The sequence below is a fragment of the Cervus canadensis genome, chromosome 28 (assembly GCF_019320065.1).
Source record: "Cervus canadensis isolate Bull #8, Minnesota chromosome 28, ASM1932006v1, whole genome shotgun sequence".
Taxonomy (NCBI): Eukaryota; Metazoa; Chordata; class Mammalia; order Artiodactyla; family Cervidae; genus Cervus; species Cervus canadensis.
In genome coordinates this window covers 25747472-25890896 of record NC_057413.1, presented here as the reverse complement: position 1 = coordinate 25890896, position 143425 = coordinate 25747472, and the positions used below count along the sequence as shown (strand labels likewise).

Genomic DNA, 143425 nt, shown 5'->3' with positions numbered 1-143425 from the left:
CCACAGTTCAAGTTGGCACCTCACAGAAGCTCCCTCCGATTGTCCTCAGGGCACTCAGGCCCGCGGACCCTAGCCCAAGCAAGGCCGCCTAAGACTCCCTTCCCGGGACGGGTCTCCGTCCTTAGCTCTTTTGTCTCACTTTTTATCTTTTATATTTTGTCCTACCTCCTTTCGAAGACAATGGTCTGCTTTTCTGGGCGCCTGATGACCTCAGCTAGCGATCAGAAGTTGTTTTGTGAGGTTTGCTCTGCATTCAGTTATTCTTTTGATGAATTTGTAGGAGAGAAAGTGGTCTCCCCGTCCTACTGCTCCGCCATCTTCCATTTCTCTATTTTATCTTGAGTTTTCTGTATTCTGTAATTAGGAATATTTAGTTGAGATAATAGTCAAGTTTTTGGAAGTGAAGTAATACACTTCTAAATAATCCATAGCTTATCAAAGAATAAATTAGATGAGAAATTAGAAAACTATTGGAATGTTAAAATAGACTCAAAATTTGTGATATACAACCAAAGCAATCTCCAGAGGGAAATCTCCAGAGGGAAATTTATAGATTTAAAATATAAATATATATTTATATGAAAATAAAAACGTATAAAATTCAGAGATCTAAGCTTTTAACTGAAGAATCTGGGAAAAGAAAATTTAACTGAAAAAATAGAAGAGATGAAATAATAAAGAGAAAATTAATGCAATTGAAACTAAATGCATGATAAAGAAAATGAATAGAACTAGAAGGTCTCCTTTCTTTCTTTCACTTTTTAAAAATAAATCACCTATAAGGCTGCTAAAAATAGGGAAAAAATCTAAATTAAAATTATTAATATCCAGAATGCAAAAATATTCCTAAAGAGCCTTCAGACATTAAAAAGATACTCAGTTCAGTTCAGTTCAGTCACTCAGTCATGTCCGACTCTCTGCGACCCCTTGAACAGCAGCATGCCAGGCCTCCCTGTCCATCACCAATGCCTGGAGTCTACCCAAAACCATGTCCATTGAGTCGGTGATGCCATCCAACTGTTGCAGGAAGGGGGACCCTTCCAAGGCCCGAAACTGGGCTCTTGTCTAACACTCGGAAATGAATTGTCCGAGGAGACACATGTGCTGACAAAGCAAGAGATTTTATTGGGAAAGGGCACCCAGGTGGAGAGCAGGAGGGTAAGGAAACCAAGGAGAACAGCTCTGCCGCGTGGCTCACAGTCTCGGGTTTTATGGTGATGGGATTAGCTTCTGGGTGGTCTTTGGCCAATCATTCTGACTCAGAGTCCTTCCTGGTGGCACAGGCATCACTCAGCCAAGATGGATACTAGCGAGAGGGATTCTGGGAAGTGAACGGACACGCAGTGTCTCCTTTTGACCTTTCCCGAACTCTTCCGATTGGTGGTGGCTTATTAGTTCCGTGTTCCTTATCAGGCTCTCCTGTCATAAAACAACTCATGCACATGGTTACTATGGTGCCTGGCCAGGGTGGGCGGTTTCAATCAGTGTGCTTCCCCTAACACAACCATCTCATCCTCTGTTGTCCCCTTCCCCTCCTGCCCGCAATCTTTCCCAGCATCAAGGTCTTTTCAAATGAGTCGGCTCTTTGCATCAGGTGGCCAAAGGATTGGAGTTTCAGCTTCAACATCAGTCCTACCAGTGAACACCCAGGACTGACTTCTTTTAGGATGGACTGGTTGCATCCCCTTGCAGTCCAAGGGACTCTCAAGAGTCTTCTCCAATACCACAGTTCAAAAGCATCAATTCTTCGGTGCTCAGCTTTCTTTATAGTCCAACTCTCACATCCACACATGACTACTGGAAAAACCATAGGCTTGACTAGATGAACCTTTGTTGGTAAAGTACTGTCTATGCTTTTTAATATGCTGTCTGGGTTGGTCATAACTTTCCTTCCAAGGAGTAAGCGTTTTTTAATTACATGGCTGCACTCACCATCTGCAGTGATTTTGGAGCCCCTCAAAATAAAATCTGTCACTGTTTCCACTGTCTCCCCATCTATTTGCTATGAAGTGATGGGCCCAGATGCCGTGATCTTAGTTTTCTGAATGTTGAGCTTTAAGCCAACTTTTCCACTCTCTTTCACTTTTATCAAGAGGCTCTTTAGTTCTTCACTTTCTGCCATAAGGGTGGTGTAATCTGCATATCTGAGGTTATTGATATTTCTCCCAGCAATCTTGATTCCAGCTTGTGCTTCCTCCAGCCCAGCGTTTCTCAAGATGTACTCTGCATATAAGTTAAATAAGCAGGGTGACAATATACAGCCTTGACGTACTCCTTTTGCTATTTGGAACTAGTCTGTTGTCCCATGACCTGGACAATGTAAAGAATTTTGTGCCAGTGGATTTGATATTTTAGATGAAATTCACTGAAAAACATTACATTTTATTATCTATTTCTGTGTAACGAATCATCCCAAACTTAGTGACTTAAAACTAGAGCTGTTTGAGGATTGTTCTCTGTTCAGGGAGTCGACTGGGCTTAGTGGGTGGTTTTCATGGAAGGTATCTCACGTGGCTACAATCAGACAGTTACTGGGCCTGGGGTCCTCCGGAGGCTTTTCTGGGACACTGGACACACTCTCCCTCTGCATGAAGTCCCATGTGGCCCCATCAGCAATGAAGACAAATGTCTTACCTGATGGCTTAAGACTCCCAAGAGAGGGAAGTCAAACTTAGCCTCAAAATTTGTGTGGAGTCATTTCCATCACATTCTAATGATCTAAGGGAGTACAGGTCAGTTCAGATTTATGGGGAAGGGATATATAATCTATGTCTTCATGAGATAAATGCCAAAGAATTTGTAGTCTTCTTTAATCTACCACATGAAAGTGTGTTAGTCACTTAGCTGTGTCCGACTCTTTGTGACCCCATGGACTATAACCTACCAGGCTGCTTGGTCCATGGGATTCTCCAGGCAAGAATACTGGAGTGGGTTTCCATTTCCTTCTCCAGGGGATCTTCCCAATCCTGGGATCAAGCCCGGGTCTCCCACATTGCAGGCAGATTCTTTATCTTCTGAGCCACCAGTAAAGCCCATATGATTTATCCTATATGATTTACCAAAATTGACTCAAAATAGACAATCTGTGTAGCAGTATATCTGATAAAGAAATTTAGATTATCCAGCAATTGAAATCCAAGGCCTGGTTTGCTTCAATGTTAAATTTTACTAAATTTGTTCAATCCATCTGAAATTGGTTTTTATTGACATTTGAGTATGTGTCACAGTAACTTTTCTTAAATAGACATTCAAATGACCTAGTGGCCCTAGGTCATTGAGGGTCATTGAAAAGACCCTCTTTCCCCCATTGCTCTGCAGTCTCACTACAGACCAGAGCATTGTATTTGTGAGGGGCTCTGTTTCTAGAATTTCTTTTTTGTTCTGTTGTGCGGTTTGTCTATACTTGAGCCAACACAACCCTAGATTAATATATAACACAACATTAACTCATATAGCTTTCATTATCTTGTATTTATTTCTTCCAGCTTTTTTCCTAATTTTTCAAAATTTTACTGGCCAATCTAAGACTATAGTATTTACATGTGAACTTTTAATATCAGCTTGGCAGTCCTCCCACACCATCACTACCACCACCAAAACCCCAAAACACTGAAGAAATAAAACTAGCAAGGAATCGAGCAAACAAAATCCCTTGCCGTGATGTTAATGAGATTTTTCATTTCAGTTCAGTTGCTCAGTCATGTCCGACTCTTTGCAACCCCATGGACTGCAGCACACCAGGCTTCCCTGTCCATCACCAACTCCCAGAGCTTGCTCAAACTCATGTCCATCGACCTGGTGATGCCATCCAACCATCTCATTCTCTGTTGTTCCCTTCTCCTTCTGCCTTCAATCTTTCCCAGCATCAGGGTCTTTTCAAATGAGTCAGCTCTTTGCATCAGGTGGCCAAAGGATTGGAGTTTCAGCTTCAGCATCAGTCCTTCCAATGAATGTTCAGGACTGATTTCCTTTAGGATGGACTGGTTGGATCTCCTTGCAGTCCAAGGGACTCTCAAGAGTCTTCTCCAACACCACAGTTCAAAAGCATCAATTCTTCGGTGCTCAGCTTTCTTTATAGTCCAACTCTCACAGCCGTACATGACTACTGGGAAAACCATAGCTTTGACTAGACAGACCTTTGTTGGTAAAGTTCTGTCTCTGCTTTTTAATATGCTGTCTATGTTGGTCATAATTTTTCTTCCAAGGAGCAAGCATCTTGTAATTTCATGGCTGCAGTCACCATCTGCAGTGATTTTGGAGCCCCGCAAAATAAAGTTTCTCACTGTTTCCATTGTTTCCCCATCTATTTTTTTTTTTTTTTTTACTGAATATAGCTTTAGAGACAACCGATTATCTTTAAAATATTTACTCTTACTGTCTCCAAACTTTATAATCTAATCATTTATGTAGATCCATTGATTTCTCCTAATGATGATTTGTAGTTTTAGCTATAGAAATCTTACTCATTTTTATCAGATTTATTCCTTGACAATTTATTCCATGATAGCATCTTTTGGATGCTATCATGAACGGTAGGTATCATTTTCTTGATTCCAAGGTATGCTCCCCACCCCACCAAAACCCTGCTACAAATAACAAGAAAGTTTATCAATGCTGAAGAATTCAAAACCAACCAAAAAATCTACTTGGCAATGAAGGCATTAAACAAAAATTAAATATACACCATCATTTATAATCAGATAAGCTGAGGCCCACCAAAATGTTTTCAAGAGTTTGTTTGAGGGAACATGAACTCAAATCCAGCAGTGCCAAATTAAAAGTGGTTAGGAGCACCTTACGAACACAAGTTGGGGGAAAGACTTTTATAGAACTGAGGCAGAAGGAAAGAAAGAAAATTATTTGACTGGCTATAACTTAAGTGGCTGCCTGAGTTGAAAAAGTGTTAAGTGGGTGTTTGTGATTGGTTGTTCTTAAGTTCGTTTTCTAGCATATGAGTGTGTTAATGGGTATTAGACCTGACTTGGGCTTAGGCTTGCTTATGTCGGTTACCAAGGCATTTGAGCCACCTCAGTCTAATAGTCTCCTTGTGTAGTCACTTTAACAATCTCCCCCCTTTTGGGCACCCACTTACATATTGATATTTGTTACTAGCACACTCTCAGTCATCATTTGGGTAACTCATTTCACTGTGAAATTAAGAGGTTCCAAAATCATGTTTGAAGAAGTTTTTTCTGTTCATCCTATTGTTCATGTTTCTGTTTCTCAAAGCACCATGAGATCATCTGATGTATTACCGCATTAGAGTTCCCGTGAATACCTGTAAGATCCTTGAGAGAACACAGTTTAACAGGGGGACAACTGCTGACTGTCAGAAGGAAAATACCAAGGGACTGAAATATGCATCTAGTTAGGGCCCTCAAGAACCAAACCATTTGGTACCAAATAAAATACTTTATGGGAAGAGGGATTAATCTGTTTTAGCCAAGCGGCTTAATTTTTTATATTTGAGTTTCTACTAAACCAGAAGTATTTACTATAGCAGACTCCTATGGGCAACAAATAATTTAAGTTCTATTGTCTAAAATCACCTATTGACTCAAAATAATCTTTATGCCAAAGAGGCATATTTTGTGATGGCATATTCTGCTATCATTTCAAGGTCAAGCTGCCTTGATTTGGCTTGCTTTTGTTTTACTTCTCTTAAAACTTTGAAGAAAAATAGTGGAATTTATATTATATGGAATATTACTATCACTAAGCTTGATATCTAAATTTGCTTGCATTTTTATTTATTTATTTTCATAATAATTCAATGTGATGCAAATTAGCTTCAGTCTATGTTAAGAAAAGATAAAGTTTATGTTAAAAAAAGGTAAAGAGTCTGCCTGCAATGCAGGAGACCTGGGTTTGATCCCTGGTTTGGGAAGATCCCCTGGAGAAGGAAATGGCCACCCACTCCAGTAATCTTGCCTGGAGAATTCCATGGACACAGGAGCCTGGCAGGCTACTGTCCATGAGGTTGCAAGAGTTGGACACAACTTAGCAACAGAACCACCACCACCACATGTTAAGAAAAGGGCTTCCCAGGTGGTGCTAGTGATAAAGAATCCACCTGCCAATGCAGGAGACATAAAAGACAAAAGACGTAGGTTTGATCCCTGGGTCAGGAAGATCTTCTGAAGGAGGGCATGGCAACCCACTGCATTGTTCTTGTCTGGAGAATCCCCATGGACAGAAAAACCTGGGGGGCTACAGTCCATGGGGTTGCATAGAGTTGGACACGATTGAAGTGACTTAGCATATACACATGCATGTTGAGAAAATAGAGAATGCCAATCCTCAGTGTCCAATCTCATCCTTCCTTAAGTCTGAAATACATGGTGCTGATATGCCAATCCTCTTACGTATATGGATGTGCTTCTGTGGTGTTCACCACTCCACCACCATCTGCTCCCCACCATCTGTGTCACCCATTATCAGAAATCTGCTTTAAGGTTTGAGATTCACTCTATTCATGATCCAAATATCTCATTGATTCAGAGGCATAAGAATCCAAACCAGACTAAGAACTTGTTGCTAAGTCATCTCTCAACAAATAAACCTAAAACAAATAAATACTCTAGTGTTTTCCAGATGAGGACCAGACCATGATAAGTGGATTGCTGGCAGATCTTCCAAATGAGACTAGAGTTCTAATGAACTAGGATATTTCTGATTAACTTCAAAGTCTATAAGATACATTCACCATTTAGACATTTCAGGATGAAAGGATAACCTATATTCCCCAGCCTCCATGAAGAACTGACTCAGACACCAAAAACTTCACCTGAGACCCACTTGAAGTTTACTGTATTCAGAAAAATCACAATCACAGTTAGAAGAAACTCCAAGTAGTAAGTATACAAGAGATGCCCCCATAGAACTTTCCAAAGATTCCATAGCAGGAAAAAAAGGATCCTATGGGGTCTATTCCAAAGGCATTACATGGTGATAATAAGACAGTGGAAAATGGAGGGAAAAACAATACAAGAAGGAGCAGTAGACAGGGAATAACTAGACATTAGAATTTGGAGACTATGGAAGGCATCTTACTCTTAGGGTCAGTAAAGGACTGGGATGTGCTGAAGCATGCTTGTCTTCAGTGAGGTGAACAATTGGAGAATTGCCAGGTTTGTAAAGCTATTAAGGCAGAAATATCTTCATTGATCTTCTCTCTAACAAAGTCCATTACCTGTAGCAGAACACACATAGTTACTATAGAGTTTAAGATGAATATTTTGAGCTCTTATCTTCAGATTCCTTACTCTTACTCCTTAACCCCTGACTTTGGAAAAGTCTCTTAATATTTGTGTGACCTCTCATAAATGCAACCTTTCCAACATGAACTGCTATTTCCTACCTTCTGTGAAAGAATGAAGGAGCAGGCCATGTTTCACTTTCTCTTAGATCTTCTGACACATTTTTTTTTTTTTCAGAATTGAGGGGAAAAGCAGGCATTGGTCTCCAAGAGATTTCCACTTCATACAGTTACCCTAAACCTCAAAAAAGTCATGCTCTGGAAATGCTTCAAAGCTTGATGTCTTATCTCAGGAAATATAAGCCAGGAAGTGTTGTAATCTTGAGGTTGGCTTTCCCAGATCACTGGACCCACTATTTTAATGTGAAATAATTATTGTGGGTACTGGAGATAGTTTCCAAGACTGAAGGCATGATCTTTGGTGACATGTATGGAATGGGGTGTAAGAATGTGGGGCTTTGGAATACCAGATGATGCCAATGTCTGATTCTGTCCAGTATGATAAATCAGGAGCCATGACTTTTGGAATGGTTTTCTCTTAAAGGCATCACAAGTCCTTTTCCTCACTCTGTTTCCTCCCCTTGAATCATTCCAGAGATGTCATCCTCTGACCACATCAGACTCACCTGCAGGTGCCTCAGAGAGGCCCTTGGCGTTCAACAGTGTTGGCTTTGCGCACGCCCTTGATGATGAAGATGGTCCCTGCAATGATGCCCACCAGAGCCACAATCAGGCCCAGGGCACACACCGCATTCTCTGTGGTCTCTGGGAGGGGGGCTGGAGCTTCATACTCTGGGGAAAAATAAGTCAGAGTACATAAGAAATGCATGTGGTAGGGAGCAGCACTTGGCACAAAATATATGATACTTAGTCAAAAGAATATATATATTTTTTCATCAGTTAAATGAGAAGAAGACAGGATGATGTCAGGGAATTATAGATGAGAAGAGGGGAAAGCAGAGCAATGGGAGAAGACCAGAAACCAGAACTGGAGCAGTTGTGAAGCAGATCCTCGGGGTCCCTAAGAACCAGACACATGCATCCCAGGAGGAACAATGAAGTATAGGAGACTGAAGGACGGTTCTCACCCCAGTGCTTGAGAAGAGGCCCATCCAAGCCCCAGTGCTCCACCTTGCAGTCATAGACATCCTCAGTTGTGGGCAGGAAGGGGAGGTAGTGGAACTTGCGGAAAAGGTGGTCATTCCTGGGCAGGAAGACTGTCTCTGACACTCCGTCAGTGACAGGTCTGCCATTTCGAAGCCACGTGACAGTGACCACAGGTGGGGAGAACTTGTCAATGAAGCAGATGAGTGTGTTGGGCTCTCCCAGTTCCACAGGCTTGTCTGGGAGCAGAGTCACTTCCGGAGGAACTGGGAGACAAGTGACAGAAATTAGCCTTCCCTGCTTAGCCCTGCCCCTCTCCCTCCCACCGAGGCTGACATAGCAGTTGAAACTGTTTTGAGAATCTATGCCATGGTCTCTGATACCCAGCTCTGATTCCCTTCCCCATGAAAGGGGAACCAGTACTCGGCATAACATATTCAAGGACTTCATTCCTGGCTCCCCCAGCAAGGACTCAGGGCCGAGGCTTTATGAGAGACTGTGGATGCCAAAGACAAGATGTGAGCACATCAAGAAAGGAGAAAATTCATAAAGTTCTTGGACTGGTGGCATGAGAATGTGGGGTTTGCCTATGACAAGAATAGGCCCCTGAGGCGAAAGTCTCAGTAACAAAAACAAAGAGCTCAAGCATCTGTTTAAAGCTACAATTCCCAAGTCTAGGAGGACTGGAGCAGAGAGAGGTACCATTGGTGTTCGGGGTGTAGTTGGAGCGCTTCATCATGATGTCCAGGTTGGCTTTGTTCACAGCCATATTGGCCAGGGCACCCTGCGCCTCAAAGCTGGCAAAACGCCCAAATTCCGGAAGCCGCCACACCGTCTCCTTCTTCTCCATATCCACGTGGAAAATCTCGTCACCATCAAAGTCAAACATAAACTCGCCTGATTCCTCAGGTTTCAGATAGAACTCAGCCTGGATGATCACATGATCCTCTGAAAAGACAAGAAAGGGGGTCAGGGTGGGACCCAGGAGAGGAAGATGGAGAGGAACCCAGGATGTGAGATGCACATGTGTGGGCAGGGATGGTGGAAAGAGAGGGCCAGGCGGGAAGGAGGAGTGATGGAGAGTAGGGATGAGTTGAAAGACAAGGCCTGCATGGAAGGACATTCGTGTTGAACAGAGCTAGGGGTGGAGAAGCAAAGGGACAGTGTGTGGGCTGAAGGAAATTAGGGCTGAAAACCCAGAGTTCCATGAAGCTTTTGTTTAATTCCATGTTACTGGCTGGGAAATGATTCCCTCTTTAGAAATCCAGCAGCAGCTCTGATAAGAGAAATGTTCCCTCACACTCTTGACCTAGAAATTAAATCTCCGTAAGCCAGAAACCCAGGGCATGTCTCAGAGCACCGCAACTCTCAGAAGAGAGAAACACTGTTTAAAAAGTTGTGTCTGAACTTGGAATCAAATGAAATCTCAAATTCTCATTCAGCTCCCTAGTGATCTTGAGTAGATCACTTTATCGACTTGTATGTAGGTTTTCCATTATATTGTACTGTGGTTTTGTTTCTATGCTGGGTTTGTTTTTGAGATGAAATGAGACTAGTTTTAAGGAATTTCTTAGTATATCGTCAGGACTACAGCAAGTACTTTAGCATCAGAAATTGCTTTGTGTTTAAGGACCAGACCCAGGAAACGTATGACTGGAGATGATGGTACCCAAATAATTAAGTGTGAGCCCTTGTAGCATTGTAGAGCACTGACTTTCCTGTATCCATACCCACATCCTGCATCCCTCTGGGGGGATGATTATATTTAGATTGACCTTATCACCATTCCCTTATATCTTAAAGATCTTTAAATTAGACTGTCATTAAGGGACACATTCTATTATAGTTGACAGGGAGAATAATCTGTACTAAGGGGATAACTGATTTCAAATAAGAAAGCTACAATTGAATAGTATGTTGCTTTTGTGGTGTATGCAAATGAGAGGTGGGTTTTAAACTCCACCTGTTCATTGATAAACGAAGGGATTTATTTCACATTTGCAGCTATAAACACACACACACACACACATTCTAACTTCCTCTTTTCACTCCAGGGGAAGTTATCTTTTATGGTAGGCATCCTCATATATGGCTCTTTCTGGGCAATGGAAACCTACAACTGTCATCACGAGGCTTTACTTATTTCTAGTCTATCTGCCACCTTGCCACCCTCTTTGGGGGTCACTCCAGGTGAGGAATATTTTTTCATAATAAACCCACACAATATTTGCTCTGAAGATGAGGAGAGAATAACATCAGACTCTTCACTTCTTACTCGTTTTTCCATTCTCTGGGAAATATTACTAAGCAATAGTGACCAAAGAGCCCTGTAAGTTCCACTCTAACTGGCTGTTACTGTCCCAAGAGGTTGTCCACTAAATGCAACTCATATCAGCATACCTGCCCTTCCCCCTCCCTTGGGTGGATGGTTGCTTTTCAATGGCTTTCCTTTCTAGTGATCTTCAATATAATGTCTGTGCTCCAAATAGGCTGATGGGATTCATAGGCCAAAAAAATAGCTACCAAGGTAAAAATAGCTTAGAGCAGGCGCCAAGAAATTCTGATTTTTTTTCTGATTTAATCCTCACAAAATTACGGGGAGGTTTTAACTTTTACTAATTTTCCAGGAATGAAAAATGAAAGTACAGAAAGTTAACTTGTTAATGCCTGTCAGAAAATATCTCCCTGAAAGTTTGGTTTATATCAAAGTCAATAGCATGAATCAGTATACAGCTCAATTTTGCTCTTCTAATCTCAGTTGTACTTCTTGGCTTTAGTTACTCCAATTCGTGGTGAGGAGAGAACTCTTCCAATTACAATTTATTATAATTCTAGGGTTAGACCCACATAACACCTGTCACACTTCTCTTTCATTCTAAAGACTGTCTTGCAAATGTCCACAGTTCATTTCTCCAAAGCTCTCAGAACGTATTTATTCCTAGTTTTGAACTCTCTCAGCACTTACCTTTGATAGCCCCTGATTCCTGTAGGCTGATCAGGAGAGGGATGAAAAGTCCTAATATTGGGATCCTGGTTATGGCCATTTTCGTCTTTGGTGTCTCGAGGAGGGTCAGTGTCTCAATGAGAGCTCAAGGTGGATCAGAACAGACAGGAATATGAGAAAAGAGACTGTAAGGTGTCATAGAGTCTGACTGATTAAAAATTTAAAATCAGTTGAGCTGCAGCCAATCAGAAAAATCGTTTGAGATGACACTGCTGTTGCTGAGGGAAAGACTCTTGCAAAGGGTCCAGGGAAGGAGAAGCTTTGTGTATTAGATGAAAAGGAACTTCTTAATTAACCAAACAAACTCACCACCAAACAAAAAGAATGAAAAAAATTGAGTTTTCAAGAATAATGGGCAATCATCCACAGACTCTTCCAACTCAAGCCAAGTTCTAGAAAGGGATCTACCTGAAGCACATTAGTGAGAATAGAATCAATGGGAATATCCTAAGGTGAGAGTTAATGGCAAATCATGGTTCCGTGCTGTGACAGCTGGGGAATTTATTTAAGGGACACCAGGTCATATAAAGTGTCAGGCTATGAGGAATGCCTGAATCTTGGGAGTGCCAGGTGACAGAGCTTCACTTAAGATGCCACTTTTTACTTGAGGATTCTCCTCAAGTATCTTAAACTCCAAGGTGGCCAATTCTGTCCAAGAGCTTGGGATCCCTGGCTCTTTAGTATATAGAGAACATTGGAGGAGAAACTGAGTTCCAACACACGCAAAGCTGGAGAGAGATGGAAAGCTGCACCTTGGAACACAGGTTGTGGTTACTGGAGACAGTAGATTGGAAAGAGAGATCCTATTCCTAATTCTTATTACTTTCATATCACTGGAGATTGGAGAAGACTGCTGGGCACACATCTATTTTTGAAGACTCAGATAGATGAATATATACACAGGGCAGAGCTTATTTTACCTGGAAGATTAAAGATATAACCTGCAGGAATGCTTTACCATTCTTTCCTCATGATGCAAGTTCGGATTCAAAGAATTTATTTTGATGCTCACTATTGAGACTACAGAAAGTTAGGTCATGCTGATGGGCCTTCATGTTTTTGAAAATATAGCAAAGTAGAAGAAATGTTAAGCCACCCAGAAAGGGCTGGGATCCAGATACTTCCAAGGAGGAGAAAAGTGGCAGAGACGCAGCTCACGAGATGGTGAGCTCACCGCTTAAGATCTCAATACATAACTTAGCGTGGATGGTTCATACTCTTTTCTACACTGTTGAGGCCTTGCCTTGCGCTAAAACTCTCCTCACCATTCATAAGAGTCAACACTCTATACATGGTTGATTGTAACTAAGAGTTTTGAACATCCTCTGATAGGGACTTCTATATTACTGGGAGGATGCATGAACAGTTCTGCCTTAAAGTTGTTGAGGACTGTGCTTCCTGAAGATAGTGGAATGAGCCAGATGAGAGTTCTACAGAGTAAGTCGCTGCTTATCATGTGGTCTTATACTGTAGGCTCATCATCAACTCTATCCCAACCTCCTGTAATCACACTTAACCAAGAATGACTTCTCCATGCCTGCCCTTTGCTGGCTGCCATAATGGCTTGTTCTTACAAGATGCTCAATAAATGAATAGTAAACTCAGAGATTACATCTTTGCATTTTTCATCTTGTAATAGCACCTTCAACCCAAGTGTTGCCCAGCAACGTATGATGTCATTTAGTCCTAAGGCACTGATTGGTTCTCCTCCTGAGATGACTAAATTGGGGACTCTAGAACAGACTTTCAGTTCCCTTTCTATGTGATGAGAAAGAAGTTTCTATTTGGACATTAATCACGGTTCCCTGTTTTTTCCTGACCTCTAACTTCCTGTGCGTTTGAGGGAATTTCTGAGGGTACCTGAATGAGGTTGTCTCTGACATTAATAGGTGAGAAGCTTCTGTACTAGTCAGAATTGATTCAGAAAATAGAAATCCCTGAGGACACCCTAGGCAGAGTTATTTATTACAACTCTACTCTATTACAGGGAATTATATCTTCAAACTGTTAGGAAGCCTGGGGGAGCACAGGTCAGTGCAGACCCCTAACTCTGAGAGGGAGGGACCTGTAGGAGCCACTGCTGACATCACGGCTCCTCTAGAACCCAAGAGGAAGGAATGTCTTGGGAACCCAAGGATGATGTCAAGATCTTCGTCTGTGAACCTTTGTGTCTGCTACCTGAGAAACCCTCAGCCTGTCTGTGCTTCCCAAATCTCACGATACGAAGTTTCACTGGCAGAATGTAGGCCACATTCAGAAACTGGGGGCCAGGGAGAGTCTGGGAGATGCAATATTCTTAGTTTTATTCCTTACTATATAGACAAGGGGCTTCCCAGGTGGCTCAGTGGGAAAAGAATCTGCCTGCCAATGCAAGAGATGCTAGTTTAGTCCCTGGGTTGGGAAGATACCCTAGAAAAGGAAATGGCAACCCACTCCAGTATTCTTGCCAGGATAATTTCATGGACAGAGGAGCCTGGTGGACTACAGTCATTGGGACCGCAAAGAGGCGGACACGACTGAAGTGCTGAGCCACATGGCCCGTCCCACCCTCGGAAGCTGAGAGTCTGAGAGTTTCATCCATTTTCTCTTTACCCCATGTGACATCTGATGATGCAAAGCCCTGAGCTTGTACAGGCTCTCAGGGGTTCGAAGTCACTTTTCTTTGTGTAGTTTTTGTAAATAAGAAATTACACACATACACACACACAACAATGTCAGGGGAGGAGCTGGAAACTTCAAATCCACATCTCAGAATATTTCCACAGGCTCCACTGCTATGATTTGAGCATCAAGGGCCAGTTTGTTCTTCTCAATTTCTTTGTCTGTTCTAACAGGCACGGGCTGAACTTGGTAATTGAGAGACTGTGGAGAAAAAATTCGTCTGGGAAAAAACCCAGTGAAGCCTGAGAGCTGCTGCCTTCAACAGCTGCCTCCTTCTGCCCAATCAATGACTGATTCACTCCTTCATCACCACTTCCTGTTCCCTCCATATTTTGGCAAATTATTTTCAGCACCATTTCTAATTCCATATGTCATATTTGCCGATCTGTGGCAAATATAAGGAGGAATGACTCCTTAGGCCTGCTGACTGACTGGCTTAGAACGAGGAAGGTGGTAAAGAAAATGATTAAAAAAAAAAGTAGTTAGTTAGTAGTTAGTTTTCAAGTCTGAATGTTACGATAAATGAAAGACATTTTAAAAAAAAATAGAGGTCATGACAAGAAGGTGGCTCTTGTTCGCATTAACATAGCATGGCTAAAGCACAGAGCAAAACGGAGTTAGGTTATCACAGTAGAAGAAGGGAGACCTTGAGTGGATGAATAGCATCTAACACATAGGTCATTTCAAGACTTAGATAGGATGATACAACAGAAATGGCCAGTGCTGTAAAAGGTTTTATAATATCAACAACAATATTTTTATCAAGCCATGAGAGTCTTTTTTGTTGCACTCTTTCTCCCTTACCAATTAAAATACTTTAATTTTAATGGTGATGGTGGTGTAGTCTCTAAGGCTTCTCTGACTCTTGTGACCCCATGGACTGTAGCCCACCAGGCTCCTCTGTCCGTGGGATTCTCCAGGCAAGAATACTAGAGTGGGCTGCCATTTCCTTTCCCAGGGGATTTTCCCAACCCAGGGATAGAACCCGGGTCTCCTGCTTGCAGGTGGAGCCTTTACTACTGAGCCACTAGGGAAGCCCAATAAGATAATAAATATCATATTAAATATTACCATTATATTTTCCACCATCATATTTCCAACTTATTCTGAGGAAACCAAGATTTACAGAAGTCTGGTCTTTCGGTCCATGTTCTCACTTAGAAAGTGGGAAAGTAGTTTTGTAAATCATGTGTCTGACTCTGTAGCCAGTAATATGTGGAATCAAGGAGCAAGTCCATTCGAAACATCAAAACCACGCCAACCACAAATGCAAGCCTCAGGTGGGGATGACAGTTGCTTTGTCTTATACACTGTGTTTATTGGTGAACGTTTTAAAGGTACTCAGGAAGCATCACTTTCCTTTTCCCCTCCAAAGCATAGTAAAAACGGGCCTAGGCTTCCCTCTTGTGGTCAATAGTATTTAATTCTTCACATCAGTTTTTTTTTTTTTTTTTTTTTTTGACATTGAGCATTCAGAAGGTTTGTGAATGATCTGAGATTTTTAAAATCAGGATGTTTTAACTAATTTTTTACCTCATGTACATACTCAGAAATTCCAGGTGTGTTTGATCTAATTAGGTTGCTTAAATGACCTGCAGTTTAAAAACTTTGAAAGTCTTTTTATATTAAGTATCACAATGAGTTTTTTTGGATAACAAAACACAGAATGTGCTTCTTTTAAATAATTTGACAAAGAAAGTGGTGCTTAGTATAGTAAAGGAAAAAAGAATGGTAAATCATTTTCATTCTTGTGGGTAAAAGTTTAATACCCTTTCTACCTATCCAGGACAAGTTTAATCTTAGGCTTATTTCCTAGCTTTTTTCAGGAAACCAAAGAAAGGAAGAATGTCAGCTAAATTTCTAGACAAAATTGACTGTGGTAAAAATGACCTCTGCTTGATAAGTTGTATCTTGGCTAGGAGGAATTTCTGATAAACTATAACAATGTTGGAACCCATAGCTTGGGCATCTCTGAATGCAGTGATCCTTGTAATTGGTCATGTGCTTACCAGGGGTCTGGAACCTAGGCTCATGAACGTGATAGAAGAGGCACTGATTCCAAATGGATGAGGAATCTACTCTAGGGGAGATGCCACTTTTATGGGTGTAAATCCATCTCATACCTAAGCTGCCCCTGCAGGGGGCAGATGGGCAGAGACTAGGACCCGGTCTGCATCACGGGTTGTTCCAAGAACTTCTCCCATTGAACAGAATTATCAGATGCTGCCTGCTTGAAATGCTTTGATCCTGTTATCCTTCGGAGTGACTCTGAGAGCTAAATGAGTCTGAATATCCGGTCAAAGCTAAGAAGATCCCCTGGTCCCTCATTTTATTCATTTTTTACACATATATGTGTATATGAGACATCATCAGTGTTATTAAAGATCCCTCTCTAATAAGTGTCTGCTGCTACATTTACACAGATAAAGGAGTTAATAATGTCCCATCTGGCTTTGATCACTCTCTCCCACTTTTATACAGTAAGACCACAGTCCTAAATGAGTCTCCTTATCGACACCACTCTGGGATTTATCAAAGTGGCAGAAATTTGGGGCAGATAGTTCCCCTGTGTGTTCATGATTAAGTCTAATAAGCAGTGGGCTTAACTTTCATGTGACATTTAATATTTGTATTTCTTTCTGATTTCTCTCAACCTACATCACATGATAACACTATGCAATTTTTTAAAAAACAACATTTTTGGAATCACTATTTGAATATCCTTAAGATGTTATTTCTATTCTTTAGACATATATATCTTTTCTTTTTTTGCATAAAGTCACTCTTGCTGTCTATCAATGCTGCTTTTGAAGTCAAGAAATTCTACCACTTCTCTTTGTGAATTGCTTTGCTTCTACCTGAATGGATACCTTAGGCTTTTAACATATGCAGATTGCAGCCAGCACATTTCTATCTACTCTGAAAACACTCACAGCAGAGGAAAGGACCTCTTCTTCTGGGGTTACCCTGTCTGGGATTGTCTTGATGCTCAGTGCCCAGGAGATGTAACATCACCACAGCCTCCTCCCTAGTACAGAGCTGAGACTTTCCTTCGCTTGCTTTCTAGAACCCCCATAGGAAGGATGGGCAAAGGGCCCTCCATCCCTCACATGGATTGGTGCTCACCCGGACTCTGCAGATATCCCTGGGATTCTGGGGAAAGTGTTGGGGAATACAGTGAACTGGAAGTCTCCTATGAAAAAGTGAGATAAAAGTTACCATCATCAAAGCTTTAGGTGTGTAAAGTCCATGCTCTGGAAAACCTAGTCTTGGGTAGGAAACTTTGATCAGCCTTGGGTGGGTCCCTGACAGTGACTCTGCATGAACAGTGGAAGCATGTTCCATCCATATCTACTTGCACTGGGCCACGCATGGTCACACACCAGCGTACTCACTCTGCATCATCAAACCACCAGGCACCGGATGATGTCCCCATGTGTCCCCTCATCAGGCTGGTTTCAGTGGCACTCTCGCTGCAGTTGGGTAGACCTTCTGTGAAGCTTCTGTGAAACTGATGTCACGTGTGGGGAAATAACACAACATATTCAGCTACAGCGTGGGCTGCTTAGCCCTGGACGAAGCAGCAAAGGAACTGCTGATAATGGTCAGCAGCCGGAGACCCATATTTGCATAGGCGTAGCCTTGTAGGCTTGTCTGGAGGCCAAGAGAAAAAACCAAGAGTGATGATCAGACCCTTAATCACACTGCACAAGGAACTGGAGCTTCTGCTTTATACTGGTTCCCACTCAGAGAAGGTGGAAGGATACCGTTTCAAGCAGGAAAGGCTGTGCAGTGCTGGGCAGTGAGATAAGGGTGGAGGGGAGCTGTGTGGCTGCCAATGACCCCCATATCCACTCAGCCTGTTCAGACCGCATATCTGAAATCACAGGAATGGTCTCACCAGAGGTCCAGTACACAGCACAGAAGATCCTGAAGAAAAGGTGGGGGCCCTAGAGATATGCTTTTCTTTTTTTCTTTTATGAAAGGTCTGTTTTGTGAAACATACATCGTTGTGAGTTGCCCTGAGAGAGAGGCCTGGTTCTTTGGATCAAGTTCAAGCTCTGGAGGCATCTCTCACCCTTAATAATCTGCCTACGTGCTCAGCAGGCCTCAAGGTGATGGCTCTGGAAAGTTGGAGCAAGTTTGGTGCAGAAGTCAGGGTCCATAAACCTATAAAACTTGTCTCTCAGATTGGGTCTGATGCGCTAGGGTACAGGCCAGGGCTTCAGGGGGCTTTGGTACTTTCCTGACATTTTTCTTTTTTGCTATTCCTCTTCTCTATTTAGATTTATTGCTCCTCCGTCCTACCAGTCTTACTCTTCCCTAGGGAAAACTGCCCAAGGGGCATGTGAGTCTATTTATTTCAAAATTATATGCAATAGGAAAGGACTGGAAACAGTCCAGGTGTCCATTACAAGTGACATGTGGAACAGATAAAGTACAGCCACACCACGCAGGGCAGTGAAGCTGTTAAAAGTAATCATGAGGCAGCAGCAGGTGGGGTGTGGGTGGCAGGGGGACAAGCAGAGAGGCCCTAGAATAAGGGACTTTTGGCCTGGGATTTGCAGGTACCAGTAACTGGAGCAACAGAAGCTATAACTGAAGGCAGAAGCTGAAATTAGTTGCCAGAAGAAATAATGTCACTGGACCCTGGAGCCAAACACACAGCTTTCCACGGAGAGCTGCCTAATTGCACCAACCATTCCTGGATTTCTCCTCCCTCTTCCCCTCTGCTGAGGTAGATGTTTCTTCATGATAAAAAGATCAGAATGGTTTCTCACACCTTATTTATCTGGATCAGAGAAAAAAAAAAATCTAACCATCTGAGCAACTGTAGACAGTGTTCTTCCCACGTGGACATGATCCTCCTTGCTGATGCTTCCTGCTTTTATATCTTCTGATTATGTCAGCTACACACCAGTCATCAGGGACCAGAAATTAATTTCAAGCTGATTTCACTTAGGCAAGAAGTAAGGATTGTGGGACTGCTGAGTTCTTCCGAGAGCTGGTCACCTCCATCAGGGGATTATGGTTATCATGCTGCTCACAGAGCATGGTCAGCACAGAACACTGTCAGAAAGTGACTGGTCACAACACTTTGTCACGCGAATGTCCTACACAGTGGCCAGCGAGAGAAAGACCGTGCTGAATACGCCGCACTCTGAAAATCTAGGTGAGGGCCAAAAAAGTCATTTACGTTTGTACATTTAGCTATAATTTATATGAAGATATATAAAGTTATTTATCCATTCAATGGTTAGCAAATGTTTTGCTCTTATGAATAATGTTGTTATGAACTTGCAACAGTTTCTTTAGGTGTATATTCAGAGTAGAATGCAGAATTGTAATGCATGTACATACTTTCAATGTTACTGTGTAATTTTGACTCTGAAATGACTCTATCAACTTATACTCCTATCAACTGTATATTGGCAGAAACATTGTTCCACACCCTTGCTTACAACTGCTATGTTTTTGACATTTTTATTATTTTTTCAAGGTGTTTTGTTGTTTGCATTCCTCTGATTAGTACTGAGGAGGTTGAATGACTTCTCATATTTACATATAATTTAGAATGTGTCTGTATAATGTTTCTTCTTGCCTTTGCCACTTTGTTTTTCTTGCACATTATAAATTTTGCAATTGTCTATTTCTACAAAGCAAACCCGCTGGGAACATTGATGAAGATCTTGTTGAGGAGAACTGGTGTTTCAACAATATCCCATTTATCCAAAACCAAGCATCTTCTATCTCTCCATGTATTTGAGATTTCACTAGTCTCTGGCATCAGAACTTTGTAGTTTTCCCTGTTGAGACATCATACATATTTTGGCTAAACTCATAACTATTTTATGCTTTTATTGCTATCGGAATTACTTTTAAATTTTATATGCAGTGTTCTTCTGTTAGCATAGCAGATCACAATTGTTTTTTCTTTTTATATTGCCATCATTAAACTCACACATTCTAGACATTTAAATAACTTCTTAGGGTTTTCGACGAAGGTGTATTAAATGCTTCCCAGGTTGCAATGTTCATTATTTGTCAATAAGAGTCTGAAATGAGGACTTCCCTGGCGGTCCAGTGCTTAAGACTCCATACTTACACTTTAGGATCAAACCAGGTTTGATCCCTGGTTGGGGAACTAAGATCCTGCATGCCATGTGGCATGGCCCAAAATAAATAAAAATAAAAACCGATACAAAAAAACCCGTGCTGAACATAAAATCAAAATAAAAAAGTCTGAAATGATGTGAAATCTGCTTGGCTCATATTAAATTTGCAAAGTAATATTATTTTAAAAAATAAAGCCTGATTGATTTTTAAAATTGAAAAATATTTGAAAGGTAGCTTCACATACCCAACTTTATGTTAAATTACAGTCAGATATAGTCAATTAAATATCTTAGACATGGTCGTGGAAGTAGTCACCAATCGTGTCCCTGTTCCGGTTTAAATCATTTTCATTGCCTTCAGGGTGTAGGTTTCCTTTCTCTCTGCCAATATCTAGAATACTCTTCATTCTCACATGTGTCCACAAGTAGATATTTCCCTGATATTGAAAGCTCCATGGGCCTATTAGATGCTCCGCCTCCACCAACTCACAGCACTTAGTGAAGTATGAATCATTCCATCAGTTTTTATTTCATGAAGCTTTATGAATCATGAAGATTTATGAATCTTCTCCATAAAAGATTTTCCTAACTCCTTCATTAGTCACTAGACAATCATAATTTAGTGCCTGTGTTCTCTTCTTTTAAAGCTGTAAGTAGCCTTGAGAACTGGATTTATAATTTTTTCAGTGTTGCTTCTTTAATAGTGCTTGGAAATAAAACATGGTAACAATGAATGCAAGATAAAGGAAGCAGCCTCTCTCTCAAGGAACCTTTCCTTTTTTTCCCTTTCGCTTCTCCTTCAACCTCTCTCTCCTCTTCCATTCCCATCCCCACCCATGTCTCCAGTGTGGTCCGGTTAAGGAATTCTAGAGCCCCAGAAGACTGGAGCAGGTTCAGCAGCAGTAATTTTCCTAGCTCTGCTCCCCTTTCGTACAATTTATGAAAGGAAGAGATTGGAAGTTAAGATCTGGGACATTTTGGGACCAGTTCTCAGCCCTTCCCACCTCACTCCGAAGTCTTCATGCTTGCTCAGTCGTTTCAGTCAAGTCCGACTCTGCGACGCTATGGATTGTAGCCCACCAGGCTCCTCTGTCCATGGGATTCTTCAGGCAACACTACTGGGGTAGGTTGCCATTTCCTCCCCCCACGGGATCGTCCCGACCCAGGGATGGAACCCACGTTTGTCAGCGTCTCGGTACCTACTGAGCCACCTGGGAAAGCCCCTGAAATCCGCTGCACGTTCATGGAAAAACATGCCATCTGCTGGTCACACGCGGAACTGCAGTAGCCTGGGTGGAGGCTAGGAGGACCCAGTGTTTGAAGGACTGAAGCTCCAATACTTTGGCCACCTGATGTGAAGAGCCGACTCATTGGGAAAAAACCCTGATGCTGCGAAAGATTGAAGGCAAAAGGAGAAGAGGGTGGCAGAGGATGAGATGGTTAGGTATCATCATTGACTCAACGGATGTGAATTTCAGCAAACTCCAGGAGATAGTGAAGGACAAGGGGAAACCTGGTTTGCTGCAGTCCATGGGGTCACAAAAAGTCAGACACAAATTAATGACTGAAAAACGGCAACATGTGAAAGAAAGGCAGGGTACAAGGGTGCAAAGGCAGGAGGCTTGCTCAGTCAATGTGCTTTTCTTTAACCTCCCCCCCACAACATTCAGAAGAGTCTCCTATTTCCAGTTTGAGATGACTGGCTATCTCTGTGAGTCTCTGGGGTCCTGGGAAGAGTCTGCAAGTATTAACATGCATCCTCTGTTCCTTTCAATTCCTGGACTGAGGCATCCAAGCTAGTTTGCTAGTCAGTTTGTATAAGCTTCATCAATTCTTCCCAAGAGTTTTATTACTACAAGCTAAAACCTGCAGCAGAATCAACTGCATATGATTTTATCACTTTCAAAAAACCACCACGGATGGCAATTTGTGATTGCATTTACACTTCTGTAACTTTTTCACAAAAATAAAAATTTAAATATACAAGTACATTTTAAAATGTAAACACTTCAGAGGAGTTGGTTTGTCAGACACTCTTTGGATTCTAAGACAGGGATGGCTCTAACAACACAAGAAGCTCTTCAGCTTGGACTGTAAGACCCTCAGAACTAGGATTTATCTTAGTCCCTATTCCATTCCTAAATGTTTGGGTATTTTAAGCACCATGATGCAGAAGTTCCACTGCTTCTTAATTTTTATACTGACTTCTGGAGGAAAATCTGTAAGAAGGGGAGATTTTGTTAAGAAAGCTGAATCTGAATGACAGTCTTTGGGACCAATTGCAGTGTTACAGTTACCCTATTTTTGTGGCATGGACTTTAGAAATCACCATATTCTTCCTCTCCTTTAAATGATTCCTCTGTAGGATCTCACTTTGTCACTGATTCTTTTTCTTCCTGGGTTTTGGCCTTGTGGTAATGCTATGCTTCCCTTTGATTTGAAGGAACACAGTCATGTCTCTAAGCCCTGGAGGTCTTGGGAAGGGAAGTCCAATGCCATGTCCATTCTGTCTCCTGCTGAGGCCAAGCTAATAATGATAGGGTGGAGTAGGACAAGGATTCATACACACCAAGGAGCTTTTAGAGCTGTTTCCCAAGCATTTATAACCGCATCACCTCCATCTCTATCGACCTGAGATATCACAGAGGGACCTCCAATACAGTCACAAATACAGAATAACTTGCCTCTGTCCCCTCAGGATTTGGACTAATCTTCAGACTATTAATTCCTGGGAATACAACACCCTTTTTTTGGGGCACAACCTTCCCAGAGGTCAGGGTTGCTGACTCGCTTCTGTTTGGTCAGCTTCCTCCTGCACATGAAGCCGCCTATTGGGTTCACTTCCACTCCCTACTGTCCCTGTAACAGGCAGATTGAGCCCTTTATTTTAGGCTCAAATAATACCTTAAAGGGAAGGAATCATTCCCCTCTCTCAAATCTAATGATCTTTTAAATTGTGTTTAAAAAATGGCACATTTGCAAGTGGAATAAATCCAAGAAATACTATTTTAAACAATGTTTCGGAACTTCAAATTCCTTCCAAACAGCAGTGAAAGTCAGACATTCTTGTCTGTAGTTTGTTCCAGAGCATCAGGTCTGATGGAGGAAGGAGGAATAGAGGGACTAAGTTAGCCTTCCTTAGGTGCCAGCTGCACTGTGGTCAAACTTATGAAGAAAGGTCATCATCCAACTCTGGGTGTTAACTGCCCACCCTGTGCTTTGGGGAACATTAGACCCACGACTCAGCATTTGGGTGGGCATCTCAGAACTCTGCCAGTGCTTTAAGTCAGAAAACAAGCCAAGCAGAAGGTAGAATGACAGACAGCTCAGCCACCAGAACATGAGAGTTGACTTTTTTTTTTCCTTTTGTTGGCGAGAACTCTACATACATTTTAAGACCCATTGCTAAGGGACTCCATGAAATAATCATTATCTTTCTGGTGAGTTCACCTGACAACTCTCCAAATAGATTTCTTACCAGTGACACTGGTAAGTGAAACTGACAGTGATCACCCGAATTTCTCTGAATTCATAGCAAGACTCCTGATGTCCTCTCACAATAATCCTTTTCCTTTTTCTGATTTTCCTTTATCTCCTTCATTGTTTTAGTCTCTCTTCTTTCCAAGACTCCCTACTCCCAATAATGAAGCCCAAGACCTAAATAGGGATTTCGTTTCACAGTTATATTCTCATCCTATACTTTTAGGATTATTTTAATGTGAGCAGTGTATAGCCAAAGAAGCTTGCCCTAATTTATAGCAAACTTAGAATTTAAATCTCAGGCATCCTAGGCTCAGGGCTCCTTTTGTCATCTGCTAGCTGAGAGAATCATGAGTGTGTATACAGGACAACAGCATCTGGAGAAGGGTCTAGAGTGAATTACATTTTGAACAAAAAACCCTTGGGGGCAGACAGTGAAGTGGTCTCTGCTGCCCTCTTGTGGTCATATTGATGAATTACACCCTTTCCTTCTATTCTTCCTTCCTTCTCTGGAATCCTCATTTTTCCTGCCTTCCTCAGTGTTATGAGCATTTGTCTTGTTTTCATGCCCTTCTCTTTCAAATACCAGCATATCCCTACACGAAATGAACAACCATAATACACAACATAACTGACGGCACAGTTCTTATTTCAAAACTGGTGTCCCCTTGAGAAAGGGCTTTTTGTGAAGAGAAGCATAAAATTCTAAGCAGAGATTATATTAAGTGGTCAGTGGGTACTAATGTGTCTGATCACTAACACAGTGCAAAGACAAGTCCGAAAGTCCTGGGAAAATCCCAGCACTTTACATACCATCAAGATGATACAGAATGTGTGTAACAAATAGCTTTTGATACCGCAAAATTGAGTGTGAAAAAATAAAGTTCCGTTTTCCTATTACTGATCTGAATTTTTACGTCAAGGCCTATCATGTCTTAGAGCAAAGGGGTCAATCTAGTAATATCCAGAATACCCCATGACTTTCTTGACCATTAATAATTTAAAAGCAGCCCTCTGCCCAGGCTTATTTCTAAGTCCCCAGGCAGGAGGTGGTGCAGGACTGCTGGAGAAGGCAGTCCTCATATTGTTGACTCCATACAGTGTTGACTCCCACTGTATGTCATGGTCACACTGTCCCTGGTTGTTCTTCCCATATTGGTGATGAAGACATCCATGCCATCACTTTCCTCTTGCTGTATCATCCATGCCAGCATTTGAGGCAGTAATCTTTCGTTCTAAGAGTTGAATCTTCCAGGGTCCCCCTCTTCTTGCTTCGAGTAGCTTTCCCTCTGCTGCTGCTCTTTGGGGCTGTTGTTCAAGAGACACGCCTCTGGCATCACTGCCATGCCGGGAACCAGAGGCGAAGTGGGACAGCGTCCCCTCCACCCTCCCTGAGAGACAGAAATGGGGTAAAGGAGTTTTCACCAAGGTTTAATTACTTTATTTCTCCTCTTCAAACTCCTCATCCTTCACCATGAGAAAGGTCTTTATCTGCACTAAAGGTAGCAGGAAAAAAATTCTTCATTAAGAAGAGCAGTCTCAAGTTAGGTGGCCCAAATATGAGTGGACCTTACCAAGGGAGAGGAAGAAACTTCAGGAAAAAAAATTCGCTTAAATACTTTCACATAGTAATGTTGCATATGCTTATATTTTATATTGAAATGAATATTTACAGTTGAATTGTCTTGGAGAACTTTTTAATTCTTGAGAAGCCATACCTCAGGGATACTGCCGGTATGATTCCAGACCACCACAATAAAGTGAATATCACAATAAAGTGAGTCACACAAAGTTTTTGGCTTCCCAGAGCTTATAAAAGTTAACATTTATGTTCTGCTGTAGTGTATTTAGTGTGCAATACCATTATGTCTAAAAAGCTATGTATCTTAATTAAAAACACCTTATTACTAAAGAATGCTAACTATCACTTGTGCCTTCTGTGAGTGGTAGGAGTAACATCAAGGCTCACTGACCACAGATCGCCACCCAAATATGATACTATGAAAAAGAAGTACTGGGAGAATTACCAAGCTGGGACATGGAGACATGAAGTGAGCAAACGCTGTTGGGAAAATGGCGCCAATAGACGTGCTTGGCTTAGGGTTGCCACAAATTCAATTTGTTTAAAAAATGCAATACCTGGGAAGCACGATTAAAGGAAGTATGCTTGTATCTGCAGATCCCAGTGATACTTGCACTCTGATTCAAGGAATGGACTTAAGGGGAACTTAAAGGAAAATCTAAGTTAAACCAAAGTGCGTGTGCATGTGCGCACAATGAATGTGCCTATAACTTCCCTTTTATAATTTTTGTGCCTGAACATAGTATTGAAAAGCTTTTTAAATTTCTTTGGTTCAATGTTTGTAATAATTAAGCTCTTTATTACCCATCAAAGGGAGATAAAGAACCAACGTTAAAAGAGCAATAAACTAGCAGGAGAGACCTTGGCCTGGCGCTCTGTTCCTGGAGAAGGTAGTTCCTGTCTCTGGGCCTCGGGCTTCTCACTATTGGAAGACAGGAAGGATACTTGATATTCAGTCTTGAGTCCAACTTTAAGCCCCGTGTGCACTGTTTTGTGGAGGCCTGACACTGGGCGGGAGTCCTTAACATCTGTAGACAGACGGCCAGCCTGAGGGGCTGTGAGGACCTGCCAAGATGGCCCAGACCAGATGTTAGATGGGGCCTGGCTTTCTGGGAAAGGGTGAGGAGTGTAAACGTTAGAGTTTGGTCTGCAGGTCTGGAGAACTCATAACTAAACCCGGTCAAAGTTCACTTGCCACCTGCGTTTCACTTTTCAAAGGATTACAGCTAGGAGGTGAAGATGTGATTCTGACTGGAGTTTCATCTTCAGGGATTTGGCTTTTCCTTCAGTTTGGGGGAGGCAGCTTAACGCCTGCTTCACCCAAAGCCCAGGGGACCGGGGTTGCCTCCCCCCTTTGACTGTGCCCCCATTCTTGCTCCAGGCAGCACTTCAGGCTCTGACCTGTCTCTGTGGAACCTGCTCTGTGGATGAAGGGCGCACCCGAGACCAGGTGAGGAGAGACCCCAGCGGCACCCTGCCTTCACCCGGAAGGAGAGAGGGAGACACGTGAGTGGACTGGGGAGTCCCTGGTCGGGGAGGAGGAGGATGGGGGAGTTGACTAAGATGAGGAAGCAGGGCCTAGAGATGCCTGGCAGGGACGCCCTGCCACTTGTTGTAACACCCCCTACTTGTATTTTATACTCACCCCACCCTATGTTTTTCAAAGTGCTGCCATGGCGTATTTGAGCCTCACAATATTGCAGTGAAGCAGGCTGGGTGAAGAAGGGGCTCTAGATTAAGCCTCAGAAAACCGGGATCATATTACTCCTTTGTCTTGTCTGAAGCTGTGTTTGTGCCCCTGAGCCTTGCTTCCTTGTCTATCACATGGTGATGATTCAGCTGGATTTGCAGCATCTGCCTGCAATGCAGGAGACTCCAGTTCAATTCCTGGGTCGGGAAGATCCCCTGGAGAAGGGATAGCTACCCACTCCAGTATTCTTAGGCTTCCCTGGTAGCTTAGCTGGTAAAAAATCCGCCTGCAGTGCGGGAGACCTTGGTTTGATCTCTGGGTTGGGAAGATGCCCTGGAGAAGAGAAAGGCTACCCACTCCAGTATTCTTGCCTGGAGAATCCCATGGACTGTAAAGAGTCGGACACGACTGAGCAACTTTCTTTTTCATTGACATTTGAGACTGGGTGATTCTTTGCTGTAGGGACTTTCCTGTGCGTTGTAGGATGTTTAGCAGCAATGGTGGCTAGTACTCATTATATGTCCCCCTCCCCTTAGGTGTGACAACCGAAAATGTCTGCAGACATTGTCGAATGCCTTCCAAAGGCAAACCGTCCTCCCTCCCCACTGACAACCCTGGTTTAAGGCATTTATTCTCCCTGTTTATACCCTCTCACCAATCTCTTTCTGAGCCTCATTGAAGGTTCACATGCATTTTCACAGCTTTTTTCAAAAGCTTCCCTGGTTTGGACAGCTTTTTTCCTAGAGTACTTTTGTCAGTTTTCTCTCTGCTTTCACATAAAGAGTCTAAAGGAACACAAGCTTACAAACTGATTTGTAGCAAGTGTGGGTCCTTCTTAGCTTGCCTCAGTGAGTGATGGTACTTTGACATGGACTTTGCAGGTTTTCTTAGCTTTTACTTGCTGGAACCACATATTTCTGCTTTCCCCAGGAGGAGTTAAGAAGTCAAGATGGTAATTTCCTTCCATCTGAGGGAACGGGACTGATCCTTTTCAAGCGGCAAACTACTACTGTTCCGCACTGTCTTCTAACCCTCAGCCTCATTTTCCTTAAATATTTGACCACTCTTTCAGGTATTGTGGTTTTGTGACTGGGTTTGTATCACATTTCTTAGAGATATTTTAGATGAAAGGGACTTCCCCGGTGGTTCAGGGATAAAGAATCCGCCTGCAATGGAGGAGATGCAGACGACACAGGTTCCAATCCCTGGGTTGGGAAGATCCCCTGGAGAAGGAAATGGCAACCCACTCCAGTATTCTTGCGTGGGAAATCCCATGGACAGAGGAGCCTGGTGGGCTACAGTCCATGGGGGTCACAAAAGAGTTGGACACAACTTTGCAACTAAACAACAACAAACGACAACAGTGCATCACTTTAGAGAGTAAACAGTCATAATACAGAAAAAATAACCTCCTGAACCATTTGGTTCATCATCTCCATTTCAGATGAGTGTTGGTTTTTCCTCCTGCTCTGTAAAATTGTATTGGCATTAGTTTATGGGGGGAGAGGAGCAATACCTTATTGCTCTTGTGCAAGTTCTTATATGTGATGTGAAGTTTTTCTTTCCATAAGATTCTTAACACAGCTGATAGACTAAGTCTTAGATACCTTTCACCCTGAGTGTTTCATTTTCCAAAACCAAATCCAGCATTTTAATCTTGGTAGTTTTAAAATATTTTAACTGTGTGGAAGTATTTTTATGTTGTTGGTTACAATGGACATGTTGAGTTTGCCCATCTCTACCAATTAGGCTTTTTCTTTTATTCATTTCTGTGTCTTCAAGATGATACAGAAAGATGATACTGAAAGGTTATTCAAGGTCATTTCCTTGGTCATCTTCTTCTGTATCACCGTTTCCACTATTATTTTCTTTACTTTCCAAGGCATCCCCTTGCCCTGGTGTTCTCCTGGTGATGGCTTCCTGGTTCTGAGGCCTTCTTGCTCTCCTTTGCATCCAGGAGACTGTAGAGATGAGGGACTTTGCAGGACTGACTGAAAGGGGAGGGGTGAGAAAAAGTAGTTGAATACTGCTCTCTAATTCTGCATGCTCAGAATAGATGGACCGAAGGAGACCTTTTGTAATCAAAGCATCATTGTCCCTTTGGCCCCAAAGATCTTTTCATTTCAGTCAGAAATCTACCTTCAGTGCCCCAAATAGCATGAAATACAACAGTGTAAGTAAGAGGTTGGAAATGATCGATAAAAGCAGAGAAGGGGAGCCAAGCCCATTTCATCATTTGATTATGGAAGGTGTTGATGTTGCTTCCCTGTTACGTCTCCATAACCACTGGAAACCACAGAAGCGCTTGTGTATTGCAGCCACATTTAGGTACCGTTGTATTTTCTCTTGTGTTTGCCCCAGGGAGGATGGTGGAGCTTCCTGGATACAGCCTGTCTGGTGTGTTTGCCTCCTTCTTCTTTATATTTCTCAGCATGAAGCAATCAGGTAGGATGCTCTTCTTCCCTTTATCACGTATTCCATTGCTCAGAGGTCCAGTCTGGGTGCTGACTCCCAAATTCAAAGGAGCTAGCGTAATATTAAGAGTGAGGATCCAGGGGTCAAAGCCCTTGTGTTCCACAAAGACCTCCTTCTCCTCCAGCTGTGTTATGTTTGGAAAGTTACTTGAATACCTTCTGCCTTAGTTTTCTCATCCTTAAGAATGACAACCTAACTGTATCTCATAGGCTCACATGGGCTTTAAGAGTAAATGAGGCTGTACATGAAAAACACTTGAATCAGCACCTGGAACATGGTGAGTCATTCATTCTCCTGCTTCTATTCAGGATAGCTCTTTCAGGGCAAGAAAAGGGGTTGCTTCTTACCATCAATTAAACGGTGTAAAAATACATGGAAATAAACTAGAAGAAGATTTCAAGAAATGGGCTTGGAAAGCTCAGTAGCTAAATTTTCTTGGTTGAAATATTATATCTTGAAAAGGGATTGTGAAAATTCAAGGCCAGTGGGTAATGTCAGAACCCCCAGTAAAATGCAGGATGACAAGGTGGGAAAAAAGCATGGGCACAGGACATCGGAAATCACAGGGTCCAGACAGAGGCTGCCAGGAGCTACGTGATGTGGTGAGGCTGCCCTCCTCTCTAGTGATGCACTTTCCCAAGCTGTAAAATTCACCCAGACGGCACAACCTCAGTTCTAGTGTTATGTTCAGATTTCATCCACACAGGATACCAGCAGATATCTGCCTATGTTCCATAGTGAGCACCATTAACTTGATACTGAACAACAACTCAACAAGATGAAGTTCCTTCTTAGGAGGTTTGGATCTGCACAGAGAAAGTGCAACTGGCCCTGGAATATTTTAGGATGAGAAAAAAAACATAATATACATGACATGAAATTAGGAAGCATAGGAACATACAGACTTATGAAACATCTGTTCAATTTGTAGATAACAGAGAAGTCAAACATGACTTAAAATTTTATTGGAAGGCTCGAACTCTTCATACTAATCACCGCCCTTAATCTGCCAAAAATATCCTTGCAAAAGCTGCATTTTACATAGCCCTAGTAATTGGAATCTTGCCTGTTTCAGAGAAAAACAAACAAACAAACAAAATTCCAGTTCATTACTTAGGACAAGACAAGAACAATTCTGAAAAGCTGAAAAGTCTATTGAATAAATCTATTACCTAAAATTTAGGAAAAGTGATTACAATGTCAGTCACTAAAGTGAAATTGTTATCATTCAGTCGCTAAGTCGTGTCTGACTCTTTTCATCCCCATTAACTGCAACATGCCAGGCTTCCCTGTCCTCCACTATCTCCCTGAGTTTGCTCAAACTCATGTGCATTGAGTCAGCGATACCAACCAACTGTCTCATCCTCTGTGAAATTACTAACTATAAAATAAATCACAGTAAAATATAAAATAAGCCACTAACTAATAGAGTTTTCAATTAGAAAATCAGTTTAAACTTTAACTTATTTGAGAATAAAAGCAGTGCAGAGATGGTAGTTGTTAATCTTAAAGATGAAGAAATTAAGATTGCAAATCAATTTCTTGAGAATAATGGATTTCTCTCCAAATCACACAGCTGGTAAGTGATAGATTCAGCACTCGTACTCAGGTTTTTGAACTACATGCTATTTTCAGTACACAAGATTATCTCTGTAGCCACCAAACATACATATAGTGCTGAGTTTCTTTAAAACATTGCAAATAGAACCTTCCCTCTTCCAGGGGCCTCCATTTTGATTGAGTAGGCATCCCAAAGAAATTGTATTGCTCCTCCAGGTGGCATTTCCCGATTCTTCTGTGTCACTCTTTTGTAGATGACTTTAGAGTGACAGGTTCTGCCCATCCTGTCCTGGCCATGGTGGGAGAAGATGCCCAGCTCACCTGTCAGCTCCTTCCCAAGAGGACCGCAATGGACATGGAGGTGAGGTGGTACCGCTCGGAGCCCAGCACTCCTGTGTTTTTGTATCGGGGTGGAGATGAGATAACGGAGATACAGATGGAGGAGTACAGAGGCCGGGTAGAGTGGATAGAAGACGGCATCACTGAGGGAAGCGTGACTCTGAAGATTCACAGCCTCCAGCCATCCGATCACGGGCAGTACTGGTGCCGTTTCAAAGACAACAACTACCTTGCAGAAACAAGCCTGCTGCTCCAAGTAGCCAGTGAGTATCTGGGGAAAGACATAGGCTCTCAGAAGGGGAAGTATATTAACCTGCATTAAGTTCATTTCCAGGTGAACAATTCTCTTTTAATCATGGAGGCAACTGCTGATGTCCAGTCTGATTTATTTGGAGGCAAGTGGTTCTGCAGGCTTTAAAGTGAGCTCACTTATAAACAATTTCCCCAAGTTTAACTTACACAGTTTTGGCTATTCTTGAGGGTTATTTAAAATTGATGACACGTAGTCATTAGCAATTTTGCTGAGGCAAGAATTCATGCCATACGGGTTAGTGTGCAAAGGCAAGTCAGCTGCTGTGTGAGCGAGTCTAGTTGACAAGCCCCACATCTCTGCTTTCTGCTACTGCTAAGTCACTTCAGTCGTGTCTGACTCTGTGCGACCCCATCCCTGGGATTCTCCAGGCAAGAACACTGGAGTGGGTTGCCATTTCCTTCTCCAATGCATAAAAGTGAAAAGTGAAAGTGAAGTCACTCAGCCATATCCGACTCTTCTCGCCCATGGACTGCAGCCTACCAGGCTCCTCCGTCCATGGGATTTTTCAGGCAAGAGTACTGGAGTGGGATGCCATTGCCTTCTCCTCTCTGTTCTCTACTCAGCCTCAAATACACAGTCACTGAGATGTGAACTCACTATTTGAGTAATGCCGCCTTCAGTTAAAAAGCTAATGATGAGACTGCAGAGGTTAAGAGCATTGTGCTTTTATGGAGATTATGGATACTAGTGTTCAGTGAATTTGGGGCTCACAGATGATTTGGGGACATACCCATTGTGAGTGGCAAGGACCTGCATGATGCTTTTGTGTTAGCAAAGCAGGAAGGGGTTGGAAGAAAGGTTGGAAGAAAGGATAGCTCTGTGGAAAAACAAATATCTGAAAGTAATCGATCGTATGGTCCCTGGCAGGAGTAACTACTTCACGTGCTAAAGAGAAAATTGCTCTTGTCATTTAGTCACTAAGTCATGTCTGACTCTTTGTGACCCCATGGACTGTAGCCTGCCAGGTTCCTCTGTCCATGTGATTTCCCAGACAAGAATACTGGAGTGTGTTGCCATTTCCTTCTCCAGGGGATCTTCCCAACCTACGGACTGAACCCACATCTCCTGTATTGGCAGACAGGTTTACCTTTACCACTGAGCTGCCAGGGAAGCCCAGAAGAAAAAATTAGGCAAATCCATTTACCGTATCAGGAAAATTGTTCTAAGAAGAATTTAACTTCCCTAGCTGATGCTGCTCTCTTCTTTGCTCCCCTAGGAGGTTGATCTCCAACACCTTCTTTTTCTCAACACCTATGTGTGATTATTACTGTTATTAAGCTCAAGTTGATTCAAGAAGGATGAAAAGAATCCTCAAACTTCTGAGATATGGAGTAGGGAGGGCCCGTACTAAGGCATTTCACTTTCAGGGACATCTGAAAAGAAGCCATGCATTTTCTAAGGCTCTGGGTGAAGAAAATCAGTCTCTGTTCTCAACAAGTGGTAGGGACAAAATTGTCATCTATGGAAAATAGAATCCCCTTTGTTTGGGTTTGAGAGTTGTATTGAATAGGGAAAGAATTTCATGATTATATAAAACTAGGATTCTCAAAAACATTTTCCATGGAATGGAGTACTTAGATACAGAAAGTCCTCATGAGACTTCCCATTTTGCATACCCCAGGTTATCTGTTTTCTCCCCCAGGTCACAACCACCAACAAAAGGAATGGGAAGAATATTCTCTCTGGAGAAGAGATCTCACTTTACAGTAAATATTCTGTTTAAATTGGAGTCAAGATATCATCCAACATGTCCAAGTGCCTGACACAATAATATTAAGATGAAAAAGGCAAAGTCTGTGGCACAAGGGGGTTCATGAGTAAATTGTAACACATCTTAGTTTGCAGTGCTAGAGACAGAAGCAAAATGTCATTATGTAACTCTTATTTTCCTGACTGAGTCTGAATGAAAATACTGCTCATATGCTAGAATTTAAAGATCCATACTAGGGTATAAAGGGTATGTAAGCTCCAGTTTGAATGGGAGGAGGACTTTGGGCCACCTTTTGCTCCCCAGAGCCTCGAACTCCTGCTTTCTCCCTATGAGCAAGGTCACTGGACTCCCAGCTCTGTGATTTGTGCCTCCATGGGCTCCGGGACTCAGGGCTGTGTCTTTCTACCACAGGTCTGGGGTCTGACCCTTACATCCACATGGGCGGATCTGTGGAAAGTGGACTCCAGCTTGTATGCACTGCAAAGGGCTGGTTCCCGGAGCCTCAGGTTTCCTGGCAAGACATCAAGGGAGAAAAATTGTTGACTTTCTCTAATCATAACTTCCAAGATGAAGATGGCTTGTTCTATGTAGAAAGCACTCTTGTGGTCAGGGATGCCTCTACAGAGACTGTGTCCTGCTTCATCCACAACCCCTCACTCGCCGAGGAGAAGGGCTCAGATGTCTCCATCCCAGGTCAGTGCTCTACCTCTAGGACCAAGATGCTTCCATTAGTGGGAAAGGTTGAAGGGACTGTTCTGTAGCACCTAATATTTTTTAATCAAGAAGAATATCTAATATTTAGTAATATGCATTGTGTATGTGTGTTAGTTGCTCAGTCATGTCTGACTCTTTGCAACCCCATGGACTGTAGCCCGCCAAGCTCCTCTGTCCATGGAATTCTCCAGACCAGAATACTGGAATGGGTTGCCACTTTCCTTCTCCAGGAGATCTTCCTGACCTCGAGGCTCCTGCATTGCAGGTGGATTCTTTACCATCTGAGCCACAAGGGAAGCACCAATATGCATTAAAAACTATAAAACATTTATGGCTGGAGATATACATAGCCTATATAGCTATATTGTTAATGGCATTCCATTTATTTTTGGATTCTGCCTTTTCTTCTTTATTAATTTTCTTTTCTCACAAGTATGTGTTACATTGTGAAGGATATACAGCTGTTCATTCAATTGAAATGTTTTCTTGTGCTGTATTTTTGCCAGTTACATCTAGGAACTTATCACCTGAAGATAATCAGAGATGGAGACAGCTATTTAGTAATGCATCTTTATTATAGCCTCATTTATAAAGAGCAGCAAAAATAGAAGCCAGAAACGCAATACAACAGTGGAGTGTTAAGTGTCTTATGTTACTATACGTTATACCATTGATGAAAAACAGTATTTCAAATAATTTTAATGGTTGAAAATAACCCCGATGGACCATTTAAATGATAAAGATTATATCTCTCTATAAATAGACATTTCCAATCATTTACAGATTATTGGCTTTAAATAACTTAAAATTGCACTAAGACTTTTGGGACACCCTCTACATTTATATATTTAAAGATGTAAGTACTTAGCTATTTATATAAATGGTTATAGGGAAAAAGTTAAATGTTATATGTTGCTGTTAAAAGGAGTCAAATTTATATATACATATGTATATATAATTGCAAAGCATATATTAATATACCTCTTAGTTTGTAATTCGGAGAAGGCAATGGCACCCCACTCCAGTACTCTTGCCTGGAAAATCCCATGGATGGAGGAGCCTGGTAGGCTGCAGTCCCTGGGGTCGTGAAGAGTTGGACACAACTGAGTGACTTCACTTTCACTTTTCACTTTCATGCATTGGAGAAGGAAATGGCAACCCACTCCAGTATTCTTGCCTGGAGAATTCCAGGGACAGCGGAGCCTGGTGGGCTGCCGTCTATGGGGTCGCACAGAGTCGGACACGACTGAGGCGACTTAGCAGCAGCAGCAGTTTATAATTATGGGTGATAATCATCTTTGTCCACATATCATAAAGGTATAAAAATATGCTTTTCATATATGTGGAGAGGGAGTGTCTAGGGGAAGGCACAGGACAGCCATTGTGAGTTTCTAGTGTGAGTAAGCAGCGCCATCGTGGTAACTGGCCTCACCCACCAGCTGCACCCTCTCACCCTTCTATGGTTTCTGTACCTGCTCTTCATCCCAAAGGGCTTGTATTTATAAAAAGAATATTATTGTTTCAATAAAATAGTTAAATATGTTAAAGATAAGCAGAAATAAGCAGAATTATGGGGTGGTAGAATTGAGAACAGTCTTGTTGTGCAGAGAAAGGGAAAAATAGCTGGACCACCAGGTGATGGATGGAGAAAAGTCATTATTTTTCTACCTTTTATTTCTTTCTTATGAATCACCTGTTTCGAGAAAATGTAGACCTTACGTTTTGGGGGAAGGGAAGGAAATATTTTCTCTCCTTTCTCTTAGAACAAATTCCTTGATATGTTATTCTCATTCTTTTTCCAGAAAAACTCCAAACAGAGATGGGTAAGCGGAGATGGCTGGTGTGCATGAGTGTACACGAGCCTCTGCCCTCCCTCCACCCCTGAGGAAGGCGATGCTCCCTGGACAAAGCTCACACAGCAAAGGCGACGCATCGTGACCCAGATGAGAAACTGGGGCATGATCTTCCCAGTCTCATCTTAATACTGGAGGGACCAGCCAAGCGCAGTCTCACGCAGGCACCACTACACTGCATAATCTGCCACTTTCCGTGTCCGTGGGGACCCCCGTGAGCCCCAGACGGATGCCTAAAATGGGTGTAGATGGAAGCTTTGTCCCACCAGGCGGGCGGAGAGAGAGTGTGTAGGGAACGGGACGGGACAGCTGCTGTGAGTTTCTGGTGTGAGTAAGCAGTGCTGTTGCGATAACTGGAGGTCCTCACCCACTCGCCGCCTGCACCCTCTTGCCTTGCTATGGTTTCTGCACCTGTTCTTCACCCCAGCTGGACCTGACCTCATCACTGTTGGGAGGAAGTTGTGACTTCCCTAGATGCAGCCTGGGACCCTGTGCTCAGGGTGGTCATTTTCCTCTTTTTCTTTACTTACTAGTCGGATTGCAGGTATTATTTTATGGTACCTAAGATAAGTGGTTTAAACAATAACCAACTGATTTTTGAGCCTCTTTCAGTTTCTCTTCTGTTGCCTTTTATCTTCCCTGCTTTCCTCCTTCCTGTGACCTCTTCTCTGAGCCCATAAAAACCAGTCTGCTACCTACCTGCTCATTTTCTCCTTCCGTCCATACCCCGCTCTCCTTTAAGTCACCTGCTACAGGATTATGTGTGAAGGTGTGTGTGGGTGCCTGTGTGCATGTTAGGTGAGTTTAAGCACATTTTTCAGCCCATACAGGAGCTTTCAAGGAAAATTAAGATGGAGAGCACACCCCAATTTCTGCCAGAGTCTAGTGTGGTACTTTGGACGCCTTTGGGCCATAAAGATAAAGAGAAGGGCCTTGGGACAGTCAAAGGTAACTCCGTAAACTGCGCAGATAAGATAACTCTGTAGACTGTGCCCCGATAAGCCTTACCTTCCAAGTCAAATCCCTTCCCTCCTCGGGCGGACAGAAAACTTGGCTGGCAGAACTTGTCAGTTACAGCTCAGCAAATCAAGCCAGTGTTGGGCAGGCTGACCCACATCTCTGTCCCGAAGGAAGGTCCTCTCATTTCTCTGGGTTATTTGAATCAAAATGACATGCTTCTTGGAGATCCAGCACACAAAGTACAGTCTGATGTCCTATTGTTTCTAAGTGGTGCATGCCTTCTGGGACCAAAGGTAAATAAGATGAAAAGACCAGAACTTCCCTTGGCTCTGCCCTCAGGAGCCTTGAGGACAGGCTGGTAATAGAGAGGAGATCAGGGAGTTCAAAGCTGCCACTGTGTTGTTAGAGCTTGTAACTTAGAGCTCAGAGGCTGCTGGCAAACCAAGATGTCTATAGAAGTGCTGAAAATGAAATCCTAGTTCCTACTCTGGCAAATGTTATTGGTTATAAAAATAATAACTAATTTTTTTTGAAATGATAATCACATGCCCAGTATGATGCTAAATGATTTTCGGAAATTATTTTTCTTTTCTTCCAATAATTTAAAAGGTAAATAGATTTATCATCATTTTACAGTTGGCAAATAATCAATTTTAGCTCTTAATTACCAGTCTCTGGTAGGGCAATCTAGTTTGAGACTATTTGAGACTAGTTTGAGATATGTACCACAGCGCATGGATAGGAGAAAAAGAAGAAAACCTCATATAGATAACAGAGATGAGGAAATGGTCTGCTTTATTACTCTAAGAAGCATGGATGGAGAAATAGCAGCAAACTAACTCCTAGGTCTTTTTTTCATGATTCCTACTTTTGTGTTTAGATTTTAACAAGTACATATAAAGTGGAAATAATATGTTTTAGGTAAAATTGCAAAACAAAGCAAACAACATGCTGGAAATAACTGGGAGACAAATTGTATCAAGAATAGAACAGAATAATCTGAAAATTAGAATTATGTTTCTAGAGAAGTACCTAGAAGATTACGCATGAAATACATAATGAGGACATTTTGCCTTTGATCATTGATTCTTCACCCAAACAAGTTACAAAGTTATGCCTGGATTTCTATCATAAATTACCATTTTGTTGTTTAGTTGCTAAGTAGTGTCCAACTCTTAGCAGTCCCATGGACCGTGGCCCACCAGGCTCCTCTGTCCATGGGATTTTCCAGACAAGAATACTGGGCAAAATTCTAGGCAAGAATAACATTATAAGATCATTATAACAGTTTTCAAGGTCACCCGAGAGCACTGACTAGTGTGTGTTTAGAGCCTCACATATGTGGGACCTTGGGGCACCGAAATGTGATGACTGCTTCTGACTTATGAGTAAGTAAAGTCGCTCAGTCATGTCTGACTCTTTGCGGCCCCATGGACTGTAGCCTACCAGGGTCACCTTTCCATGGGATTTTCCATGCAAGAGTACTGGAGTGGGTTGCCATTTCCTTCTCCAGGGGATCTTCCCGACCCAGGGAACGAACCTGGGTCTCCAGCATTGCAGACAGACGCTTTACCATCTGAGCTACCAAGCTAGGGGGGTTTCTTCATATTTCATTACTAAAAAGTCACCCCATTTTCATTTCGTTGCCATTATCAAGGTCTATAATGGGATTGGCTCCAATAACCTCAGGTCTTGAATCTCTTGCCTCACTCACACTGCATTGCTATCATTGTAATCCTTTTTATATGGATTATTTTGTTTGAAAGTGAAAGTTGCTCGTCATGTCTGACTCTTTGCAACCTCATGAACTATACAGTCCATGGAATTCTCTAGGTCAGAATACTGGAGTGGGTAGTCATTCCCTTCTCCAGTGGACCTTCCCAACCCAGGGACCAAACCCAGGTCTCGCAAATTGCAGGTGAATTCTTTACCAGCTGAGCCACAAGGGATGTCCAAGAATACTGGAGTGGGTAGCCTATTCCTTCTCCAGGGGATCTTCCTAATCCAGGAATTGAACCAGGGTCTCTTGCATTGCAGGAGGATTCTTTACCAACTGAGCTATCAGGGAAGGTTTAACTCCAGGCAAACCTTTTTATTTTGATAATGACATATTTATCTTGCAGTATAAGAAGCTGAGACATACACAGATTAAGAAGTAGTTTAAGGTCATGCAAATTTGGAATGATAAAATGTTAATTTGATTTTAATTGCAAAATTATTTTCTTATGGGTCTATAAACTGAATAAGATTATAGGAAAGGGATGCAGGTGTGGGTCTAATTAGTGATAATCTTCAGATGGAACCATGGGATGGTTCTGCCTTGCACAGGGGCAACCTCTATCCTGATTCCACCAAATCTCCACATCTGTAAAGGATAACTCTGAACCTCAGGCGCCCTTGGATGCCCCTGGGTCCTGAACACTACTCTAGATGTTCTTGCAGATGACACTCTTTGCTCCAGTTTGAATCTTCCATTGTGTTTTTTCTGCTGTATTTAACAGCTTCCTTAAAAGTGATTGGACCTTCCCAGCCCATCCTTGTTAGAGTGGGAGAAGACATACAGTTAACCTGCTCCTTGGCTCCAAATACTGATGCACAGAAGATGGAGGTGCGGTGGGTCCGATCCCACCGTTATCCTGCTGTTTACGTCTATATGGATGGGGCCCGTGTGGCTGGAGAGCAGATGGAAGAGTATCGGGGGAGAACTGCATTGCTGAGTGATGCTATGAGTGAGGGGAGGCTGACCCTGCAGATAAATGATGCCAGGATTTCAGATGATGGGAAGTACTGGTGCCTTTTTGAAAAAGATGGAGTCTACCAGGAGGCGGATTTGGATCTGAAGATTGTAGGTAAGGATTCTAGACAGATGTTCTGAATTCAATGTCTATTCCTACTGCATGTAACTTGCTGGGTCCTGGAAAATTTCTCTGACATCTGAAATTTTCTTAATGTCCATTCACTCATCAAATGTATAGTAAATTCTCCCTTGTGCAGGAGCTATCATAGATACATAATGTCCACAAACTCAAATGACCAGACCTAATTCTTTGTGTGTAGAATTTGTATCCTTCCCAGGATCTCCATAAAGTGGTCATATCTCTAGTGAAATGTGAGATTCTTACTCCATAATGACACGGGACTCATTATTTCAGTGTGTTACTAAAATATCGGGAAAGATGTAGTTATTTGGAAACATGGTAATTTGAAGGTTAAACTGTTGGGTTGGCCAAAAAGTTCATTCGAGGTTTTTCCATCATGTCTTAACAGAAAAGCCCAGATGAACTTTTTGGCCAACCCAACAGATCCACCACATAAGAAAAAAAAAAATGTTGACAGTATTGGCAGGGATGGAGTAGGGACAAGATCACTCCCTGCATCATGATTTCCCTCTGTCTATATTTGTGGGTGAAAACTGATTTTTCTAAGCTTGGCAATTGCCATTGAGGACATTGCCTAACTCATAGATAATCTGTTTCTTCCATGAGTGGTGTATCCAAATTAATAAATACGTTTAGAAAACATCCATGGGAGCACATGTTAACAAGTTTAATGAACTTCATCATTTTCTGCCATTGGAAATATGTATTTATAAGATTTTGTTCTTTGAGAATATTCTCATCCCTTTTTCCGGCCATGTTGATTCATGACCTCATCAGAGTTAATTTTTGGGGTATAGAAGAATAAAAATTGGATTTGAAACTTATTACATCCCTTAATCTGTTCCAGAATGATTTTAGGAGTACAAAACATAAAAATATGCAAACAAAAGGAAACAAAGGCTCCAGCTAGTCTCATTCCTAAGCGGTGTATAAACTTCGCTTACCCCCGTAAGCTTCGCCTTCTGCTCCAAGTCTCCGAACCCATCTCTCCCCTTGCAGTGAAATCACTGACTATATAACCATTTGCAGAGACTCTCAGTTGCCTTCCTTGGTCTTTATTCCCAGGTCTGGGTTCTTCACCTCAGATCTCCATGGAGGGACTGAAGGATGGAGAAGTAATGCTAAAGTGCACTTCAGAAGGCTGGTTCCCACAGCCCCATGTGCAATGGAGGGACACGGAAGGAAACACAATACCATCCTTTTCCCAGGACCTGACTCAAGGCAGCCAGGGGCTATTCCAAGTGGAGGCAATTCTACTGGTCACAAACAGCTCTGTTGTGAATGTGACCTGCTCCATCAGCAGCCCCCTTCTAGGCGAGGAGAAAAACACAACTTTTTCTACTTCAGGTTAGTGATTCCATGTGCTCCTCTCAGCTTTGTGAATTAAATATGAAGACCAACCCAGACTTACTCATTTTACTGCTTTTCTATTTTTTTTTCTTTTCTGATGAAGTCTGTTGCTATCTCTTGCAAAGCTGGTCTTCAAGACACCTAGGATTCTACTCTTTTGAGCTTCTCCCTGAAATCCCCCACTAAAGCCTTAAGGTTATATGGTTACATCGTCAGCTACTAAATTCCAAGAATTGACTCTATCATCACTGTATCTAGACTCTTTTCTTCCAATGCAAAAACATTGACATCACTTCCCCCTGTCCCTCATGACAGGTTTTCTTCCAGATTAGAAATTAATTTTCCATAGCACCATTTTCATGGCTGCAGATTCGGTAAATTTATCTTTTTGCCATTCTTGTTATTCCAGTGATTGTGGTGATGATAGAGTTGGAAAAGAGGAGGGGGAGAAATGTGTGTTTTTCTGAGAGGAGCTAACGGGAAAGCTAGCATGAACCTCTAGTCTCTCCTCGGCTTCTGCAGAGCAGGAAGCAGGAAACCAACTTTCTTCTTGATAGGACCAATTCTCATCCACCTCTGCAGCCTAGGAGATGCTCAGATGAAAAGAATGATCCTGAAATTCTCCCAGTTTCATGATTTAATGTGATTCTGGGGCTTCCATTTCAGAGTCCGGGATGATTTATTCATGGAAGAGACTGCTGATTTGGGGATTGCTTCTTCTTCTTCTTCTTGGAGTTATAGGCTTGATCTGGAGGAAAAGCTGTGGAAAAGGTGAGTTAGGAGAACAGAAACAGCGTGGAGCAGGCTTTGTGGTGGGAGCATTTTCAGCAGACACTGAAGCACAGAGGCATCCAGTGGATATTCAGTAATTAAGGAAACATGAGAGTCCATGGCTTACATGCATGTAATTGAGGATCAGTGTTGAATGAGATCAATTTACAGTAATAATAGAAGCAAAAGGAGTGAAAGATAATAATTTAATCTCCCAGTGCACATTCCCAGGTGATCTAGTGGAGGGAGAGGAAGATAAAAAAGTGTCATTGATATCCTTGCTCTGAAGCTGAGACATAACTGGATTCTGTCAGCATGAACTGAGATCATTGAAATATGGTGATTGACTTATTGGTTTTCCTTGCTCTGAAGGAAGGGTTTCTCATATACTGGTGATTTTGTGAGCCCTAGAAAGTTCTTCCACTTTAAATTTCTTAAGTCATCATGCCTTTTTCCCCTGTTTGGATGTTAATATTATGAAATTAATATTTTAAAATATTCTTATGTTGGTTATTATCAGACTGGATTTTCCTTCTTTGCAGTGAAGGACACACTGGGTTCAAAAACAGCTCAACGAATCCTTTCTGAGGGAAACAAGCTTGTGGCCCACAGACAGTCACGCAGCCAAAAGTCCCGCAAAAATTTGACGACCTCCTTCGCAAGCTAGGACGGGAGGGGCTCGTCTTAGGAGGGTGGTACTGAGAGGTGGAAGTTAGGGATAGGACAGAATAGGCCTTGACTGTTGCCAAGGACAGCGTCCGGAAGAAGTCATCTTTATATTATCTGAGAATGAGTTGGGGCAATGGGTTGCTATGGATATGAGGACTGGGCCATTTCCTCTCCTGTAAGCCTCCACTGCCTGAAGATGTCTCTAGGGCAAGTTAGAATCTCCCTTGACTACACCTCTGGAGGCCTCTCCTTTTATAACTTGAACAAGTGCCCTATTTATGGTGCATGAGTGCTCAGTTGTAAATTTTAGTACTGTGCCACCTGGGAAGCCTTATCTATACTTTCCCCCAATTTTCTTATCTGAAATTCTGCACCCCCTGCTTTCTTTGGTCTCCTAGTGTGGATCCTTCTGACATCTTTCCTGCACCCAAAGGAGTCTCAGCAACACCTCCAATTACCCTGGATTCTGGAAACCAGGGTTATATTCTAAGTCCCAGTTCTTTTCTCTTTTCACCAACTACTAGAAGGGGACTCACACACTCACTCACTTACCTAATCAAGAGGATTCAACCTTACTCTGGTGTCATGTCTGACCTGGAGACTTATCCTTTCTGTGAGCTGTCATAGCCCAAGCTCTCTAATATCCTGCCTGCTGATCACAATCTGATATCTGATAACAAAAGACCTTTAGAAAATCCAATGGAAAATGCAACTTAGCCTAGGGGAGGAAGTGCAGGGAACAATCAAATATTTGATTTGTGTCCCTAGAAAAGTAACAATTATCCCAATGGGACTGAGAAAACAAAAAGATACAGTTAAAATAAGGAAGAGAAAATACAGATAAATGTAAGGAGAAAAATCTGATCACTAAGATATAACCTTAAAAATCCCATAGAGTGTGTAATTTCTGCATCACACTTTTTCAGGAACTTAACTGAGAGTGTGGAATGAGGAAATTTTTCAGAAATACTAGACCAAGAAGAAAATGTGTTACATGTCATGTATATGAAAATGTCAATTTTAGTTTTACAGTGCAAAAGCACACAATTTAAAATGAATACTTATAAAAGAAACAGAAGCAATATGTACAACACAAGCAATAAAATTCAATGGAAATAAAAAATACTTTAAATCACAGTGAATTAAAGAAGAGAAGCCACACATAGGAGAAGAAGAATGTGAAAAAGTAAAGATTTGGAAAAAGTCTTAAAATCTTCTGAAGTGAGAATGAAGGACACCTGCAAACGACAGACTGCCGCTTTCTAAGAAGGCAGACAGCACGGTTTTCACTGTCCTTTGAAGACTATTCATCTCTGGCATTCTGGAATTTTCTCTTTTGGATCATGTTATTTTTTCTTCTATATTTAAACTCATTTATGTTTGAAGTTATGTACTGAAATATTATAGTATGTAATATTATTCTTTCACAAATATTTTCACATTTATTTAGTTTTTAAATTTTTCCAACTGTCGTAAAATACACATAAAATTCATCATTTTAATCATTTTAGAGTGTCTAATTCTTGTTGTTGTTTAAACTAAAAGAGAACCAAAAACCATAAACAGTTTCAGGGCTTTATTCAGACTCTGATTTTACAGTCTCTTGAAGAGAGAAATAGCAATGGCAGAATGCAAAATGGGAAAGATGCTATTACTAACATAAGAAAGATATGTAATTGCTGAAATGATGTCTCAAATCTGAATTCAATTAAAATTAGAAAGAATGTAATCAAATTGTATTTAATTTTCCTATCCATTAAAGTTTTGTTTAAGGAAAAGAATAAAGTGTCCAAGACATCAGTATTTTTTCCATTCACAATATGTGCAACCATCATTAGTATTCAGTTCCAGAATATTTTGATCCAAAAGGAAACTCCATCACCATTAAGCAGTCATACCCATTTCTACCTCCCTCCAGCCTCTGTCTACCTTGTTTCTATAAATTTGCCTATACTGGGTATTTCACATAAACAGAATCATAAAATACTGTGCATAGAATTTTTGTGTGTCTGTATTTTTTCTTTTTTACTTAGTGTAATGTTTTCAAAGTTAATCCATGTTGTTAAATATTCCAGTACTTCATTCCTCCTTTTTTTTCACTAAAAGATTTTATTTTTTAAGAGTTATTTTCCCCAGGTTTACAGCGAAATTGAGTGGAAAATCCAGAGTATTCCCATATCCCTCCCCTCTCACCCTTTAGTATCCTCTATTATTAACAATTTGCATTGGTGTGGTGCATATATTACAATGCATGAACCGAAATTGATACAATACTTTCAATTAAAGTCTAGGATTTGTTTATGCGTGATATATACGTACATACATACATGAACACACACACACACACACACACACACACACACACAGGCTTTCCCGGTAGCTCAGAGGTAAATGAATCTGCCTGCAAAGTAGGAGCCGCAGAGGATGAGGGTTCAATCTCTGGGGGGGAAGACCCCCTGGAGGAATGCATGGCAACCCACTCCAGTTCTTGCTGGAGAATCCCATGGACACAGGAGCCTGGCGGGCTATAGTCCATAGGGTCGCAGAGTCAGACACGACTGAAGTGACTTAGCGTGCACGCACACACACACACACACACATGTATGTGTATGTGTGTATATATATATATACATATATGACAACAGTAAAATATCCCAACTGAGCCCATTGTCCTTCCTGTTCCATGCACACTTTCAGTATTACTGTACTCGTTCTGTTGCCACCCCCACATATCTTCATCCACCACGTCCATTTGATTATGCCTATTAATATATTCCCCACCTTTCCTTTGCCTCTGTCTTGCTTGTTATTTAAGCCCTTCTTTTTTTGTAAGTAAAGTTAATATTCTGGGCTCTGGATTTATTCTTCTTAGATTCAAATTCTGACTGCCACTTAGCGGCTGTGTGTTAGGGAAGTTTTGCTATGGAGGTGTGCCTTCCAAGAGGGACTGTTCGAGGGACTTGCCACTTAAAGATCTGCTCTAAGGGCAGAAAAATTTAAGGGGTCTAAGTTGATCTCTTCTGCTGTCAGAAAGAGAAGGTTCATTTGATAGGAGAAGCTCGTATTTTATATTCTTAGAGAAGTAAACTTTGTAATAAATGGCTGGAGAAGGCTTAGACTTATTAAAAGCAAAGGGAAAATCCTCACAAGTAGGAATAACTGGGTCAGAAAGAGAAAAAAAAAGCCAGTATTAACAATAACTTTTTCTTCATGAAGGCTGAGGCAGTTTCTTCATTCCTTTGACAATTTTTTTTTCTCTGAAAATACAAATTGCAACATTGGTTTCTTTTTTATTCACATACAATTCTGAACTTGCTGATCAGTAAGAACTTGTTTAAAAGAGGGGAGAGGGGCTCCTCCTTCCCAGAAGGCTTGGTCTCCTGTTGAAATAGTTTTATAGCTATTTATCAGTCTTCTCCACACCTTGGCAAAGTCCAGCTTTAGAAGCTGATGGACACTAAAGCCTGAAAAAAGGACAAGCTGAGGCATTAACCTATAAAAGACTTGAGATTCCTTTGTACATCTCCAACAGTAGTATTCAGCTGGTACCCTTCCCTTTAAACATCACTCCCAACTCCAGGCTTCCCAGGTGGCTCACTGGAGAAGAATCTGCCAGCCAATGCAGAAGATGCAGGAGACATTCAGTTTGATCCCTGGGTCAGAAAGGTCCCCTGGAGAAGGGAATGGCAACTCCAGTATTCTTGCCTGGGAAATTCCATGGCAGAGGAGTCTGGTGGCCTGCAGTCCCTGTGGTTGCAAAAGAGCTGGACGCAACTTAACAACTAAAGAGCAATAACAACCCTCCTCATGTTTGATAACAAAAATAGTGACAACAGAGACTTCCACTTTAAATGTAGCTTTAAACATCTTTACTTCAAAACACAATAAATACCAGAACTGAAGAAAGGCCCATGTGTTTACTTGGAGTTTCCTTGTGACAAATCATTGCTGTCCACATTGAGTACTTCTCCAAAGATAACACTAGAGGAAATTCCCCCAGACATTTTTAGCTGCCCATTTCTCTTTCTCCCTCTATCTCTCTTTGAAAGAGGCTGAATTTAAACCTAATGAGAATGACCTGCTCTTCGAGAAGGACAGTGTTCCTGGACAACATACCTGTAAGAAGCCTGAGCAGGGGCAGCGAGGTGCTGACACTCACTTCTTACAATAGAGAGTTAGATTCTTGGGGGACGCTTGTTTCACAGCTACTTAAATGAGTTAGAGAGGTCTTTGGAGAAGAATCAGGACAATTCTCAGGGTGATCTGAAGTTGAGCAGATGGTCAAAGATGTACCAGTACCCCGAAGGCTAAAATAAGGAAAAAAATTCCCACAGAAGGCGATGCCAGTAAAAGAATAGATGTGGGACCCATCGGCCATGTTATAAAAGGACAGGTTCTCAGCTTCCCAGTCCAGGAAAACTCCTATCCTGTGGAGCTGCTGCCTCAGTGACAGAGAGATTTTCTGGGAGGTGGGAACTATGACTTCTCCTTCCTTGTATATCAAAACCCAGAAATGCTTCTCTGGCCTTTCTACAAACCAGCCCTCTCTCTTTGCTGTCTCTGAGCAAATGCCCAGAGCCCATCGAGTTGCAGATCCATCTTCTTTCCTCATATTTACTTCTACCTCCCAGTATTGCCTCTCCATGGTGAGGGACTTCTCGCCCAGAACACTGAAGATGGCTTCAGACTCCCCTTGCTCTTTGTGTGTTGGGGTATCACCATTCTGGGGAACATTATTTTTTAAAGAAATGCGTTGTTTGTTCTCAGATAAGACGAGGTTGGGATGAGCTGTTTCCGGTTTCAGAGTGAAAGCCACTGTAGGTATGGAGGGGAAAATAAAGGTCATTCCACAGTGGAGACTGGTTGGCTTTAGGAAAGATGCAAATTATGGGGAAAGGAGAATGGAGGAAAAAAAGAGAAAAATGGGAGATTAGGTAAAACAATGCATGTTATATTCTATGTTCATTCACAGGAGACATGTGATGTGTAGGTCATAGAAGGCCAGGGATGGATAGGACCCTAGGTAACCATGTGTTCCAGACAGGCTGAGAACACTTAACTAAGAAGTCTGTCTCTGAAAATCCCCAGGGTCATGTATTTCAAGTTGAGGCTTCTCTAACCTCCTGCAAATGCCGATTGCTTTACTGCTTGCTCTTAATAATTAAGCCATTTCTTATTTCCAATCACAGTGTGCTCACTTTCATTTACGTTTCTTTGGGGTTCGTTTTCTGTGTGATTAGGTAATAACTAAGCCATCTATAGTTCTTATCTTACACTCTTCTTATACTTTTAATGGTTTAAATCCCAGGCTCTGTGGTCAGAAAGATATGAATTTGATAATTGCTCTGCTTTTAGTAGTGGCAGTCTTGAAGTTACTTTGCTTCTCTCGGCCCCACTTTAATCTCATGAAGGTATACATAATTATGATGCCTCAGCATAGAACTACTGTGAGAAGACAATGAAATAATATGCAGAGAACTTAGTACTATATTTTGTCCATGATGAACACTTGGTAAATTTTAGCTTCTGATGGTTATAGTAACACTAATACCTGTAGTAACAGTAGCAATAGTGTTAACACTAGTAGTAATGAATCTGCTTCTGGTCAAACCAAACGTCTTCAATAACTAAAATTTTTCTCATAAGAATGTGTATGTGAATGATTACAATATATTTTAATTTTTGGAGGATTAAATTAACTAGGCAATGTTTGTGGATACAGGGATATTCAGAGTGAATAGCAAGAAGTAGAAATAGAGAGTTGTGACTTGGGGAAGACTCTAAGATGCTCAGGGCCCATTTTCCACTTGCACTGAGATGCAACAAGCCCTTCTCTGTCTCAGACTGAGTACACAGCCGACATCTTTCTGATTGAACTACTCTCTTTCGCATGAATAGATCTACAGTAGCAGTTAAGTCTCAGACTAAATATAAATGCCTCAAGGGAATTCCTTTAATCCACCATTTTTTTCTTCATGGCAATCTCTTATTCCTTCATAAGGCATCACAGTTTGTACATGCACTTTCCCATAAAGTCAGAGACCAAATCCACTTTATTTACTTGGCACTAAGTAAATAGTTGTATAATTTAATGCTGAATGAATGAATGATGTCAGAATGGTAAGAAATCTGGTAACATTTCTGCGTTAGATTGAAGTGAAAGCCATGAAATGAATAACCAGTTTAGTATTGTTGGGAGTTTATACAAAGTTTCTCAATTGTATAGAAGAGATTAAAAGAGACAAATAATAGTAAGGTAACTCACCTGCTTTGAACTGTTCCTTCCTCCAGTCTAAAAAGGAAAAAAAAAATCAGATGGAAGAATATGCCAAGTACATGTCCTCTGAACTAGTGAGAAGCTTCTCCCTTTATCCCCTTGTGTTTTTTTGGACTCCTAGATTCAAAGTAAAATCTCCCGAGGATAGCTCCTATCTGAAAAATGCTCTGAAAATGCCTCACGAAATCCCGAATTACCTGAAGCCCCAAGACAATATCAGTTACTCACCAGCATATAACTCAGCTTTTCTCCAGTCTGAAATAAAACAAAGACATTAGCTTCTCCCATTTACAGGAATGTCACTTCAGAACGTGAAAATCTGAGGGTTTACCATAGTACAGTATATTTGTGTTTATGATCTCAATGACAATTCTGATGTACTTATCTTCTTTTACATCTCCAGTTTTATTTCTCACATTTTTCACAGTCTACATCTATGATAAAATAAGCAGGTTCTTTTTTTTTTTTTTTTTTGGTTGGGGAGAAAGAAAAGGTAGGCTTAAGTTTTGAGAATATATTGGAAAGCCTAAAATTTTGTGTGCTACCTTGATACCCTTGAGCTTCACAGGGTTCCAAATGCCTAACTGGGGGTTCTCCTGCTCCAGCTCAGATGGTGAAGAATCTGCCTGCAATGCAGGAGACCCAGATTCGATTCCTGAATCAGAAAGATCCTCTGGAGAAGGAAATGGCAACCAACTCCAGCTTTCTTGCCTGGGAAATCCGTAGACAGAGGAGCCTGGTTGGCGCCAGTCACAAAGAGTCAGACACAACTTAGTGACTAAACAACAACAACAAAGGACAACCTGCTCTCACTAGATAGGTCCTCTAGTCATCAGGAAAGTCTCCCCTCTCAGCTAATTTCCCTGTGGGCCAAAACAGCTGAACCCCACCTGATCTTCAACCTAATGAATTTTACCTCTCTGTCAGCCTGCACAATTAATCAAACAAGCCAATTACATACTTCCACAGAAACAGGGTCACTTCATCCTCTTGTTACTACAAAACCTGTCTCCCACAGACCTTGCTCTATTCATTCTGCTCTCAAGTGCAACCTCCACGTGCTCCGGCATGGCACGCGGTGTCTTTCCATCACAGGATGTGAATATATATGTGAGGATATATGTGTTTAAAAGACGGCTGTTATTTGTCCAGTGTTGGATATCACGAGTTTGACCATTTTATACTGTTTAGGGTAGTCGGTCCCTCTCTCACTAACAAGGTAAATAGAATACAACCAGAAGAAAAGGGCCGATTAGAGGGTTTCTGTAACTATAACAACAGTATAACTCACCTTGCTGATATAATGCTTTCCTTTTGGCTGAAAAAGAATAATAGTCTGTGAGATGCCAGACATACAGCATACAGTAAGGACTCTATCTCCTATTTTAAAGCAATGAAAATGGAAAACTTACCAAGCTCTCTCTTAAGTAATTCTAAAAAGGAAAAAAAAAATGGGTTTAACAGAAAATATTTTCTAGACTATGTTACTAAGCCCAGATTCTAAATGCTACTTCCATATATCTAGAACAAAAAAAAAAATCCTTTGAGAATTATTATTATGACCATTAAAAAAATAAGCTCTATGACTATACCAGTGATTTTTCCCTCTCCAGTGGACTCAATTATAATATTTTTTTCCTTAGGAAGTTGTTGAGCTCCATGTTTTGCTGGAGGTCTTGGGGTTCTAACTCATTCTTGCACATATCTCTGCATTCCCCAAAAATGCCATTCACATGCACATGTTAACAAATCCATAAAGTCACATATCTCCACCAAGTCTGATGCCCAGTTTTACCTTTAGCTTTACTTTCTTTCTCCTTTTCTCCCTTGATTTTTGATAGTTTCTTCTTTCCCCGTCGTTCCTTCAAGGTCAAATACACAATAGCACCAACCGAAATCCCAAGTATCACCAAAATCACAGCAAATGCTGCCTTCCAAGGAGAGGGCCTAGGGAAGAAGGATTCTGACACAGGATCCCCAAAACCTGATTAAAAACGTATGCCAAGCAAGCCTATCCCATCCCACGTGCTAAATATTCCTTCCTTGCGTGTGTGAGTGTGTTTAGGCACACAGTCATTTCTGACTCTTTGCAACCCTATGGTCTGGAGACCGCAGGCTCCTCTGTCCATGGGATTTCTCAGGTAAGAATACTAGAGTGGGTGGCCATTTCCTCCCTCAAGGGAATCTTCCTGATCCAGGGATCAAACCTACATCTCCTGTGTCTCCTGATTTGCAGGTGATTTTTTACCCACTGAGCCATCAGGGAAGCCCGTATCCCTTCCTTACTCCTCTCCTATCTCCCAAATGAGCAGCACGGACCTGGGATGAAAATGGTTTCCACTTGCTCTTGTCCAAAGAAGGGGTTCTTCATGGAACAGGACACTTGTGTCTTTGAGCTGTCTCTCACAATGAGGGATGCCTCAATCTGAAACAAGCCATCATCATCTTGTATCTCGTCCTCAGAGACAGATGGGATCTTCTCTCCCTTCGCATCTTCCCATTGTACTTCAGGCTGGGGAAACCATCCCTTGCCTGTGCACTTCAACCTTATTCCTCCATCTTCTGGACCCACCAAGAAAACACGAGGATCAGAACCTAGACCTGGAGAGGAAAGTCATTCATCTGAGACTTGGAGAGTTTTTGCCCAGAAGTTCCTCATATTTCACAGCTACACCAGTGGAGAAAGATGGACAAAGCGCCATAGTTCTCAGGGGATGGAAGGGGGTTCTTTTCTTTTCCCATGAGATCAATGGTTATCTGAAGTTCAAAAGGTAAAAGAGCATTGAAGCTGATTCTGGGACTTATACCAATGTCTGTCATATCTCCTCTATACAAGCATATCTGCAATTGGCCATAGAAGGATAATAGGGAAGGAAGAGAGTAAAATCTGTCAATGTTAAATTCTTTCAGAAAAAAATTACTGTATCTATATCACATGTCTATTTCAGCTGCTGCTTAAGTTGAGATTTTTCATAGTCGCTTCCTTAAATAATTTCCTCTTCCAAGTTTTCTTTCTTCCCCTGAGTAAAGCTTACCTAAAAGTTGAACGTGTAACATGGTAAAGTGAGTCCATGAAAGAGTCAAGATATTTTAACTTTTCCATTCTCACTCCTTTCTTTTCCTTCTACTCCTCCTCCTCTTCTTCAATTTTGCATGGGCTGGGTCTACTAGTAGATTCACATAACCAAGACCCGTGTTAAAATATAACACTACCAGAATACTAGATGAATCCACCATGTCTTTGAGAATGATGACTGTTCTGACTTCTAAGACTATGTATTATTTGTCTTTATAAAACTTAATATCATAAAATATGGCTCCACCATGTCTGGCTCAGTCCTGTTCAACAAACTGCTTCTAAAAGATTGGACTTGTCTTCATACCCAGAAGTCAAGAAACTAACATGGGAAAGGTACTGAAAAATGCTGTCACTTACATGAGGTTATTTCTGTAACTCTGAAAGCATTGACCTCTTACTGGGAGGATATTAAAGTGAGATCACAGTAACATGACTCAGGAGAGTTTGTCACTGGTTTCTTCAAGACCTAATGGATTAGACTTTTCCACTAAAGTTATACACAAAGAAGAAGACAAAATGAGTGTATAGATATTTTGACAAGTAGTATTAAATGAGAGTATTAATTTAAGGTAAACCTAACATATTCAAAGAATGAGAAAAACTTTACAACTAGAAAAACAATATGTTTGTCTTGGCAGAGAGTATAAAGCTTTAAAAATGGAAATACCAAAGAAATGGACAGATAAATCATTATAACCAGATAGAAAATTTAGACTTAAGCTAGTTATCCATAAGAAGTTTATGGGAAGCAATGTACTGTACAGAGCAACTGGTATGGAGATAAGTGAATAGATACATTACAAAATAGTATTTTGAACCTATCATGAAATTTTATACCAAAAATATGTTTCTACAGATGTGAGATCTAAATGTAAAAAGCAAAAGAAACAAACAAAAAAGAGATAGAAATGAACTACTACAACTACATTCAATGAACTACATAGGAAAATCTCAAACATAATGGTGAACAAAAACCAAAACAACCACAACAAAACAGACATAAAAGAGTCCATGTATATGAAATTAAAAAACAAGCACAACTAAGCAGCATCTCAATCTACTATGTCAAACCCTCATTTCCTCCAAACAGTGCATTTGGAACTGGACCACTAACACTTCCAGTTAAGCCTCTGTCCCTCAGTAGCCAACTGGGATTCTCATCTCTGGGCGTAATGGTACATTTTGCTAATTATGGTGCTTTACCTCAAAATATGTGAGGAGAGACATAGAGGGAAATAAATGATCTATTTTTATGATAGATATTTATGGAAATAATTTGTTTTTAAAGTACATCACAATAAATGCATAAATAGGATAAATAGAGGATTTGAGGTTAAATTCAGTGCCTAGGATGTTAACACCTCCAAGGATACTTACTTGTTGCCTCTTGTTCACCATCCTCCTCCCCAAATCAAATGTAGAACACTTACATTTCCCTTACACTGATCTGTATTTTCTGATAATTACTCACCTATCACCTTTAGCTCCAAAACGGCTTCTTCAAAATCAGTTCCTTTTTTAAAAAAGCACTTGTACATTCCATTGTCTGAGACCCGGAGGCTGTGGATTCTCACAGCTACTCTTCCCTCAGTGATGTAGTCTTTCACCAACTCGGCTCTCCCTTTGAAATCTACTAGTTGTTCTCCCACCTGCTCCATTCCATTCTGATACACAAACACAGCCTCTGAGAACTGGTTGCGAAACCACCGGATCTCCATACTCTCCACATTCATGGCTGGGTATACACGGCAGGGCAGCACCGTGTCTGCACCCAGCATGGCCACGATGGGTTCCGAGGGGCCAGTCACTGAAAAGGAATCTGTGGAATGGAGTCACAAGTGAAAAGAATATTGCAATACCCTGCCTGTGCCTTTTAGAATACAGCATTATCACAGGTCCCAGAGACCCATGGGCATTCTCTCTCTCATTAACACAGTAATAATTTGTCACACATATTCAGGCTGAAGATGGCAGTGAGCAAGACAAGGGAGATTTCCACCCTTGTGGAGCTCACAGTCAGCACAGTGACTTCATATTAAACAGACGATTTCTAAATTGCAATTGTAGTAAATTCAGTGGAGGAAGATGAAGGAGTGCTGGAAAATCATGAAGCTAGAGTTTTGGCAGATCTCGGGCATCAGCAATGCATTCCTCCAGAAATTGAGATCTGAATGAATTAGAAGGCAACAGAAAAGAAATTCTACCTGGTCCTTACCTCTAAAATAATAGTGATTTATCTGCCCTTGTGTATGGGCAAATGCATTATTGTATCAAAGTAAAAGATTTGGAATTAACCTAGGTCTATAGGAGACACAGCAGAGTGGTTTAATGATTCTACTCAGAGGGTAAGAGAATCCAGGTATAGAAAATATAAAATATTCTCACCTGAGCCCCACATGGGCATCTGGAAAAGCAGGATCAGAAAGAGGTCTCTTAGCAGAGAGAAGTCCGGGGAACACACCATCTTCTCCAGAGTAGAGAACAGTATGACACTGAGGGGGTCCTGAAAATAGCTGGAGTAAAGATAAAAATGGGACCCACAAGGTAAAAAAGATTATAGCTACATGGTTCACAGGACTTCTAAGAAATGGTCTCCTGAAACCCTAGTGTCTTTCTCAGGGACCATCAGGGAAGCCTTTGACGTTCACAAAAGAGGGCCATTTGTTTCCCCTTTTCCCAGAAAACAGTCTTTATTTCAACAGCCATGCTCTGATGTGATAAATCTGACCACAGTCTCTCTAAATCCCTCTGAAGAAGAACACTTTATCCAAGGGATGGAAAGACAGAGAAAAGGCAGTGAGCAGCCACTGAGAGAGATGGCTTGGGCATAAACATTGCTCTGGCCTCAACAGATTTTCTCACCATACGTTCGTATATGAGGAAGGAGCAGATACAACTTGGCTTGTCCTCTGTCTACCCCCAGGGTCTTTGACCAGATTCTCTCACTTCCCTCCCTCTTGTCCATCATCAAGAAAATGTACCACTCACACAGACTGTTCACATCTTCTAAGTTCTTCTTAGGGGGATGAAGGCATCCTGGAAGTTCTCACTGACGCTGCCACACACACCAGGAACTCTTTGTCGTTCCTCCAGGTTTCCCTCTGCGGGCTGCCTACAGATGTCTCCCGTGATACTTGCTCTAAGATGCCAAGGGAAGACCAGACGTTAGAAATCTTGGAGTCCTGAAGGAAGATTTAGGTTTTTTTTTAAAGGGTTTCAGAAAACTAGAAGAAAGATGGCCCCTGCTCGGGAAACTCTCAGAGTGCAATTCTCCTCTATCTTGCCAACGTATTCAAAACTGAAAGCCAAATAAGATAAGAAAAGAGAACTTTGACCTGGCATGAATAATAAATCCATCTAATAATTACGCACTTCCAAGGAAAGGATCAAAATCCAGAGACTTCTTTTTCTCTGAGAGTGTTATTTATCCAGGCTGCTGCTGCTGCTGCTAAGTCGCTTCAGTCATTTATCCAGGCTAATAAAATATAAATATTAGAACTTGACTGGCTGAGTTAAAATCTTGGCAAGGTCACTTACAAGCTCACGGTTTTGACCAAATTACATAAGCTCTCTGTGTGCCTCAGTTTTCTCATCTGAAAATGGGTTTAATAATAGTACCTACCCTAAGCTGTCATGAGGATTACATCAATTAGTATACACAAAGCACTTAGAAAAGTGTCAGTAACTTTTACATCCTGCTGTGTGGCTGCATAACTGATTTGTGTTTTGAAGATCCTTCAAATCCTACAAGTTCTAGAATAATTGCCTTTCTTGCCTAGAATGACAGACATTCTGAGTTAGAGTCTGAAAAAATTTTAAAAACTCTAAATTACATTTTTGTATTCTGGATCTAAGATTGAACATCTCTGTATGGATTGTAAGAGACATAGTAACAAGATATAAACAAGTATAAACCAGACATGGGGCTTCCCTGATAGCTCAGCTGATTAAAAAATCCGCCTGCAATTCGGGGGACCTGGGTTTGATCCCTAGGTTGGGAAGATCCCCTGAGGAAGGGAAAGGTTACCTACTCTAGTATTCTGGCCTGGAGAATTCCATGGACTCTGTAGTCCATAGTTTAGCAAAGAGTCGGACACAACTGAGCGAATTTCACTTTCTCTTTCACAAACCAGACATAGTCTAACAAAGTTTTAAATATGGTAGTGTTAATTTTAAAATAAAAATAAAGTTCAGAGAGAAATCATTCAAAGAAACGAGATGATCCCTTCAAATATTGGCATTCATCATGAGCACATAACTTCCAAGGACCGCATGGTGCTAACAGCCTACAGCAGAATTAAAAAATGCAAAATCAGTTTGGAACTCAAAAAAGTTTATAACCATAATTAATCAGAAATGAACAGAACATTTCCAGAACATATAAATGAAGCTAGAGAGGTTTTAAATAATATAACAACTATGCCACATCAAATCTTTTACTTTATGACTTGGTGAGATTTAACAATTTCTCTCAGTTTTTGATGAATAGAAATCCACTTCAGACAACATGGATTAGTAGAACGACCCATTATGACACTTACCTAACTCTTTCCTCCAGTGTGCTTAGAGTGCCAAGCCTCCCCCAGATCTGCCTATAAAGTTAATACCAAAATATCTGCTTCTTTCAAGTATTCTCTTTGAAACTTGGTTAAGTATCTAATCTCACTAGAGATTTGGATTTGCATTTTCTAAATAGGCAGGGGTTTGGCATGAGTATGAATAATGCTATCATACTTTTGGAACACAATTAAAATTTATGAAGTCACCACTGCAGGAAAACCATGCAGTCACCATGGAGGCAAATACTCTATTGGAAGAAGGTATCAGAAAAAGGAGATTAAGTCAGCCCATGATTCTTCCGTTTCTAGGTGACTAATGCCAGGACATGCATGCGTGCTCAGCCTTGAAGTCGTGTTTAACTTTTGTGACCCCCATGGACAGTAGCCCCCACGCTCTTCTGTCCGTGGGATTTCCCAGGCAAGAATATCAGGGTTGCCATTGGGTTGCCATTCCTCCTCCAGGGGACTTTCCCCACCCAGGGGTCAAATCCAAGTGTCCTGAGTCTCCTGCACCGGCAGGAAGATACTTTACCACTGAGCCACATAGGAAGACCATACTGGCCAGAACACGTCTGCTAAATCACCTATCTTTCACTTTACTCCCAGTCACATAACAAAGAGTGGGAGTAAACAACTATGGGATGTAGCCCAGAAGTATTTGTACCTTTCCCTGCTCCAAGCCCTCGTCTTCAACCTGCAACCTTCACTTATCATATAAGTGAAACTTTATGAGAAAAAAAAAAAAAAAGCTTCTGATTCCTTGCTTGTCCAGAATTTTCTTTTGCCCTTAATGCTAGTTTTGTTGCTTAGAAAATTCTAGTTTCTACTCAGGAAAGTGATGAAACAAAATTTATATTTTAAAGCTGGACAAGGAAATTTAAGCACAAAATTCTCTCTGTCTGTCTGTCTGTCTGTTTGGGTCTCTTTTCTCCCCGTGTAATATGTAATGTACTTCTGCATTGTACATTAACCAGACCTCCTCAAAGGTGAGAATGCTGGCTTGACTATAAAGATAATTTTTTTTTCCTTTCTTCTAATACTAGCAATGTAACTTCTTAAAAGAACAGCATTCTTTCCTGACTCTGTGAGGAATCATGGAGACTTGCTAATTGCTTTGCACATGCTTACCTGCACTATCTCTGGTGAACTTTAATGTAAGATGTCAGTATGTCATTTTGATGACAATCTTTTGTCTTAAAAATGTGTACGGTTGTACCTTCAACTTCTAACAGGTGGGAGAGTTCTCAGAGCTTCTGAATCTGTCTCCTGAATTATAATCCTCAGTCGACTTGAATGAAATTCTCCCTTTGTTTTCTTCACCTGATAATTGAATTTCTGTTGACGAAAATGAAGACTCCATTCAACTGTTTTCTAGTAATTAATATTGAATGACATGTATGATGGAATCTGATTTTTTTTTCTTTTGTACATAACACATTTTCTGCACCCTGGAACTTTAAGGTTTTGTGCTTTGTTTAGTTGTTTGTTTGTAACTCTAAAACATTACAAGAATTCATGTATAAATGACTCTTCTTCTGCAGTAGTCAGCTTTTTGTGAAGTACCCTTCCTTCTGATTCTTGCCCCTAATCTTTTCATCTTGGGAAACATTCTAGGTGAATGTTGAAGTTCTGGGTGGATTTGCTCAACCTATATTTCCCAAATTTTAAGTCTTTTTGATTTTAAGTACCACATAATAACTCCTTTTTTCTAACCCAATATTTTGATCTTCAGCAGTGTCTACTGAGAGCTGACACCTCTATTTATTTTCTACTTTAAGACAATTTTTCATTCCCAAGAATGCTGATTGTTTCTCTAATCCTTCAACTCCTATGAATGAATCCTTCCTAATATGCTTCATATTTGCATTAAAATTTTTATATAGTGGGTTGCCATTACCTTCTCCAGGTGATCTTCCCGACCCAGGGATCGAACCTGGATCTCCCGCATTGCAGGCAGATGCTTTAACCTATGAGCCACCAGGAAAGCCCTGTATTCAGTGTAATTCCCTCTAAATATTCTTCACAGATTAATTGGCTTTACTCAAGCAATTCTCTTTTATTGGGAAAAATGCCTAAGTATGTATGTGACTTTTTAAAATTTATTTTTTCTAACTGTTGGAAATCTATATTAGTCTATCTACATTTTGAGATAGAATATATACAGAAAGCAGAGAAGGCAATGGCACCCTACTCCAGTACTCTTGCCTGGAAAATCCCATGGACGAAGGAGCCTGGTGGGCTGCAGTCCATGGGGTCACTAAGAGTTGGACACGACTGAGCGACTTCGCTTTCACTTTTCACTTTCATGCATTGGAGAAGGAAATGGCAACCCACTCCAGTGTTCTTGCCTGGAGAATCCCAGGCACGGGGGAGCCTGGTGGGCTGCCGTTTATGGGGTCGCACAGGGTCGGACATGACTGAAGTGACTTGGCAGCAGCAGCATATACACAAAGACGTATCATACATCTCAAAGTAAACAAAAGAGGCAAATAACGTTTTCAGATAGTTTCTTTTCTCCTTCAGCTTTCCCTTCCCACTCTTTATTGTTTCAGACCTAAACCATAAGGTAGGTGTCAGACCCCAAATAAGACAGGATAGTTTTATGGAGGAGTGCTGCCAGAGTGGTGTGAAAGAATTTGAGTGGAAGGAGATGGGCCTGTATGAGGAAGGGAGACAGCTCCAAAGAAAACTGCAGAATATATGGTCCTACATTCAAACAGTGTAATATTATGTGGCAAGAAAAAATTTTAAATGCACTGATATACACAATGTGGTTGAACCTCAAAAAAACATTTTGTTTAGCCAAAGAAACCAAGCACAAAAGTGTGTATACTGTATGACTCCATTTTTGGTGAAGTTTAAGAGTAGGCAAGATTAAGCTATCATGATTTATATCAAAATACTGTTTTTCACACCCCCCTTGGAAAGGAATGATGGACAATGGACATGAGGAAAATTTCAAGAGACAAAAATGTTCCATAGTTCAATGAAGTGGTAGTTACATGAGTGTAAGCATTTGTGCAGCCTCATTGAAATGCATGTTCTAAAGCCACGCATTCCATTTTATGCAAATTATATCTCAGTACATTTGATTTCTTAAAAATTTCAAATGTACCTTAATATCTGCAGAGAATATTTATTTAGGATTTTGGTATTCATTTGTCCAGACTTACATATTAATATTTATGCAATTGCTTCTTTTGTCCCTGATTATCTGTAAACCTTGTGTGACATGAAAAAAACATGAATTCAACTTAGAAAGAGTGTGAAATGGAAAGAAAACTCTGTGTGAGCATTTTGTATCTGGTACTCTATCACTGTGTTTTTACATCTATTCTATGTTGGGGAACCCTAAGGTTTTTTGGAAACACAGCCCTAATATTCTCAGAGCACAGAGTCCTCCATTCCCGATGTCTTATTGTCTCCCATGCAGCTGTGCACACGGCTTCCAATGTCAGCTATGGTGTGGTAGGAGGAAACGTGCTGCTATTGGCTTTATCCTCAAAATCATCTAACTTTGTGAATCAAGCATTTGGATGACCAACTGACTTGGATATTATACAGGAAGATGATTCTGTCTCCCCAGCTATTGCAATTTCTGTCCTTTGCAGTTTCTAGCAGGGAGCCATACTGAACACTGTTGACCAAATCAACTTTAGAGTTTCTATCATTCTATAGCCCAGTCCGGTTCAAAGTCCTCTGGGATGAACTATTACTTCCACTTTCAAAGTCAGTAGCAGTGCTGGAGGCAGGCTGAGACTTTCTCATTAAACCCATTTCTGAAGAGGCATTCAAATGCCCATTCTTCTTGGCAGCCTTATTTGTCCTCCTTACTAAGAATATTTTCCTAATTGAGGAATGGATTAGAAACCTGCCATTTTCATCACCTGCAGCCACACCCCTGGATGCTGACCACGAGAACAACCAGGTGCAAATTGTGTCTGGAGCCAGATCGTGTAGGTGTGCTAAGGAGACCAGGAGCTTGGTCCAGAAACCCCCCTTGGCTCAACCTGGATGGTGAGAAAAACACGTGTGGGGATGTGCAGGTGTGTCTGTGGGACATGTGGGTCCTGAAAAAAAAGGGCTTGAGTTCTGGGCTCATGTGGGGAGAAAACTCCCTTCCCTTTCAGGAATTAAGCCACAAGAGTATTTGTGGGCAAAATAAATTAATATATGAATGAATGAATGAACGAGTGAATGGAGGGGAGAAATAGTTTGACTGAGGAAAGTGGGTGAATTTTGTGTCTGACTTCATTTCTCAAAGTTGAACTCAAGGTTTTCAATTTCAAGAGAGCCCTGGCGAGGTGGTGAATCCATAGATAGGCAAGCAAGCCCACAGGACACAAGAGAACGGTTTACCGTTTCCTACACCTGCTGGGGAAACGGTTTTCAGAAAAACAAAAGGGGGAAGGAAAAAAAAAAACCCATATGGGAACGGTTGGGAGTTGGTGGTGTTTGTCTCAAGGTCTGTAAGGGAAAACAGCCAAAATCCTGTGTATAAAAGTAACTCTTTGCACACGGGATTTTTTTTCTTTTTTTCTGAGAACTTTCACTCAGCTGGCTTCTCACCACCTTCTCAACGTCCTCAGAGTGAATGTTTTGTGCTTCCAGCGTGCTCCATGTTCTGCTCTGAAGAAGATGGCAGGTTTTCCTGGCCTCTTTCCTGCTAGTGTTCTACCCTCTCTCCTTCTCTGGGTGTCCATGTGGGGCTCCCCAGGTCAGTGTTTTCTCTCATGGCTTTCATTTGTTGGTTTGTTTTCAGTGGCTCTTCTTATACGTAGGTCCACCAGTCCCAACGCTGCACTCTCTCAAAGGCAGTTATACCTGGGAAAATTGTAGCTCTGCCTGCTGCCAACAGAAGGCTTGACGAGTCAGGTGAAGGGTGGGAGTGATCTCCTTCACATCAACATCCTTTGAGCAGACCTCATAAAAACCACAGCTATAATATTTATCTAAATCTTTATTGAGTGTGAGTGATCTTAGTGATCTGTTTAAATTTGATGTAACTCTTTCTTAAAATATACTTTGTAATGTTTATACTGCCAAGAAAACCCAAATTTGAAAACAAAGAATTTGGACTCAGGATCCCTGAGCTGGTTATGATCTGGGACAAGACATTTATTCTTTCTGGGACATGTATCCTTCTTTCATAAAGTAAAAGGGGCCCCTCAAGATGAAATTTTCAGACTCCAGATTTGATGATAACCAGCCATGAAGTCTCAATAATGACAGTTTCTGATACTGTCTCTTTAATTGGAGATCAAAACATAACACAAATAAGAAAAATACATTTGGGTCTCACATTACAAAATGCATGTGGGTCTACCATCTCATCTCCTCCCCTACCACTTCCCCCAATCTGTCTCTGATTTTCACGCAGCATCCGGGTTTTCTGTGATGGGACCAGCTCAGCCTATCAAGGTCCCTCTAGGGGCAGATGCCACTCTGCCCTGCCAGTTGTCCCCCGAGCAGAGTGCAGCCCATATGCAGATCCGGTGGTACCGAGCCCAGCTCTCCCCAGCGGTGCTCGTGTACCAGAATGGGCAGGAACAAGACGAGGAGCAAATGCTGGAGTACCGTGGTAGGACAGAGTTGGCAGAGGACTCCATAGGCAGAGGGGCTGTGGCCCTGCTGATCCAACACGTCCGTGCATCTGATGATGGCCAGTATTGGTGTCATTTTAATGATGGTCACATCTCCCAGGAAGCCGCTGTGGAGCTGCACGTGATAGGTATGTTAACTTAGCACAAAGTGCATGTATCATGGTATAAAGCAAAGGGAAAGTTGAGAATGTTTGGAACCCCAGCCTGGTGTTTCTCAGGATCTTCCACATGTCACCTTGCAGAATGTCAGCTTTCTAAACTGTACAATGAGGACAAAACCACGTTTGGCTTTTAAACAGCAAAGGAGGCAATCTTTCTGTAGATATTTTGGTATCCAAAAAGATCTCAAAAATTTATTAACTTGTATTAATTCAGATAGATACTGGCACCTTCAAATAATTTTTTTACCCAGTCAGAAGAGAAAGACAACTTGTAGGATTAAACTCACTTTTTCTTTGATTGTCACCGTGCTTTTTTCTTCTTGGAATGACCCCAAAGCTCTCTCAGTCCTAGTACAGTGCAAAAGCATTAAGTTGATTTCAGAATCAACTTCATATTGATTTCAGAATCAGAGGTAAGCCTTATGCTGACTGTGAGCAGTTTTGAACTCTGAGTTTCAGTTTACTTATCAGCCTGCTGCTGCTGCTAAGTCACTTCAGTTGTGTCCAACTCTGTGCGACCCCACAGACGGCAGCCCACTAGGCTCCTCTGTCCCTGGGATTCTCCAGGTAAGAAAACTAGAGTGGGTTGCCATTTCCTTCTCCAATGCATGAAAGTGAAAGTGAAGTCACTCAGTCGTGTCCGACTCTTAGCGACCCCATGGACTGCAGCCTACCAGGCTCCTCCATCCATGGGCTTTTCCAGGCAAGAGTACTGGAGTGGGGTGCCATTGCCTTCTCCTACTTATCAGCCTAGTGAAGGGCAATTAGACCTTCAGCCTCAGGGACTCCTGAGCACCAAGGACTACAGGCCTCAGGGACATGTCTTCTCTCCTCAGGCTTGGGCTCTGCCCCTCACGTTCGCATGATGGGGCCCGAGGATAATGGGATCCAAGTTCTGTGCTCCTCAGGTGGCTGGTTCCCCAAACCCAGGGTGCAGTGGAGGGACATGGCAGGAGGGAAGCTACTATCCCTCTATGAATCTCAGAGTCAAGATGGAGATGGGCTGTTCCATGTGGAGTCATCTCTTGTGGTCAAGGACAGCTCTCTGGGCAATGTAACCTGCTCTATCCAGAACCCCGTCTCTGGCCAGGAGAAAGCGTCGGCCATCTTCCTTCCAGGTCAGTCAGGCACAAACCCCGAGGCAGAGCCGGGTGTGTTCCAGGCAGGGAGGAGTGAAGGAGGGCCGAAGGGAGCCTGGGGGAGAGGGCGGGGCTTCCTCCAGGTCGGTCTCTCACTGTGTCTCCACATGCCTGTGTCAGAGCCTTTCTTCCCCAGAACGTCTCCATGGAAGACAGCCCTGGCTGGGACACTCCCGGTGCTGGTGCTTCTCCTCATCGGGATCAGCTACACTGGCTGGAGACAACATAAAGCCAAAAACAGAGAAGTAAAGGAAAGGGAGAAAGCATCTCAGGAAAGAGCCAAGGTGGCGAAAGAAAAGGAAGAGGCACATTCAGCCAAAAGTAAATCGGGCAGCAAGTCAAATCAGAGGTTCCTGGAAAAGCTGCAGATACTGTGTGTGCAGGGTTGATGGGGAAATAAAAAATTGTTGAAGAATCCTGAGGAAAACACAGGGTGCCAAGAATTCCACAGAACTGGGAGTCCTATGCAAAGGAGAAAACCACATGGGAAGTTAGGAGATCTGTGGGCAGTGGTGTTAAGCCTCCAATCCACACCATGCCCTTTCAAGTCTCTGTACCCCAACCTGTTTCTCTTTGCAGAAATATCTTCCTTTATCTTCTCTTCCTTTTTTATCCTTCAAGAATAAACTCCAGAAACACCTAAGAAATCAAACTCCCATGAAGCATGGACTTCCCTTCCTGTGTGACCCCAGGATTCTTCCCAAATAACTTTTCTTAGAGCTTGCCCTTTTACACTTGACAAAGATATTCATTAATCTTTCTCACCTGCTTCACTATGGGATCCTTAAGAGAAGGTCAAATTGAGTTCATTTAGCTACTCACTGGGCTCAGGAGCAACTAAAACTCAATTTGATGGATTTTTTATCTCTTTCTTTTTCAGGGAAGCTTGAGGAAGATCTCGGTGAGTCTTACTTCTTCTCATGCCCTGTGTAGAATCTGTACCCCTTTCCACACCTGTTCTGGGTCTCTCATTGAATGTTGTTTCTTTCAGAACAGCGAAAGGCATTATACAATAAAGGTAAGCAACTCAGTCATGTCAATTGATGTCCAGATGTCCAACAAGTTCTCAATTCCCTATTCTCAGAGAAAAGACTAAAGGATTCATGACGATTAGTGGAAGAGAAATTATGGAAAGGAAGAGAAATTTGAGGTTGCAGATTAATGTCTCATCTTGTCTTTCCTGTATTTGTTCTGTTTTAGACTGGAAGAAGGCCCTGATATATCCTGGTATGTAAACCTCTGGCCCTTGTCTTGCCAAATGCCTCTGGTATTCTGAGCATAATAAGCAGAGTCATAAATATAAACACACGTACACACACTTGAAAGTTGTGAAATTTTTATTTGGTATCACTCTGTAGTATTTTGTATTTGGAGACTCAAATAACCGATTGTCTTCCAGAGCTGATAATGAAGGAGAAATAAGTGCTGACTAGTCAATTCTACTACATGACTAGGGTAGGACACAACATGAATGTGACTTGTTAGCCCTTCTACTATGGAGAAGGGAAATATGGAACTCAGAGTGACTTTGAGGAGATTTGGGAAGAATAAAGAATATATTATGTCAGCATTTTTACTTTGCAAATAAATTTTAAAAGATCAGAAAATATATTTTATATTCAGAAAAGTATATTAACTATGATTTTACTTATTTTACCTATTTGAAATAAAGAAAGTAAAATTCAATATAGAGGGAGAAGGTTTATGTATGAAAAAGTTGAAAAACAGTTTTTCAAAATATTTTAATATCTTCTGCATAAATATGTTTATCTGGAGGTAGGGGGAATTGGCTATTTTTATACCCTCTGAAATCTGTGTCTACGTATTCCGTAGGTTTATAACTCATGTGTTTCTGTTTGTGTGTGTGTGGAATATGGTGTTGGGTCTCAAAAACACACTAGGTCATTCCTTGAATATATATATCTATGCAGTTTTATATGCCAGGCATGCTAGATGTTGGTGGCACAAGTTATTATCTCTGACCTTGTGGAACTTAAAGTCCACTGGGGGAAGAAATTAGGAGCCAGGCAACTACACACAGCCTGATGAGTGCTCTGATAAGAGAAGGTCAGAGGAACTCCTCCCAAGGATTAAAGCTGATTAAGCAGTTCTGTTAAGAGTTTTCTTTTATGAGATACTGAAAAATGTCCCTGTGTTTCTAAAGGAGTGAGCAAAGTACTAAGGACAACTTTTGACACTTTTAATTCCAAATCTGTCAATTACAACTGGGAAGTCGGGTTATTTTATATTTCTTGACCTCAGTGTCTTTATCTCTTTAGATGAAGAGATTGGAATACATGATCTCTGATGTCCTCCTTGACTCATATATTTATAGATTCCATGCATCCGAGTGCTACATTTCTGACAGGAGGGCAGTTTAGTGAGAGACCACAGAGCTGCTCCAGCCAAGAATTATGGATGGGTCCTTATCTGCCTATTGTCTCAAGACTCAATGAGAATACCGTCTTCAAATAAAATCACAAGGCCTGTTATAAGAGAAGTGGCCACAGGCAGAAGCAGATGCAATTCTTTTTCCCACTAGGAATCTGTCTCTGGAGAAAAATATAAGCTATCCGATTACAATCTGGGTCAAAGTAATAAGGGCTCATTTAAATGCTTTGGTCATAAACTTAAACTCTAAGGAGATCATAGGCCAGAAAAGCTGTAAATAGAGGGGTTTAGAGGAGGAATAGAATAGAATTAAATTAAAAATATATTTTATAGTTCTCATCATTAATGAGGAGGCCCACAAAGGCCTGGAGAGCACAGTAGAGTGGCATGTAGAGTATCAGACCCTGCTCCTGGGGTCTCCAAACCTGGCTTAGGCTGGAGAACAGCCCCAACTTCAGGCTGAATTATGTGATAGTTTCTAATCTGAGAGCACAGAAAGCATACTACTTGTCCTGTAGTTTCTGGACACTACCAGAGTTTGAGGAGTTTAGAGGAGGAAGGGAATGTCACCATGAGAAGGTGATGGGTCAGGAAAATCATCATATCTCCTTTTCATCCCCTGGGTATACTTCTGTTTGGTTTCAATTCATGTTGCTCTTTTTCAGACTGGAGGAAGGAACAGTTTGAACATGGTAAGTGGTTCTTTATTTATCTTTTTGACCCCCTTCTAACCTGCCCTCTGAGATCCCCTCTGAGACCCTGCTTATCCTTCTAACATCCTCTCCTAGTTGAAAAGACAGGCACTACTCTTCTGGTAAAGAGAAGGAGGACGTGATAAGCATTCAGTGTTAGCCTGAACTGACAACTGCTGCTAGGATTAGCTACTCTGATTGTGCTTCCCCTTTCAAATACTGGAGCTTCCCTGTCTGTGGGGTCCACTTGGTTCTGAAACAGAAATTAACATAGGCCCCCAGCTGAGGAGACCCCACACTAAGTAAAAAGGGCTCAAAATAGCAATTCAGCTGTTCTTTGTAGAGCAGTCAGATCAGATGGAGCCTGTGACTAACTGAGGAAAATAGGACTAATTTGCAGAGAACATGGCAGGAACACCGTTCTTCAGTAAACATTCAAAGATCCCTGCACACTCTGGCACTCTGTCAAAACACTGACCGTGGCAAAGATAAGACAAGTAGCATAAAATGGGTAGCAAGAACAAGTAGCAAGAGAACACATCAAACCCCCCTCCCACCCAGCTCCACCTCCCCCAACACACACACCTGCAGAGGAGAGGTGTTCTTTTCACCACTCCTTACACATTTGCTCTGTTTTGTTAAAGCTTCCCCTGTACAACAGTTTTCTGAAATATGCAATCTTGGCTTTATCCTTTCCTTTTTATTTCTTCCAGTTTCTGTGAGTGTCAATCATGAAAATGTTCATCAGAACAATTCTGACTTTACAAAGGAAACTCAGGCAGTATTATGTAATAAGCAAGGAGGTGGCAATCTTCTCAAACTTGATCAGAAAGGATTCACTAAGGGGAGATATTACTGGGAGGTGGACCTTGAGGACACTGATGAATGGACTCTAGGCATTTATGACGAGCCCACAGAGAAGAGTGAGTTACCCAACAATCTACGGGAGATGAAGTTCAACGTCTTAGAGAAGAAGGGATGTGAATACAGGGCTCTCACTTGTTCTTGCCAAGGCATTTCCAAAGAAGAGTCTCTCCTGATTGAAAAGTGCCCACAAAAGATTGTGATTTTCTTGGATTATGAGGATAGTAACATTTCTTTCTATAACATGATTGATGGAACCCACGTCTTCTCCTTCAACCAGGCCCACATCTCTGGGTCAGTCTATCCTTACTTCAAACTGAAATCCATGGAGTTCTCCCCATCTGCATGATATTGAGTGACTTAGAATAAAAACCTGTAAATTGTGAAGATAGTAGCCCATTTTTTGTAAACCCAAGGATTCCAGTCCTGACGGGTGTCCTCAGGACCACCGATTATGAGGCCTCTTGACTTAAGTCTCCATGAATCTGCATGACCAAAGTTTCCAGCCACATCAAGCAGTGTTTCTCAAAAATCTTTTTCCCATCTTGTAGTTTGTTGTAAATGTTTCTTGCATTATGTATTATATATCACAGACGTACTTTTCTGAATAAACTACTGGAAATGATGAAGTGAGTACAAAGACATATGAGTGGTAATTTTATTATTAAATATCATATACCTAACATTTTCTATCAATTCATTCTAAATTTTGTAATACTTTATTTCTATATTTGTTTCATGAAGAATTAGTAAGAAATAGTTTACAACTATGCACTGATCTATGGATCACACTTTTGGGGCTTCCCAGGTGGCACTAATGGTAAAGAACCCACCTGCAATGCAGGAGACTCAGGAGACAGGTTTGACCCCTAAGTCAGGAAGATCCCTGGAGGAGGGCATGGCAGCCCTCTCCAGTATTCTTACCCGGAGAATCCCATGGACAGAGGAGTCTGGCAGGCTACCATCTATGGGGTCACAAAGAGCTGGACATGACTGAAGTGACTTAGCATACATGAACACATGGATCACACTTTAGTAGCATTGCTCAAACAAAAACTAGATGCACAACAACAGTGAATAAAAATGACAGAAGAGTTTTATTTTCAAATATTGAAGGAGAAAAGTTAAACTATAATTTGATGAGAAGCTAAACTATATCTTAAATGTAAGGATATAAGAAAAAATAAATATCAATCACAATCCAGTTCTAACAAATGTGATGATGTCAAGATGATGGAGGTCTGGGAAAACCAGAATCAAATGAGAGCACATTGAGGTATAAACAGTGAAGGGAAAGTAAACATCTACAGGCAAAAGAATGAAGCTGGCCTCTATCTCACATCATATGTGGAACATTAACTCAAAATGGATTAAAGATCTAAATGTAAGCATAGGTGTAAATCTTGGTTTAGGCTTCTTAGTTATGACACCAAAAGCACAACCAAACAAAGAAAACCATAAATTTGACTTTGTTAAAAGTTTTGTGCACCAAAAGACATTATCAAAAAAGTGAAGAGGCAACTCATAGAAAGAGAGAAAATATTTACAAATTATTCATCAGAGTTTAGTGTGAAGAATATATAAAGAATTCTTAATACTAAATAATAAAAAGAAAAGCAATTCAAGTTTTTAAATGAACAAATGATTTGAAAAGACATTTATCTGAAGAAGATGTGCAAATGGTCAATAAACACCTGAAAAAAAATGTGCAACACAATTAGTTATTTGGGAAAAGTAAACCACAATGTGGGCTTCTCTGGTGGCTCAGCTGGTAAGGAATTCGCCTACAATGCAGGAGACCTGGGCTGAATCCCTGGGTTGGGAAGGTCCCCTGGAGAAGGGAAGAGCTACCCACTCCAGCATTCTGGCCTGGAGAACTCCATGGACTATAGAATCCATGGGGTTGCAAAGAGTCAGACACAACTGAACGACTTTTGCTTCTCACTTTCTTCAAAACCACAATTTAATATCACATCATCCCCTCTAAGACAGATATTCTATGTCCTCCCTACATTCCCTCCTCACCAAGTGGAAAATAACAAGTGTTGGAAAGAATGTGGAGAAATGTAAAAGGATGCAGCCACTGTGGAAAATAGTTTAGAAGTTTCTCAGTAAGTTAAATGTAGAATTACCATTGTTGTTGTTCAGTCGCCCAGTCCTGTTGGACTCTGTGATTCCATGGACTATAGCAGACCAGGCCTCCCGGTCCTTCACCATCTCCTGGAGTTTGCCCAAGTTCATATTCATTGCATCAGTGATGCTGTCCAGCCATCTCATCTTTTGATGCCCTCTTCTCCTTCTCTCTCGATTTTTCCCAGCACCAGGGACTTTTCCAATGAGTCATCTTTTCCCATCAGATTACCAAAATACTGAAGCTTCAGCTTCAGCATCAGTCCTTCCAGTGAATACTCAGGGTTGATCTCCTTTAAGATTGACTGGTTTGATCTCCTTGCTGTCCAAGGGACTTTCAGGAGTCTTCTCCAGCACCACAGTTCAATTCTTTGGCATTCTGCCTTCTTTATGGCCCAGCTCTCACAACCATACGTGACCACTGGGAAGACCATAGCTTTCACTATACAGACCTTTGTCAGCAGAGTAGTGTCTCTGCTTTTCAATACACTTTCTAGGTTCATCGTCGCTTTCCTGCCAAGAAGCAATCGTCTTCTGATTTCATGACTGCAGTCACCATTCATAGTGATTTGGGAGCCCAAGAAGAGGAAATTTGTCACTACTTCCACTTTTCCCCCTTCCATTTGCCATGCCGTAATGGGGCTAGATGCCAGTCATGTCTGACTCTTTGCAACCCCATGGACACCAGGCTCCTCTGTCTGTGGGATTTTCTAGGCAAGAGTACTGGAGTGGGTTGCCATTTCCTTCTCCAGGGAATCTTCCTGACCTAGGGATCGAACCCAGGTCTTCTGCATTGTAGACAGACACTTTACCATCTGGGCCGCCAAGGAAGTCCTCCTAGCTTCCCTCCTAGCTCAGTCGGAAAAGAATCTGCCTGCAATGCAGGAAACATGGGTTCAATTCCTGGATCAGGAAGATCCCCTGGAGAAGGAAATGGCAACCCACTCCAGTATTCTTGCCTGGAGAATCCCATGGACAGAGAAACCTTGCAGGCTACAGTCCATGGGGTCACAAGAGTTGGACACGACTGAGTGACTTTCACTACTACTTCACAATGGGGCTAGATGCCATGATCTTAGTTTTTTTAATATTTAATCTTAAGCCAGCTCTTTCACTTTCCTCCTTCACCCTCATCAAGAGGCTCTTTAGTTCCTCTTCAGTTTCTGCCATTAGAGTGATGTCATCTGCATATCTGAGGTTGTTGATGTTTCTCCCATCTATCTTGATTCTGGCTTGTAACTCATCCAACCCGGCATTTCTCATAATGTGCTCAGAATATTGGTTTAACAAGCAAGGTGACAGCTGAAGGCCCTGTCGTACTCATTTCTCGATCTTGAACCAATCAGTTGTTCCATACAGGGTTATAACAATTGCTTCTTGACCTGCATACAGGGTTCTCAGGAGACAAGTAAGATGGTTTGGTATTCCATCTCTTTAAGAGCTTTCCTCAGTTTGTAATGATCCACATAGTCAAAGGTTTAGCATAGTCGATGAAACAGAGATAGATGTTTTTCTGAAATTCCCTTGCTTTCTCTATAATACAGTGAATTTTGGCAGTTTGATCTCTAGTTCCTCTTCCTTTTCTGAACCCACCTTGGACATCTGGAAGTTCTTGGTTCCCTTAATGCTGAAGCCTAGCTGCAAAATTTTAAACATGACCTTACTAGCATGTGAGATGAGTGCAATAGTCCGGTGGTTAGCACATTCTTTGGTAGTACCCTTCTTGGGAATTGGGATGAGGATTGATCTTTTTCAGTACTGTGACCACTGCTGGGTCTTCCAGATTTGCTGGCATAATAAATGCAAAACCTTGATGGCATCCTCCTTTAGGGATGGGAATAATTCTGCTGGAATTTCATCGCATCCACTAGCTTTATTAGCAGCAGTGCTGCTTAAAACCTACTGGACTTCACACGTCTGGCTCCTGATGACTAACTACACCATCGTAGTAATGCAGATCATTAAGATCTTTTTTTATACCATTCTTCCTTATAATCTTTCCATCTCTTCTTGATCTCTTCAGCATCTAGTAGGACTTTACCATTTTTATCCTTTATTGTGCCCATCTTTGGGTGGAATGCTCCCTTGATGTTTCCAGTTTTCCTGAAGAGATCTCTAGTCTTTCCCTTTTTGTTGTTTTCTTCTCTTATTAAGCACTGTTCATTGAAGAAGGACTTATTGTCTCTCCTAGCTATTCTTTGAAACTGTGTTTAATTGGTTGTACCTTTCCTTCTCTCCCTTGCTTTTCACTTCTTTTCTTTCTTCTGCTTTTTGTAAAGCTTCCTCAGATAATCACTTTGGCTTCTTGTTTCTCTTTTTTATGGGGGGGCGGGGGATGATTTTGTTCACTGCCTCTGTACAGTGTTACAGACCTCTGTCCATAGTTCTCCTGGCACACTCTTAACTAGCTCTAGTTCCTTGAATCTGTTCATTACCTCTACTGCGAATTCATTTGGGATTTAAGTCATACCTGGCTGGCATAGTGTTTTTCCCAGTTTTCTTTAGTTTAAGCCTGAATTTTGCTATGGGAAGCTGATGATCTGAGCCACAGTCAGCTCCAGGTCTTATTTTTACTGACTGTATACAGCTTCTCCATCTTTGGCTACAAAGAATATAGTCAATTTGATTTTGGTATTGACCATTTGGTAATGTCCATGTGTAAAGTCATCTCTTGTGTTGTTGAAAAAGGGTATTTGCTATGACTAGTGCATTCTCCTGGCAGAATTCAATTAGTCTTTGCCCTGCTTCATTTTGTTCTCCAAGGCCAAATTTGTCTGATACTCTCAATATATCTTGACTTCCTACTTTTGCATTCTGAATAGAATATCTTTTCTAGGTGTTAGTTCTAGGAGGTCTTCTAGGTCTACATGGAACTGATCAGCTTCTTTGGCATCAGTGGTAGGGCCATCGACTTGGATGTCTATGATGTTGAATGGCTTGCCTTGGAAAAAAACGGAGATCATTCTGTCATTTTTGAGGGTGCACCCAGGTACTGCACTTTGGACTCTTTTGAGAGCTACTCCATTTCTTCTATGGGATTCTTGCCACATCAGTAGATATAATGGTCATCTGAATTAAATTTGCCCATTCTCGTCCACTTTAGTTTGCTGATTCCTAGGATGTTGATGTTTATTCTTACCATCTCCTACTTGACCATGTCCAATTTTCCTTGATTTATGGACCTAACATTCCAGATCCACCCCAAGAGAAATTAAAGTATATATTCACACATAAAAAATGTGTACACAAATGTTTGCAGCAGGATTTTTCACAACGGCCAAAAAAGTGAACACAACCCAAATGCCTATCAATGGTTGAATGGATAAACTGTGGTAAAGCCACATAATGGCATATTTTTCCACCACAAAAGGAATATGGACCCATGTGAGGATTAGAAAGATACAAAGAAGACTCCATAGCAGAATTTAGGTTTACACTAGTAGGCAGAGCTCAGAAGTTACTGAATTTGAGAAGAATAAAGGCTAGTACTAAATTTGGACTGCAGAAGGGAAAATGGAAAGGAACATGGAATCATTGCCTGCTCTGTAACAACCCTGGCTTAAGTTTAATTGGTTTTCATATGTTGTTAAGTGAACATAAAATATCTTCCTTTTCCAGTACTAGGCAGTCTCACTGGGCTTTATCTGCACAAAGGAAATAAAAAAGCCACTTATCAATTGAATTTTGTGTGTATATGTGATCATTTGTGTGTGCATTCAAGTGAGGAAATGGACACCTGCCAACAGAATACTGCTTTATCAGCCTCCAAGGACAAAATTCCAGAGTCTCCTTCCCTGCTTCTGAGACAATTCCATTTTCTACCCAGCTACAGCACTTGGGAGCAAAAGACCTGGTTCACGTGACTGAAGCTCTCCATCCCAAGGATATAGCCCTGAGTAGTACAGTCCCTTTCTTCTGTATTGGTAGAGGGGGCACAAAGACATTTCAAGCTCTGGCAATCCAGATCAGAAAAAAGCTGGGAATTTCCTGTGGACCAACAGATGTGAATCAAACTCCCTTCTGACTTGGTGACTCAGACAATGAGTTGGTTTGTAAAACTCTTTACAAGTGGAGAAGGTGAGTTTGATTTTTGTCATTGTTATTGTTGGTGTTTATATGTGCTGTGTTCATGAATTTAAATGCCTAGTGTCTCTATAAAGGTATTTGAGACAAAGACAGAGTAGAACACAGGATACAAGTCCTGGTGGTTGGAGCTGTTACTCTTAGGTCTGGTTAACCTGTTTTCTCATTCCCTAATTAGACATCTCTAAGTAGTTTTTGGGCTTCCCTGGTGGCTCAGATGGTAAAGCGTCTGCCCGCAGTGCGGGAGACCCAGGTTCGTTTCCTAGGTTGGGAAGATCCCCTGGAGAAGGAAATGGTAACCCACTCCAGTACTCTTGCCTGGAAACCTCACTCATCTATTCTCATTATATATTGATTATTCTTCCACCTCACTTCTTTCAGCACACTTTAACTTATGGATACTATCACTCTTCCTATACTTCTCCTCTTCACGTCTGTGATGCTTCTGGTAATAAGCTTTCTGAATATTCTGAAACTTCTCTCACAGTGCAAACTCCTTGAGTAATTTCACTTTAATCCATCCATTTGTATATTCCCAAAGTAGTGAAAAATCACCTTGCAAAATTGAAGACCAATACTCTCATACTGAGCACCTTGCATAAGAATGAAATCAAACCGTTAAGATAATATATTCATGTGTAATTGTAAGTGGATATTAATATGCATGATTAAAACATTTTAATGTGCACTATTTGGAGGTTCTAAGAGTGGAGCAGAAATCCAATCTCTAGTGATTATGGCTCTAATTCCATATTAAGTAATGAAAAAGTACATGCAATGAGACTTTGAACAAATGATGAACTTTTTCTGTCTTGAAGGATAAACAATGATTTGACTAAGCTTACAGGTAATCAATGTCTATCCACGCACAACTGGTGAATAAGGAAAAGTCTGCCCCTAAAAGAAAAATTATGTCTTGCCATTAGCGGGGTATCATTCAAGTTACCCTAAAATATAAAAGATTTATATAATTTTTCTACCTCCAGAGATATGATTATCACTGTGAACTGCTTAAAGCCTCCTCTGAGAGTAAACACATTGCCCTCAGTTACTCTGGTCCATGATAACACACTTAGCATCCACCAAGGAAAGAAGATCCATCATAGCCCCACAAAGTCCTACATCAATTTACCCAAGCTCTCCCCAGTATCAGTTCAGTGTCTCCTTTCTGGAGAGAGATGTAGGTTACCTGAACTCTGGAGGAGGCTCAAGCTTGGCATGTATGTAGAGTGTCCTTAAATGGAAGCAGCATTGTTTGATCAGTGAGTCCACCATAAACATATCTGTAGTGGATTTTTCAGATTTTCATCTTGGGATAATTTACCCAATCTTAGTCTGGCCATTTGTATTTCAATCCTGATAGCCATGACATCTAATCATTTCATGTGTAAGAAACCACATGAAAATGATAAGTCAGAGTCATCTTGTGATCTAAACGGAACATTCTTCCCCTTCTTAAAATAATTTGCCTTTGAGTTGAGAACAGAGATGAGCATATTTTGAGCTTCGCAATGCAGATGTTATCTCCAAGCAAGAGATGTCAATATACTTTTCTATGGTCACATTTTTAGCTACAGTTTTTTGCTTAGTGCTGGGAAACTGAATTTGAAAAAATTAAATAAAAAGGAGTCTGGTAAGGGTATAATATACAGAATTGTGAAGGGTCTGAACATTTGGAATAAGATGAAAATTTAAAGGGACTAATGACATTTAGCTTTGAATGGAGAAAATTTTGGTGAAGGTAAAAACTGTTTTCAAATATCGAACACCCTAATATTCAGCAAGTCAGAATAAGTCTTGAAAATATTAAAATGGCCATCTTAGATCAAATGGTGAATAACTTCATCTTAAAGAACCACTTTTTTGTTTCATTGTTTTTCACTATTCTTTTGCCAAAATTTGTTTATCTTCACTCTAGTCTTTATTATTTTCTTCTGCTAGCTTTGGGTTTAATCTTTTTTTTTTAAATAGCACCTTAAACAACTGAGCACACACACAGCTATAAATTTCCCTGCTTTCACTGTATCTCATAAATTGGATATGTTGTATCTTTGCTTTCATTGGTCTCAAGACAATTGCAAAAATTTTTTTGTTATTTCTTCTTTGACCCATTGGTATTTAAAAGTGTGTTGCTTAATTTCCACATAGTAGTGAATTTCCTAGTTTTTTTGTTATTGATTTCTACCTTCATTCTATTGTAATCAGCAAAGATACTTTGTATTGATGTCATTATTTTAAAATTCATTAAGGCTTTTTTTTTTTAAGCTCAGCACATGGTTTATCTAGAGAATGTGCTGTGTTCATTAGAAAAAAATGCATATTATGCTGTTTTTCAGTAGAATTTATTTATTTTTATTTTTTTAATTTTTTAAAAATTTTTTTCATTTATTTTTATTAGTTGGAGGCTAATTACTTTACAATATTGTAGTGGGTTTTGTCATACATTGACATGAATCAGCCGTGGATTTACATGTATTCCCCATCCCGATCCCCCCTCCCACCTTCCTCTCTACCCAATCCCTCTGAGTCTTCCCAGTGCACCAGGCCTGGATTTAATATATCAGTTCTGTCGCTCAGTTGTGTCCAGATTCTTTGCGACCATATGAACCGCAGCATGCCAGGCCTCCCTGTCCATCACCAACTCCCGGAGTCCATAGATCTGTTAAATCTGATTGGTTTAATGCTCTTCAACCCTCTGTTTCTTCATCAATCTTCTACTTCGTTATTCTATCCATTATTGAAAATAGAGTACTGAAGTCTCCAATTAATACTGTAAATTCCTCCATTCTGTCAATGTTTGCTTTATATATTCTAGGCATCTGTTATTTGGTGCACACATGCTTATATTTGTTATATCTTCTTGGTGATTTGCTCTTTTATCAATATACAATGTCCCTCTTTGACTATTTTGACAAATTTTGCTTTAAAGTCTGTTCTCATTGATAGTGGTATAATTCTGTCTTGGTTAATATTTGAATGGAATATTTTCTTCCATCATTTCAGTTTCAACCTGTGTGTATTTGTATCTAAAATTAGTCACTTTTAGACAGAGTATAACTGTACATTTTCCAAGTCTATACATCCAATCTATGTCCTTTGATTGAGGAGTTTAGTCTATTTCCATTTGAAATAATTAGTGATTAAGAAAGACTTTTACCTTCTTGCTCCTTGATTTCTGTTTTTAGGATTTTTGTCTTTCATCACTACTTTCCTCTGAATTAGTTGTCCTTTTATTGTGACACATTGAGATTACTTAATCACTTCCTTTTCTATATATTCCATGGATGTTTTATTTGTGCAGACCATGGAGTAGCATCTAATATCCAAAAGTTTGAACAATATATTTTGAATTGACAGCAACTTAACTTCAATTGGGTCAAAAATACTCTACTTTTATGCAACTTTATCTCCTCTCTTTTGTAATTGATGTCAAAAATGATATCTTTCTATATTGTGTACTCATTAACATGGATTTATAATTATTTTGAACATTTGCCTTGTGTAACTATTATAATCTTGTGTAACTATTATAAAATGGAGTTACAAACAAAAATTACAAATAATACTAGATGGTATATTTTCCCTTATGCTAATTTTTACTGGCTGTATATATATATATATATATATGTATATATACACACATATGGCTATGAAATACTTCTAGTATCTTTTCATTGTTAAATATATTAATAATTTTCCCAACCTTAGAGAAGATAAACAATCATAATACTTATAATTTATTCTTTTGTATTTTATTGACACAGTTATCAAATTGGCAAATTTTATTCCTTTTAAATATTTGTAGATGGGCTATGTCTTAATGGAAGTTTAAATATAATATGGCTCTAGATTTCCTGAAAATTTTATATGAGGAACACATGTAACTATTGTCTTGAGATATTTCCAAAAGGAAACCGAATATCATCATAAATTTTAACATTCTCCTTTTCTAATGACATTTTAAAATTATATTCTTGTTTTCATAGGGAATATAATTTAATAATATATTTTTGCAATGTACATTAGAGGTTTTATATAACTACTGCTACACGTACAGTTTTAGACAGATGGGTACCTTTTCTGTGCACCTCCTCATCACTTTTTGTGTCATACCTGCGTCATGTGTGTGTGCATTTTAGCCTGAAAGGACTCAATGAAAGATGAATGATGGACATCATTTAATGCAGTGGAAGTCCTGTTGTTTCTTTTCTTATTTTTCTTCACCTATCTTAACTCTTCTTTCACCAACATGTGGGGTAATGCAAAGAAAACAAACAAAACCTAAAACACTTTGGAGTGTTGAAATGTCCTTTAGAACTTTAATGAACCAATTCTCACAAATATGAGTCAATATGTTGTTGTTCTTTAGTCAATAAGTTGTGTTTGGCTCTTTTGGGACCACATGGACTGTAGACCAACAGGCTTCTCTGTCCTTGAGATTTCCCAGGCAAGAACTGGAGTTGGTTGCCATTTTCTTTTCCAGGGAATCTTCCTGACTCAGGGATCAAACCTGGGTCTCCTGCTTGGCAGGCATTTTCTTTTTTTTCCCCCACGAGGGAAGCCCTGAGTCAATATACACCAAGAAGTAAATTATAAAAGGGTTTTGAATTTTGTCCTTCTCTGTTCCTGACAAAATGCATTCATTTGGAAAGAACTGATTCTTCCTTTCTTTTACTTTTTAGAGAACAGTGAATACCAAAAAGGCAAGTACCAAAAATGTATTCCACTGGGGACCTTGTTATTATTTCATCTGTTTCTTGTACCCTTGCCTTCAATAAGCAAGGATCATCTTCCTCAAATCACATAAACACATATTTTTATCTGATTTTTGTCTTGTTAGCTTATCTTTCTAACTGAGTTTGCTCATTTCATTTGCCATTTAGTTTTCCCAATCATTACTTTTTTGATTGGTCTTCTTGTCACAATCAAGAGAACAGCCATTTTTTTTTTCATAAATTTTATCAAGGTGTCTTTGAAATGTCAACATATTCAAGGTTTATAACATGTAAGATTACTCCAAGAAAATTTTTGTTCAATTGATTTAAGCTTCCTTAACTGTAACTTAGTGCTTTCCCTCCCTTTGCCCCACATGATGTAGTGAATATCAGCTTTGTTCAGGATGGGTTAAAACAGAAACTCAGATTCAATAAAATTCCATAGTAACTGGTGGACAAAATCTTTGAGCATAGAAGTACCCAGAAACCTAATTATTATTAGGCATTTATAGAGCAGTGATTCTGTTTTCTCTAATACAATGTTTGAGGTGACCTTACACAATGTAGCTATGACAATATGAGAAATGACTGTATTTAATAGCAGTCTAGGACCAAATAAAATAAAACAAACCAAATAATAAGTGAGTTCTGAGTTCCTGCGTGTTTCTTTGTGTGAGTGAATGTGAATAGTCTTCTGCATCCTGATAGTGTAAATTTTAAATACAAATATTTCCTTAAATTTCAATTTCATATCTTGGGCCTGTCTTATGAAATTGACATTGATCTCTGCATTTATATCTTTCAGGGCCTGTCTTATGAAATTGACATTGATCTCTGCATTTATATCTTTCAGAAGATCCTCAGAAAAAAGTTGGTAAGTTCTCTGATAAACTTTACTCCTGAAGCCCTTTAATACAACTGGTTTCTGGATGTCTGTATGATTCCCTTCCTTTTAAAAGATCTATAAGGCATTTATTGGCCCCCCTCTGCTCCTGGATATCTGTACTTCACATCAAAACTTCTTATATTGGACTTCTCCCTATTTAAGTTCTACTCATTTCCATCTTCCTACCTTCCATACATTCCTATTCTTCTATTTCCATTTTATATTGTTTGTTCTATATAGACCGGGCTCCTTCTATCTTGTGGTGGCACTATTTTGGTGAAACAAGGCTCTACATTTGTTTGTTTTTAAAAATAATTTACATCTCCTTAATTTTGAAGGATATATCACTAAATTTAGAATTCTAGCTTTTCTTTTTTTTCCCCTTTTTCCTTTTCAGACTTTCAAGTTGTGGTTTGATAGTCTTCTGGTTTGCATATTTAATGACAAAGAACTATAAGAAATCCATTCTTATTTATTTTATGGTAAAATGTGTTTTTCTCAGACTGTTTTCCAGATTTTAAAAAATGTGCCTTGATGAGGAGCTCTTTTTGTTTACCCAGCTTAGAGCCAGCTGTGACTTTCTAGTTTTATAAAATTTGGGGACATTTAGACAATTATTTTTACTTCACGCTCCATGCTCATTACCATCCTTCTAGGATCTGAAACCCTTGTGTGTCAGTTCAGTTGATGCTATTTACCTCTGTGCTTTAGTTTGGTTATATTTTACTTCTGTTTTAATTTTTAGTTGTTTACTTCTGCGATGTCTAATATGTGCAATATTGAATAAAGTTTCTAATATTGTATTTTTTATTCTAAAGCATTCTACTTGTTTTCTTTTTATACTTTGTGCTTCTCTCATAATGTTTTGTGTTTTTTAAATTAGTGAATATATTAATAATACAGACAAAATTATGGTATTTAAACCATTATTTAATTCCCTCATCTGTTATTCCAGGTCTTTTCCTTTTGTGTTATTCTCTCCTAACTATGGTTTGTATTTTTCTCCTCCATCTAGCTAGTAATTTTCTGTAGGATGTTAGATATTTTAAACCTAATTCATTGACTTCTGGAGCCTGTGTTTTGTTTTGTTGAGTACTGAATTTCTCTACTCAAGAATTGGCTTGAATCTTTAAAGGTTTGTTTTCAGTTCAGTTCAGTCACTCAGTTATGTCTGACTCTTTCCAACCCCATGGACTATAGCCATCCAGGCTCTTCTGTCCATGGAATTATCCCTGCATGATACTGGAGTGGGTTGTCATGTCCTTCTCCAGGATATCTTCCCAACCCAGTGATTGAACCAATGTCTCCTGCAAGGGCAGGCAGATTCTTCACCAGTGACCTGTCTGGAAAGCCGATCTGTCCCCAACATGTGTATATATCTGAATTTCATTGTAAAAAAGGATGGCCCAAACAAAGTAAAATGATTGATATTTTGCATCCCCAAAGAATTTCTACCCTATCTCCTCTTAGGGTTTTATTTCCTAATTGGGCTTCCCTGGTGGCTAAGCTGGCAAAGAATCCGCCCACAATGCTGGAGACCTGGGTTGCATGACTGGGTTGGGAAGATCCCCTGAAGAAGGGAATGGCTACCCACTCCAGTATTCTGGCCTGGAGAATTCCATGGACTATTCCATGGGGTCACAAAGAGTCGGATGCAACTGAATGACTTTCACTTTCTTGCATTTTTAGTTTCTTTAGCAGAAAGGGGTGGAGGAATGTAAGAGACAACCCAGCCTTTGATTGGTGAGATGTCCTTTGGAAATTTATGGCTCCAGTTTTCACAAATGTACATCAAGTTGCACCATGCAGTACACTATGAAAGGAGTCACAATTTTGGTTCTCCTTTTTTAACATTATGCTTTTATATGGAATCAGTTGCTTATTTCTTCCTTTTACTTCTCAGAGGAAGGTAACCAAGAAAAAGACAAGTACCAATAATGTATTCCACTGTGTACATTGTCATTCTCTCATCTATTTCTTATGCTCTTGCCTTCAACTCTTAAAGATCATCTCCCTTAGATGCAAACAGAGACATACTTTTACATGATTTTATATAGTACCTCATTCTTCCAACTTAAGCTATCCATCTTCATCTGCTATTCAATTTACAACATTATTGCCTCTCTTGTATTTCTAGTCATTGCCTTCAAGGAGAGAAAGCCTTTCCACTAACAGAATTTCATTACTAAGATACATGTCAAGTTTGGATATTTAAACTTCTGACTTACCAGTTTTCTCCAAGATAGTCTCAGTTGATGTAGATCCCTCTTCACTGACATGTAACATCACCTTTCTATTCCTTTGTTGCTGTTTCGTCGCTAAGTTGTGTTATACTCCTTGCAACCATTTGGACTGTAGCCCACCAGACTTTTCTGTCCATGGGATTTCCCAGGCACGAATATTGCAGTGGGTTGCCATTTCATTCTCCAGAGCATCTTTCCAAACCAGGGATTAAACCTGGGTCTCCTACAGTATGGGCTTCCCTGGTGGCTCAGCTGGTAAAGAATCCACCTGCAATGCAGGAGACCTGGGTCTGATGGGAAGATCCCTAGAGAAGGGAAAGGCTACCCACTCCAGTATTCTGACCTGGAGAATTCCATGGACTGTATAGTCCATGGACTCACAAAGAGTCAGACCTCTCCTCCTGACAAAATGCATTCATTTGGAATGGACTGTTTCTTCCTTTATTCTTTTTAGAGAAGAGTAAACAAGGCAAAGGCAAGTATCAATAATGTATTTCACTGGGGACCTTTTTATTATTTCTTCTGTTTCCTGTACCTATGCCTTCAACAAGCAAGGATCATCTTCCTGAACTAACACACAAACACATTTTTTTTTTTTTTCCACAAACACATTTTTATTTGATTTTTGTCTTGTTAGCTTATCTTTCCAAATGAACTTTGCCACTTCGTTTGCCATTCAGCTTTCTCAATCATTACTTCTTTGGTTGGTCTTCTTGTTGCAATCAAGAGAACAGGTAGTTTTTTTTCTCATAAATTCTATCAAGACATCTTTGAAATTTAAACATATTTAAGATTTATGACATGTCAGATTTCTCCAAGAAAAGCCATTCTCCAAGAAATGACTCCAGGTCATTGTATTTAAACCTCCTTTATGGCCGTTTAGTACTTTCCCTCCTTTTTCTTCATGTGATGTAATGAAGATCAACTTTCTTTAGGCTGTGTTAAAACAGAAACTCAAATTCAATAAAATTCCGTAGTAACTGGTGGACAAAATCTTTGAGCATAGAAGCACCCAGAAACCTTACTCTGTATAGACATCTATAGAGAAGTGATTCTATTTCTCTAATATAGTGTTTGAGGTGACTTTACACAATGTAGCACCACATTATGAGAAATGACTGTATATTTATCAGCAGTCAAAGACCAGATAAAAGAAAGCAAACCAAATAATAAGTGAGTTCTGATTCCCTGTTTGTTTCTCTGTGTGGGTGAATGTGAGTAGTCTGCATCCTGACAGTGTAAATTTTAAATATGAATATCTCAGCAAGTTTGAATTCATATCCTGTGTCTATCTCATGAAATTGACATTGGTCTTTGCATTTATGTTTTTCAGAGGCTCTTCAGAAAAAAGTTGGTAAGTTCTTGATATTCTTTACTCCTGAAGCCCTTTCATACAACTGGTTTATGGATGTCTTTATGATTCCCTTCCTTTAAAAAAATCTGTAAGCCGTTTATTAGCCCCCTCTGCTCCTGGATATCTGGTTTTCTCATCTAAATATTTTGATGTTGGACTTCTCCCTATTTAAATTCTGCTCATTTCTGTCTCCCTATCTTGCATACATTCCTATTCTTCCATTTTCATTTTATATCATTCATTCTTTATAAACACTGGCTTCCTCTGCCTTGTAGTGGTACTATTCTGGTGACATAAGCTTCTACATTTGTTTGTTTTAAGAAACAATTTATACCTCTTTAATTTTGAAGGACATATCACTAGTTTTAAGTTCTAGTTTTTCTTTTTTGCCTTTATGCTTTTCAGACTTTCAAGTTGTGATTTGATAGTCTCCTGGTTTGTATATTTAATGACAAAGAACTGTAAGAAATTCATTCTTATATGTTTTGTTTCGCTAAAATGTCTTTTTCTCTTACTGTTTTCCAGATTTTAAAAAAAATGTGCCTTTGTGGGGAATGCTTTTTATTCACTCATCTTGGGGCCAGCTGTGACTTTCTAGTTTTATAAAATTGGGAAAAATTTAGACAATTATTTCTTCTTCACTCTCCCTGCTCATTACAATGCTTCTAGGATCTAAAACACATGTGTTTAAATTCAGTTGATTCTATTTTTCCTTTTTCCTCTGCACTTTAGCTTGGTTATAATTATCATCTCAATTTTTGATATTTTTTCTTCTGCAGCATCTAATATATAGCAATATTAAGTAAATTAAAGTTTCAAATACTGTATTTTTTATTCTTAAGAGTTCTACTTGTTTTTTCTTTTTGTACTTTGTATTCTTTTTCTCATAATCTTTTATGTTTTTTAAATTAATGAATATATTTGTAATACAAAAATACAGTCTTTAAACCATGTTTTAATTCCCTGATCTCTGCCATTCAAGTCTTTTCTTTTGAATATTTCTCTCCTAGTTATGGATTGTATTTTTCTCCTCCGCCTACCTAGTAATTTTCTGTAGGATGTGGGTATTTTAAACATTAGTTCATTGACTGTTGGAGCCTGTGTTTTGTTCTGTTTAGTACTGAATTTGTCTAGCACAGAGTTAGGCTACTCAAGAACTGGCTTGATTCTTTTAAGATTAGTTTTACCCTTTGTCAGAGCAAGATTAGAGTAGCCCTTAATAAACGATCCATTTTGTCTTACCACTGCTGCTGCTAAGTCACTTCAGTCGTGTCCGACTCTGTGCGACCCCATCCCTGAGATTCTCCAGGCAAGAACACTGGAGTGGGTTGCCATTTCCTTCTCCACTAGATTCGACCTATTTGGTGTTTTCTCAGTGCACATATATTCAGACATGTATTCAATGATAACTCTTCACTCCAACTGCTATAAACTTGAATGTCTCCAGTCCTATAGAAGTCCTATTAATATTATAGATCCTTTGCCATTGTTTGCCTCACTTCTTTCATTTCATGCATACATACCTTGCTTAAACTGAGCAATAGAGTCAAGGAAAAAATCTAAGCATATTTGGAATTATTTGGAATTTCTAGGATATTTGGAATTACTTCTTTAAAAAGCTTCCTTCTCACAATATTGTCATACAAATTCCAGCTAGAATTTGTATAACTGAATTCCAGACCAACTCATACTTTACTCACAAAAATCTATCTTATTGACTTCACTTGAGGAATACTACAAGATTCTCATTATCTCACTCCTTTTTAAATGAAGTCCAGATAGTGCCTCAAGGCAGAATATCAGGATTATCATAGGATTCAACTTATTTGTCTGCTGTTGCTTAGGAATCACAAGATTTCTTACACAATGTTTGAAAATAAAAATTTTCAATTTCTTTAAATAATTTGAAAATTATTTCTGAAGAGAGTCACAGAGAGCTTACTATAAACATTCAATTTCTTTTTTTTCTAAAGCAATATTATAGTATGCTAGAATGTATGGTAACTTTTAAGTGATTTTTCAAAGTTAAAAAGAAATGACTGACATGGTCTTTGAAAAAAATGTTATATATCAAACTAAATATCTCTTTTATTGAGAAACTCTCTAATAAAGCCACATTAGAGTCTGTGAAAGAAAAGTAACACATAAATTCAGAGAAAAGAGAGAGAAGAGAAAGACAGAGAAAATAAGAAAGAAGAAAAAGAAAACATAGAAGTCTGTTAGATAATGGTAGTCTCCATAGAGAAGGATGAACAACCAGGGAAGAAGGAGGACAAGAAAGGAATAATAATGAGAAGACGAGGAAGAGGAGGAAGAGAGGAAAAGTGAAAGAGGAAGAAGAATCAGAAAACAATGCTACTTTGTCTCTAAGACTGAGACTAAGATTTGTCGAAAACTATCTTTTACTTGTGTTAAAATTCAAGTTACCAGAAAAAGGGAAAGTAGGATCTGCAGAAATGACATGTCTGTGAACTCAGTCACTCCGTGGTGTTTGACTTTTTGGGACTTACGGAGTGTAGCCCACCAGGCTCCTCTGTCCACGGGATTACCCCTGTGAGAATACTGAGTTGGTGGCCATTTCATTTTCAAGGGGATCTTCCCAATCCAGGGATTGAACCCCTGTTTCCTACAGCTTTTGCATTGCAAGCAGATTCTTTTTTTAAAATTTAATTTATTTATTTTAATTGGAGGCTAATTACTTTACAATATTGTAGTGGTTTTTGCCATACATTGACATGAATGAGCCATGGGTGTACATGTGTCCCCCATCCTGAACACCCCTCCCCGTTCCATCCCTCAGGGTCATCCCAGTGCACCAGCCCTGAGCTCCCTGTCTCATGTATTGAACTTGGACTGGCGATCTGTTTCACATATGATAATATACATGCTTCAGTGCTATTCTCTCAAATCATCCCACCCTCGCCTTCTCCCACAGAGTCCAAAAGTCTGTCCTTTACATCTGTGTCTCTTGCTGTCTCGCATATAGGGTCATCGTTGCCATCTTTCTAAACTCCATATATATGCAATAATATACTGTATTGGTGTTTTTCTTTCTGACTTACTTCACTCTGTATAATAGGCTCCAGTTTCATCCACCTCATTAGAACTAATTCAAATGCATTCTTTTTAATATCTGAGTAATATTCCATTGTGTACATGGACCACAGCTTTCTTATCCATTCGTCTGCCAATGGGCATGTAAGTTGCTTCCATGTCCTGGCTATTGTAAACAGTGCTGCAATGAACATTGGGGTACACATATCTCTCTCAATTCGGGTTTCCTCGGTGTGTATGCCCAGCAGTGGGATTGCTGGGTCATCTTGAGAAAGAGAATGGAACTGGAGGAATCAACCTGCCTGACTTCATACTATATTACAAAGCCACAGTCATCAAGACAGTATGGTACTGGCACAAAGACAGAAATACAGATCAATGGAACAAAATAGAAAGCCCAGAGATAAATCCACACACCTATGGACACCTTATCTTTGACAAAGGAGGCAAGAATACACAATGAAGAAAAGACAGTCTCTTTAACAAGTGGTGCTGGGAAAACTGGTCAACCACTTGTAAAAGAAAAAAAACTAGAACACTTCCTAACACCATACACAAAAATAAACTCAGAATGGATTAAAGATCTAAATGTAAGACCAGAAACTATAAAACTCCTAGAGGAAAACATAGGCAAAACACTCTCTGACATAAATCACAGCAGGATCTCCTATGACCCACCTCCCAGAGTAATGGAAATAAAAGCAAAAATAAACAAATGGGACCTAATTAAACTTAAAAACTTTTGCACATCAAAGGAAACTATAAGCAAGGAGAAAAGACATTCTTCAGAATGGGAGAAAATAATAGCAAACAAAGCAACTGACAAAAAATTAATCTTAAAAATATACAAGCAGCTCATGCAGCTCAATTCCAGAAAAATAAATGACCCAATCAAAAAATGGGCCAAAGAACTGAAGCAACATTTCTCCAAAGAAGACATTCAGATGGCTAACAAACACATGAAAAGATGCTCAACATCACTCATGATAATGAGAGATGCAAATCAAAACCACAATGAGGTACCATCTCATGCCAGTCAGAATGGCTGCCATCAAAAAGTCTACATATGATAAATGCTGGAGAGGGTGTGAAGAAAAGGAACCCTCTTACAATGTTGGTGGGAATGTAAATTAGTACAGCCACTTTGGAGAACAGTGAGGAGATTCCTTAAAAACTGGAAATAGAACTGCAAGCAGATTCTTTACCACTGAGCCACCTGGGATTTGTATGACTCCATCAGGCCTTTTTCTGCTCCATCTTGTTCCTAAGTAATCAAGAATGTCTTTCTAAATACAGATTATCTATTTTTTCAAGAATTTTATGTAGATAGATTCAGACTCTATGTATAATTTTATATCTTGCTTACTTCACTCAGAATACTCCTTTTGTGGTTATGCCATATTGTTTCATGTGCATGCTAAATTGCTTCAGTTGTGTCTGATTCTTTGCAACACCATGGACTGTAGCCCCCTCCCCTCCCCCACCCTCCCAGGCTCTTCTGTCCAAGGGATTCTTCAGGCAAGAATACTGGAGTGGGTTGCCATACCTGTCCCAACCCAGGGATCAAACCCACATCTCCTGTGGCTCCTGTGTTTCAGGCAGATTCTTTACTGCTGAGCTACTGGGGAAGCCCATTGTTTCATGTGCCTACAATCTATTTTTTATTCTTTACTGTTGTGTATTATACCATTGAAGTTATATAGGACAGTTTGTTTATCTTTCACCTGCCAATGAATATTTAAATTGCTTCATATTTTTGGCTTGTACTGACAAAGCTTCTGTGAACATTCATTTACAAATATTAGTTGTAGAAATTCTATTTTACTACTTTTTCCTTGGAGAATAAAGTCTGGAACATAACAAGAAGCTTATTACTATGTTTTCAAGGTACCCTAACACTGTTTTCCAAAATGGTTGTCCCACTTTCTCATGACAATTCCAGTTACATTCTTTTTTGGGAATGGAATTTAGGAACATATATCTTTAATGTATATAATAAGTCTCATATGACTCTACTACAGCTACATTTTTGAACAGATGGGTTCTTTCACTGTATGCTTCCTCATCTTTTTAAGGACCTGTTTTCTGTTGTTCTTTAGTCACTAAAACATGTCCAATCCCACATCTCCTGCACTGGCAGTTGGATTCTTTACCACTGAGCCACCTGGAAAGCCCACATGTGTGTATATCTGCATTTCAGTGTAAAACAGGATGGCCCAACAAAAGAAGAATGACTGATATTGTGCATCTCTTAAGAATCCTGGCCTTATCTCCTATTATGGTTTTATTTCCTAATTTAGTTCCTTTAGCAGAAAAGGGTGGAGGGATGTAAGACAACCCAGCTTCTGGTTGGTGAGATGTCTTTTGGGAATTTATGGCTCCAGTTCCACAAATATAGATCAAGTTGGTCCACACAGTACACTATGAAAGAAGTCCAAATTTTTCTTTTCTTCTTTCTTAACATTATGCTTTTATTTGGGATGAATTGTTTATTTCTTCCTTCTACTTTTCAGAGGAGAATGAACAGGAAAATACATACCATTAACATATTCCACTGTGTACATTGTCATTCTCTTATCTATTTCTTATGCTCTTGCCTTCAACTCTTAAAGATCATCTCTCTTAAATGCAAATAGAGACATGATTTTACATGTTTTTATGTAAGTATCTTATTCATCCAACTCAATCCATCCAATTCATTACCCACCTTCATTGGCTGCTCAATTTATGGCATTGTTACCTGTCTTATATTTCTAGTCATGGCCATCAAGTAGACAGAGCCTTTCTGTGAACAGAATTTTATTTCTAAGATAGGTGCCAAGTTTGTGTATTCTAAATTGTTGATCTATCATTTTTCTCCAGGATAAGCTCAATTGATAAAGATACCTCTTCAGTTACATTTAACTTCTATTTTCTATTCCTTTCCTGTTGTTTAGTCACTAAATCATGTCCAACTCTTCACAACACTTTGGAGTGTAGCCCACCAGACTCCTCTGTCCATGGAATTTCCCAGGCAAGAATACTGGAATGGATTGCCATTTCCTACTCCATGTCATGTATCCAACCCAGGGATGGAACCTGGATTTCCTGCTTGGCAGATGGATTCTTTATCACTAAGCCACCAGGGAAGACCTGAGTCAATATATACCAAAGAATCAATTACAAAAGGGTTTTCAACTTTGTCCATCTCTTTTCTTGACAAAGTGCTTTCATTTGGAATGGATTGTTCTTTCCCTTCTACTTTTTAGAGGACAGTAAACATGAAAAAGGCAAGTACCAATAATATATTCTACTGGGGACCTTCATTATTTCATCTGTTTCTTGTACCCTTACCTTCACTAAGCAAGGATCACCTCCTCAGCTCACACAGACACATATTTTTTATTTGATTTTTGTCTTGTTAATTTATTTTTCCAACTGAGGTTGCCCACTTCATTTGTCATTCAGTTTTCCCCATCGTTATTTCTTTGATTGGTCTTCTTGTTTCAATCAAAGGAACAGATAGTGGTTTTCTCATGAATTTTATCAAGATGCCTTTGAAATTCCAACATGTTTAAGGTTTACGATATGCCAGATTTCTCTTTTAAAAAATCAGATCATTTGATTTAAACCTACTTTACTGTCATTTAGTACTTTCCCGCCATGTGATATAGTGAAGATCAGCATTTTTTTTAAGGCTGATTTAAAACAGAAACTCAAATTCAATAAAATTCCATAGTAACTGGTAGACAAAATCTTTGAGCATAAATGCACCCAACAACCTAATTCTATATTAAGCAATTATGGAGCAGTGATTCTGTTTTCTCTAATACAGTGTTTGAAGTAACTTTACACATGTAGCTACCACATTATGAGAAATGACTGTATATTTAACAGCAGTCAAAGGACAAACAAAAGAAAACAAACCATATAAAAAGTGAGTTCTGATTCCCTGTGTGTTTCTCTGTGTGTGTGAGTGTGAGTAATCTTCAGCATCCTGATAGTATAAATTTTAAATACAAATATTTCAATAAGTTTGAATTTCATATCTTGTGTCTATCTCATGAAATTTACATTGATCTTGGCATTTATATTTTTCAGAAGAACTTCAGATAAAAGTTGGTAAGTTTTCAGATATCCTTTATGCCTGAAGCCCTTTGAAAAATTGGTTTCTGGATGTCTTTATGATTCCCTTTCTCTTAAAAAATCTATAAGCCAGTTAGACATTTGTTGGCTCCCTCTGCTCCTGGATGTCTGTTTTTCACATCTAAAATTTTTGATGTTGGACCTCTCCCTGTTTAAGTTCTGATCATTTCTGTCTCCATGCCTTCCATACATTCTTATTCTTCTATTATCATTTTATTTCATTCATTCTAAATAAACGCTCACTTCTATCTTGTAGTGGCACTATTTTGGCTACATGAGCTTCTACACTTGTTTGTTTTAAAAGTAATTTTCCCTCCTTAATTTTGAAGGATAGATCAATAACTGTAGAATTCCAATTTTAATTTTTTTTTCATTTTCAGACTTTCAAGTTGTGATTTGATAGTCTTATAGTTTGTATATTTAATGACAAAGAACTGTAAGAAATTCATTCTTATATTTATTTCTGTTTCCAGATTTTTTTAAAATGTGTCTTAGTGAGGAACTCTTTTTGTTTATCCAACTTGGAGTCAGGCGTGCCTTTCCAGTTTTATAAAATTGGGAGAAATTTAGACAATTATTTCTTTACTGTTCCTGCTCATTCTACTGCTTCTAGGATCTAAAACACATGTGTGTCAGTTCAGTTGATGCCGTTTTCCCTCTGTGCTTTAGTTTGGCTATATTTTTTGTCTCAATTTTTAATATTTTTGCTTCTGCATGCTTAATATATACCCCTATCCAGTAAAGTAAAGTTTCAAAGACTATTTTTTTCCTTAAGCATTCTATTGCCTCCTTTTTGTACTTTGTATGTTTTTTCTTGCTGTATTTTATGTTTTTTAAATTAATGTATATGTTAATTATATAAACAAAAGACTATCTTTAATTGTGGACTGTATTCGAGTAGTCACTAGTAGTAATGCTAGTCATGCAGTCGTGTCCGACTCTTTGCGACCCCGTGGACTATAGCCCCCCAGGCTCCTTTGTCCATAGGATTCTCCAGGCAAGAGTACTGGAGTGGGTTGCCATTCTCTTCTCCAGGGGATCTTCTTGACCTAGGAATTGAACCCAGGTCTCCTGCATTACAGGCAGATTCTTTACCATCTGAGCTATAAGGAAGCACCCATATCTTTAAACCAGTATTTAATTCCCTGATATCTGCCATTCTAGGTCTTTTTCTTTTGAATGCTCCTCTCCTAGTTATGGATTAAACTTTTCTGCTCTACCTAGTGAGTAATTGCTTATAGGATGTTGGATATTTTGAATATTGCATTGTTGACTGCTGGCTTCTGTGTTTTATTTTTTTGAGTATTGAATTTGTTTGGCACAGAGTTTAATTACTTAAGAATTGGCTTGATTTTTTTAAGGTTTGTTTTAAATTTTGTCCAATCAGGATTAGAATAGCCTTGAATATATAATTAATTTTGTCTTACCACTAGATTTGCCCATATTTTGGTGTTTTTTCAGGGCCCATATGTGCAATGAAAGCTCTTCTCTCTAGCTACTATTAACTTGAATACCTTCCAGTCCTATATAAGTCCTATAAATATTATAGATTCTTTGTAATTATTTGCCTTACTTCATTAGTTCCACCCCATGTACACATAGCTTAAACTCAGCAACAGAATCAAGAAATCCAAGCCAATATTTGGAGTTATTTCTTTAAAAATTTTCCTCCTCACTATATTCAGTTATACAAAACCAGCCCCCTTGACCCACAGAAACTGATCTTATTGGCTTCACCTGACAATTACTACAAGATTCTCTGAGTCTCACTCCTCTTTCAATTGAAGTAGAGATACTGCCTCAAGGCAGAACACGGGGATCGTCATAGGACTCAACTTTGAGTGAGTGAGTGAAGGTCACCCAGTCATGTCTGACTCTTTGAGACACCATGGGCTATAGTCCATGAAATTCTCCAGGCAAGAATACTGGGGTGGATAGCCTTTCCCTTCTCCAGGGGATCTTCTGAACACAGGGGTCGAACCCAGGTCTCCTGCATTGCAGGCAGATTCTTTACCAGCTGAGCTACAAGGGAAGCAAGGACTCAACTTATTTGTTCTTATTTGCTTAGGAATTACAAGAATTATAAGACAATGCTTGAAAATAACATTTTTCCATCTCTTCAAATAATTTGAAAATTATTTCTGAAGGGATTCACAGAGAGCTTAGTACAAATATTAATATATTTTTTTAATGAAGTGATATTATAGTTAGGAATGCATAGTAACTATTAAGGGATTTTTCAAAGTTAAAAGGAAATAATTGATTAATAGTGTTTGAAAAAATTGTATATGTCAAACTGAATTTCTCTTTTATTGAGAAAGTCACTGATAAAGCCATGTAAAAATCTGTGAAAGAGAAGTAATGCATAAATTCACAGGGAAAAGAGAGGAGAAAAAGGCAGAGAAAACAAGAAAGAAAATATAGAAATCTGTTAGGAAATAGTGGCCTCCATAGAGAAGGATGAACAATGAGGGAAGAAGGAGAACATAGAAAGAAGATGGAACATAAAAAGAGATGGAACAGGAGAAAGAAGAAAAGTGGAGGAGAGGAAAAAGAGGAAGAAGAATCAGAGAAAACAACGCCACTCTATCTCTAGACTAAGATTTGTCTAAATCTATGTTTAAGCTTATTAAAATTAATATTACCAGAAAAACTGAAAGTAAGCCCGGCATAAATGATGTGCGTGCATGCTTCTTGGCTCAGTCATTTTTGACTCTTTGCAACTCCGTGGACTGTAGCTAGCCAGGCTACTCTGTCCTTAGGATCATCTGGGCAAGAATACTGAGTGTGTTGCCATTTCCTTCTCCAGGGGATCTTACCGACACAGGGCTCATACTGGTGCCTTCTGCAGCTCCTGCATTGCAGGCAGATTCTTTACCACTGAACCACCTGAAGTGAAGTGAAGTGAAAGTTGCTTAGTCCTGTCCAACACTTTGCGACCCCATGTACTATACAGTCCATGGAATTCTTCAGACCAGAATCCTGGAGTGGGTAGCCTTTCCCTTCTCCAGGGGATCTTCCTAACCCAGGGATCGAACCCAGGTCTCCTGCTTTGCAGGCAGATTCTTTACCAGCTGAGCCATAAGCCACCTGGGAAGCAAATTAATGATATGAGAAATACACAAATGGTTAACGAAAACATTTATTTACTTTCTCCCCACTTTTTCCCATTACAGTGGTCTTACTGAACTTTAGTTCTCTCCTGAGTGACTACAGTAACCTCCTAAACTTACTGCTTGCTTTTCTGCTCAAAGGATATCATTGGATGCTTAGGAGAATTTGTGTGCTTAGTGAATTAAATTCAGTAAAGGGGGATCTTTGGATAAGTTGAAGGTATCCTTGGGTATCTATTAAACTGAGAAAAAGTAAAATGTGATTATGGCAAAAGCAATCCTAACAGAGAAATTGTGGGTTGGGAAAATGGGGGAGAACTTAGGGCTGGAATTTGAAGAGAACTTTGCCTCAAAGCTTCATAGAGATCTAGTTGAAATATAACAAATTGTACTGGTGAAAAATGTATAATTGAATACACTGTAAGATACATACACATCCATGAAGCAATAACAACACTTAAAGAAATGAAACTATCTATACCATTAAGTTTTCTCATGACTTTTGTAATGACTCCTTCAGGCCTTTTTTTGCCCCATCTTGTTACTATACAATCATGGATGTCTTTAAGAGTACAGATTATCTCCTATTTTCAAGAATTTTATGCAAATGTACATTTTTTGGGTATAATTTTTATCTGGCTTAATCCACTCAGAATACTCATTTTGCAGTTATCCATATTGCTGCATGTATCCACAATCTACTTTTTATTCTCTACTGTTGTGTATTATCCCCTTGTAGGCATATGCAACAATTTTTTATCCTTCTCCAGTCAATGAATATTTAAATTTTTTTCCACATTTTTGGCCTGTACAGAAAAGCTGCTGTGAATATTCACTTGTAATGTTTATGTAGAAATTCCATCTTAATTCTTTTTCTTTGGAGAGGAAAGGCTGGATCATAATATTAACTTTATTTCTACATTTTGAAGATACCATAACACTGTTTTCCAAAATGGTTGTACAAATTTCTCATGAAAATTTCAGTCATATTCTTTTTTGGGAATAGAAGTTAGAAGTTTATCTCTTTAATGTAAATAAGAAGTCTCATATGACTACTGCTACAGATGCATTTTTGCACTGATGGATGCCTTCACCGTATGCTTCCTCCTCACTTTTTAAGTACCTGTCTCCTGTTGTTGTTGTTTAGTTGCTAGGTCCTGTCTGACTCTTGTGCAATCCCTGCAGCTGCCAGGCACCTCTGTTTATGGAATTTCCAGGCAACAATACTGGAGTGAGTTGTCATTTCCTTCTCCAGGGGATTTTCCAGACCCAGAGATTGAACTCCTGAATTTGCAGGCAGATTCTTTACCACTGAACCACCTGGGAAGCCCCGCTGTGTCCTACATGTGTCTATATCTGCATTTCAGTGTGAAAAAGGATGGTCCAACAAAAGACCAATGATTGATATTTGCATCCCCAAAGAATTCCTGCCCCATCTCCTCTTAGGGTTTTACTTCCTAACTTAGTTCCTTTTGTACAAAGGGGTCAAGGGATATAAAACAGCCCAGCCTCTGATTGGTGAGATGTCCTTTGGAAATTTATGGCCTCAGTTTTCACAAGTATACATCAAATTGCACCACACAGTAAACTATGAAAGGAGTCCCAATTTTGGATCTCCTTTCTTCTTAACATTATGCTATTAGGAATGAATTGCTTATTTCTTCCTTCTATTTTTTTTAAAGGAGAGTGAACAGGAAAAAGAAAAGTACTGATAACATATTCCACTGGGTACATTATCATTTTCTCATCTATTTCTTATGCTCTCGCCTTCCCCTCTTCAAGATCATCCCTTCAAATGCAAACAAAGACATAGTTTTCCATGCTTTTATGTCAGTATCTTATCCTTCCAACTCAAGTTACCCATCTTCATTTGCTATTCAATTTACCGCATTATTACGTCTTTTGTATTTCCAGTCATTGCAATCAAGGAGACAGAGTCTTTCCATGAATGTTTTTGTTGTTCAGTCATGTCCAACTTTTTGTGACCCCATGGACTGCAGTGAGCCAGGCTTGCCTGTTCTTTACTATCTCCCGGAGTTTACTCAAACTCATGTCCATTGGCTCAGTAATACCATCCAACCATCTCATCCTCTGTCTTCCCCTTCTCCTCCTCCCCTCAATGTTTCCTGACATGGTCTTTTTAAATGAGTCGGCTCTTTGCATCAGGTGGCCAAATTATTGGAGCTTCAGCCTCAGGATCAGTTTCCAGTGAATATTCAGGGTTAACTTCCTTTAGGATTGACTGGTTTGATCTCCTTTTTGTTCATATACCTTACTGGAAGGCATATGAGATTACATTAGATTCCTTTCTTTTAAAGTGAGGAATTATACCCTAAAAGGCATCTAAATTTAGGAAAGTTGCAACTTGGAATACAGGTTGATGTTTTAGTCTAGTAAACACAGGAGAGATGAGAAAAGACGTAGTGGACGTAACACTGCCAAAAAGTTTTCCTCCAGTAACGTAGGACAACTAAAAGGGTACCTGGTACATAAAAACTTGAATTATATAAATTCTAAGGGGTCTCAAATGCTGTTTTTTAATAAAATTTCAATTCTAGAAATGAGCTAATCTCTTGAAATTTGCATGAAATTTTAAGGGACTTCAATAAAGTCTGGAGTTGCATTATAGAAAGAAGATAAAACAAAGCACAGCTTTCGGACATTTGCTCATGTAATCCTAGTATTCTTTTCCTCCATTAACTCATTTTTACCAATAATGTTTCCCTCAAATACATGAGTCAGTCATCAGTATCAATTTTATTCCATTTGTTTTCTGTTTATAAGAGGTTTGCTTGCTGAGAAATTTTCTACTGTTATGTAAGTCATTGCATAAGGAGTGGAGCGAATTTGGTTAGAACCATATCACTCAATTTTTTATTTTCTGCAATAGATGATAAAATCAGAGTGTGCAGGCTTTCAAAGTTAATTTTGGAAGCCCTGTGAATTTGTAACATAATTAATTTTATTGCAAATTTGTTAAATGCAAAGAATTAGAAATCATCAGACTTGCAAAAAGTTTGTACCCATACATACATTCATTCACTTTCTTGACAGGTTGTGGCATCTTCTAAAAAGACCTTTTCAGAACTTAAACCTGCGTTTATCACTAATTACACAAATAATGTGTTTACTTAAAAAATCTTGTCTAGTCTGTCATATGTATAATATTTGTTTTAAAGTATCTTATTATTTTACTAAATACATATTTAGTCTAAATTTTGAGTTAGAAATTCCATACTTGGAAATGTTCATCTTACTTTTATTTTTTGTTGATTTTCTATGATATTTACATGAATTTGATTTTTTTTGTTTGTTTTTCAGATGTACTTCAGAATGAAATTGGTAATTTTTTTCTGATCTTTTTCTTTTGCAAATGTATTACCTAGAAATAATTTTTCTTAGTTTCTTTTTTTTCCTTTAATACACCTTAAGGTATTATTTTCTAGATGATTATCATAGTTTCACTATAAGGTTGGTTCAATGAAGAGGGTTGGACTAAGAAGGATAGTGTTTTCTCTATTTAATGGAAAGCTTTCTTTAACTTGGGTTCTTCAACTTGTCCTTTGAGAGAGAATTCCCATGGTTTTGTTCAAGATTTTATCCTGGGTTTTAAAGGAATGGTTCAAACTCCAAAGCTGGTGAGAGACACATTTTTCTTTTTGATTACACACTTTGTCAGTTATAAGTTTCCTGTTGTTGTCCTTTTATATATTTATTACTAACATCACACGTAAACCTGAGACTTGGTCCACTTTTCTTGACCATACTCTCAGTTCAGTTCGGTTGCTCAGTCGTGTCCAACTCTTTGTGACCCCATGAAATGCAGCACTCCAGACTTCCCTGCCCATCACCAACTCCCAGAGCTTACTCAACTTCATGTCTATCAAGTCTGTGATGCCATCCAACCATCTCATCTTCTGTCATCCCATTTTCCTCCTGCCTTCAATCTTTCCCAACATCAGGGTCTTTTCCAGTGAGTCAGTTCTTCTCATCAGGTGGCCAAAGTATTGGAGTTTCAGCTTCAACATCAGTCCTTCCAATGAATATTCAGGCCTGATTTCCTTTAGGATTGACTGACTGGATCTCCTGGCAATCCAAGGGACTCTCAAGAGTCTTCTCCAACACCACAGTTCAGAAGCATCAATTCTTTAATGCTCAGCTTTCTTTATAGTCCATCTCTCACATCCATACTTGACTACTAGAAAAACCATAGCTTTGATGACTAGACAGACATTTGTTGGCAAAGTAATGTCTCTGCTTTTTAGTATGCTGTCTAGGTTGGTCACAGCTTTTCTTCCAAGGAGCAAGCATCTTTTAATTTCATGACTGCAGTCACCATCAGAAGTGATTTTGAAGCCCCCAAAAGTAAAGTCCCCCACTGTCGGGAGCCATTATGCGAGGTCCTGCCCGTGACGAGGTCATGAAGAAAATACCGGGCAGGCAAGGTGGTCTGGGACCCCATCCATGACGAGGTCACAAGGAAAATACCTGACAGGCAAGGCCGTCTAGGATAAGGGACCCTCCATGTTGGCCTCGGCCTCTACCCTACCTTTTCTGCTCCCCCTTATCCTCCCCCCCTTTTCTGCTGTTGTTCTTGTTTTACCCTGTTGCAGATTCTTGTGTTGCCTGTTGAGAGCTCTCCTGCTCCTCTTTCACTGAATAAGGACCAACTTAAAACCCTAATTAATAAATCTCCTGGACGCTGGTACCCTATGAAGGGGTCAGAGATGAAGGAAATGCTTCCATTCAAACATTTTGCTGGCATTCTGGCTTGTTTGATAAATGTGTGATCTCATTGCACAAAATGCTCATGATTGTTCCAAACATCCTAAGCACAGTACGCTAACAAAAGAAACTATTGAGCATAGGTCCCTCCGCAGGGTGAGAAAAGCTCCACAAATATTATAGCCACAAATGTGCCGAATAAAAAATAGTTTAGATAGAGATTAGCTGGTGACTTCTTGCAGGTAATTAACTTTTAGACTAAGAGCCTGCTTTGTGCCATATCTGCTGTTTTTGCAATCCTTTGCATTTCTGTTCTGTAAAAAATGTAATCCTATCTAGTTCCCTTGGAGATGACACCTAATAGAAAGAAAATAGATTAACCACAAAAAAGACAGGGTCGGCTACTGAAGTTGCTTAAAATTGCACCAGGTGCAAGCCATAAATTGTCAACAGGCCTGATAGCCAAAAGATATACATAGAGATTAACCTTAAAAAAGGCCCTAATAGGCACAGAGCCCTTTGGGGGGTGAGGAAGCCCTATTAGAGAATACAAAAAAATATTGTTTTAAAAGTGGTTATTAGATCAACGTTTGATTGATGTTAATGTGCTGAGTTGTGCAGTGGAAACTATTGTTAATATAGTTGGAGATCTAGTAAAATAAGAGTTAGCCCTAGTGTAAAAACAATAAGATAATTGTTAATTTTAACCAGGAGTGCTGAACAGGGGCTGCCTCACCAGAGCCGCAGAGTCTTTGTGTGTTAAACTTTTTAGATAAATTTAGCTGAGAATTTCTGTAAAAAGACTGTCTTTTATGTTAACAGGATTGTATTTCTATTATGTTACAACTTGCTGTACCATGAGACTGCCAATTTTCTGTTTTATGCTAACCTCAAGGCCAGAAGATAATGTACAAAAAATCTATGGGAAAAGACGCTCATAAACAAAAATATACAGAGCACACCTGGTTTCGTGAAGGACAAGCTGATATAATGTTAAACTAAGTCTGTATGCTTATCTGCCCCTTAGAAATGTACCAACTTAGGGTATAAAGGCTATGGTGAAAAATAAAGCAACTGCCAGACTCTGCTGCATATTCCTGGTCTGGTCTCTTTCTTTCTCTCTCTCTCTCCCTAGCAGACTTGGCCCTATCAAGGCCGGTCCTACGTGTCTCTCTCTCGCCGACGTCGTTCATCCTGAGGGTTCCCCTGGATCCTGCTGGGGCTGGACCCCAGCACCCCACTGTGTCCACTGTTTCCCCATCTATTTGCTATGAAGTGATGGGACTGGATGCCATGATCTTAGTTTTCTGAATATTGAGTTTTAAGCCAGCTTTTTCAATCTCCTCTTTCACTTTCATCAAGAGGCTCTTTAATTCTTCTTCACTTTCTGCCATAAGGGTGGTGTCATCTGCATATCTGAGGTTATTTATATTTCTCCTAATTGAAATTAGAGTTAGGGTTAGGGTAGGGTTAGCAATCTTGATTCCACCTTGTGCTTCATCCAGCCTGACATTTCACATGATGTACTCTGCATATAAGTTAAATTAGCAGGGTGAAAATATACAGCCTTGATGTCCTTCTTTCCCGATTTGGAACCAGTCTGTTGTTCCATGTCCAGTTCTAACTGTTGCTTCTTGACCTGCATACAGATTTCTCAGGTGGCAGGTCAGGTGGTCTGGTATTCCCACCTCTTTAAGAATTTTCCACAGTTTGTTGTGATCCACACTGTCAAAGGCTTCGGTATAGTCAATAAAGCAGAAATAGATGTTTTTACGGAACTCTCTTGCTTTTTCGATAATGCAACAGATGTTGGCAATTTGATCTCTGGTTCCTCTGCCTTTTCTAAATCCAAATTGAACATCTGGAAATTCACAGTTCATGTACTGTTGAAGCCTGGCTTAAAGAATTTTGAGCATTATACTCTCAGATGACCCAATATTTTTCCTCATTTTGTCTACTTATTTTCTCTTCCCTACTTTAGTTATTATTCATTTTTATTTCAGTGCAAACAATAATTCAAGAAATTACTCTTTCTTCAAGATATTTTATATTGCATTTTTTGCTCAGATCAACTTCATTGACAATGTATATCTACAGTCTAAGGCTATTTTATGAGGTATTCCTACAATATTTTTTTAGTACTCCACTGTGTGAACTGTTTAAATTCTCATGACCCTATGTATCAGATAGTTCTCTTCAAATTGAAGTGAATTTTCATTTAGAATGGACTTTAGAGAATTCTCTGATTATTTTAGAAATCTGCATTACTTGACAAATATGCAGACACAACTGTTAGCAGATGTATGACTTTAATGCATCTTCTTTATAGTGTTAAGAAATCCTGTCATATATATGTATGTTTTTTTGTTTTCTCTCAGACAGGAGGAAGGTGCAGTTCAAACATGGTGAGTAAAGGGTTATTCCTCAGAAAGTTTCGTCCTTCCATCTCTCTTGGGTCCTGTCTCTATAGCAATAGGATAAGATACGGGAATAAAAATTAAAATGTCTACAGTCGGCAAAGAAGTATTTATTTTTCTTTCTCTGTGCTGTGCTGTGTTTAGTCACTCAGTCATGTCCAACTCTTTGCGACCTCATGGACTATTGCCCACCAGGCTTCTCAGTCCTCAGGGATTCTCCAGGCAAGAATACTGGAGTGGGTTGCCATGCCCCACTCCAGAGGATCTTCCCAAGCCAGGGATCGAACCCGGATTCTTTGCCATCTGAGCCACCAGGGAAGCCCATAAATTTCTGTAATTTTGATGAATTCTCTCTGAAATGTGAATGAGGAGTTATTTAACATATTCTTCCTCTTCTCCTCCTTCCTGCCTTGTCTTTATCTCATGCTGTCTCTGTGATGCTCCAACTCTGTCCCTATCACCTTTTGTTTCTTCTATAATTCTACCTGTCTTACACTTACGTGATAATAATTTTTATTATCACATCTGAAAGAAAATGAAATATAAAGGTGATGCAGGATAGAAAGAGGAAGTCCAAGGAATTCAAAAGAATGAATGGGATAAAGACAGGGAGGGATGAAAAAGACAAGAGAAAAACAGGGAAGGAAAAAAGGTAAAGGGTTTTCTATTTGTTCTTTTCCAGCCTGGAGGAATGCACTATTATATCCTGGTGAGAGATATGGACTCTGATGAAGAACATCCTACTATCAAAGATATTTTAAATGAATACCTACAGTGTGCAAAATAGTATATTGAAAATTAAAGAAACTCTAAAGTATACATAGCATGAATTCCATAGATTACTCATTAATAGATAATAAAGTGTTTGAAACATTGAATTTTAACAGATTTTTATTTGTTTGTTTGTCTTTAATTGTATCTTACATTGTGTTCTGAGCATATCTTACATTGTGTTCTGAGCATATGTAGAGTGGTTCTCATCAGTTAAATGCTGTGGAAACTGACTTGAAAAATAAATTATTTTGTCAGACATGCCATGTTCCCTATTTCCTCTCTAACACTAAAAACAGATTCTAGATATTTATCCTGCAAGAATGTCTACCCCTCTGAGAGGGCTAGGAATGGATCAGGTCTCAAGTCAGATATAATTTAGTAGATTGTAAACAGAAATTCAAGGTATTAAAAAGTATTTTCTTTGGTTGCTATTATTCTTTAATTAATCCTAGGGGATTTATACTCATAGTATTTTGGAAAGACAGGCAGCTGTGTTTTTCAGATGGTAGGCTCTCATGTTCACTTGCTCTTTGTAGATTGGAGAAAAGAAGAATTCAGAACTGGTGAGTATTTGATGATCAACGAGGGACCTTGCTGTTTGTGGGACAGTCTGGAGGAATGTTGGGTGGAAGTGAGCTGGATCTACCTAGGGTCAGAGGAGTCCTTACAGAATGAGAACCCTCTGGCCCAAGTCTACGGAGACCATTCCCAGAAACATGATGGTCCACTTGTCTTTGCAGCAAATGTGGCCCTGGATGCAGCCACTGCTCATCCTGCCCTCCTCCTGTCTGAAGAAGGGAAATGAGTTACCTGGCAAAACAAGTGTCAAGATCTTCCCAGCTCCACACAGAGATTCGACTCCATTCCCTGTGTGCTGGGTCAACTGAGCATCAGCTCAGGGAGATACTTCTGGGAGGTGCAGGTTGGGAATACCTGTTCTTGGGACCTGGGAGTTTGTAGCATTAATGTAAGAAGGAAGGGGAGCATCCCAGTGTTCCCACAGAATGGTTTCTGGGCCATCAGGCTCTATGAGGGGGAGTACTGTGCCCTCATCTCCCCAGCAACCCCTCTTACTGTAAGAGGAAAACCCCTTAGTGTGGGGGTATTCCTGGATTATCAGGCTGGGGATGTGTCTTTCTATGACATGACAGATGGATTTCACATTTTCACCTTTCACCAGAACACATTCTGTATTGTCCTAAAACCTCGTTTTAGACTTTGGTCCTCTGGCCACCTAACCATCTGTCCAGGTAAAGAAAAATAGACTGATCTGTATTTCATAGGCCTACCTTTTCATGAATAATGTTTACTTTGGACTTCAGTGGTGTTCACAGTTTTCCCCCATAAACATAGAAATAGATTTTTTTCCTCCTCCTTACTGACTAATTCTCAAAATAAAGCTCTGGAACACAGATTGATGAGTGCCTCACATATCAATTCTTCCTTTGTCATTAGTTATCAAATTACTGTAGAACTGTGAACATTTGTAACACAACATGAATTATATATGGTTCTATACACTTTCCTACTTTTCTTTTCATAATCAACCTCTCAAAATAGTTATCCAAATATTCTAGTTCTATTTCCCTGTTTCTTATTTCCATATCAATATACCTTTTGTTATGGGCTATATTGTATCCTTCCCAACCCTCCAAATTCATACATTAAAATCCTAACCTCCAATATTCATGATATGAGCTTATTTGGAAGTAGAGTCATTCAGATATAATCAGTAAAGATAAGATCATATTGGAGTAGGGTGGGTCCTTAATCCAATGTGCTGGGTGTCCTTATAAAAAAGGAAATTCAGACACAGACATGTACTTAGGGGTGCTTCCCAGGTGATGCTAGTGGTAAAGAATCTTCCTGCCAGTGCAGGAGATGTGGGTTTGATCCTTGGGTTGGCAAGATCCCTTGGAGGAGGGCATGCAACCCACTCCGGTATCCTTGCCTGGAGAATCCCATGGACAGAGGAGCCCCAAGGTCCACAGTCCATAGGGTCTCAAAGAGTTGGACACAACTGAAGCGAATTAGCACACATGTGTATATAGAGAAAACATCATGTCATCATGTCAAGCTTGGAGTTTTATTGTCACAATCTAAGACTGCTGGCAAACCACCAGAAGCAAAGAGAACAGCTTAGAAGAGATCCTTTCCTAGCACCTTTAGAGCAAGCATGGCCCTTGCAACACCTTGAGCTCGAACTTCTAGCCTCTACAATTGTGAGACAACAAGCTTTTGTTTTTTAAGCCACTTAGTTTGTTCTCTTTGTTACAACAGTCATAATAAATGAATACACTCTATTTTTATTCCAAGAATTTAGTCCATAGGGTTGCAAAGAGTCTGACATGACTGATGTGACTTAGCATGCACACGTGCCAATGTGTTTGATTTGATCCCTGAGTCTGGAAGACACCTTGGAGACGTAAATGACAACTCACTCCAGTATTCTTATGGGTATAATACAATGGACAGAGAAGCCTGGCAGACTACAGTCCATGGGACTGTGAAGAGTTGGACACAACTGAATGATTAAGCACAGATATGAGCTAAGTGGAAAGACTCTTGCTTGTACAGGGGAAAAGATCAACATTAATATACTTAACAAAATAGAAGTAAAAGTATAACTGGTGAAGCCAATTAAAGACTAGACAAATACTTTTGAGAGGGCAGGAGGGAGAAAGTGCAGAGAAAAGTCAGAAGGAATGAATATCCTTATAAGATGGGCTTGTTGTTCTGTCACTAAGTTGTGACCAACTCTTTTGCAACCCCTTGGACTGTAACCCGCCAGGCTCCTCTGTCCATTGGATTTCCCATGGCAAGAATACTGGAGTGGGCTGCCATTCCCTTCTCCAAGGGATCTTCCCAACCCAGGGATGGAACCCGTGTCTTCTGCTTTGTGCAGATGGATTCTTTACCACTGAGCCCCCAGTGAAGCTCTATAAGATGGGCAATTGCCAGCAATGCTGGTAAAAGCGGATATGGTTTCTATTGGATAATGCCCTCTCATGTTTGTAGACTGTGCTGTAAGTAAATAAGCCTAAGATCTAAGTATCTGTATTAAAAAACATTTCTGAAAACAAAGCCAAAATGAATAAAACAATGAGCAAATTGTTTCTGGTGTGTTTTTGCCTGGTGTGAACGGGAGGAAAGAATTAACTAATACATTCTCATGAGGATATACTATATGGTAATTAAAATAATGCTCTGCTTAACACTCATCAATAAAATATGATGTACCATGAGGAAGGAAAAATATCTCTATGAAAGAAGAGATTGGCAGGAGGAAGCCAAGAGACTGGAGTGTATGGGATGGAAATGTTTCATAAAAAGGGCTGTTAGGTGTCTGGGTAATGACAGGAAAGAGAAAAATAAGGGGAAGAATAAGAATCTCCTCTCTGGAGGGTATTGGAAAGTAGACAGAATTCTCCCTTAGGGAACAACAGAAAGGTTGGCTCATCTGTGGGCAATAAATAACCTCATAAATGGAACAAGAATTAAACTTGTACAACTTCACAACCACAAGCTGAAGCATTGTTATTTTAAAAATGTGAAAAATATCTATGATCATCAATTGAGACCTAATAAAAACTGCAGAGTCTAGGTGATGCATATATTAAATATAAGAATTTTTTAGCTTCTTTGAATTAAGGTTGAGTATATATGTTGCTAAGGTTGAATATACTCATAAATGTCCTTTTATAATGATGGGCACCACCTGTGCCCTGTACACCTGTAAGGAGCACAGAGCAGTTGCTGACACAGGAAAAGACTTCCTGAAGCCTGTGTTGTCCATAGACTCAAAGCTTTTTTGGTTGAGATGGAGAAGGTCCAGATTACTGGGTATATTTTCCAGTCTATCCTATTACACTTTTATGATTTTAAGTGTATTCTAAGTGAGTGTGTGTAATAATCATTTGCACAGAGCCTGAAGAACCAAAGTTCTATACACATCACACAGAGATTTCATATTGAAGAAATTTTGTGGTTTTTGGAATGCTAAACCTTCCTAGATGTATCTACATAAACTAATCCCCAAATATATGTTTATTCTGGTATTCCTTTTGTCAACTAAAAAAATAATGTGCACAACTAAAAAGCTGAGAGCTATGTTTTATTCAGAAGACATACTAAGGACTTCAAGCCTGGGAGTCAGCATCTCAAGTAACCTTGAGAAAACTACTCCGAGGAAGTGAGGGGGGAGCCTGGATATATAGGAGTTTTGCAACAAAGAACAGATAGTAGGAACAGAAAAGTGTTGTTAATAAAAGAAAACTAGACAACTCATTAAAAGCAGAGGCATTACTTTGCCAACAAAGGTCCACATAGTCAAATCTATTTGGGTTTCCAGTAATTATGTATGAATGTGAGAGTTGGACCATAAAGAAAGTTGAGCACCAAAGAATTGATGCTTTTGTACTGTGGTGTTGGAGAAGACTCTTGGGAGTCCCTTGAACTTCAAGGAGATAAACCAGTCAATCCTAAAGGAAATAAATCCTGAATATTCATTGGAAGGACTGATGCTGAAGCTGAAGCTCCAATACTTTGGCAACCTGGTGCGAAAAGCCAACTCATTGGGAAAGACCCTGGTGTTGGGAAAGATAGAAGGCAGAGATTATGAAGGACAGGGAAGCCTGGCATACTGCAATCCATGGGGACACAAAGAGTTGGACACAACTGAGCGACTAAACAAGGAGACATCTCAAGTTAAGGAATTTAGTACTTTTCTTTGTATGGCAAGAGTCTGGGTTCACTGAAATCATTCCTTTGCTATGCACCTCAGCTATGTGGGGCCACTATCCTGTGTTTTCTTTCCCATCCTGAGTCCCTTCAGAATTCACCATGGGGAGTGGCTGCTGTCTGATGGCTGCTGTGTGTGTTCAGTTCCTCAGCCGTATCTGACTCTTTGTGACCCCATGGACTGTAGCCCACCAGGCTCCTCTGTCTATGGGAATATCTTGGAAATAATACTTGAGTGGATTGCCTTTTCCTCCTCCAGGGGATCTTCCCAACCCAGGGATCAAACCCAGGTCTCCTACAGCTCCTGCATTGGCAGGTGGATTCTTTACTACTGAACCTCTGGGAAGCCCTAGGAAGTCTGATGGCTGCTAGATGGCACGTATTCTTTTCTTTCCTGAGTTCTCTCAGGGCTCACCAACTCAACATTGATTGGCTGTGGCTGCAATCCCTGATGACAGTGACATCCTTCGTTTACTGATGTATGTGCTTCATGTTTCCAGGAGGAGTCAAACATGATTAGCAAATCTGGAATCCAATCCAGTATACCCATATGTCAGAGATCACACAGATACACACAAAGAGCTAATGTACATTTTGAAGTATGTTTTATTTATGTGTCATGTACAGATGTGAGAATTGGACCGTAAAGAAGGCTGAGTGCCCAGAGATTTGATGTTTTCAATTTATGGTGCTGAAGAAGACTCTTGAGAGTCCCTTAGACTGCAAGAAGATCAAACCAGTCAATCCTAAAGGAAATCAACTCTAAATATTCATTGGAAGGACTGATGCTGAAGCTGAAGCTCCAATACTTTGGCCACCTGATGCAAAGAGCTGATGCATTAGAAAAGATCCTGATGCTGGGAAAGATTGAAGGCAAAAAGAGAAGAGGATAACAGAAGATGAGAGGGTTGAATAGCATCACCACGTCAATGGGCATGAATTTGAGCAAACTCCGGGAGATAGTGAAGGACAGAGGAGCCTGGTATGCTGCAGTCCATGGGGTCACAAAGAGTCTGACACCACTTAGTGACTGAACAATAGCATATTTTTCATCCTTGAGCAGAGCTTTTTGCTGCACAGGAGAGAAAAATAAGACATCGTTTTAAAGAAAATAGATGAATGAATAAATAGAAAAATTGTAGGTTAGGTTTTCCTGTTAAAAATAATTCATATTATTTAAAAACAGAAACAGGGAGACAAGTATCAAATATAAACAGAAGCTTGAAAGGAAAAGCTAAAGGAAGGAGCAGTTTTGGGCAAAATATGAAATGTTTAATACCATGGAGACCTTATAAAGCTGCACAAGTGTGCACTGCACACCTCAATATCAATCCTATAGACTAGAAATCAGTAAGTTTATTCTATAAAGGGCCATAAAGTAAATCTTATAGGTTTTGGAGGTCACATGTAGTCTGTGTCATGTATTTTGCCCGCCCCTCCCCCATATCCTTTTTAAAATGTGAAAAATCTTCTTGGTTGTGAACTATAAAAAGTTTACAGTGGGTCAGAACAGGTCCACAGGGCTTCCCTGGGGGCTCAGTTGTAAAGAATCAGTGCAATGCAAGAGACAGAAGACACAGGTCTGATCCCTGGGCCTGGAAGATCCCCTGGAAGAAGGCATGCCTACCCACTCCAGTATTCTTGCCTGGGAAATCCCATGGACAGAGGAGCCAGTCCATTCTGGGTTGCAAAACAGTCAGATATGACTTAGCAAATAAAAAGGAAATAGTATTAAAAATAAATGCAATTTAGTGGTGGTTTAGGGGCTTCACTGGTAGTTCAGTCAGTAAAGAATCCACCTGCAATGCAGGAGACCCGGGTTTGATCCCTGGGTCAGAAAGATCCCCTTGGAGAAGGAAATGGCAACCCACTCCAGTATACTTGCCTTGAGAATCGCTTGGACAGAGGAGCCTGGTGGGCTACAGTCCTTGGAGATACAAAGAGTCAGCCATGACTGAAGCATCTGAGCATGCACCCATGCAGAACATGTCCACAGACTGTAGTTTGCAAAACCCTTCTATGGCCTTTGACATCTGGATTGGAGAGGTGCAATATGGTGACCCTTTAACATTAACATCAAGGTTTAGATTAGGTGAATTGTTAAGCCTATTTTTTTTTTTCTTAAAAGCTGAGTGGCATTTATACACTTGTCAAACCTCAGACATTTAGGAAATGAAAACCTAAATCTCTAACTGAGATTATTATATACTTAAGCAAGTTTCAAAGTGAGGAATAAAATATTGCCAGCATATCAGTAAGCAAAGGATGCCACAATCATCTACTGCAGCACGGGTGAGCTGGTCAGCCCTGAGGGGACTCAGGAAGGAAATAAAGAGTTCCGTTAATTCAGTTCAGTTGCTCAGTCCTGTCCAACTCTTTGCAACCCCATGGACTGTAGCATGCCAGGCCTCCCTGTGCATTACTACCTCCAAGAGTTTACTCAAACTCATGTCAATGAAGTCAGTGATGCCATCTAACCATCTCATCCTCTGTTGTCCCCTCCTCCTCCCACCTTCAATCTCTCCCAGCATCAGGGTCTTTTCCAATGAGTCAGTTCTTTGCATTAGGTGGCCAAAGTATTGGAGTTTCAGCTTCAGCATCAGTCCTTTCTGTGAATAGTCAGGCCTGATTTCCTTTAGAATGGACTGGTTGGCTCTCCTTGCAGTCCAAGGGACTCTCAAGAATATTCTCTAACACCACAATTCAAAAGCATCAATTCTTCGATGCTCTGCTTTCTTTATAGTCTAACTCTCACATCCATACATGACTAGAAAAACCATAGCTTTGATGACTAGACGGACCTTTGTTGGCAAAGTAATGTCTCTGCTTTTTAGTATGCTGTCTAGGTTGGTCATAGCTTTTCTTCCAAGGAGCAAGCATCTTTTAATTTCATGACTGCAATCAGCATCTGCAGAGATTTTGGAGTCCCCCCAAAATAATGTCTGTCACTGTTTCCACTGTTTCCCCATCTATTTGCCATCAAGTGATGGGACCAGATGCCATGATCTTAGTTTTCTGAATGTTGAGCTTTAAGCCAACTTTTTCACTCTCCTCTTTGACTTTCAACAAGAGACTCCTTAGTTTTTTTTCGCTGTCTGCCATAAGGGTGGTGTCATCTGCATATCTGTGGTTATTGATAATTCTGCTGGCAATCTTGATTCCAGTTTGTGCTTCATCCAGTCCAGCATTTCTCATGATGTACTGTGCACATAAGTTAAATAAGCAGGGTGACAATATACAACCTTGACGTACTCCTGCCCCCAGGATTACCAAGGGTACCTGCCCCCATAGCAGCCACCAGAGAGCAGCCATTCGCTACAGTGAGCCCTGAGGGTACTTATGATGAGATAAGTAGCTGAGGTGCATGTCAAAGAAATGATTTTAGCAAGCCCAGATACTTGCTTCTTCCAATAAAAAAAATAAGTGCTAGATTCTTTAACTTGAGATGTCTAGTTTTCTTTTGTTAAGAGTAGTCTTTTGTTCCTACTACCTCTTCTTTGTTGTAAAACTCCTAAATATGTTAGCTCCCCCCTCACCTCCTTGGAGCAGTTCTCTCAAAGTTACTTGAGATGCTATCCCCCCAGTCTTCAAGTTCTCAATATATCTGTTAAAAAAGTAAAACTCTCATTGTTTGCAGATCACATGATCCTCTACATAGAAAACCCTAAAGACACCACCAGAAAAGCTAATCAATGAATATAGTAAAGTTGCAGGATATAAAATTAATACACAAAAATCTCTTGCATTCCTATACACTAACAATGAGAAAACGGAGAAATTAAGAAAAAAATTCCATTCACCATTGTGATGAAAATATTAAAATACTTAGGAATAAATCTACCTAAAGAAACAAAAGACCTATATATAGAAAACTATAAAACACTGATGAAAGAAATCAAAGATGACACAAATAAATGGAGAAATATACGATGTTCATGGATCAGAAGACTCAACATAGTGAAAATGAGTATTCTACCCAAAGCAACCTATAGATTCAATGCAATCCCTATCAAGCTACCAATGGTAGTTTTCACAGAACTAGAACACATAATTTCACAATTTGTGTAGAAATACAAAAAAACCTCAAATAGCCAAAGCAATCTTGAGACAGAAGAATGGAAATGGAGAAATCAACCTGCCTGACTTCAGACTATATTAGAAAGCTACAGTCATCAAGACAGTATGGTACTGGCACAAAGACAGAAATACAGATCAATGGAACAAAACAGAAAGCCCAGAGATAAATCCACGCACCCATGGACACCTTATCTTTGACAAAGGAGGCAAGAATATACAATGGAGAAAAGATAATCTCTTTAACAAGTGGGGCTAGGGAAACTGGTCAACCACCTATAAAAGAATGAACCTAGAACACTTTCTAACACCATACACAAAAGTAAACTCAAAACGGATTAAAGATCTAACTGTAAGACCAGAAACTATAAAACTCCTAGAGGAAAACATAGGCAAACACTCTTTGACATAAATCCCAGCAGGATCCTCTATGACCCACCTCCCAGAGTAATGGAAATAAAAGCAAAAATAAACAAATGGGACCTAATTAAACTTAAAAGTTTTTGCACAATGAAGGAAACTATAAGCAAGGAGAAAAGACATTCTTCAGAATGGGAGAAAGTAATAGCAGATGAAGCAAATGACCAAGAATTAATCTCAAAAAAATATACAAGAAGCTTCTGCAGCTCAATTCCAAAAATAAATGACCCAATCAAAAAATGGGCCAAAGAACTAAACAGACATTGCTCCAAAGAAGACATACAGATGGCTAACAAACACATGAATAGATGCTCAACATCACTCATTATCAGTTCAGTCAGTTCAGTCTCTCAGTCATGTCAAACTCATGTCCATTGAGTCGGTGATGCCATCCAGCCATCTCATCCTCTGTCGTCCCCTTCTCCTCCTGCCCCCAATCCTCCCAGCATCAGGGTCTTTTCCAACGAGTCAACTCTTCACATGAGGTGGCCAAAGTACTGGAGTTTCGTTTCACAACAGTCCTTCCAATGAATACCCAGGACTGATCTCCTTTAGGATGGACTGGTTGGATCTCCTTGCAGTCCAAGAGACTCTCAAGACTCTTCTACAACACCACAGTTCAAAAGTATCAATTCTTCGGTGCTCAGCTTTCTTCACAGTCCAACTCTCACAGCCATACATGACCACTGGAAAAACCATGGCCTTGACTAGACAGACCTTTGTTAGCAAAGTAATGTCTCTACTTTTTAATATGCTGACTAGGTTGGTCATAACTTTCCTTCCAAGGAGTAAGCATCTCTTAATTTCATGGCTGCAATCACCATCTGCAGTGATTTCGGAGCCCCCCAAAATAAAGTCAGCCACTGTTTCCACTGTTTCCTGATCTATTTGCCATCAAGTGATGGGACCAGATGCCATGACCTTAGTTTTCTGAAAGTTGATCTTTAAGCCAACTTTTTCACACTCCTCTTTTACTTTCATCAAGAGGCTTTTTAGTTCCTCTTCACTTTCTGCCATAAGGTTGGTGTCATCTACATATCTGAAGTTATTGATGTTTCTCCAGGCAATCTTGATTCCAGCTTGTGCTTCTTCCAGCCCAGCGTTACTCATGATGTGCTCTGCATATAAGTTAAATAAGCAAGGTGACAATATACAGCCTTGACGTACTTCTTTTCCTATTTGGAACCAGTGTGTTGTTCCATGTCCAGTTCTAACTGTTGCTTCCTGACCTGCATACAGTTTTCTCAAGAGGCAGGTCAGGTGGTCTGGTATTCCCATCTCTTTCAGAAATTTCCACAGTTTATTGTTATCCACACAGTCAAAGGCTTTGGCATAGTCAATAAAGCAGAAATAGATGTTTTTCTGGAACTCTCTTGCTTTCTCAATGATCCAGCAGATGTTGGCAATTTGATCTCTGGTTCCTCTGCCTTTTCTAAAACCAGCTTGAATATCTGGAAGTTCACGGTTCATGTATTGCTGAGGCCTGGCTTGGAGAATTTTGAGCATTACTTTTCTAGCGTGTGAGATGAGTGCAATTGTGTGGTAGTTTGAGCATTCTTTGGGAATGCCTTTCTTAGGGATGGGAATGGAAACTGACCTTTTCCAGTCCTGTGGCCACTGCTGAGTTTTCCAAATTTGCTTATATATTGAGTGCAGCACTTTCACAGCATCATCTTTCAGGATTTGAAATAGCTCAACTGCAATTCCATCACCTCCAGTATCTTTGTTCATAGTGATGCAGAAATGCAAATCAAAACCACAATGAGGTACCATCTCCCACCTGTCAGAATGGCTGCTATCAAAAGTCTACAAACAATGAATGCTGGAGAGGGTTCGGAGAAAAGGGAATGCTCTTACACTGTTGGTGGCAATGCAAACTACTATAGCCACTATAGAGAACAGTGTGGAGATTTCTTAAAAAACTGGAAATAGAACTGCCATATGACCCAGCAATCCCACTGCTGGGCATACACTCAAGGAAAGAGCCACGTGTACCCCAATGTTCATCACAGCACTGTTCACAATAACTAGGACATGGAAACAACCTAGATGTCCATTGGCAGATGAATGGGTAAGAAAGCTGTGGTACATATGCACAATGAAATATCATTCAGCTCTTAAAAAGAACACATTTGAATCAGTTCTAATGAGGTGGATGAAACTGGAGTCTATTATATAGAGTGAAGTAAGTCACAAAGAGAAACACCAATACAGTATATTAACACATATATATGGAATTTAGGAAAGATGGTGATGTCAGGTGAGTGTATACTCCTCAGTTCTGTCTCGTCACAACAAAGATTTGGAGTGACAGACATTAAAGCTCTTGGGTGTTGGACAGACTGTGTTATAGCTCTTAGACAAATCAGTGTTACAGCTTTATTTTATTTAGAAAATGGCAGGAGAATCCATCCTCCAGGCCTGAGGGCATGTTGACTCAAAGACGCGAAGAAAAGAGTGCCCCAGCGCATGGGAGAGAAAGAGGGAAAGAAAGAGAGAGAACACTAGAGAGAGACAGAAAGAGAGAGGCCCCGAGAGAGAGAGAGAGAGAGAGAGAGAAAGAGAGAGAGAGCGGGGGAGAGACAGAGAGGGAGAGAGCCCTTTGGCTCCTCTTTTTATATGTTTTTCCCTCCCCCTAAGCCTGCCCTGTGCAAATTGGGCTAGCCAGGAGTGCTGTTTGTTCCACCTGAAGTCCTCACTCCGGTCCTCATACCTTCCTTTGACTTTCCTTTGTTCTATTTTCACGGGCTTTTCCCTTCCTTGTCTTTTAGCCACCACCATTTTGGACTCCTATTTCCTATTCTAACTATCTAACAGTAACGATGCCCTTATATGTGAGACAGCAAAAGAGACACAGATGTGAAGAACAGACTTTTGGACCCTGTGGGACAAGATGAGGATGGGATGATTTGAGAGAATAACACTGAAACATGTATATTACCATATGTGAAATTGATCACCAGTCCAAGTTCGATGCATGAAACAGGACACTTGAAGCCAGTGCACTGGGACAACCCTGAGGGATGAGACGGGAACGGAGGTGGAATGGGGGCTCAGGATGAGGAACACATGATACCCATGGCTGTTTCATGTCAATGTATGGCAAAACTAACACAATATTGTAAAGTAATTAGCCTCCAATTAAAATGAATAAATTAATTTAAAAAACATAACTCAACTTTTACATTGTAAATAAATTTTTTAGTTAACAGGGCTTTGAGGTCCAAACTGCAAGTTTTACAAATGGATTCAAAATATAACTTGTCCTGTGCAGGCTTAGGACAAAGTACTAAGCCCTACCTTTACTCAAAGACTAATTAGACTTTAACTACCCTTATGATTTTTAGTGACATACAACACATTTTTTTATTATTTTATTTTTATTTATTTATTTATTTATTTTTATTATTATTATTATTTTTTTATTAGTTGGAGGCTAATTACTTCACAACATTTCAGTGGGTTTTGTCATACATTGATATGAATCAGCCATAGATTTACACGTATTCCCCATCCCGATCCCCCCTTCCACCTCCCTCTCCACCCGATTCCTCTGGGTCTTCCCAGTGCACCAGGCCCGAGCACTTGTCTCATACATCCCACCTGGGCTGGTGACCTGTTTCAACACATTTTTTATTGAGGGACCAGTGTCTTTATACTCATGAAGACAGTGATAAGGATCAAGGAAACTCAATTGTGATTGAACAGAGTTCAAAATATTTCTTTTGATAAGAAGTGGCTGGTTTGATAAGAGGATCCTTGAACTATACACTCCCTTCCACCTCACCTTGATTTGAGGGCTTAACAGGAGCTGACAGATAAGGGGTAGGAGGCATGGAGAAGTCAGTCAGCCTAAGACTGCATTTCTTAATTCTGGGTTGTACTGTATAATCAGCTTCCCTGATGGTTCAGAGGTAAAGAATCTGCCTACAATGCTAGAGACCAAGATTCAATCCCTGGGTTGGGAAGATCCCCAGAGGAGGAAATGGCAACCCACTTCAGTATTCTTGTCTGGAAAATCCCATGGCCAGAGGAGCCTGGCAGGCTGCAGTCCATGGGGGCATACAACAGTGGGACATAACTGATCACGGGAGTACTAGGGCACCTTATAATCACTTTTAAATTACCAATTCATAGTTCTGCCTTCTCTTCCTTCCTTCCACCCCTAAGAAATTTCTATTTGATTAGTCTGAGATAGGACCTGGGCAGGATTGTTAAGCAGTAACAACTCTGGCTTAGTTTAATTGGTCTATAATTGGTCTACATAAATGATCAAGTGAACAAAAAAGTTCTTCCTGTTTCAGCACTAGACACTCTATGGTTGACTTGAATGAAGAGAAAAATTAAAAAAGAAATCTAATCTGAGATTTATCAGTTGATTTTTGTGTATATGTAGTTATTTGTGGATTTATTCAAATGAATAACTGCTATTGAAGTATTGTTTTATGATCATAAAAGGTTCAGAGTACATAGGTCTCCTTTCCTGCTTCTGGTTAATTCCATGCTGCACCTGCAGCACTCAAGAACCAGAAACCTGATTCATATGACTGAAACCTCTCTGACCCAGGAATATTGTCTTGGGTCATATAATCTCTTCCTCCTCTGTGTTTGTAGAAGGGACACAAAGATATTTCAAAATCCTGCCAACACAACTCAGGACCAAGCTGAGACTTTCTTTGGGCCACAAGTGACAGACGTGAAACAATTTCCTTCTTAAGATGGTGACTTATCCAATAGATCACTATAGAAAATCACCTATGATGGACAAAAGTCATAAAGGTGAGTTTTATTTTTTAATACTGTTGATATTGTTTGTGCTTTTGTGTGTGCATGCGTTAGAGAGAGAGAGAGCGAGCCTGTACTTCTAGCCAGTGCTTCTAACAAAAGCATTTGAGTCACAAAAATAGAGCAGACCTCAGGATACAAGGCATGAGACTTGGACTTTCACTCCCTCAAGTCTGGTCAATCTGACTTCCATACATTCTTTTCTGTATGTCATTCGAACATCACTTATTTCAAAAATATAACCAGCAATTAGCAATTAATGTGTGATATTTGCATTCTAAAGTCATGAAAAATTACCTCATAGAACTGAAAATTAATACTCTCATACTGGCTTCCCTGGTAGTTCAGACAGTAAGGAATCTGCTTGCAATGCAGGAGACTTGGGTCCAAACCCTGGGTCAGGAAGCTACTCTAAGGAAATGGCTACCCACTGCAGTATTCTTGCCTGGAGAATTCCATGGACAGAGGAGCCTGGCAGGCAGGCTACAGTTCATGGGGTTGCAAAGAATCAGACATGACTGAGCAACTAACACACTTTACTCTCAAAACTGACCACTCTGTGTAATGATGAAATAAAAGCTTCTTTTAAGGAACACATTGCTGTGGAATTCCAAGATATTATTTTAGTATTTTTATATTCATGAATTTTAATATCCATTGTGAAGTGCAGTAATTAGAAATATTTAGGAGTGGAGTAGAGATGCAACTTGTGGTGGCTAGTATTTTGATATATAGTAAGTCTTGAAACGGAGAAGGCAATGGCACCCCACTCCAGTATTCTTGCCTGGAAAATCCCATGGATGGAGGAGACTCGTAGGCTGCAGTCCCTGGGGTCACTAAGAGTCGGACACGACTGAGCAACGTCACTTTCACTTTTCACTTTCCTGCATTGGAGAAGGAAATGGCAACCCATTCCAGTGTTCTTGCCTGGAGAATCCCAGGGACGGGGGAGCTTGGTGCACTGCTGTCTATGGGGTCTCACAGAGTCGGACACGACTGAAGCAACTTAGCAGCAGCAGCAGCAGCAGCAATTCCTGAAAAGTAACCATCTCTGTTTGGAAAAATGAGCAAGGACAACTCATGAACAGATAGAGACTGGAAAATTTTTTTCTGGCCATCAGTGGGGTATTATTCAAATTATTGTAACATAAGATTTACATAATGCTGTAAAACTGTTTTATGTAAGAATATGGCATTGGACTACTTTGATGTTAACTTTAAACGTTGAACTGTCTTGCAGTATGTAGTGAAGACCTTTTTGTTGCAGCTATTTTTTCATTAGAATGGTCGATATGTACAAGTAAGTTTCTTTATGTAGAAGACCATATTATCACATACACTTTTTTGCTATTATTGATTAGTCCGTTTAGAATGTAAAATATGCATATATAACAGGAAAGATAATGTAGTTTGTTATATTGACTTCCTCAATGATGATTATATGTCACTTTTGAAATTTAACACAATTTTTCTCATTGCCTTACTTATTATGATTTTATGCATGTATTTCATATACATAATAATTTGCTTGCTTTCAAAGCAATACTCAGTAGTGGAAAAATATGAGGACAAAGAAGTGACAGAGAATGATAGTCCTATGGGTAGGAATGGATGTAGGAAATAATGTTTTCTGAAGGACATTGGTTGAAAAATAAAAAGGTGATTTAGCAATGTTATCGCTGCTGACCATTACCTGTGAATTTGCAGTAAAATCTCGGAGAAGAAGTATAATTATACATGATAGATAAGACAATGGTATGTGATCTGGTCACTTTTTGAGGAAGAAGATAGGATGATGGAGCTAAAATACCAGTAGATGGTATGACCATTTACCTAGAAGGAGAGCTGAACCAAACTTTCTGCTCAAATGGTACCAATAGTAGTTAAGTAGATAAAGTCAGTTCTCTCAGGCATTTCTCAGGCATTTGGCTGAGAAAATAGGTAGGGAATTGGTGTATCTCTAGCAAGAAGAAAAATAATAATATAAACAAAAAGAAATGAGAACATTTTACACTTCTTTTTGTGTAAAACACAACACTACACATAATGAAACTGTAAAATGACATTTCATTAAGTAAAGATGGATACATCTTAGACTTAAATTCTTAGAATTTTTGAAATTTATGTCAATTACTTATTCATCTTAAAAAACAGCAATTAAATAATCTGAATGACATATAAGACTATATTATTAACTTCAGATGCATTTTCTGAAAATATTTAAACATAAAATTTACATTTAAATGAATGAGCTTTTTCACATAATTTTTAAAAGTTATGCTCCATTTACAGTAATTACAAAATATTGACTGTATTCCCTGTGTTGTACAGTACATCCTTGTAGCCTATCTTACACTCAATAATTTGTACCTCCCATACCCATAGCACTCTTATGTTGCCCCTCCCTCCTTTAAAACTGTATATAAAAAGGGAATGAATATTTTTTCATGTAGGCTTCCAAAGTAAACATCAGATTTAGAGATGAAAAAGAATTTTCCCTATTTACTGCTCATTTCTCAGATTCTTGCTTTTTGTCATAAAATTTGATTCTCTTGGATGTGATTCTGTCTTACATAGTGTTTGCCTCACCAAATAAAATTTCAGATTTTATCTTTTTTTTTTTTGAATCTTGCATTTTATTTTTTTTTCCTTTTAACATGTTTTTTATTTATTTTTATTAGTTGGAGGCTAATTATTTTACAATATTGTAGTAGTTTTTGCCATACATTGACATGAATCAGCCATGGATTTACATGTGTTCCCCATCCCAATCCATAACCCTATATGCAAAACAGAAAAAGAGACACAGATGTATAGAACAGACTTTAGGACTCTGTGGCAGGTTTTATCTTTTATATCTTGTTGTAAAGTACTGTTATGTACTCAAATTTAAGTTTCTAGGAAATCAATTGGAAAAGATTTTACTATTTATACAAAATTCTTTTGGATTCTTAGCCAAATTTATATCTTTAAGTAAATTATCTGCTAGCCTCTGTTAGTTTGCAGTTAGATGTTTTAAATGTTTAGGTGATGCACCCATAACTGGAATATTTAAGTGTATCATTTTTACTGTTTCTTTCTTACTGAAGTATAGTTGATTTATAGTTTCATGTATGCAACATATTGATTTGATGTTTTGTGTATTACACTCCGTTTAATTATTACATACTGTTGCTACATACTCTGTGCTGCATATTACATTCTAGTATATTATTTATTTATATCTAGCAGTTTATTGGAGAAGGGAATGGCAACCCACTCCAGTACTCTTGCCTGGAAAATCCCATGGATGGGGAGCCTGGTAGGCTGCAGTCCATGGGGTCGCTAAGAGTCTAACACGACTGAGCGACTTCACTTTCACTTTTCACTTTCATGCATTGGAGAAGGAAATGGCAACCCATTCCAGTGTTCTTGCCTGGGGAATCCCAGGGACGGGAGAGCCTGGTGGGCTGTCGTCTATGGGGTCGCACAGAGTTGGACATGACTGAAACGACTTAGCAGCAGCAGCAGCAGTTTATACCTCTTAATCTTCCCCTTTCTGCCCTCTTCCCCTAACTTTTTTTCTCCTTGTAACCACTAGCTGTTCTCTGTATCTGTGTCAGTTTCTCTTTTGTTGTATTGGTTTATTTGTTTTGTTTTTCAGATTCCACATATAATAGAAAATATACAGTATTTTTATTTCTCTGTCTGACTTATTTCATCAAGCATAATACCACCCAGATCCATCCATTTTGTTGTAAATGGCAGAATTTCATTTTTTTTGTGGTTGAGTAATATTCTATATACATATATTCCACCCACATATATATAAAAGAATGACATTTTTTCAAAATAAAAATATGTAGAAAATGGGATTTCTTACACAACTACCTGGAAAATGAAATAGCATTTTATTTTGCTCTTGTGAGTGATACAGTGCCTAATGTACACATTTATTTGCTTAATTTCAAAACGGGAGGAGAATAATTGCTTGTTGTTTTTAAATGTAATCACATTCCCTCCTTGCAGCACCAAGAATATGATCCTCTGTACCACATTCAAGGCTTAGGACTCCTGAGTGTATCTGAGGCTGCACACAAAGCAGGAAACAAGGCCTAAAAGATGACCAGTTCCCTCTGAGCTGGAATGTGATATGGGGTCTTGGGTGGGAAGGTAGCTTCATGATAGCATGGATGGTTAAGAGTCAAAGAGAGAGTCGAAAAGTAAAAAAGGAAAAAAGAGAAATTGTTGTGAAAAATAAGGTCCAGATGGATCACCGGATTCTGAAAAAAATATTGGGAGGCTGAATATGTAGCTCACATCACAATGAAAACAAAAATTAAGGGTTATCTGAGTAGACAAATGGGAGAATAGTCTGATAGCATGCTGTATGAATACTTTATCACAGACTACTGGTGCTGACATTTCACTACTTTGAATACATGTTAGAAACTTTGTTGCTGTTGTTGTTTAGTTGCTCACTGTTTGGGACCCCATGGACTGCAGAATGCCTCACCTCCCTGTCCTTCACTATCTCCCGGAATTTGCTCAAACTTCTGTCCATTGAATTAGTGATGCCATCCAACCATCTCATCCTTGGTCGTCCCCTTCTTCTGTCTTCAATCTTTCCCAGCATCAGGGTCTTTTCTAATGAGTCGGCTTTTGGCATCAGGTGGCCAAAGTATTGACACTTCAGCTTCAGTATAAGTCCTTTCAATGAATATTCAGGGCTTGATCTCCTTGCAGTCCGAGGGACTCTCAAGAGTCTTCTCTAACATCACAGTTCAAAAGCATCAGTTCTTCGGCACTCAATTTTCTTTATGGTCCAACTCTCACATCCATACATGACTACTGAAAAAACTATAGCTTTGACTATGTGGACCTTTGTCGGCAAAGTAATGTCTCTGCTTTTTAATATGCTTTTGAAAATTTACCTCCCTTAAATTCATTTACTTTCCCTCTTTATAATTATATTAACTATAACCTCTATGTACATAGAGAAGCAGATCACATAATGTTACAACTTTTACTTCAACCATCAAATATATTTTAGAAAAACCAAAAGAAAAGAAAAACCTATCATATTTGTCTATGTTTGTACTCCTTCCCTTGTTCTGTCTTCCTTACTGATGTTCCAAGGCTTCTTATTTTATCAGTCCCTTTCAATTTCAAGGCCTTTATTTAGCCATTTTAAAAAAATTTTTTTAGGACAGATCTGCTGGTAAAAAATTCTTAGCTTACCTTAATCTGAAAATGTCTTAATTTCCCAAAGGCTGTTTTCACTGAGTATAGAATTATGTTATTTTCTTTCACCATATTAAAATATTCTGCCCCTTCCTCAGACTTCTCTGGTTTCTGATTAGAAATCTACTATTAATACAATTAAAACTGTTTTCTCATGAAAGTAAAGAACCATTTCTCATGTTTCTCATGAAAGTAAAGAACCATTCCCCTACTTTCAACATGTTTTTTTCTCTTTACTTTTCAGAGGTTGGATTATGATGTATCTTGGCATGGATTTGTTTAGCTTTATCTTATTTGTGATTTGCTTAGCTTACTGAATATATACATTAATGTCTTTTGTCAAATTTGGGACATTTTTAGTCATTATTTCTTCAAAAACTTTCTCAGCTCCACAGTCTTTCTACTCTCCTGGGACCCCAATGACAAGTACATTAGATCTTTTGTTATAGCACCACAGGACTCTGAGATTTTATTGGTCTATCTCAGTCTATTTCCTCTTCATTGTCCAGTTCGGATAATTGGCATAATATGATCTTCAAGTTCACTGACTAATTCTTTTATCATCTCCATTCTCTGCTAAGCCTATTCAGTGAATATTTTATTTTGAATATTGTATTTTCTATTTTATAAATTTCTATTTTATTCTTTATATCTTCTATTTATTTACTAAGACTATATTTTTTCATTTGTTAAAAGTGAGTTTGTAATTGCTTATTGTTATGATTACCACATAAAATCCTTTACAAATATCTTTGTCATTTTGATGCTGGTATCTATTGCCTTTTTTTCATTTAAGATGATATTTTCTTGGTTCTCCCAGGTTATGAAGTGTGGTTTTCTATTGTACCATGGACATCTTGGGTCTTATATTATGAGGCTGTGTATTTTATTACATCATTTATTATATCAAGCCTAAAATGGCACCACATGTATGGGAAAACAAAGATATCATCTCATTTTGCTAAGAGAAGGTGGAAATAGAGGTTTCCCACTTAGCATTATTTAACACTGTGGAAGGAGAAAGGCACTTTGTTACTGTTGGGTAGGGCTGAAAGCTCAGGTTCTCCTTTGGTCCTCTGCTGACAATACCTCACCTGGTAGAGTGAGGGCCACTTCATTACTATTTTCTGTGTATCTCCACTGACTCTGTGGCAGGGCAGGGCCACTGACCTCACTGCTGCTGAGTGGAAATGAAAGTTCCAGCTCTCCACTTTGCCCTCACTGACACCAACCAGGACAGGATGGGGTACATTGTTAACTGAGTGACGGTGAACCACTAGGCTACTCCTACTCAGTCCTTGCTGAATAGCAGGAGTGGGATTATGATTTTCTCTGTGGTGTTTAGCTGGAGTCAGGAAGTTATCACTTAAAAGTTTTCATCTTATTAGGTTGCCCATTCCTGGTCCTGTGACCACAAAGGGCAAGCTTTTCTTGGGGGTTACTATGTCTTAGCATGCGTGTGTGTACTCAGTCTTGTCCAACTCTCTGCCACCCATGGACTGTAGCTCTCTAGGCTTTTGCGTCCATGGGATTTTCCAGGGAAGCATACTAGAGTGGGATTCCATTTCCTCCTCCAGGGAATCTTCCTGATCTAGGAATCCAATGCATGTTTCCTGTGTCTCCTGCATTGTCAGCAGATTCTTTACCAAGCAGTCATTTGGGCTTCCCTGGTGGTTCAGCTGGTAAAGAATCCACCTGGAATGCGGGAGACCTGGGTTCAATTCCTGGGTTGGGCAGATCCCATGGAGAAGGGAAAGGCTACCCACTCTAGTATTCTGGTCTGGAGAATTCCATGGACTGTGTAGTTCTTGGGATTGCAAAGAGTCAGACATTACAGTGATTTCACCAGCACAACCAGCATCTGGGAAGCTTTGTGTTTACCCATTGGCATTTCTGGACTGTTGGTTTCTCCAGCACCCACTCAGGGATACATTAGGAGAAAAAAAAAAGAGAGAGAGAGAGAGAGGGAGAGAGCTCACTATATGTCATTGCTGATATCTTTTAGAGTCTTTTTGTATTTGATATATATATACTGCTTGGGGCTTCAGTTATGAGGGGCACAGGGAAAAGTGTCTATTCCATTATTTCCCAGAACTAGGTAATCCCCTGGTTTCTTAATTGACTGATGATATTTTTCTAATGTCTTCAACTACTTGAACAAATGTGCTCAGCAAAGTACTAATAGACTTGAGTTTATTTATTTATTTATTTATTTTTCCCAATTATTTTTATGAGTTGAGGACTAATCCCTTTACAATATTGAAGTGGTTTTTGCCATACATTGATGTGAATCAGCCATGGAGTTACATGTGTTCCCCATCCTGAACCCCCCTCCCACCTCCCTCCCTACCCCATCCCTCTGGGTCATCCCAGTGTACGAGCCCTGAGCACTTGTCTTATGCTTCCAACCTGGACTGGCAATCTGTTTCACACTTGATAATATATATGTTTTGATGCTGTTCTCTCAGATAATCCCACGATTGCCTTCTCCCATAGAGTCCAAAAGTCTGTTCTGTACATCTGTCTCTTTTTTTCTGTTTTGCATATAGGGTTATCATTACCATCTTTCTAAATTCCATATATATGCATTAGTATACTGTATTGGTGTTTATCTTTCTGGCTTACTTCACTCTGTATAGTGGGCTCCAGTTTCATCCATCTCATTAGAACCGATTCAACTGTGTTCTTTTTAATGGCTGAGTAATATTCCATGGTTTATATATACCACAGCTTCCTTATCCATTCGTCTGCTGATGGGCATCTAGGTTGCTTCCATGTCCTGGCTATTATAAACAGTGCTGCAATGTACATTGGGGTACACATGTCTCTTTCAGATCTGGTTTCCTCAGTGTGTATGTCCAGGAGTGGGATTGCTGGGTCATATGGCAGTTCTATTTCCAGTTTCTTAAGGAATCTCCACACTGTTCTCCATAGTGGCTGTACTAGTTTGCATTCCCACCAACAGTGTAAGAGGGTTCCCTTTTCTCCACACCCTCTCCAGCATTTATTGCTTGTAGACTTTTGGATAGCAGCCATTCTGACTGGCGTGTAATGGTACCTCGTTGAGGTTTTGATTTGCATTTCATTCTTTTACAAGTGGTTGACCAGTTTTCCCAGCACCATTTGTTAAAGAGGTTGTCTTTTTTCCATTGTATATTCTTGCCTCCTTTGTCTAAGATAAGGTGTCTGTAGGTTCGTGGATTTATCTCTGGGCTTTCTATTCTGTTCCATTGATCTAAATTTCTGTCTTTGTGCCAGTTCCATACTGTCTTGATGACTGTGGCTTTGTAGTAGAGCCTGAAGTCAGGCAGGTTGATTCCTCAAGGTCCCTTCTTCTTTCTCAAGATTGCTTTGGTTATTCGAGGTGTTTTGTATTTCCATACAAATTGTGAAATTATTTGTTCTAGTTCTGTGAAGAATACCGCTGGTAGCTTGATAGGGATTGCATTGAATCTATAGATTACTTTGGGTAGTATACTCATTTTCACAGTATTGATTCTTCCAATATATGAACACGGTATATTTCTCCATCTATTTGTGTCCTCTTTGATTTATTTCATCAGTGTTTTATAGTTTTCTATGTATAAGTCTTTTGTTTCTTTAGGTAGATATATTTCTAAGTATTTTATTCTTTTTGTTGCAATGGTGAATGATATTGTTTCCATAATTTCTCTTTCTGTTTTCTCATTGTTAGCGTATAGGAATGCAAGGGATTTCTGTGTGTTAACTTTATATCCTGCAACTTTACTATATTCATTGATTAGCTGTAGTAATTTTCTGGCAGAGACTTTAGGGTTTTCTATGTAGAGGATCATGTCATCTGCAAACAGTGAGAGTTTCACTTCTTCTTTTCCTATCTGGATTCCTTTCATTTCTTTTCTGCTCTGATTGCTATGGCCAAAACTTCCAAAACTGTGTTGAATAGTAGTGGTGAGAGTGGGCACGCTTGTCTTGTTCCTGATTTTAGGGGAAATGCTTTCAATTTTTCACCACTGAGGATAATGTTTGCTGTGGGTTTGTCATACATAGCTTTTATTATGTTGAGGCATGTTCCTTCTATTCCTGCTTTCTGGAGAGTTTTTTTTTTTTTGTCATAAATGGATGTTGAATTTTGTCAAAGGCTTTTTCTGCATCTATTAAGATAATCATATGGTTTTTATCTTTCAACTTGTTAATGTGATGTATTATGTTGATTGATTTGTGGATATTAAAGAATCCTTGTATTCCTGGGATAAAGCCCACTTGGTCATGATATATGATCTTTTTAATATGTTATTGGATTCTGTTTGCTAGAATTTTGTTAAGGATTTTTGAATCTATGTTCATCAGTGATATTGGCCTGTAGTTTTGTTTTTTTGTGGCATCTTTGTCTGGTTTTGGAATTAGGGTGATGGTGGCCTCATAGAATGAGTTTGGAAGTTTACCTTCTTCTACAATTTTCTGGAAGAGTTTGAGTAAGAAAGGTGTTGGCTCTTCTCTAAATTGTTGGCAGTATTCAGCTCGGAAGCCATCTGGTCCTGGGCTTTTGTATGCTGGAAGATTTCTGATTACAGTTTTGATTTCCGTGCCTGTGATGGGTCTGTTATGATCTTCTATTTCTTCCTGGTGCAGTTTTGGAAAGTTATGCTTTTCTAAGAATTTTTCCATTTCTTCCAAGTTGTCTATTTTATTGGCATAGAGCTTCTTGTAGCAGTCTCTTATGATCCTTTGTATTTCAGTGTTTTCTGTTGTGATTTCTCCATTTTCATTTCTAATTTTGTTGATTTGTTTCTTCTCCCTTTTTTCTCAATGAGTCTGGCTAACGGTTTGTCAATTTTGTTTATTTTTTCAAAAAACCAGTTTTTAGCTTTGTTGATTTTTGCTACAGTCTCTTTTGTTTCTTTTGCATTTATTTCTGCCCTGATTTTTAAGATTTCTTTCCTTCTACTAACCCTGGGGTTCTTCATTTCTTCTTTCTCTAGTTGCTTTAGGTGTAGAGTTAGGTTATTTATTTGACTTTTTTCTTGTTTCTTGAGGTAAGCCTGTAATGTTATGAACCTTCCCCTTAGCACTGCTTTTACAGTGTCCCATAGGTTTTGGGTTGTTGTGTTTTCATTTTTATTCGTTTCTATGCATATTTTGATTTCTTTTATGATTTCTTCTATCATTTATTGGTCATTCAGAAGCGAGCTATTTAGCCTCCATATGTTTGAATTTTTAATAGTTTTTTTCCCCCTGTAATTGAGATCTAATCTTACTGCATTGTGGTCAGAAAAGATGACTGGAATGATTTCAATTTTTTTGAATTTCCCAAGGCTAGATTTATGGCTCAGGATGTGATCTATTCTGGAGAAGGTTCCGTGTGCACTTGAGAAAAAGGTGAAATTGATTGTTTTGGGGTGAAATGACCTATAGGTATCAATTAGGTCTAGCTGGACCATTGTGTCATTTAAAGTTTGTGTTTCCTTGTTAATTTTCTGTTTAGTTGATCTTTCCATAGGTGTGAGTGGGGTATTAAAGTCTCCCACGATTATTGTGTTATTGTTGATTTCCCCTTTCATACTCGTTACCATTTGTTTATGTATTGCGGTGCTCCTATGTTGGGTGCATATATATTTATAATTGTTATATCTTCTTCTTGGATTGATCCTTTGATCATTATGTAGTGTCCTTCTTTGTCTCTTTTCACAGCTTTTATTTTAGTCTATTTTATCTGATATGAGTATTGCGACTCCTGTTTTCTTTTGGTCTCCGTTTGTGTGAAATAGTTTTTTCCAGCCCTTCACTTTCAGTCTGTATGTGTCTCTTGTTTTGAGGTGGGTCTCTTGTAGCAGCATATATAGGGGTCTTGCTTTTGTATCCATTCAGCCAGTCTTTGTCTTTTGGTTGGGGCATTCAACCCATTTACATTTAAGGTAATTATTGATAGGTATGGTCCCGTTGCCATTTACTTTGCTGTTTTGGATTCGCGTTTATACAACCTTTCTGTGTTTCCTGTCTAGAGACGATCCTTTAGCATTTGTTGAAGAGCTGGCTTGGTGGTGCTGAATTCTCTCAGCTTTTGCTTGTCTGTAAAGCTTTTGAATTCTCCTTCATATCTGAATGAGATCTTTGCTCGGTACAGTAATCTGGGTTGTAGGTTATTCTCTTTCATTACTTTAAGTATGTCCTGCCATTCCCTTCTGGCCTGAAGAGTTTCTATTGATAGATCAGCTGTTATCCTTATGGGAATCCCTTTGTGTGTTATTTATTGTTTCTCCCTTGCTGCTTTTAATATTTGTTCTTTGTGTTTGATCTTTGTTAGTTTGATTAATATGTGTCTTGGGGTGTTTCGCCTTGGGTTTATCCTGTTTGGGACTCTCTGGGTTTCTTGGACTTGTGTAACTATTTCCTTCCCCATTTTGGGGAAGTTTTCAGCTATTATCTCCTCTAGTATTTTCTCCTGGCCTTTCTTTTTGTCTTCTTCTTCTGGGACTCCTATGATTCGAATGTTGGGGCATTTCACATTGTCCCAGAGGTCCCTGAGGTTGTCCTCATTTCTTTTGATTCTTTTTTCTTTTTTCCTCTCTGCTTCATTTATTTCCACCATTTTATCTTCTACCTCATCCTATCTTCTGCCTCCGTTATTCTACCGTTGGTTCCCTCCAGAGTGCTTTTGATCTCATTTACTGCATTATTCATTTTTAATTGACCCTTTTTTTTCTTCTAGGTCCTTGTTAAACATTTCTTGCACCTTCTCTATCCTTGTCTCCAGTCTATTTATCTGTAACTCCATTTTGTTTTCAAGATTTTGGATCATTTTTATTATCATTATTCTAAATTCTTTTTTAGGTAGATTCCCTATCTCCTCCTCTTATGTTTGGCTTGATGGGCATTTTTCATGTTCCTTTACCTGCGGGGTATTTCTCTGCCTTTTCATCTTGTTTAGATTGTTGTGTTTGGAGTGACCTTTCTGTATTCTGGTGGTCTGTAGTTCCTTTTTATTGTGGAGGTTTCACCCAGTGGGTGGGGTTGGACGATTGGCTTGTCAAAGTTTCCTGGTTAGGGAGGCTTGCGTTGGTGTTCTGGTGCGTGGAATTGGATTTCTTCTCTCTGGAGTGCAATGAAGTGTCCAGTAGTGAGTTTTGAGATGGGTCTACGCATTTGGTGTGACTTTGGGTAGCCTGTATATTGACACTTACGGCTATGTTCCTGCATTGCTGGAGAATTTGTGTGGTATGTCCTGCTCTGGAACTTATTGGTCTTGGGTGGTGGTTGTTTTCAGTGTAGGTATGGAGGCTTTTGGATGATCTCTTATTACTTAATGTTCCTTGTAGTTAGGAATTCTCTGGTGTTCTCAGGGTTTGGACTTAAGTCTCCTTCCTCTGGATTTCAGTCTTATTCTTCCAGTAGCCTCAAGACTTCTCCAACTATATAGCACTGATAATAAAACTTCTAGGTTAATGGCGAGAAGATTCTCCACAGTGAGGGACACCCAGAGAGGCTCACAGAGTTACATGAAGAAGAGGAGAGGGAGGAGGGAGATAGAGATGAGCAGGAGGAGAAAAAGGGGGACTCAAGAGGAGAGAGACAGATCTATGCAGTACTGTGTTCCCTAAGTGTCCTCCATAGCCCAGAACACCCATAGAGATTCACAGAATTGGATTGAGAAGAGAAGGGGGATGGAGGAAATAGAGGTGATCTGGGGGAGAAAAAGGAGAGTCAAAAGGGGGAGAGAGTAATCATCACACTCCTGAGTAAAAATGGGTACTGAATATTGGATTCTTAAATGTCTAAAATTGATATCAAATACTGAAAAACAAAGATTGAAAATCTAGAGTAGAGGTTAGACTCTTAAAAATACAATATTGAAAACAAAAGCAAAAACACACAAAAAATTAAGAAATATATATGAAGTTCCCTTTAAAAATAGGGTCTTTTTTCCCCCCCCCAAGGTTATAGTGAAATGAAAATGAAAATTAAGGAGTAATAGAGGACCTAAAAGAAAATAAAAGAAAATTAAAATTAAGGAGTAATAGAGGAGTAATGGGGAATTTTATAGGAAAACAAAAGAGAAAAAATAAAAATGAAAAAGAAAAAAAATTTTAATTAAAAAAAATAGTAAAAATATATCTAGGATTTTCTCTGGAACTATTGTGGGCAGTGTGAGTTCTGTTCAGTTTCAGATAGCTCCTTGTCCCAGCTTACACTTCTGGATATCTATAGGTCCCTTCTGGTGTAGTCGGTGTTACCTACAGGGATTTTAATATGTTGCACTGGTCACTTCTGAAGCGGTTCCCTTTGTTTATTTGGCTTCTGTTTGCAGGTCTCTTCAGTGTCTAATTTCTGCCCTGACACAAGTGGGAAGAGGTGGTCTCTTGTTTAGGTTCGCTTGTTCAGTCGTGCTGTGGGGAGGGAGGGGCACTGCAGACAAACATCACTGGCCTGTGTGGGGAGCACTCTCAGTGTTCCGGCCACACTGGGTTTGTCCCTGCTTGCAGCGTGTGTGCTTTCCCAGTCTACACTGCTCAGGCTCCAGACTGCGCTATAGGGAGTGGGCCCTGAGTTGCTTGCGGTTCCAGTTTTTGGGTATTCCACATAAGTGCAGGCTCGGTTGGGCCTGCATTTTGTGCCTTCCCCGGCGGAGCATCTCAGGCAGCCAGGAGCTTGACGGGCGCACTCTCCCTGTGTGTGGTGCGCCTTCTCCCCTCCGCAGTTCCCGCCTCAGTTTCTGTGCGCCCCAGTCCGGTGCACCTTGTGTCTGTTCTGGGGAGCTTGTCTCTAGCTGCGACCCTCCCAGTGGGTGTCAACCATCCAGAATCTCAGGAAGTCTTTGGTTAGAAGCTGGAAGCCTGTTTGCGGTTTGGTAGGGGATGCAGTCTCTGGGTCCTCTGGGGCCACGTTTGCCCCTTTCCCCTCCGCGCTGCCTCCTGCCTCTGGAGGGGGATGGGCCGGTCCACAGATGCTAGCTCTTCTTTGGAATTGCTCGGTCCCTTGTTCTGCAAACGGCTGGCAGTGTGTTCGGGCGGTTAATTTTCTCTCTCTCTCTTGCTATCCCACAGTTTAAGTTGCTATCTCACATTAGCTCCCTCGTATTGCCCTCAGGGCATTCAGGCCCGGTCCTTACCCTAAGCAATGCCGCCCGCTCCTCTCCATTCAGCCCCCACTTGCTGGTGGCGGATGCAAGTGTCTGGGGTACTTTTCTGCTGGGAGTTGCTTTTAGGCATGTAATCTGTGGGTTTTATTTATTTTTCCTCCCAGTTAGGTTGCCCGCCGAGATTCAAAAACTTCCCCCAGACCCGCCTGTGAGAGGGTTTCCTGGTGTTTGGAAACTTCCTCTATTACGACTCCCTTCCTGGGACTGGTCTCCATCCCTAGCTCTTTTGTCTCTCTTTTTATCTTTTATATTTTGTCCTACCTCCTTCTGAAGACAATGGGCTGCTTTTCTGGGCACCTGATGACCTCTGCTAGTGTTCAGAAGTTGCTTTGTGGAGTTTGCTCAGCATTCAAATGTTCTTTCGATGAATTTGTAGGGGAGAAAGTGGTCTCCCCGTCCTATTCCTCCGCCATCTTAGCTCCTCCCCCTAGACTTGAGTTTATTTTCTCTGTCTGGACACATTTCTTTACCTTCTTCAATCAAACAAAATTAATCTCACTTACCATTGGTTAATGGCATCTCTTACTTGACTAAGAAATGAGTTATAAAACCTTCTTTGGTGCAACCTTATTTTCCTTTTATATTTTCATGAAGAAATATTTTCTATAATGAGCTATTTAATTTTTAATTTTATAATTTTTCTTATGGCTACTTTACCATAATTTGAAAATATTGTAATGACTGCTAGTCTGGCAATGCCAGTGCATATTGCTATCTTTTAGCAAAGCTGCAAGTATTGTTGCATAATAAATACATATAATTCAACAATAAGACAATGCATACCCTAATGTATCTCAAAACATTTTATTCAAATTCTACTTTTTTCCCCTCTTTTACTTGTTTTGACATGTTTAGTGTTCCCTGGCATTAAAGCAAGGATAGAAAGTAAAATTTTGCAATGCTGTGACAGTCCAGCCACTTAACATGATAGGGAGTTATAACTGTCACTGCATTTCAGTCTTGATGAAACTATTCATCTGTTATCATAGTGAAAAAAAAGTTATAAACCATACATATATGAATAAACATAGCTGAGTTCAATGGAATGACAACAAAATTTGAGTTTTTAATTTTGTGTCACAAATACTATTCATTTTCCATTGATGTAACAATGTGGAAGTCACTCTGATATCACAAATCTTCCAAAAATATATTTCAGATTTGATTTGGCCTGTGGGCCATTGTCAGGCAATACCTGACCTAGATCATGTTAAACTTCATAGGATACAGCAAAATGATGAGGGCATATCGAGAATTTGACAGAGAGTCCCTTATTTACTGTGAGGGGCCCACACTCAGCAATCCATTACAACCCATGGGAGAAGCATCTTGCCAACCCTTGGCCTACCCTGAGATATTCAATTCCACATTGTTTTCTGAGTGGTTGCTGCTATCCATCTCATGATACTTAGAAATAATGAGACCCTCCAAGTCTGTCTATGAAGGTTGAAACTTGGTCATAGACTTATAGGTTACTTGAAGTGTGGAATTAAATTTTATTGTATAAACAACAATAGGATTGGTCTGAATGTTAATAAGAAAATTTTCTGGTGTACCTTTTCAGAATTTCCCCCCAGAGTAGACGGCGTAGACACTTTGCCTGCAATTCACATACTCTACCTCTTAGTGGCATTCTTTATTATTGAAGTATTCCAGAGGGAATATCATAAAAATGGTAAGTTACTAAATACTTAAATAAAGTAATGATATCTTAAGGGAACTGTCCACTGTCTGACAGACTTTGACATGGTTTCTGAATGGTGATGATAATAGAGATGAGCAGGATCTGAACTTCCCTTTATAAAAGCTGAACTGGAGGCAAAAGCAGGAATAGTCTCACTCCACTGTGTACTTTTGGTGGGAACTCATTCATTTAGTTCTGGACAACACTATTTAAGCGAGATTTTGACAAATTGCAATTCATCAAGTGTACCATTCATCCAAACTGCAAAGTTTCTGAAAACATTTCTTTTAAATTAACAGAATAAGTAAATAGTTGACATTGGTCAACTATTTTGATAACTTTTTATTAAGAGTAGATTCTCCCTTTCAGTCTCTCAGTTTCTCGCTTTCTCTCCAGAGTTATTTCAATTGTTAGCATTAGGAATACCTGCTTGAAGCTGTAAAGAGTCATATTTGGGCTCTCTCTATTAGGAAATATTTTTTATTTTTTTTTATTTTTTTTTAATTTTTTTATTAGTTGGAGGCTAATTACTTCACAACATTTCAGTGGGTTTTGTCATACATTGATATGAATCAGCCATAGATTTACACTTATTCCCCATCCCGATCCCCCCTCCCACCCCCCTCTCCACCCGATTCCTCTGGGTCTTCCCAGTGCACCAGGCTCGAGCACTTGTCTCATGCATCCCACTCTGGCTGGTGATGCTGTTTCACCATAGATAGTATACATGCTGTTCTTTTGAAACATCCACCTCACCTTCTCCCACAGAGTTCAAAAGTCTGTTCTGTACTTCTGTGTCTCTTTTTCTGTTTTGCATATAGGGTTATCGTTAACATCTTTCTAAATTCCATATATATGTGTTAGTATGCTGTAATGTTCTTTATCTTTCTGGCTTACTTCACTCTGTATAATGGGCTCAAGTTTCATCCATCTCATTAGAACTGATTCAAATGAATTCTTTTTGATGGCTGAGTAATATTCCATGGTGTATATGTACCACAGCTTCCTTATCCATTCATCTGCTGATGGGCATCTAGGTTGCTTCCATGTCCTGGCTATTATAAACAGTGCTGCAATGAACATTGGGGTGCACGTGTCTCTTTCAGATCTGGTTTCCTCAGTGTGTATGCCCAGAAGTGGGATTGCTGGGTCATATGGCAGTTCTATTTCCAGTTTTTTAAAGGAATCTCCACACTGTTCTCCATAGCGGCTGTACTAGTTTGCATTCCCACCAACAGTGTAAGAGGGTTCCCTTTTCTCCACACCCTCTCCAGCATTTATTGCTTGTAGACTTTTGGATAGCAGCCATCCTGACTGGCGTGTAATGGTACCTCATTGTGGTTTTGATTTGCATTTCTCTGATAATGAGTGATGTTGAGCATCTTTTCATGTGTTTGTTAGCCATCTGTATGTCTTCTTTGGAGAAATGTCTGTTTAGTTCTTTGGCCCATTTTTTGATTGGGTCATTTATTTTTCTGGAATTGAGCTGCAGGAGTTGCTTGTATATTTTTGAGATTAATCCTTTGTCTGTTTCTTCATTTGCTATTATTTTCTCCCAATCTGAGGGCTGTCTTTTCACCTTACTTATAGTTTCCTTTGTAGTGCAAAAGCTTTTAAGTTTCATTAGGTCCCATTTGTTTAGATTTGCTTTTATTTCCAATATTCTGGGAGGTGGGTCATAGAGGATCTTGCTGTGGTTTATGTCAGAGAGTGTTTTGCCTATGTTCTCCTCTAGGAGTTTTATAGTTTCTGGTCTGACATTTAGATCTTTAACCCATTTTGAGTTATTTTTGTGTATGGTGTTAGAAAGTGTTCTAGTTTCATTCTTTTACAAGTGGTTGACCAGCTTTCCCAGCACCACTTGTTAAAGAGGTTGTCTTTTTTCCATTGTATATCCTTGCCTCCTTTGTCAAAGATAAGGTGTCCATAGGTTCGTGGATTTATCTCTGGGCTTTCTATTCTGTTCCATTGATCTATATTTCTGTCTTTGTGCCAGTACCATACTGTCTTGATGACTGTGGCTTTGTAGTAGAGTCTGAAGTCAGGCAGGTTGATTCCTCCAGTTCCATTCTTCTTTCTCAAGATTACTTTGGCTATTCGAGGTTTTTTGTATTTCCATACAAATTGTGAAATTATTTGGTCTAGTTCTGTGAAAAATACCGTTGGTAGCTTGATAGGGATTGCATTGAATCTATAGATTGCTTTGGGTAGAATAGCCATTTTGACAATATTGATTCTTCCAATCCATGAACACGGTATGTTTCTCCATCTGTTTGTGTCCTCTTTGATTTCTTTCATCAGTGTTTTATAGTTTTCTATGTATAGGTCTTTTGTTTCTTTAGGTAGATATACTCCTAAGTATTTTATTCTTTTTGTTGCAATGGTGAATGGTATTGTTTCCTTAATTTCTCTTTCTGTTTTTTTCATTGTTAGTATATAGGAATGCAAGGGATTTCTGTGTGTTAATTTTATATCCTGCAACTTTACTATATTCATTGATTAGCTCTAGTAATTTTCTGGTAGAGTCTTCAGGGTTTTCTATGTAGAGGATCATGTTGTCTGCAACAGCGAGAGTTTCACTTCTTCTTTTCCGATCAGGATTCCTTTTACTTCTTTTTCTGCTCTGATTGCCGTGGCCAAAACTTCCAACACTATGTTGAATAGTAGTGGTGACAGTCAGCACCCTTGTCTTGTTCCTGATTTCAGGGGGAATGCTTTCAATTTTTCACCATTGAGGGTGATGCTTGCTGTGGGTTTGTCATATATGGCTTTTATAATGTTGAGGTATGTTCCTTCTATTCCTGCTTTTTGGAGAGTTTTAATCATAAATGAGTGTTGAATTTTGTCAAAGGCTTTCTCTGCATCTATTGAGATAATCATATGGTTTTTATCTTTCAATTTGTTAATGTGGTGTATTACATTGATTGATTTGCGGATATTAAAGAATCCTTGCATTCCTGGGATAAAGCCCACTTGGTCGTGGTGTATGATTTTTTTAATATGTTGTTGGATTCTGTTTGCTAGAATTTTGTTAAGGATTTTTGCATCTATGTTCATCAGTGATATTGGCCTGTAGTTTTCTTTTTTGTGGCATCTTTGTCTGGTTTTGGAATTAGGGTGATGGTGGCCTCATAGAATGAGTTTGGAAGCTTACCTTCTTCTGCAATTTTCTGGAAGAGTTTGAGTAAGATAGGTGTTAGCTCCTCTCTAAATTTTTGGTAGAATTCAGCTGTGAAGCCATCTGGTCCTGGCTTTTTGTTTGCTGGAAGATTTTTGATTACACTTTCGATTTCCTTGCCTGTGATGGGTCTGTTAAGATCTTCTATTTCTTCCTGGTTCAGTTTTGGAAAGTTATACTTTTCTAAGAATTTGTCCATTTCATCCAAGTTGTCCATTTTATTGGCATAGAGCTGCTGGTAGTAGTCTCTTATGATCCTTTGTATTTCAGTGTTGTCTGTTGTGATCTCTCCATTTTCATTTCTAATTTTGTTAATTTGGTTCTTCTCTCTTTGTTTCTTAATGAGTCTTGCTAATGGTTTGTCAATTTTGTTTATTTTTTCAAAAAACAGCTTTTAGCTTTGTTGATTTTTGCTATGGTCTCTTTAGTTTCTTTTGCATTTATTTCTGCCCTAATTTTTAAGATTTCTTTCCTTCTGCTAACCCTGGGGTTCTTCATTTCTTCCTTCTCTAATTGCTTTAGGTGTAGAGTTAGGTTATTTATTTGGCTTTTTTTCTTGTTTCTTGATGTAAGCCTGTAATGCTATGAACCTTCCCCTTAGCACTGCTTTTACAGTGTCCCATAGGTTTTGGGTTGTTGTGTTTTCATTTTCATTCATTTCTATACATATTTTGATTTCTTTTTTGATTTCTTCTATGATTTGTTGGTTATTCAGAAGCGTGTTATTTAGCCTCCATGTGTTTGAATTTTTAACAATTTTTTTCCTGTAATTGAGATCTAATCTTACTGCACTGTGGTCAGAAAAGATGACTGGAATGATTTCAATTTTTTTTGAATTTTCCAAGACCAGATTTATGGCCCAGGATGTGATCTATTCTGGAGAAGGTTCCGTGTGCACTTGAGAAAAAGGTGAAGTTGATTGTTTTGGGTGAAATGTCCTATAGATATCAATTAGGTCTAGCTGGTCCATTGTGTCATTTAAAGTTTGTGTTTCCTTGTTAATTTTCTGTTTAGTTGATCTATCCATAGTTGTGAGTGGGGTATTAAAGTCTCCCACTATTATTGTGTTACTATTAATTTCTTTCATACTCGTTAGTTTTTGCCGTACATATTGCGGTGCTCCTATGTTGGGTGCATATATATTTATAATTGTTATATCTTCTTCTTGGATTGATCCTTTGATCATTATGTAGTGTCCTTCTTTGTCTCTTTTCACAGCTTTTATTTGAAAGTCTATTTTATCTGATATGAGTATTGCGACTCCTGCTTTCTTTTGGTCTCCATTTGCATGAAATATTTTTTTTCCAGCCCTTCACTTTTAGTCTGTATGTGTCTCTTGTTTTGAGGTGGGTCTCTTGTAGACAGCATATATAGGGGTCTTGTTTTTGTATCCATTCAGCCAATCTTTGTCTTTTGGTTGGGGCATTCAACCCATTTACATTTAAGGTAATTATTGATAGGTGTGGTCCCGTTGCCATTTACTTTGTTGTTTTGGGTTCACGTTTATACAACCTTTCTGCATTTCCTGTCTAGAGAGATCCTTTAGCATTTGTTGAAGAGCTGGTTTGGTGGTGGTGAATTCTCTCAGCTTTTGCTTATCTGTAAAGCTTTTGAGTTCTCCTTCATATCTGAATGAGATCCTTGCTGGATACAGTAATCTAGGCTGTAGGTTATTCTCTTTCATTACTTTCAGGACGTCCTGCCATTCCCTTCTGGCCTGGAGGGTTTCTATTGATAGATCAGCTGTTATCCTTATGGGAATCCCTTTGTGTGTTATTTGTTGTTTTTCCCTTGCTGCTTTTAATATTTGTTCTTTGTGTTTGATCTTTGTTAGTTTGATTAATATGTGTCTTGGGGTGTTTCGCCTTGGGTTTATCCTGTTTGGAACTCTCTGGGTTTCTTGGACTTGGGTGACTATTTCCTTCCCCATTTTAGGGAAGTTTTCAGCTATTATCTCCTCGAGTATTTTCTCATGGCCTTTCTTTTTGTCTTCTTCTTCTGGGACTCCTATGATTCGAATGTTGGGGCGTTTCACATTGTCCCAGACGTCCCTGAGGTTGTCCTCATTTCTTTTGATCCTTTTTTCTTTTTTCCTCTCTGCTTCATTTATTTCCACCATTTTATCTTCTACCTCACTTATCCTATCTTCTGCCTCCGTTATTCTACTCTTGGTTCCCTCCAAAGTGTTTTTGATCTCATTCATTGCATTGTTCATTTTTAATTGACTCTTTTTTATTTCTTCTAGGTCTTTATTAAACAATTCTTGTATCTTTTCAATCTTTGTTTCCAGGCTATTTATCTGTAACTCCATTTTGTTTTCAAGATTTTGGATCATTTTTATTATCATTTTTCTAAATTCTTTTTCAGGTAGATTCCCTATCTCCTCCTCTTTTGTTTGACTTGGTGGGCATTTTTCATGTTCCTTTACCTGTTGGGTATTTCTCTGCCTTTTCATCTTGTTTAGATTGTTGTGTCTGGAGTGGGCTTTCTGTATTCTGGAGGTCTGTGGTTCCTTTTCATTGTGGAGGTTTTACCCAGTGGGTGGGGTTGGACGATTCGCTTGTCAAGATTTCCTGGTTAGGGAAGCTTGTGGCAGTGTTCTGGTGCATGGAACTAGATTTCTTCTCTTTGGAGTGCAATGGAGTGCCCAGTAATGGGTTTTGAGATGGGTCTGTGTTAGGTGTGACTTTGGGCAGCCTGTATGTTGACGTTCAGGGCTATGTTCCTGTGTTGCTAAAGAATTTGCATGGTATGTCTTGCTCTGAAACTCACTGGCTCTTGAGTGGTGGTTGGTTTCAGTGTAGGTATGGTGGCTTTTGGACGGTGTCTTATTACTTAATGTTCCATGTAGTCAGGAGTTTTCTGGTGTTCTCAGGTTTGGGGCTTAAGTCTCCTGCCTCTGGATTTCAGTTTTATTCTTCCAGTAGTCTCAAGACTTCTCCAACTATACAGCACTGATAATAAAACTTCTAGGTTAATGGTGAAAAGATTCTCCCCCATGAGGGACACCCAGAGAGGTTCACAGAGTTACATGAAAAAGAGGAGAGGGAGGAGGGAGATAGAGATGAGCAGGAGGAGACAAGTGGGAACTCAAGAGGAGAGAGATAGATCTACGCAATTGTCTGTTCCCAGTGTTCTCTGTAGCCCAGACTCCCACAAAGATTCACAGAATTGGATTGGGAAGAGAAGGGGAAAGGAGGAAGTAGAGGTGTTCTGAGGTAGAAAACAGAGAGTCAAGATTGGGAGAGAGTAATCAACACACTCCTGAATAAAAATGGGAACTGAATATTGGATTCTTAAATGTCCAAAATTTATATCACATACTGTAAAACAAAGATTAAAAATCTAGAGTAGAGGTTAGACTCTTAAAAAAACAATATTAAGAACAAAAACACAAAAAATTTTAGAAATATATGTGAAGTTCGATTTAAAAATAGGGCTTCTCTTTTTTTTTTTTGCAAGGTTATAGTGAAATGAAAATGAAAATTAAGGAGTAGTACAGGAGTAATAGAGGACTTTAAAAGGAAATAAGAGAAAAAGTAAAAAGAAAATAAAAAGAAAAAAATATTTCCTAATTAAAAAAATTATAAAAATCTACGAAAATGAAAGTTAAGAAGTAGTGGGGGAGTAATAGGGAATTTTAAAATAAAATAAAAGAGAAAAAAGAAAAAAAAAGTAAAAATATATCTAGGAATTTCTCTGGAGCTGTTGCGGTTAGTGTGGGTTCGGTTCAGTTTCTGATAGCTCCTCATTCCAGCTTACACTTCTCGATATCTACAGGCCCCTTCAGGTATAGTCGGTGTTATCTACAGGGATTTTGATCTGTTGCACCGGTCCCTTCTGAAGCGGTTCCCTTTGTTTATTTGGCTTCTGTTTCGGTCTCTGCAGTACCTAATTTCCGCCCTGACACAGGCGGGCGGAGGTGGTCTCTTGTTCAGGTTGCTAGTTCTGTCACGCTGCGGGGAGGGACTGGCGCTGCTTTCCCCGTCTATGCTGCTCAGGCTCCCGGCTGCTCTATATGGAGCGTGCTTGGCTGCACGCAGTTCCAGCCCTCAGGTGTTCCACAAAAGCACGGAACAAAAAGCTGCGCCCGCCTTTTGTGCCTACGCCCGTCGGAGAGGCTCAGGCAGCCAGGGGCTTGACGGGCGCACTCTCCCCAGGTGCCGCGTGTCTTCTCCCCTCCGCGGTCCCAGCCTCAGTTTCCGCCTGTGCCAGTCGGGTGCGTGCACCTTCTCCCCTCCGCGTCCCCAGCCCCCGTCCCCGCCCGTGGATGTCGACTATCCAGAATCTCAGGAAGTCTTTGGTTAGAAACTGGAGGCCTGTTTGCAGTGTGGTAGGGGATGCCGTCTTTGGGGCTGAGCCTGCCCCTTTCCCCTCCCCCCTGAGTCTAGCCTCTGGCAGGGATGGGCCAGTCCGCAGCCGGCTAGCTCCTCTGGTCTTGCTCAGACCCTTTGTTCTGCAAATGGCCGGCAGTGTGTTCCGGCCGGTTAATTTTCTCTCTCTCTTTTTCTGTCCCACAGTTTAAGTTGGTAACTCACAAAAGCTCCCTCCGTTTGTCCTCAGGGCACTCAGGCCCGGTCCTTACCCTAAGCAATGCCGCCCGCTCCTCTCCGTTCAACTCCCACTTGCTGGTGGCGGATGCAGGCTTCTGGGGTACTTTTCTGCTGAGAGTTGCTTTTAGGCACGTAATCTGTGGGGTTTATTTGTTTTTCCCCTTCCAGTTAGGTTGCCCTCCGATATTCAAAAACTTCCCCCAGACCCACCAGTGCGAGGGTTTCCTGGTGTTTGGAAACTTCCTCTATTAAGGCACTCTTCCTGGGATGGACCTCCGTCCCTAGCTCTTTTGTCTCTTTTTATCTTTTATATTTTGTCCTACCTCCTTTCAAAGACAATGGGCTGCTTTTCTGGGCACCTGATGACCTCAGCTAGCGATCAGAAGTTGTTTTGTGAAGTTTGATCTGCATTCAATTGTTCTTTCGATGAATTTGTAGGGGAGAAAGTGGTCTCCCCGTCCTATTCCTCTGCCATCTTGGCTCCTCCCCTCCTCTTTTACTATTCTTGAACAAATTACTCAAATGCTCCAGTTCTACAAATATTTTACAACATTTTCTTGTCTTTTCCCCATCTATGTGTATAATTTATACATTGAGATTTTTATCAATGCTATTATTATTTCTGCCAACTGCAATGTCTTTTCAATAATTAAACAATATATTGTATCTTAAAAAATCATGTATATTTCAAAATTCAGAACTATATATGTAAATGAAAAGGGAACTATTGTACTAGAATAATTCCATTTTTTTCCCCACAAATCCTTCAAATTTCAAAGTTTAACATCCTCCTTTTCTCCTTGATATTTTTCAATTACATCTTGGTTTACATACTGGATAAATCTTGGGGACATATCCTTTAAAGACATTTGGCAGGCTTCAAATGAAAACAGCTCCAGATCAATTTTCTGACAGAGGGGTACTTTAACTATTCACATTTACATCGTATTTTCAGTACCATTTCATCAATGTGAGTATATGCGTCTTTTGTTATGAAAAAGGTGGAAAGTCAAATTCAAGACCAAATATTGATTCAGTTTATCCCAGAAGAATTTCCATTTTACCATGATTTACTTTTGTATGGTAATTCTTTTGCAGAAAAGGGTGAGAGAACTTAAAATAGCATTGCCTCTCATGAGTTACATGGCCTTTGAAATGTTAGGTTCAAATTCTTAGAAAAGTGGAGCAATTTATATTGAATGAATAAATAATGGAAAGGAACCAAATTATTGTCTTTTCTTCCTCACATTGTGCCTTTGTTTGGTTTGCATGGTTATTTCTTTATTTTTTAGATAAAGGTGACCAGGATAAATGTAACTCTCATTAACATTTCACACTTTGTACCTTGTCATGTTTCATCTCTTTCTTTGACTTTTCTTCAACTCTCAGTGATCATCTTCCTCCACTGCAATGTACATACCATATAGCTTTACATCATTTTTTTTTATCTCATTCTATGACTATTTTAATTGAAGTCTGCCCTCTTCATGGATTATTCAATGCTCCATTATTTTTCCTTTGATTTGTCCTGTGTAAATCTGTGCAATTTACACAGATATTTCCTATTTGTAAAATATATTCAAGTACAAAATTACCTGCAAAGTTTTGCAATTTTTAAAATTCTACTCTGAAAGTTTTATTCAAGATTTTTCCATACATTTGATTTAGAAATCCATTTACTACCATTTAGTGTTTTACTCACCACTCTTTCATTTTACTTTGTAAAAGTAAGGTTCATTGAGGAATGAATTAAAATCAAAGTCTCATAAAATACAGTTATTCATTAAGCAGTTGAGAAAATTGTGAAAAGACGCACCCATGAACCTGACACTGATGTCCTACAAGAGCAGTAGTTCAGAATTTTGTAATTCAATGTTTGGTGATTTTCATATGGCAAAGATACAACTCTCGGACAGTTGAGTATATGTATTTAACAGTACACAGATCTCTTATTAAAGATAAAAATCTGAGTAACAAAAGAGTGTATACTGCCAAAAGGAATCATAAAAACTTTATCAAGTAATTACCAAGTATTTCTTAAGTTTTCTCAATTCAGAAAATGTATCTCTTTTTCCCTTCTTCATTTGGTGAATACTACTCTTTTCTTAAAAGGGAATTTTCAAACACTGCATCCTGTGTGTGTTGGTATAAGTATGTGTGCATTTTCAGTGTTTATTTGCATCCTGAGAATTTAAATTTGCATACAATTTTCAACAAATCTGAATTTTCATGTTTCTTTCCATGAAATTTATATTGACTTTTCATTGTATTTTACAGAAAAATCTCCAAAAAAAGATGGTAAAGTATTTTTGATATCCCTCTACTCTCAAAACATTTTAAAAGGCCTGCTTTCCTGATGTCTTACACAAATCCCAGCTTTCATCAATATGCCTTCATTGGTTTCCACTCACCAGGATCTCTGCCATTCTAAGGCAATATTTGTCTTGTGAACTTCTCTCATACTCCTCCCTTTTCTGGTCTTTCAAAGCCTGAATAAAACCTGAAATCATTCACTGATCAAGTGTAAACTTGAGGGTCCTTCTTACACTGGCTAAAGTTTAATAATCCCAGGTGTGCAAATACTCACATATTTTTTTCCTGGAACTTTTTACATCTAAAGAGAGTAGTTTAAATCCATTCTTATTTACTTTTATTAATGCAATTGTCAATTTAGCCATACTTCAGCTATTTTGGAAAGATTTAAAATTTTTAAGAATGATAAAGAAAAGCACATATCTCAGATTTGAATATTTTAGGTGAATGTCACCATAAATTATTGTCTTGTAATTCCTTTATAAGTTTTTTTTGATAAAACACATAATTATTTATTAAAATTTTAATATCTTATCTTTCTAATGACATTTTTCAGTATACTTTTGTTTTCAGGGAAATCAAATTTATCTCTATAATTCATGCACCAAAGACTAGATAGTCATTGCTACAGATACTGGTTTGAACAAATGAGTGATTTGCTTTCTCTGGTTCCTCATCTGTTTTTAACTAATTCTGTTGGCATGGATGCATGTTAATGTTTTTCCTGCTAAGATGATTGAAATAAGACAAATTTCATTTTGACATGTGCTAATCTAGCAATTGACCACAAAGTTATGCCTTCATTTTTAACATAATGTGAATATAGTTTCCCAAGAACCAAATACTGCATTTTCTCTAAAGCAATTCAGTATTCTCTAACTTATTGTTTGTAGGTACTTTATACACCAGAGCTACAACAAATATGTGATGTGATTATTTATATTTAACAGCAACCAATAAATTTATTAAAGCTAACCAACCAAATAAATAATCACCCAAATGAGTCTAATAAATCAATAACTTATATAAGGAAAACCACTACTAGTATCATTCCTGAAACTCTTCCTCAAGTCAGGAAGATTACTCCTTTTCCTTTTATTAGTTTTTGATCAGTATTATCAGGACATAGGGAAGCTTTCAGCTATACTGGTACATATGCGTCTGTAGATGTGTGTGTATGTATCAGTGTTGGTCTATATTCTGTAACCTCTACCATTGTATGTGAATATTTTACTAAATTTGAATTCTTTTATGTTTCTGTGACATGATTTTTACAGTATTTTTCTGTTTTTATTTTTCAGATGACTTTCAGAAAAAATTTGGTAAATATATCTGCCAGCATTAATATTCCAAAAGACTTTATATTATCCATTCTCAGCAGTTTGAATATTTTTCTGTTGGCTTGCCATCTGTTGGTTTGCTTACCTTTTTCCTGGATGTCTATTCTAACTTCCCAAATTATTTATTTAGGAACTTCACACATATTAAGTTCTCTACACTTTTATGACCCTATAGCTGATTCTTTCCCAATGCTTCCTTTCTCATTTCCTATGTTCTTTCCCTCTAAACATTATCCCAGTCTATCATTCAGAGTGTTGCTAGTTTCATTATAAATTTTGTGAGATGAATAAAATGGGACTGATGAAAACATGGTTTGCATTCTATATTTATTACTCGGAGCACTTCCATTGACTTGGAAAGTCTGTCATGTTTTCAAAGTTCAAGGGGTCATTGATATGCCATCGATACCTCCCCAAACTTCATGAGGTAAGAGAAGACTGTATTCACTGAGTGAAGTTTTTCCAACACTTATCCTTTTCAAAACTGTGTAAATTCAAGTGTGATTCATTGGATCAGTGTGGGCTTTAGACTCATTCTTCCAATAACTTTGACCATTTATTAGCGTCTTCTCTCAGGTGCACAAACCATTTGCTAGGATTATTTTCTCTCACACCATAGTAATTTTACTGTCTTTCTCTTGCATTTTATTGACATAATTTTTAACTTGTCAAACTGCAATAACTTTTAGGGTTTGTATTGTATATTGAGCAAAGTTCATTTACAAAACATTTCTCCATTCTGAAATTTTATGTGAATGACATGAGAGGCCAGAGTCCTAAGATACTCCTAAATGTTTGTTTAAAGAAACAGTAATATAACCATTAAAAACTTAATATCCTTCCTTTTGTAGTGATATTTTCAGTTATATTTCTGAATACAGTTTAAGTGAAATTAGTGAATGCACTTCTTTTATGTATGAAGTATTCCTCATAAGAGTACTGCTACTGATAGAGTTTTGGCTAGATGGGTGCTTTTGTTGTAGGTGTCCTCATGACTCCTTAAGTATCTGACTCCTGTACGTATGCATGCTTGCATTGTATTTTAGAAAAGAATAGTACAGTTAAAGAAGTTTCAATGGAATGTATGTGAACAATATTTATTCCCAGAAGTCCTTTTCTTCCTCTTT

The 143425-nt window shown here is 39.5% G+C and overlaps 5 protein-coding genes and 1 long non-coding RNA gene across 18 annotated transcripts; 4 read left to right on the top strand and 2 right to left on the bottom strand.

Moving 5' to 3' along the window:
• Window positions 1-6782: 6782 nt before the first annotated feature.
• LOC122429640 (HLA class II histocompatibility antigen, DR alpha chain) lies at window positions 6783-11519 on the bottom strand. The gene is made up of 5 exons (XM_043450137.1): window positions 11328-11519; window positions 9065-9310; window positions 8347-8628; window positions 7885-8050; window positions 6783-7192 (listed from the first exon to the last, which is right to left on the bottom strand). The coding sequence occupies exons 1-4, from the start codon at window positions 11404-11406 to the stop codon at window positions 7896-7898; spliced, it is 762 nt and encodes a 253-aa protein (XP_043306072.1). The 5' UTR covers window positions 11407-11519; the 3' UTR covers window positions 6783-7192; window positions 7885-7895.
• Window positions 11520-26168: 14649 nt separating this feature from the next.
• Window positions 26169-44306, top strand: BTNL2 (butyrophilin like 2). Of its 7 annotated transcripts, none has more exons than XM_043450156.1 (10): window positions 26169-26324; window positions 26587-26655; window positions 29257-29340; window positions 31185-31532; window positions 33705-33986; window positions 35810-35830; window positions 39322-39669; window positions 40765-41046; window positions 41716-41820; window positions 42363-42642. In XM_043450156.1, the coding sequence occupies exons 3-10, from the start codon at window positions 29262-29264 to the stop codon at window positions 42485-42487; spliced, it is 1590 nt and encodes a 529-aa protein (XP_043306091.1). In that variant the 5' UTR covers window positions 26169-26324; window positions 26587-26655; window positions 29257-29261; the 3' UTR covers window positions 42488-42642. The 7 variants fall into 7 exon arrangements, with proteins under 7 accessions (XP_043306091.1, XP_043306090.1, XP_043306089.1 ...); XM_043450155.1 differs by having other exon boundaries at window positions 26587-26711; XM_043450154.1 differs by lacking the exon at window positions 26169-26324 and having other exon boundaries at window positions 26348-26655.
• A 2029-nt stretch (window positions 44307-46335) lies between these two features.
• LOC122429611 (butyrophilin subfamily 1 member A1-like) lies at window positions 46336-55127 on the bottom strand. The gene is made up of 10 exons (XM_043450080.1): window positions 54834-55127; window positions 54231-54358; window positions 53317-53664; window positions 51086-51367; window positions 50562-50729; window positions 50179-50199; window positions 50058-50084; window positions 48995-49021; window positions 48755-48781; window positions 46336-47304 (listed from the first exon to the last, which is right to left on the bottom strand). Exons 2-10 carry the CDS (start codon window positions 54307-54309, stop codon window positions 46652-46654), a joined length of 1632 nt encoding a protein of 543 aa, XP_043306015.1. The 5' UTR covers window positions 54310-54358; window positions 54834-55127; the 3' UTR covers window positions 46336-46651.
• A 5017-nt stretch (window positions 55128-60144) lies between these two features.
• LOC122429570 (butyrophilin-like protein 1) lies at window positions 60145-67894 on the top strand. 3 transcript variants are annotated; one of them, XM_043450000.1, is made up of 10 exons: window positions 60145-60421; window positions 61016-61121; window positions 61785-62135; window positions 63005-63286; window positions 63428-63628; window positions 64188-64208; window positions 64299-64325; window positions 64508-64534; window positions 66364-66390; window positions 67104-67894. In XM_043450000.1, the coding sequence occupies exons 1-10, from the start codon at window positions 60419-60421 to the stop codon at window positions 67601-67603; spliced, it is 1545 nt and encodes a 514-aa protein (XP_043305935.1). In that variant the 5' UTR covers window positions 60145-60418; the 3' UTR covers window positions 67604-67894. The 3 variants fall into 3 exon arrangements, with proteins under 3 accessions (XP_043305935.1, XP_043305934.1, XP_043305936.1); XM_043449999.1 differs by having other exon boundaries at window positions 60145-60450; XM_043450001.1 differs by lacking the exon at window positions 63428-63628 and having other exon boundaries at window positions 60145-60450.
• Window positions 67895-73323: 5429 nt separating this feature from the next.
• Window positions 73324-102279, top strand: LOC122429918 (butyrophilin-like protein 1). Of its 5 annotated transcripts, XM_043450617.1 has the most exons (9): window positions 73324-73461; window positions 78150-78170; window positions 79036-79056; window positions 82645-82665; window positions 96279-96299; window positions 100061-100087; window positions 100782-100808; window positions 101410-101436; window positions 101614-102279. In XM_043450617.1, the coding sequence occupies exons 1-9, from the start codon at window positions 73425-73427 to the stop codon at window positions 101676-101678; spliced, it is 267 nt and encodes an 88-aa protein (XP_043306552.1). In that variant the 5' UTR covers window positions 73324-73424; the 3' UTR covers window positions 101679-102279. The 5 variants fall into 5 exon arrangements, with proteins under 5 accessions (XP_043306552.1, XP_043306554.1, XP_043306553.1 ...); XM_043450619.1 differs by lacking the exon at window positions 78150-78170; XM_043450618.1 differs by lacking the exon at window positions 96279-96299.
• Window positions 102280-114626: 12347 nt separating this feature from the next.
• Window positions 114627-130905, top strand: LOC122430135. Its single transcript, XR_006266239.1, has 2 exons — window positions 114627-114886; window positions 130795-130905. It is a non-coding gene; the product is annotated as an uncharacterized LOC122430135 (long non-coding RNA).
• The last annotated feature ends 12520 nt before the right edge of the window (window positions 130906-143425 follow it).

Coding starts and splice junctions, on each gene's coding strand:
- LOC122429640 (XM_043450137.1), bottom strand. CDS start 11,406: ATGGCCATAACCAGGATCCCAATATTAGGACTTTTCATCCCTCTCCTG. Junction 9,311..11,327: donor GGAATCAGGGGCTATCAAAG/GTAAGTGCTGAG, acceptor TTGTCTTTTCAG/AGGATCATGTGATCATCCAG. Junction 8,051..8,346: donor GCCTCTTCTCAAGCACTGGG/GTGAGAACCGTC, acceptor ATTTTTCCCCAG/AGTATGAAGCTCCAGCCCCC.
- BTNL2 (XM_043450156.1), top strand. CDS start 29,262: ATGGTGGAGCTTCCTGGATACAGCCTGTCTGGTGTGTTTGCCTCCTTC. Junction 29,341..31,184: donor TCTCAGCATGAAGCAATCAG/GTAGGATGCTCT, acceptor ACTCTTTTGTAG/ATGACTTTAGAGTGACAGGT. Junction 33,987..35,809: donor CTCAGATGTCTCCATCCCAG/GTCAGTGCTCTA, acceptor TTCTTTTTCCAG/AAAAACTCCAAACAGAGATG.
- LOC122429611 (XM_043450080.1), bottom strand. CDS start 54,309: ATGGTGTGTTCCCCGGACTTCTCTCTGCTAAGAGACCTCTTTCTGATC. Junction 49,022..50,057: donor GAAAGCATTATATCAGCAAG/GTGAGTTATACT, acceptor GTTTTATTTCAG/ACTGGAGAAAAGCTGAGTTA. Junction 48,782..48,994: donor AAAAGCTGAGTTATATGCTG/GTGAGTAACTGA, acceptor TTTCCTTTTTAG/ACTGGAGGAAGGAACAGTTC.
- LOC122429570 (XM_043449999.1), top strand. CDS start 60,310: ATGCTGACCACGAGAACAACCAGGTGCAAATTGTGTCTGGAGCCAGAT. Junction 63,287..63,427: donor GTCGGCCATCTTCCTTCCAG/GTCAGTCAGGCA, acceptor TGCCTGTGTCAG/AGCCTTTCTTCCCCAGAACG. Junction 64,209..64,298: donor GAAGCTTGAGGAAGATCTCG/GTGAGTCTTACT, acceptor TGTTTCTTTCAG/AACAGCGAAAGGCATTATAC.
- LOC122429918 (XM_043450617.1), top strand. CDS start 73,425: ATGAGTTGGTTTGTAAAACTCTTTACAAGTGGAGAAG. Junction 73,462..78,149: donor ACTCTTTACAAGTGGAGAAG/GTGAGTTTGATT, acceptor TTTACTTTTTAG/AGAACAGTGAATACCAAAAA. Junction 96,300..100,060: donor TGTACTTCAGAATGAAATTG/GTAATTTTTTTC, acceptor GTTTTCTCTCAG/ACAGGAGGAAGGTGCAGTTC.